Here is a 131,964-nt window from a genome sequence, read left to right as displayed (position 1 = left end):
GCATATTGAATTAGATGATAGCCTTTAAAAATGAAAAACCTTCTGAGAATGCATGCTTCATTGTTCTAACTTGTTTAACTCTGTGATTAGGGTTTATAACTCATTCACTTTATGTTCTGGTTTCTGCTTATTCATGGGTGTTGGAGCAAACTAGGAAAAATGTTTACATGTTGAAATACTGTTGTAGAACAGTAGAAGATCTACAGTAGTGTTCCAGTAGTTTTGTAGAAGGATGAACGGTCTCGTTTCAAATACTTATGGATGTTGTAGCAGCGCAACTCTTGTTTTGGCCTCTGTTTCTTCTCACCTTGTTGCACAGTGCAATCTGTCATGTATGTATAAAATGTGTTGAAATGTATAAAATGTTCAGGAATGCGACACTGAATGAGTTGGGGCAACTTAATTAGTTGGGGCAACAACTTGGAGTTCGGGAACTTAATTTGGTAAGAAAATAATGACCTTTTGTTCCTTTCCAACCTTATTTTATATTGCCTATTTTTCCACCTGTATTCCAAGGAACTCTGGGGTTCCCTGGAGGGACTGTTCCAATAACAAAACTAGAAAATTCTGATGAAAAATCTTGTTGCCAGTTTGCCCTTACAAATGCACTTGGTGCATGTTGAGCGGGCACGACGGCCTGATGGCTCCCTTTGTATGGCATGATGGTGTGGCCTCTATAAAATACTCTCTATAATTCTCTGGCAAACTAATTTAGACAGTGTTTTCAGAGAATGGAAAGTTTGGAAACCACTGTTTGCTACACAAAACCCTTAAATTCATGTCAATATATTAAGAATCATGGCATAAATTGGAATTTCTCTCTGGTATTAGCCATTAAGAGTATTTTTTTTAGTTTAGATTTCTCACTCTTGTTTTAAGATTTTGATACTTTCAGAGGTCTATTTTTATCAGTGAAAGTGGGATCACATTAGTGTTTGTCTGACTTGGATAATGAAAATGATGTAACGTTCCATTGTGTTTTATGTGTGTTTAGCCCTACAGTAAAATTGCATAACGGAATCTGGTAACTTTTTGTTCTTTTGTAGTCTGATTAACAAGATCAAACCTGGTATCATTAAAAAGATTAATCGTCTGTCCACACCAATAGCTGGCCTGGTAAGTAATATGCTTTAACGTTATGTGTTGCCTTGGTTTCGGCCTACTAATAATTAGCATGTTATAGTTGCATTTTTGAGTTGCAATGTTGATACTGCTTTTCATGTTTCTTTTATTTTGAATTGTACAGGATACAGTCATTCAGTGCTTATAACATGTTTTTATTAGCCTGATCTGTGAAGTCATGAGAAACCTAGTAGTAACTTATAATATGCCAACCAACTTGAGTTAGGTTTCATCTCAGTCTTCATACAATCCTCTTTGTTCAAACTCCAGCAGTAAGCAATACTAATCTTGCTATAAATTCTCTAATCCTTTTGTGTCTGCTTCCTGCCTCCAAAGGTAATGTCATGTCCAAATTTCAAAGGGACTTTTTTGTACTTGCGACAGTGCTATATAACCTCCAATTTACTTCATTTTCTTCAAAGGTATGATAACATATTCGTTTGTTGAAGTCAAGTAAATTCTATGTTGGAGCAGCAGATTAGCAAGTTTCCTTCAATTTACATTTTATACAGTAAATTGTAGGAAATGTATTTATAATAGGGAGAACTGCAGATCTGGGAGTTCTCTGACAAAAACACATCCCCATGCCATGCATCTTAACTACCACACGAGTTGTAATCTACAGCCAAAGGGTTTTTATGCCATTTATTTAGGAACATTTATGCCCCACTCTTCAGGGACAGCTACGTCCTCCCGGTCCAGTAAAAAACTCGTCTGCCCCAATCTGAACAGCTGGTTCTGCTGGAGTGCACTTTTAATGTATGCAGGCTTGCAAAACTCTGGTTGGAAATAGAAATGATATGGGAGATCTGCAACCAGCTTTCCAGTATGTTTTTCTTAAAGTCAGCCATGCAGCCATGGTGCATGTATCTGTTACAATTGGGATCAAGGGTCATGAAAGGGTTTAGCCCTTTAGCTTCCGGTCATCTGATGGTCATTGCCTTCTGCCTCAGAAGTTGCTATTAGTTGGGAGAGCAAGTAGGAGAGAAGACTGTTATAAGATGAGGTTACAGTAGTTACTTCAAAGGCAGCATGATTTTCACTGAGGGATTGGCACAGGAAGGAGAGTTAAACACCCCAGCTCTTGAACTGTAACTGCCCCAACTTGTGTCTGCTGCAAGTGCAAATGTTGTTGAAGAATGTAATAGATCTCAGCATCATCTCTAGTGTGGCCCTCAGAAACTACTGCATGTAAGAAAAAACACTTGGTGTTTATATGGGTTACAGCAGAGGTTTTCAGACTGGGGCCTTGTGACGCCCCACCCTGATGGCCCTGGCCTCTTTGCCCTTAAGGGGCAAAGGCAGCCAGGAGGCAGCGGTGCAATCCCCAGGATCACGCTGCTCAGGGGGCTGCAGAGGCTTGGCTGCACTTACCACAGCCTCCTGGGGGTACAGGGAGCCCTGTGCAGCTGTCCACAGGGCTCCCAGAGGCTTCCAAAGTGAAAGTGGGGCACTCACACCCCTCCTCTGCTAAACTGGAAACAGAGCGCGATTGTTCTGCTTTCACTTCTGACGGGGCACCAGGGACTGGGCTGCACTCACCAGTCCCTGCAACAGCCATCCCTGCATGAGTCTCTGCAGGGCTCTCCAGGTCAGCAGCAGTGAAAGTGGAGCGATCGTGCACCCCTTCAGGTTTTGCGGAGGCAGAGTGCGATCGCTCACTTTCACTGCTGCTGACCTGGGGGGCCTGCATAAGCTCACGCAGGGCTCACCCCAGTCCCTGCAGCCCCCCTGAGCGGCGCAATCCTGGGGATCGAATCGCTGCCTTCTGCCTCCCCCCTGCTTCCACAAGGACTTACTGCGGGTTTCAAACTCTGGGAGAGTTTGAAAACCGCAAGATAACAGTGATGGAGTTGGGGCCCTTTTGCTGGCATCTTAGACAGAGTGTCTGAACTTCATGATGGGGAGGGGGTGACTATGCCAAAGCCTCATGCTGTTCATCCTGAGGAAGAAGTGAGAAGGGGTGAATTAGAGAGCATTATGCCTATGCTTTATGCAGGAGTGTGTATGGGTAATAGGACTTCCTTATTTTTAAAGAGACTGTCTTCTTTGCTTGTCAGGAAAACTGAGAGACAAAAGCAGCATTTTTGTTGGTCAGGCACAAGAGAAGAAAAAAGATTTTAAGAACAGAAGCTATAGAATTCTTAAAAATGCCATTTGTGTCACAAAGTACATTTGAATGTTAATTCACTTGAAAATGTTTGGGGAAGATTAGCATACTTGGATGTTTTGAATTGGGCATTGTGTACTGCAGGAAGGGTAACATTCCAAGTAGCAAATTCCATCTGTGTGATTCTTTTTACTATAAAGCATTCTGTGGAAGTTGGAATATTTTGCAGTTTCAAAGCCCAGTGCGTTCGTGCAGCAAACAATACTGCAAGAAAAGCAACAGTTGTGCCTCTCTGAATAAGACTAGTGATAAGCTCCGGCCAAGATATGTAGCTAAGTCTTACACAAGTAAGTTATTTCTCAATATTTATAGAGAAAGGACAAATTATTCATTCTTGATTGTCCAGGCTTGCAAGAGTTGGATGTATGCATTTCGTGAAGGTTGTAGAATACCAGTGCAAGCTGTTTCAGCATTCAATATACATTAGGGTCATAATAAGTGCGTTAGAGTGTAAATGAATTTGGGAGTCGACTGGGCAGGGAATCATGTATGTTCTATCATTCTGCCAAGGTCTTGCATACTGTCTCAAGTTCAGACTGTCATCCTTCCCTGTTCTTGTGAAAAGAAATTCAGATTGCTTGATTGGCTCCTTGTGTCACCTGCTTGTTGCTAAGTAGCGGTTAGCAATACCACCCTCTGACCACCGGGATTGATGATTATGAATAACAAAAGGAAGTCCCTTCTCTGGCAAGCTGCCAAATACCAAGGAGATGGTGGTTTGTGGCATGGGCATACAGGCCTCTCCCCCATAACTCCAGATCCTGTATCCAGAGATTCACTTACCCGTGAACTGGGTCTGCGGCCCCTCTGTGCACCCCATCACACCTTGCCCTCAGAGGGTCCTCTGAGCCCAGCAGAGTCCTTAGATATCCTTCCATAGCCTCTACTGGGCTTAGACTGAGCCTTAGAGGTTAAAAACATCACTTCTGGTTTTACAAAGACTTTGGAAGTGACATTTTTCTGCATATAAGACTCATTTATATCGATGCATCTAAGATTTTTTCACATCTAAAAACGATGTCCGTAGCCTTTACTGGGCACAGTGGACCCTCTCGAAGTGAGGAGAGTGGAGTCCCCTTGCCTCTGGAGGGTGGGGGTAGCTGTCCCCTTGTATCTGTGGATTCAGGTATCAGCAAGGTGGGGGGGGGAGGTTCTGGAATGGAACCACTGCAGATATGGGCGCACGTCTGTAACTAAATAGCAGCATGTAAGCATATGCTTTGTATGTGGAGCTTATTAATACATGCGTCAGAGAAAGCATATCTGTGGGTTGATTTGATAATCCCATAAACTATTCATGTTCATTCATTCATGTGAGTTGAACCTGCATGTTCCTTTCTCCCTTATTCCTTCTCTATCCTCTTGTCTTGTACATTGCGACCATGGTTTGGTTAAAGGACAGTTCCGTAGCTCTGAACCTAGAACTGTGCTTTACAAATGCATTTGAAATCATAGATGTACTTTAACCAAACCTTGATATAAATCTCAAGGCTCAGCAATTTTGCTAAAAGGTAAGTGGGGGAAGGAACACATAAACTCGGGGCACATTCATGACTAAATAAACTATGTGGAAGAACATGGGAAAATATCTATTCTGCAAGCTCAACCAATTTCAAGTGGCAGTAAAGGCTGCAGAACAGGAAGCATTGCTTCTACTGTTAGAAAACTGAAAGCAGGCATGAACAACAATGTAGTCACATTATTGTGTTTGCTTGGTAAATGTGGGTGTGTCATAGTTGGTTGAGGACTGATGTTCACAGTAAAAGCACGAACAATCCAATACGTGATATTTGCAGACCATTACACATAGAAATGTAGCTATGAATATCACAGATGCTTTTACAGGTTACTTTTCCTGCCATGTGGTATAATCTTAAAGAGATTGTTCTATGTTGTGTTTGTAGAGAGGTTACAGCATGAAACAGCTGTGAAGAAGGCAAATTTCATGCTGGAAGTCCTTAAGAAAGGAATCAGGAATGAGACTGCTAATATACAATCCTGTGGTATGGTCATATTTGAAATACTGTGTACAGGTCTGGTTGGAACATCTCAAGAATGATATTGTAGAGCTGGAAAAGGTGTAGAAGAGGGCAACCAAAATGATGAGATGGCTGAAGTACCTTAAGGCAAAAAGGCTTTTTAATGGGCAATATGTAGGGTGTTTTGGTTTTTTTAAAGCTCGGTGGGGGGAGTTTATTAGGAGAGGAATGGGCTTGAGTCATAAAATTATGCATGGTGTGAAGAGAGTAGATAGAAGTATGAAAAACAGAAACACAATACTAGAACCAGTGAAACAGATGGGTGAGTGGTGAGGGCAGATAAAAGGAGGTGGCATGTTATACCACATAATTAGTCTGTTGTCACAAGATATGATGATGGCCATTCGCTTGGACAGCTTTAAGAGGATATTGGGCAAAGCCATAGAGAACAGGTCTGTCATTAGCCATAACGGCTAATAGCTACATGTCACCTCCAGATACCACAGCCGTTGCAGAGGAGTAGTGGTTGGAGAGAAGTACTGGATGCCTTTTTCTGTTTGTGCGCTTCCAAGAGGTATCTGGAGGGCACTGTGAGAGGAAAAAATGAGGCTGGACTAGATAGGCCTTTGTTCTGATCCAGCTGGGCTTTTGTGATGTTTGTAGCTTTTGAGGATCTGTGGCCTGTCACTTGTTGAACGTGTTCTTGGCTCAGGTGTAGGAAATGGTGGGTGGCTGAGGCATGTGCAAAATTTGCCCTGCCCTTAACACTTCCTGGGCAGTTTCATGCCTGTCTAGATTCAGGCATTTTTGATCCTGTACTACTTAAACATTAAACATAACATTAAAAAGGTGGCAGAGCAGCTTTTACACTGCTATTTTCAAAAGGAAATGTTTCTTTACTCAGCGTGTGGTTGGTCTGTGGAACTCCTTGCCAAAGGATGTGGTGATGGTGTCTGGCCTGGATGCCTTTAAAAGGGGATTGGACAAGTTTCTGGAGAAAAAATCCATTACGGGTTACAAGCCATGATGTGTATGTGCAACCTCCTGATTTTAGAAATGGGCTACATCAGATGCAAGGGAGGGCACCAGGATGCAGATCTCTTGTTACCTGGTGTGCTCCCTGGGGCATTTGGTGGGCCACTGTGAGATACAGGAAGCTGGACTAGATGGGCCTATGGCCTGATCCAGTGGGGCTGTTCTTATGTTCTTACTTGAAATCTGGTTTAATGAGTGAGTGTTTATAATGTGCTGCCACTGCTACTTGTCAACATTGCCCTCTGTTTTGTTAACACTTGATGATAAAAGTGCAAACTCCCAAAGCCTGTGGCTAGGGTGAGTGGGTGTGTTTGTGTACCAACAGTAAGCACTACTTTAATAAATGGTACAGAATAAATCAAATGAAGACACCACTTTTCAAACTTACACCTGCGAGATTTTCAGGCAGTCTGATACCTTTAGACCAGGGGTGCCCAAACCACTTGCGACCCTCGAGGACTCCTAATCAGGCCCTCAGGAAGCCACCAGTCTCCAATGAGCCTCTGGCCCTCTGGAGACTTGCTGGAGCCTGCGCGGGCCTGATGCAACTGCTCTCAGCATGACAGCCAACTATTTGACCTCTCACTTGAGCTGTGGGATGAGGGCTCCCACCACTACTTGCTGTTTCACATCTGTGATGCAGCTGCTAAGGAAAGGCTGGCCTTGCTTTGTACAAGGCTTTTTATATGCCATGAGCTCTTGCAAGACCATTCTTTCATTCATATAAGTTCCATCTCTAATATATTCATTTATGTAAATTTATTCAAATTTTAAATATATTTTTTTTTCCTGGCCCCCAACACAGTGTCAGAGGGATGATGTGGCCCTCCTGCCAAAAAGCTTGGACACCCCTGCTTTAGACAGTGTTTCCCAAGGTTTGTTTTCTGCCATACCACTTTACATGGACCACCTATTCAAAGTGGCACTGGAAGTAACTAGCAGTGACATCACCAGCTACTTCTGGATTGGGAGGCCAGATGCAGTATGACAAGCACCTGTAAGAGGTTTGGGGTGGGTGGGAGGTCTTTTTTCAGTGTGTAAAAGTATGCTTTGGAGCTCTGCCCACCAAGCCGAGCCTTCTACCGCAATTTGTTACATCACATTCCTGGTTTCATTGCTGGGCAGCAGGTATCCAGAAGTTGTGCTAGTACCACCAGACACTACCCCAAGTACTACTGGTGGTACACATACCACTGGTTGAGAAACACTGCCTTAAGACTATATCTTCTGTTCATGCTGAAATTTGTCTTGCATCCAGAGAGATAAGAGGTTAAAGAAAGTGCTTCTCAAACTCCTACAAGGGAGTTGGGAGCACTGTAAGTGAGTGCGGGGGAAGGCAGAATCATGACCCCCAGGATCACACTGCTGCTGGGGATGCAAGGATTTTTTTTTATATTTACCTGCAGTCCTGGGGTCCATGGAGCCCTCCACAGGGATTCCATACCTGCAGAAGTCTAAAAGAGAGAAAAAAAATGGGCAGTTCCATTTTTTGTGACAAAACCTGAACTGCCCACTTTTTAAAAAGAGTTTTGCAGGCGTGGGGAGCCCTGTGAAGTATTCCCTGGACTCCCCAGGACTGCAGGGCTGGCTGTAGGTAAATGTAAAAGATCCCTCCCATCCCTGGCAGCAGCACAGTCCTGGGGATTATATTGCTGCCTTCCCTCCTCCTGGCCCCTTAAAGAGGCAGGAACAAGTGCTTCACTTGCTGGTGGGTTGCAACCCACCAGTTTGGGAAGCACTTGTCTAAGAGAATTGTAGATGATGACTTTTGTCTGTTTAGATTCATGTATTCTTCTCTGTGTGGGTCTCTTGTCTCTTACTGTCCTGGCATGCTTAGGTTGAGTGGCAACTTTTTACAAGGTTTGGTGTTGTACAAACAAACAAAAACCCACAAACCACTAAAACTCCCATCCTTGCTCCTGTCTAGCTTGAAATCATGATCTTACCTAATTTTTGCAAATCTGGCTTGTATTCCAGGACAAAGGAGTTCCCAAAGCCAGAGGGGTGGCCCGTAACCCAAAAAGTTTGATTTTCTGCACACTCTTAGTACTTCAGACATTATGACCAAAAGATAGATCTTTAAACACTAAGCACCACTATTGAAACTGTTCTAGTAACTGAAATACACCAAGTTGTTTCTCTTCCCACCCCACCTCCCAACACATAATATGCAGGTCAGCTTTAACCACTGACACTTCCTTTCCTGTTTTGTTGTCGAAGGCTGCAATCCTATGCACTTTCCTGGGAGTAAGAACCTTTGAACACAATGGTACTTACAGCCCAATCCTTCAAATGTCTACTCAGAAGTAATTCTTTCCAAAAGGAAAAGGATGATGTACCGTTTCTAAAATTAGACTGTCATTGTGGGAACCTTCTTGGCACAGTACCTTCAAAAGAATGCCATTTCTGTCTCCTTCCTAAATCCTTCAATCTGGCAAATTAATGTGATACACACAGAGCTGCTCTTAAGAGGAGGCTGCTTTGTGGTATGGAATGGATAGGGTTTTTTCTTCTTGCTTTTCATAGTATTTTTAATTGCCCTAGAAACAGCCTGCCCTTGTTAGTTAGTGCCACACTGAGCAAAAATAATCTACTGAGAAGGAGGTCTGGAGCTACCCCGAGTCATAAGGTTCCCTATACTTGATGAGTGGTGTTGGCACATAACAGTAAGCTGGTGTAGGAGCTGTGTTTTCTCACTAAATTTAAACATCTGTGTCCAATCCAAGTTCAGTTCTACGAAGCAGAATCTGACATTTTGTATAAATTGTGCATGTTCTCATTTTGCATAATTCTCAGTGTTTACAATTTGAATAATTCTGTTTGCTTGGTCTGTTGAATGGTGAAGATCTATTTGGGATAGCAAAGCACACTTCCCTCCCAGCTTTTGAAAATTGTTGTTTTTATTATTATTTTGCAAGCAGCTTTGAGGACTCACTACAGTAAATGAATGTGCTGCCCAAACTGTGTTGCTGCATATTGCCCTTTCTTGGCTAGAAGGGTGTTAAAATTGAATGGAAACTGATTCTCAGTTGTCTACTTAACTCTGAGAACTTTTTTTTTAATGCAAGCGTGCAATTTGGAGGTTTTAGATAAACTAAATTACAGGGATTTGTAATGTTACTAGTGATAAGATTGTAGGCTGAACACTTTTAATCTTGATTTCATACCTAATTAGGTAGTAACATACTTCAAGGAGGCCTGACTTTTAAATCCCGTTAGGACTGTTGCTAGATCAAGGAATTTGTGTTTGTCTAGCAATATTATGGTATACAGTGATTCTTATCTTTTTTGTTCTATATTTGTTTTGAGGTTCTATACCAGCCATTTTCAACCACTGTGCCGTGGCACACTGGTGTGCCGCGGATGGTCTGCAGGTGTGCCAAGGGAGTTTGGGGGAGGATCATTTGTTAATAGGGCCACTGGGGGTTGTGAGCCCCTGCTGTCGGTGTGGTGTGCTTTGTCAACTGTCAAAAAACTGATGGTGTGCCTTGACTATTTTAGTGCCTTGTCAGTGTGCCATGAGATGAAAAAGGCTGAAAATCACTGTTCTTTTCAATCATGTCTCTTGGTTGCAAGCATTTTAAAGAAGACGTCTTTGTAGATCAAATGAGATTGTACATGTAATGTGAGACATTCCTGCCCTCTAACTGGGTGATGCATAGTTTAACCCTTACCTTTTTCCTTCCCAGTTTTGCAGTGGTGGGCCCCAAAAGGGCTTTAGTAAGATTGCCAGGTTTTCATTCTGCTCTTGTGACTGAGTCTAACAGCACTGTAATCTGCAGGTCTTATCCATTGATCTCAATGTAATGAGACTGCTGACTTCTGAAAATATAACAGTAATTTAAAGCTCAAGATTCAACCTGCCTGAGTTTTTTCTTCTTTTTAATACGACCAAGACTAAGGAATAGGATTGTCAGCAAATTATCTAGGTGGAGATCACTCTCATGGTGTATCCTTGTCAGTTCCCATACTTGTGCACATTTTGACTTAAGTCATACAGTGCATATCCTAGTATATTGCTAAAGGAATGCATCTAGTTCATAATACAGGTGGGGCCTCAGTATCTGTGTGGGATCCATTCTGCAGATACCCCTGCAGATACCAAAAATCATAGATAAGCAATCCACAATTTTCAGCCCCTTATGCTCTCCGATGAGTACCGGAGAGGAGCTCCAGTCCCCTATGGAGGGATTTCTGAAACCTGGCAAGGCAGCGCATGTCTGCCTGGTGCCTCTGCAAGCCTCAGAATGGCCTGTAGAGGTTTCCTGAGGGTGGTTTCCTGAGGGAAACTTAAAGTGACAATTTTATGTCTTTTAAGGCATTCTTAGATCAAGGGAAGGCTCGGGCCTCTGAATGTCTTAACCCTTCTGGTTTATAGATATAGATATAGTTATGAATGGCAGTGAGTATGAAGCCCTACAAATGGAGCTCACCTCCATTGCTGAAAATTCCATGGTATGTTCATTTTGGAACAAATGGATTTAAATGGCACCCGTTTATGTTTATGTCAGATTTAACTTGGTAACAACATGCAGCTCCAAGCTCATTTCTCAGTTAATTGTAGTATCATAAGCTTTTATGGCCAGCTTAATGGGTTCCTTATGTATAAATGAGGTTATTTATGACTTTGCAAATCCTGAGTTTGTAGCCTAGAGTTGTTAACCACACCAGTTTAAAAGGGGTGGTGAAATATTAAAGTGACTGTGATTTGGATACTCGGTCATGGAGAATACTGAATTTTAGTAAAATATAGTCCTAAAAATGAAGTTTTATTATTGAATTCTGTATATTGCATAAGACACCACTCAAAATGCATTCTACCAAGTTTGCCTTTAAATTTCTTTGCCAGAGGCAAGATGTTAACAAGAATTGAACTGAATCTATCTGAATGTGTAGGTAATAGGCCAGCTGAACTACTTCCTCCTTCCCTCTCTTTTCTCTCTCATTACCCGCTTTGTGTTATGCAAGACTCCATTCAGGCACAGTGAATGGAGACTTGAACTTGTACCAGTTTTTAAACCTTTTGCCAGACATGAACTAGGACAAGTCATGTTTGAATACCCATCTATGAAATAGGAATTATAGTCATCTGTCTTCATAGAGGTGTTGTAAAGACCAAAAAGAGATACAGGTGTCCCCCATATCTGCAGGGATTCTGTTTGGCCCCCACATGGATACAGAAACCACTGATACGGGGGGGGGGGAACGACACCCTATATAAAGTACAGTACTCTGAGCCTCCACCCACACATTAACTTCATCTTTCTTTATTGGCAGTGGAAGTACACTTTTTTTTTTGCTTAACAAGGGAACAGTTTCTTGTTTAACTGAGGAACATGACAGATAGGCGGTCAGAGGGACTCAGCTAGGACAGGGACTCTCTAGGACTGAGAGTTCTCAGTTTGGCAAATCTTTTATCAATTAAGTTGCTCAGTTAGGAGAATGATGGAGAGGCTTGATAATCGTATAAGTTCAGAACCCTGGCACAGCAATTTAAAATCATGAGATGTGCGCTTCATTGCATTAGTGATTTTGTTATGGCTTGTCTGAAAAATCTGAGACAAGAGGGCAGTCATGTTTACAAGCACATCTTTGCAACTGAAGGCTAGAAACGTTTGACATAATGAAATTATACGTGTGTTTGAATAGAAATCGAAGACTTTTTCAGTCTTCAGGAGGCTTGTTTGCCCTTGTGAGATTCAGTGTCCAGGTGAAAGTACTGAAATGGCATAACTTGCAGATAGGTCAATGTTATTCAATATAAAGTTTAAAACAGTCTGGGTCGTTTCAGATGTGCTTTGCAACATTGTGAACCTGTTACCACTATTGTGGTCTCTTGGAGAGATTGGGTATCCATGTTGGATTTACATGCATTTCCTTATTTAGCTCACTATGGGGAAGGTAAATACCCAAACAAAGATCATGTGGTTTAGGTGTTTACCTCTTCTTTGTGAAGAAGCCCAGGGTGTTTACACTGACAGATAACTGAGGCCTATGCCCAATCTCTCTAAGAAAAATCCTGGGGTTAGATGGGTAACATCGGCCCTCTTATTTTCTCCCATAGCCTGTTTAGATGAAATTTGACTGAAATGCAAGAACTGAAAATACCACTTTTAGATTTTTATGGAAATCACTTTTATATTCAATAAAGAAAGAAATGCACTACTCCTTGACAGCACTGGTGCTGTCATCTGTAGCCATTAAAGAAAAAAAAAATCTTAACTACTGATTTGTGAAATTTTCATCCCCAAACATTTTAGGTGCTCTGAAATGGTCCATGAAAAACCTTATCTTGGAGCAAACCATTGATTCTTTTTGCAACTCTTTGCAGTCTAACTCTCCTCAAATGGAATTATGAGGGTTAGGGTAGGGTTTGGGCCACTGCTGCTTTGCTTTATAGTCCCAGCCAATCAGGGATCACTCAGTAAATGTTGTGACATCATGTGCGTTGTCATGCATTATATAGCCAGTCAGGTTTGAATGTGTTCTGACATCACCTAAGGCAGATTAAGTATTTGCATAGTTCTTGCTTTAAATGGAGGTGTTGGCTTGATGGTGACACAATTGGCAGACAACGCTTCTTGCATGGTGCTGGCAGTATTTTTGACCACCAGCACAAACTATCGAGCATCAGTCTAGTTGTCTTTGAACTGGATCATGTACTGTCCTTGAAAAATAGCCTGTGTGCGTTGATTTTGGGGGCACAAAATTTCATGAACTGTGCCCTTTTTTCTGTCTTGGTTCAACACTAATGAAGAGAGCTAGGAAAGGATTAAAACATATATATGTAGATAACATTTTCTAAAGTGGAGAGTAGAAATAGTGCATGGCATTCTTTGCATCAATGCACCCATATTGCATTCTGGCAATGTGCACAATTAGTTAGTCCTAAGCTATGTGATATAAAAAAGAGGAAGAAAAAGTTGAGCTTCTCTTATAGGAAAGGTCTTGGCAAGCTTATAGCAGTACCTGGATTGGGGGAAATGTTTTGTTGTTGGCTTCCTATTTTAATGAGGATCATTGTGACTTGTTTGCAAGCTCTCGCTCTGATGGCAGATGAGAATTATTTTTCTCTGTAAACCGCTTTGTGAACTTTTAGTTGAAAAGCGGTATATAAATGCTGTTAATAATTAATAATAATAATTTTTTCTCACAGAACCTAGAGTGAGCTAGAAACTTCAGATAGTTTCATTCCCTGAACAGCTCAAACAATCACAAATATTCTAGTTCAGCTAAATTCTTCTGGGCTTCATCACTTAATTTTATAATATTCTTGGAATTCTCATCTACGGGGATGACGGCTAGAATTATTAGGACCAAACAAAATTAAATTGGGTTATTTATGGCTGTTTAAAATAAAATAAAGAAGGCAGCGTTTCTTATCAATAATGCCTCAGTTATTTACAGTGGAAACATTAAGAAGAACCAGAACAGTTTAAATGCTCTGTTCTACTTTATATTTTTGAATGACATTTAGAGACAAACTGGATGTCTGATCTGATATTCTGAAAGAAAGGAGTGCATGTGAGAGAGTCTGTTCTGTGTTTAGTGAAAATTGGCATCAGATAAAATGAAGAGTTTTGAGAAAGGCAGTTTTGATTGCATTTCTCTTTTAAAGATGTTGGTTTTATCTTTGCATAAAAATCTTAAATTCTGTAGAATATCTTAGATTTTTTTACTTGTTCACATTAATTGGTTTTAAAATGACACATTTCAGTGCAAACGTTTGAACTGGCATATTTGCTTCCAACCTTGCTGGTATTAATGCAGTGTTGGTTCAGTGCTGTAATTTGTGTGATTTATTACTTCCAATCCTTTAGATATTAGTGCTATTCAAGTCTTATTATAGTGTTAAGGAAATTAAACAAAAACCTATTTAACACAATTTAATGTAGTCAAAATAGACACTGAAAGTACTTGAATGAGGATGCATATACATCTAAGAAAGGTATTTTGGACACAATGCACATCTATTTCATACATCTATTTACAGTTGTTATACCTTGTTCTGGTTTTGCTTGTATAGCTTTAATTGGCACACTACCTGAATTGGAATGGCAGGCATGTAAATAAAGGAGGTAGAGTATGTATTGAGGATTAAATCTTGTTTTGACCTGGAGAAACACCTGTTTCCTTTCATACATCAAGTATTCTGAGTAGCTTGGTTCCCCCCTTCTCCCCATCACTCTTGCTGAATGGTAAATATGTGCTATAACTTGTATTTCTGCTAATGCAAAACGCTTTGTCCCAGCTGAATAATATGACGTTAGTACCTTGGGGCGTGCATACTTGAATTCACTTTTGTTACATAAGGAGAGCCTATGACTCCCACCCAGCGTACTTAAACAATGAAGAAAGCAAACATCTGAAACGCTTAGAGGGTGCTACCAAGATGGAATTGACAATAAGCCAGTCATTTGTGTGTGTGTGTGTGTGTGTGTGTGTGTGTGTGTGTGTGTGTGTGATTAACTTTGCCCATTTTGTATACGTATGCACATGCAAATGGTTAGGAATTTAAGTTAGGTTTTAGGTTAACAGTACATGCTTCTGTAGAATCAAAACAACGAAGTTGTTCCACAACTTTGATAAATGAACTTTATTTAAATAAACAGGGATTCATCCTGAATAATTGTAGCCCATGGTATAATTGTTCCATGTGCTTGAACCCTTCTCTCGGGGCTCTGCAATGCAGTTAATCCAAGTGACTGGGGAAATGCAACTGTTAGCAGTCGTATGTGTATAGCACATGAGTGAGTAATTGTAGCCCTCCTTAGATAAAGGCAAACTTAACCTAAGAATAGCATGTTGGGAGTGGGCTAGTGGGCATCAGCACTAATTAACAATGTGAGAAATGAAACCATGGGAAAATAGATGTCCCATAGGGACCAAGGGCAAATCCAGTATTTGTGTTGGGAAGGACATAAGCACTCCCTTAACTCCAGAGCCCAGGTCAATCAGGTGGGTAGGCTTTGACTCTAGTCTGGACATGGAGCCCAGACCTACCTACGTGGTAGACCTGGGCCCTCGCTTGAGTTTATGGCCTCTGTGACTATCTGCTGAGTTGGTAGACCTGGGTTTCCATCTGGGTTTGGAGCCCAGATCTACTGCAGGGTAAACCTGGACTCCCAATTGAACTTATGGCCTCTATGGCTGTTTTGCTGGGTGGGTAGACCTGGACTACCACCTGGACGTGGAGCCCTGATCTACCTGCTGGGTAGAACTGGGCTTCCATTTTAGCTCCATTGGCCACCAGTACCCCGCCCAGTGGGTGTTCCCCTGGCTCCCAACTTTCTGCTGGTGTGAAAGTTTGGGGGGGGGGCCACGCACCCATGGCTTCCCCCTGAGATTCGCCCATGATAGGGGCTGGCTCAAAGGTGGTGAAGTGGCATTTTGAATAATTGAAACTAGGGAAGTATATTTACACTGGCACCCTGCAAAGAAGCACACGAGACAGAGGCTTGGGATGATTTTAAATTGATAACAGCAGACCTGAAGCAGAGAAAAAACCTTATCTAACCCCTCCCCTGCGTGCTTGCATCTAATTGCTTGGGGGAAATGGTGCTCGCCATCTACCTCCCCCTGATTCCAATCAGGTATTGAATCCTGGCTCAAGGCATCACTCAGTCAAGTATATAAATACTGTTAATAATTAAAAAAATATCCCAGCCAACCCCAAAGGGTTGAGGCAGTCTGCCAGCACAGACCCACACAGGCAAACTCTTTTATAACCCTTTGCTTGAACTAGCGAAGGATCTTGCCAGCCACCCTCATCAACCCAGATACGTGTTGTCAGAACGGTCCTGGCTCACCCACTCACCTTGCTAACCTCAGCATATACACAAGCCCCCATTCCTGGCTACCTGACCAGCACGCCACCTGCCTAGCCCAGACATACCTGCATAGGCTCCTAAGTTAACCATGCACCAATGCCAGTCTGTTGTAGGCAAAAAGAACTGCCAACCCAAAGCCTATCAACAAAATTTCCTGCCTGGTCCCCTAAAGAGTGACCATCTAATCTCAGGTGGTACATAGGACACGTGGGCAGGGGCTTGCTCAATCAGGGCAGACTGACAGTCCCAGTGTCAGCTGCACCTTGCCCCAGCTCTGATGGGCAGCCAATTGCCTGCCCACATTTTCCTGCCCCTGCCCTAGGTGCGGGGGTGGGGGGCAGTGGAAATGGCAGCAGGGCTGCAAGCATCCCACCGGAGTTCAGTAAATCTTCAATAACTAGTGCAGTGGTTCTCAAACTTTTTTAGCACCAGGACTCACTATTTAAAACTGCAATCTATTGGGACCCACCTAGCTTTACTTTAAAAAAAAAGGTCTAGAAAGGTATGTATTTACAAGAAATAATATTTTTGTTTACAGAGAACTCAATCTGTTTTGCAAAGTTCCAGTGTGTGTGGTGGGGGTGAAGAGGGCATGCCTTGGGCAAACTCCTGATGGGCTGCTTTGCTTTTCTCTGCTCAGCTGACAAGTGTACCTGCTGCCTGTTTGCTTTCTCTGCCCCAAACTTAGCACCATGGAAGCATTTGCATAATGTCATCCGAGCCTCCAGTGGAAACATGGGCTTTAAACCCACTGCATGAGCCTCTGCTTGGCAGTCTTCAGTCTGTTCTGAAAAGGATGAAAGTGCTCCCAGTCTCTTTAACTGCCCATTGTAGCACAGCCCAATGCTGCACCTGAATGGGAGAGAAATCCGGTGATTTCTGGTGAAATCTTCCCCAGTGCCCCACTAGAGATTTGCTCAGAACTTCCAGGAGCCTTCCAGACATCTGCACTGTGGTGACTTTTGCTGAGACACTGTAGCTGCTGTCCTTAATGGCAGCAGATCAACTGGACCTCCTGCCTTATGGATGGCGTGAAGCTCCGAATATGTCAAGAGTTGCTGCTGGCTCCTACACTCCTTCTCTGAGTATACCCAAGTCTTTTGGGCATGCAGACAGAGAGAACAACTGTTCCTACCTACCTAACCCTCCCGCCCACTGCCTATATCCTCCTTGAACCTGCCAACATCCTGGCCTAGACTTGACCAACTTCTGTTTATAGAGTAGTACTGCAATACCTTGTCTAATTAGGGACCAGAGCATGGATGAAAGTCAAAAACAGATGAATGTCAAAGCATGGCCTTATTTAGCTTGCAGATTTATTTTGGCTGGTGAAAAATGTAAGCAACCTCAGAACATTGACAAACATCTTGGAAAGTTGGATGAAATCTGACAAAACAGGAAAGCAAATGAATAAAACTTGAAATGTGGTTGTAATTGAAATGACTGAAAGTTGTGCAAGTCAAGGTATTGCTGCAACCAGTCAAACATACTTAAGAACATTCAACTTGAGGCATGTGTGTATCCTGGAAGTTCTTAAGTAGGGGAGCTTCTGTTAGTTTGACTGGTTGCAGCAATGCCTTGGCTTTCACGATTTTGCTCTTTCAGCCATTTTGTGACCATAGATACAATAAAGCCAGTTGCTGAACATTCCCCATCTTAGTCCAGCTAACCTCAGCAAGCCCTGTCCTTCAAGGTAAGACCAACAACATAGAGTACTGTCCTGTAGGTGTTCTGCAAATGCATTTTTTTTCATATTTCACGATAAGTTGGCTCCTGATAGTGATGTTGGACTTGATAACAAAATAACTTGGCAAAGACCCCTAGAGTTCAACCTGTTATGTAGAGGAGCTTCTTATAAAATAGAAGTTCTTGATACCTCAATTATCATATATACATCTTCCTACACTACTATCATTATAATAATTACTGAAATGGTGAATTTAAAGATTTAAGATGGTTGCATTTAATCTTTCTGGAATAGGTGGGTTTCTGAAAAGTGCCTAAGTACAAAAGCTCTGGATTGCCTATTTCAGATTGCCCAACACAGATGGATATGTTTTGTCTGTTTCCTATATGCTGTTCTTATTAGAGTGAATGTATGAGGGGAATTTTGTTTTTGCTAATGGTGATAGTGGGATTCAGCACTGATAAACCGGACACTCTCCTAAATACTTGTATTCACCAAGTAGAAAGTGAGATCACAAACTGAAAAAATCACCTTGCAGTTCTCCATACACTCCCTGTTTAAATAGTTGGCCCAGAACAGGGGCAATAAGTCAGTGCTAAACCACACCTAGGCATTCTGGTTTCCCCAGTGAAAACTGCCCATTTGTCCTGTGTCTTTTGGACCTGTGTTTCAGTTGCTTGCTCTCTCTCTCTCTCTCTCTCTCTCTCATGTTAGCCTGCTCAGTAACCAAAGCCAGATTCTAGGTGCAGTATTCCACAATCAATCTGTAATCATAGAAACAGAGCTCTTCCTCTCAATTCCTCTGTTGCCAGCCATTTCTGGGTGGGTGAATGTCAGTAGCTGGAGTTATTTTTAAATGTGAGAGGTGAGGCTTGTCATGCAAAGCTAAAAGAGGGCGTTTGTTTGCTGAGCTGACATCAAAGCGTAGATTGCTGCTTACTGGCTGGGCTTTCCTGCTTTATACCAGGTAATCGTTAACACGCCTGTCAGTTGCAGAGATCACTGCTCAGTCCAAGGATTTTTATGAAATATTACTTCTTTTATGATCTAGAAGATCAGCTTTTTGTATCTCTGGTGGACTTTGAAACTTTGGAATTTGTGCTAATCAACTTGCAGTCCCTTCTTCCACACTGCTTAACTAAGCATTTGCTTTCTACTTTTCTTCACAGGATAATATAAATGTGTTTTTGAAAGCTTGTGGAAACCTTGGATTAAAAGAAGCTCAGCTTTTTCATCCTGGTGATCTTCAGGATTTATCTAATCGAGTTACTGTCAAGTAAGTACTTTGTTCTCTTGGTTAACACCAACCTTTAGGAATATGATTTTTACAATTAGCCTTGTTGCTGCTATTAATGTAACCTGTAGCTTAGATGGTGTTTGGATGTTCTATTTTGAGATTGTGTGTTTGTTTTGAGATGTGCAAGCCTGGAAAATTTGCAGTTATTTAATGTGCAGATTTGCCAGGAACAACAGTCTTAAGTAATTTTTTTAATTTGCTGACATTTAAAATATACTAAACTGCCTTCCTAATTAATAGTTGCAGATGCCAAGTAGAAGGTTCCACAGCTTTAAAATGCAGAAGTAAAAATGGAAACCTTCACTGTAAACTGTAGTTACCTAAAGGATACTGTGTGTATGTGTGTGGTGTGTATACTCAAACTCACCTTTGGTCTAGTATTCAAATGTTGAAATGTGTAATCTAGAGAACTGGACCTAAGGCACGCGCTCTGTTACCAGCATGTTGTAACATACTATTAGTCATGTTCAGGAGATGTGTAGTAGCTAAAATGGTGAGTTGTGAGCCATAAATCTACCAGGTGGTCTTGGATACTGCCCTGTCTGAAATGGGGAGAAGCTTATAACAGCCCACTGTACAAGGCTGATGTATGCATTGTTTTCAGTAATCTTATGAAGCAGTTTAGAATGCTGAGAGTGCTGTATAGATGCTAAGTGTTCAATAGCAAATACTAATTTAACCATTCCTGAGGGCAATCTTTCTCTCATGACTCAGATTGTGATTAAGGAAAGCAATATCATGTACAACCTCTATTATTATTGTTGTTGTTATTGTTGTTTTATTGTTATGGATTCTCATAGAAAGGGCAGAGAATTTAAGGGCAGTGTGTTCATACTAAGAATAATTGCTGTAACATTTTTCCATTAAACAGTTATCACTATGTTGGATCTTGCACAATTCTTTACTTTCTATAATCTTGAGATACCAGAGCTTTTTTTTTTTTTTTTAATGGGGTATTTGAGTTTCAGTAAGGAGCAGGCCAAAGTCCTTCATACGTTGCCAAGAATTTTGTAGTTAACAAGTGTTACTAAAGTAAATATGACATACAGAAAATGTCTCCTAGGACTGTTCAACTGCCTCATGTTGTTGAGTACCGCCACTACCTTAGTACTTAGGTGATTGTGGAAAAGTTAGGTGGTAGTAATCAGCAGTGCAAAAATGTAAGGATTCAGTACTACCCTTTTGGTTTTGCCCTTCTGAAATGAACTGAAATGTGTGTGAAGGTGGAGTTGTCAGGAATGTTGGTCTAAGAATGGTAAACAGGGTTGTGAAATCAACATTGCTAAACTTGCAGGAACTTGGAAAAATACTAATCCAAAAATCAGGTTTCTAAACAACTACTTATTGGCCACCTGGAGCAGATTTCTGTGTGAGTTTTGTTTCTCCCTCACTCTGTCAGGAGGCAGAAAAGTGAGTAGCCGTAGCAAAAGTATAAGAGCCTCATTCCAGAGGCAGTAAGTGGGACTGTTGTCTCTCCTCTCTCCCTAGAAGGCGGTTAGGTGTGCCCCATCCAGAACAGAGTGCCACTGGAAGTGGTGGGGATGGTCCCACGTGATGTGCTCCACACTAATCATGATGGGCCGACTGTCTTCTGTCTTTCTTTCCCACTCTGATTGATTATATATATGAGAGAGATGAAACAATGTACATATCCCTCTAGACCAGCAGTTTTCAACCACTGTGCTGCAGCACATTGGTGTGCTGCAGATGTTCTGCAGGTGTGCCACTGGAGTTTGGGGGATGGTCACTTATTAGTAGGGCCACTGGGGGATATGAACCCCTTACCGGTAGCATGGTGTGCCTTGTCAATTGTCAAAAAAGTGGTGTGCCTTGACAATTTTAGCACCTTGTCAATGTGCTGTGAGATGAAAAAGGTTGAAAATCACTGCTCTAGCCCTCCCCCCCACCCCGCAAATGCAGTGGATCTGCTTACCTGTGGATCAGGTTACCTGTGTTACCTTAATTTCTCACTCCTCTCCTCAAGAGAGATGATCAGAAAGGGAGTAGGAGTGCCACTGTATTCACTGGGCAGGACTGCCTGTTTACTTTTTGCTGGCTGAGCGAGAGATGGCAGGCTGCACTCACCTTCTGTGGTAATCCTGTGGATGCTGCTCATGGATTCAGTTTCTCTTTTCCTTCCAGACTTCTAAATTCCTAATTCTGTCCTTCACCCCAGCACAGTGTCTTTTCTAGTGGCAGTTTGCTGGTGTCTATGCTGTGTTTTTGTTTTTTTTTAAATGTGAGCCCTTTAGGAACATGGAGTGATTTGGTTATTTGATTTTCTCTGTAGACTACTCCAGACTTTTGCTGAAAGTTGATTTGTAAATATGAATAAATAAAAAAAATTATGTCTGGGAAGGGGAAAGGTAATTCATACTGCACTGGAGAAATGGCTCTGAGCCAACAGCAGTTGCCCTTCCATGCAAGTGTTTCTGTGGTTTGAAGGAAAAGGGAGAGTTTTCCCTTCTGCTCATATTCTGAGAGTGAGTTAATTCAGTGGTTCTCAAACTGTGGGACAGGACCCAGCAGTGGGTCACAGCCTGATTTTTAGTGTGTTTTGAAGCTGATGGCTGACAAGGAAAATGCACTGAGCCCTATGGAAACCAAAGCAGAGCAGCACATTCATGTTTACTCGTGAGTAGGAAAATGTGCCCCAGTCTACTTCAAAGGGCAAAACTGAGAGGAATGCAACACCACCAGAATGGTCCTTATCAGATTAATGCAGACCCCTCAAAACACTGTAAGGAATTCTCTCCCTCCAAACTGACAAGGAAAATGTATTGCATCTTATGGCAAGTGAAACTGCCTACTCATGAGTACATGTGCACAAGTGGCTTACATGCTTCTGTTCTTATTGAGGGCTAGGTGAAGGGGAACACAAGGCTGCCAGAATGGTCCCAATCTGATGAACGTGGAGCTCAACAGATGCTCCAGAAGGCTATCTCCCCACACCATCATAAAAAGGATAAAAACAGGGGCTTGAAAGGCTGGTTAAACCTTTTTTAGTCTTGTAAGTGGGTTTCAATAGTGTTTTAAAAAGTGGGTCCCAGTGCTAAAAAAATTGGGAACCACCAAGTTAATTGGAAGTGAATGACAAACATCTGCTGACTATTTACAAGTCTGCTCAAAATCTTTTAAACAGTTTCTGAAATAGAAAGACTTTTTGCATATTCTGTATTTGCAACTGTAATGTAGCCTATTACAAAAATGGTGGTACAGGTGTGCCCTTGTATTCATGGGAGGTTCTATTCTGGGATACACAGCCCCCCCCCCCCCCCCGCAATCCCCTCTGAGGTATTCCCCGGCCCTTATAATGCATAAAGGCATAGAAATGTCACTTTCAGTTATGCCGAAAAACAGGAAGTGATTTTTGACCTAAACAGCCATTCTAAGCCCCTCAGAGGCTGCAGGTGGATGCATGTGGCCTCTGCGGTGCTTAGAAGAGCCTCTGGAGGTGAGGGGAGCATAGCTCCCAGAGGGCTCGTGGATGCTGGGTGCTTGGGAGTATAGCTCCCAGAGTGTGCCTCCAGAGGGTGCATGGGGGCTTCCACATCTGCAGGTAATTGAAACCGTGTATATGGAATCCAGATATAGGGGTTCCCCTGTATTGGTGACATTGGCAGCACTTGAATTAAAATGTTCTCATTTTTTAGATCATTTCAGGGTAAGTTTCAGTTTTCAACTATTACACATTTTCTATTTGGCATTTGTCTTCCCTGTTTCCTGTAGACCAAGTATTGACAGTTTAAACACAGAAAGATATACTATGCTAGAACAACAATGGCCTTATGCTGGCTCTGCTGCATATATCACATCTTAGTAGGTGTGTTAAATATTGCAGTAATTAAGAAGTGGCTTCAGTGGTGGTGCTCTTGTGTGGAATGATTATAAAAACAAAACACAAGCCTAGAATGATTAGAAGTTGACATGAGCTCATCTTCAGCTGTAGTCGCTATGATACAAAATAAACTGAAACTGAGATCTGACAGTTCAGAAGAAAGTAGTTGTGCAAGATATGCCCTGAAACTATTAGTATGAACTGCAAGCCAAAGAGTAATTGGTATGTGCAGTCGTTTGGCCATGACTACAGATGAGCTAAATGGTGAAACTGAGACCTTCTGGTATATTAATGCTGTATTTCCAGTGGTCCTTAGGGCAGAACCCATCAATCATGGTGGTACATTCTCAACAGACCTACAAGGTCTTCCTAGTAGACTCAAGCAAAAGAAAAATGTATTAATAATAATAATAATAATAATAATAATAATAATAATAATAAACTTTATTTATATCCCGCCCTTCTCCCCAAAGGGATCCAGGGCGGCTTACAACATATTAAAAACAAATTAAAAACATAACTTAACCGCAAATAAAAACATATTAAAACACATTAACAGATACCCATAAAAACAGTAGTCAGATAAAAAGTCAGATAAAAAGAGCAAAACGCAGCAAATCATAGAGGAATCAGGCCTGTAAAAATACTAAAAGATATAGAAAAGATGTTTAAAAAGGCCATGAACTCAGAAGGCTTGTTTAAACAAAAAGGTCTTCAGGCCTCGCCGAAAAGTCTCAAGAGAGGGAGCCATTCTCAAGTCAAGGGGAAGGGAGTTCCATAATGTTGGTGCCACTACTGAGAAGGCCCTATTTCTTGCCGCCATCTCATGTACCTCCTTAGGCGGCGGCACTTGTAAAAAGGCCTTCTCTGATGACCTAAGAGGACAAGCCAGATTGTACGGAAGTAGGCGATCTCTGAGATACCCTGGCACAGAGCAGTATAGGGCTTTAAAGGTCAAAACCAGCACCTTGAATTGGGCCCGGAAACTAATGGGCAGCCAATGCAGCCCCCGGAGAAGCGGGCTGACAGAGTCAAACCACTTAGCTCCAGTGACCACACGGGCCGCCGCATTCTGCACTAATTGCAGTTTCCGAACTGTCTTCAGGGGCAGCCCCACATAAAGCGCGTTACAATAATCTAACCTCGATGTCACCATGGCATGGATCACCGTTGCCAGGTCTGCACGATCCAAGTATGGCCACAGCTGGCACACCAGCCGAAGCTGAGCGAAGGCCCCCCTAGCCACAACCGCCACCTGGGAATCCAGGAGCAGCTGCGAATCCAGGTGGACCCACAAGCTGCGGACCTGTTCCTTCAGAGGGAGTGCAACCCCATTCAGAGCAAGCCGATAGTCCAGTACCTGCATCGAGGATATCCGAACCAGGAGAGCCTCTGTCTTATCCGGATTTAATTTCAGCTTATTAGCCCCCATCCAGATCCTCACTGCTCCCAGACAGCGCTCCAGGCCCTCAACTGCCACCCTGGAGTCTGGAGGAAAGGAGAGAGAGCGAGCTGGGTGTCATCAGCATATTGATGACACCCCACTCCAAACCCCTGGATGACCTCTCCCAGCGGTTTCATGTAGATATTAAATAGCATGGGGGACAGAATTGAACCCTGTGGCACCCCGCACCTCAAAGTCCAGGGTGTCGAACAGGCATCCCCCAGCACCACCATCTGGGACTGACCCTCTAAGTAGGAGTGGAACCACCGCAAAACAGTGCCTCCAACTCCCAACTCGGCCAATCGGTCCAGAAAGATACCATGGTCGATGGTATCGAAAGCCGCTGAGAGGTCCAGCAGGACCAACAGGGACGCACTCCTCCTGTCCAGTCCCCGGCGTAGGTCATCCACCAAGACAGTTTCCGTCCCAAAGCCCGGCCTGAAACCAGATTGAAAAGGATCCAAATATTATAAGCGGTCGTACATACAACTTAAGTTATGTCCTTTTTAATAGTGCAGGAGAGATGGCAATTTCCCATATATGCCCTAACACTGACTTTATTCAATTCAATTTTAACTTTTTTCCCTTTTGAACTATATTATTAAATGATGTATAGGATTGTGGCATCCTTTTGAAGGCTTCAGTTGAGAAAGTAATTTTCTTCTCATGCATGAATTACTCCTCTTTGGTATCCCCAGAACATGTAGTGGGAGCTATGGTAATATGTGCCTATGGCACTATGTAAAGGCACTTAATGAAGGATTGTGAATATTGTTTTTATAGTAGGACTGTGCCCTGACCCTGTGGCGAAATTGAAAGTAACTGGTTCGGTGGCAAACCAGTGAGTTGGCAGCATGAGCCATTTTGTTTGGATAATCATTGCACAAATTAATGCTTCTGGGAATACCAGTGTATTAACTGTGCCTTGGGCCCAGAGAATTTATTAATACTGAGCACTAAATTTTATAAAATTGCCATAGCTGTGCAACCTCGTCCATTTATTATATTTGTATCCAGCTACATTGGTTATCAGTTGTTTGGTCACCTGGGCCCACATTTAAGGTGTTGCTTATTACCTTTAAAATTGTGTATGATTTGGGACTGAAGCAAGTCATGGCATAAACTGCTTCACTAGGAAGCTGCTTGAAGCATTCACTAATGAGGCTACGTCATATCTCTGAAACTAGACGTGATAAGGCAAAGCCATTTTTGGAACCAGCACCCCAAATATACCCAGGAATAGGTCTAACTTTCGAGATGACAAAATGTATGTTGGCCTGGGTAGTGAGTCCAGAACCAACTTTTATAATAAGTTTCAAGCTCAGCTTCATAAGGTTTTGACTATAGTATCAATTGTATGGTACAAGGCAAGGGCTTTTTCAAAGTCCTAGCTGGCTAGACACGGTGCAGAAGTGGATGGCATGCGCCTAAAACCTCAATTTCAGCTGAAAATGTCTTGTTCTCTTTGTTGCCTTAAACATTGAAACTTGACGTACATATGTGTTAATCAACTGAGAAAATGCCTTGAATTTGAACATACAATAGCAACAAAAAGTTGGATAAGTTTTCTGCACGGGGAGGTTGAGTCTTTGTTTCTGTAGGAAGTAAGTGTGTCTTGAGGTCATGCCACTGAGATTATTATAGGGTGCAATGTGAAACTCCTGCTAAAAATACTTGCAGCAGCTTGGGTAGAGCTAAACAGAGCATTTTAGTCACTTCTAATTCTTCCTCTGATGTACATTTTTCAAGTTATATTAATGTGTTAGGTTTTTTAAATTTTAAATTGGACTCTGTGTGACATATTGAGGGCTTTTGAGTTGGGATTATTGGTACTTTACTTTTTTTAAAAGCTGAATCTCTGCAGAAAGATTTTTTAAGATTTTTTTTAACTGACTCTAAAATAATGTTTTTCTTCTCATGGAAAAGAGTCTTCAGTCTGGTCCTATGCAGGTTACTGAAATGAACATTTCACAGAGTGCAATGAGACTTGAGTTTGAATTTGCAGCCTTAATGCTTGCAACTCAAATGTGTGTAATTGATGGCACTGCTCCAGTGCCGTATCTGAGTTGTGGAACTGTCCTTTGCACAGCATACCATACTGTTGTGGGCCTTTTTTCCAACAGCGTACTTGCTTGTATAATTGTGCACGTTCTGTGTGCTACTTTCAGTTATTTCTGTGTTCTCTTATTTAAAATCTTGAATTTGCTGCACTTAAGCACATCATCAACCTGTCAAATGTCTCACTTTTAATTATGAAATTCTATGCAACTATTGACTGTGAACATCTTAATTCTGTTGGTGTCTGAGACTGCAGTCCATCTCTGTAGGACTGATTTCTGAATAAGATTGTTTAGGATCATGTTGGGATCATTGTGTTCAAATATATGGTGGTTAGCTAGTTATTTTAATTGTTGAAAACTTTGCTTGCTGTGTGTTTTAAAATAAACAATACACTCAATTGTGTGGATCGTTTCAGTAATTTTTTTATTAGTTTCAGAATCATAATGCTTCTCTGGAGGCTGAAAATCTAATCTTTAATTTATCAATTTTGAGAAGAAACTGGTGTGTACCATTGATTATGCTTGTATGATTATCCAGAGAAGAACCTGCTCCTACTTGAAATTTAGCAGGCCCTTTTGCATCCCTAATCTGCGTAAGGGGCAACTTGAATTTTGGCAAAGAACACAGGGAGGATTGATCCCACTGGAACTATTGGGAGTCTGTTTCAGCCTACCCTTATCTCCAGACTTGATTTGAACTGTAGTTACATGCTCAAAATTGAGAACTATGCTTCGACTTCATTTTATTCGAAGGTCTGGTCTAGAGGGTAGAGCCTCCATTTGCCTGAAGATAACATCCACAAGGTCGCCAGTTCGAGGCCACCAGCACTGTGCGACCTTGAAGCGGCTGACAAGCTGAAGCTGAGCTATTCCATCTGCTCTGAGCGTGGGAGGATGGAGGCCAGAATGTGAAACCAGATCAGAATGAAACATCTGAATTGTTGTGGTTCTTGAAAGATAGAAGCTTCTTTCAATTGTAAAAATCCCTATGGGGATTTAAATAAGCCTGCCTATGTAAACCACCTTGAATAAAGTCTTGAATAAAGACCAAGAAAGGCGGTATATAAATACCTGTATTATTATTAATATTATTCACATATGGCTGGCTGTCTTGTAGGAGGGAGCATTCACTTCACAATTGGAATAAAACTTGGAATATCAATGTTGGCACTCATGGCCTGCAATCCGAAGATCTTTAACTAGAAGCCCAGTTACAATTATGTTGTGTTTAATTATATTTAATAATTAAATTATGTGTCTTTTTTTCCCTGATGGAATTTAAGGGGAAATGTTTTATTTGAGCGCATAGAACTCCTATATTCAGCTTCAGGAATGTAGGAAAAACTGGAAATCGCATGAATCTGTTGATAGCATTGATCAACTGTTGATAGAAGTGGTTTATGGTGGCAGTGGAAAGGGAAAGCAAAAGAACAGGTAACCATAATTTAGCATAAAATAGTATACTTCTATATTACCATATTTAATTACTGGTAAAAGTTCTTATCCACAAGTAAATCTGGGTATAATCCAATATAATTTGTACTTGAAATAGCCTAACAATTCTCACAAAGTTAATATGATAAAGCAAATGGAGCAATCCTTCCTTCCTTGTTGGCTTCTTGAGCGCAGCAGAAATTAATTCTATCAACTGAAGCATGTAAACCTCACGTATAATACTGAAGCTTTAAATATTTACCCTATGAGCTAAAATCTAATGAAGTGGAAGTGATGACTAGTTAATAACAAAACAAAACTTCTCAGTAAATCCCTCACAGAATTACTGTATCCACTTTGTTTGAATTATGTCCTATGACTATTTACTCATGTTTCATTATACCACATGAGTACTTTTGATATCTGTCTGTCTTGGGATAATTGAATTCTCTGTAAGTCAGTGGCTACCTAAAACTATTAGAACTCTATGTGTTTAGGCATGCTGGACCGAGAGGAGTAATATTTAACTTTGGGGTGTAGATATGTATGTTGTCATCGTTTGATAGTGCTCAGTCACTATTGCGTGTTGCTGTAAATTACCAATCCTCTTGTTCTCTGGCATGAATGTTTCACTTAATAGCTCACTAAAAATTCCTTCCGAGATATAAGTTTCTTTCTTTCAGTAAAGGAGGAAATACTCTTTGCTTTCCTTTTTAGTTAACCATGAACTATAGACCAGGTGTCTACAGTGGTGGAGAAATGGAGCAGATGGTTGGACATAGTCCTCCATTCATAAGAAGCTATTTAAGCTCCAGCTGTGTTTTCAGAAGGAAAAAAGATGGCTGCAATGGGGCATATGATCTTGCCCTATAATCCTCCCGAGTAAGGAGTACAGGGAATGAGAATAAATAGCTGTGCCTCTGTGGATTGGGATGGTGATTTTTCTTCCCCTCGCATGTGCAGGTTTCCTTTTAAATTCTGGCAGTTCGTCCAAAATGTCCATTCCAAAGCACCTAGAAAACATGCCGTTTAGTAATAGTAATGTAAATATTTTACTGTGTAGAATTCTGTACTCTGTACTCCTTCTTTCCGTGAACATTGTTTTCAAAAACTTGGCATTACCTAACTTTTTAAAAGGTATTCTTTTCTTTGATGACTGCTGATACCTATTTTTTTTTTTAAATAAAAATACTGTCTTGAAGATTGTTAGGCCATAGCTTGGCATATTAAGGTTTTGGGACAATGTGAAATTATTGAAAATGACTCATTGGGTGACAATAATTCCATACCACCTTAGTAGGCTGACAACTATGTAGATAACATGCCATGTTGGCTGTTTCTAAGAAGTAACCAAATTAGCAAACAATATTCAGGTGGTGTTAGTAGCAGATCCTTCTGAATGAAATAGAGTAAGAATGGATTTGGGGGAAGGCTCAGAATTTTGAGAGAGAAGCAGACTGTTATCTCCTTCCTAGAAAAGGAAAAAAGCTCTTTTAAGCTAATTTACAGTTTCTTTAGCATCTAGCATTTTTTGTTGAAACCCTCAAAGGTGTTTGGACTGAGGGTCATGGAGGAGAACATTGCAGCCACCTCTAGTATCACACTTGATAGATACTTTGGAAACTGTGAGGTTCTCAAAGTGGGTTACAAAGCTTTTACAAGCCTAGAATTATAACTGCTTTCTTAAGACAGTGTGTCTCAAAGTTGGAAATAACTATAAATTGCCCATGACCACAAATCCATTTCTAGATTTTAAACAAAGACTTTTTTGTTTGCAAAACAAATTCATTGGTCCAAAATACATCTGGATATATGCTGTTTCCTGTTTTACTAAAGAAACCAGAAATGTACATGAAGTGTAGTTTGCGTAAGACTGAATTGGATACCCTGCTGGAGACCCTAAAAATATTCTGAACATCTTACTTAATCGAAATACATTTGTGTTTACACATTGGGCAGATGCTCACATCTGATGTGCCTTCCTGTACTAGCTTAGTCCATGTGTTGGGTTGAGTTTCTGAATGGTTGGGCTCCAATAAGCAGGAATTGGCTTTTCTTCACAACCTTTGAAAATAATTATTTTGATATTCTGGATTCTCTGCTGCTCTTAAGCTAAAAGTAGCCCTGGTTGTTTAGCCAAGTAGATACATTCAGGTATATGGTGTTTATCCCAAGTATATTTTTAACTATATGACAGAGCTTTTTAACCTTTTCTGCTTCATATACCCACAGGAGAATTTTGAATTTCTCATATACCCCCAAAATTTTTCTTTACTTCAAGTCTTTGCTATTTTCCTGAATTAAGAATATTTCTAAGCCACTCTTCAACCAAAAGTAGTTTGCAAAGCGGTTTACATAGCTAAACAAATTGCACTGAACATATATGGTAAAAAGTGATGCTTCAAAAAAACATTAAATTTCAACCATAGAAAAAAGTGTTCACATCATGGAATTTGAAGACATCAAAACACTTGTGAGAAAAAGCAAGGAGAAAGCCATTAGCAATAAACATTGCGGCCAGTAAGGAAAAAAAAAACTGTTGATCTTTCAGTCATTGGGATAGTTTAAATTGAAGAATTTAGGCCAAACAAAAAAGATCAAGGCAAAATGTTGATTCTGGGAGATTAATTCTGGGAGTCCCTAGTTCCCCTTCATGCATGCATTCATGCATCTCTTCATTCATAGGGATGCAGACCCTACAGGTTAAGAAACCTGTTATACGAGTATGATATAAAGTAAAAGGAGAATTGAGTATAACATGTTAAAATCTGGTTAAATGTTAAAACAGATGGTTAAACAGAAGGAGCCAACTCCTCCCCCAAACTGAGTAGGACTGGTATGAGATGCACTAATGAAATAGTTATCTGTTGCTGTCATCTTGAGTGTAGTAATGAACACAAGTATTCTCACTTTATGCAGCATTTGCTCTTTGAAATACAGGCTGCTTTTGGGCATTTGAGAAAAAAAGGTTAAAAAGTCCCACTTAACTTAGAAGCAATAATTTGCTGTGCTCTCATTCTCCTGTCCTATTCTTGAACAAGACAGAAGGGTGGGGCATCTTTTTTTAAAATTTTGTTTTCATGCAAAAGAGAGCGACTAAGATGATTATGGGGCTGGGGCACCTTCCTTATGAGGAAAGGCTACAGCGTTTGGGCCTCTTCAGCCTAGAAAAGAGATGCCTGAGGGGGGACATGATTGAGACATACAAAATTACGCAGGGGATAGACAGAATGGATAGGGAGATGCTCTTTACACTCTCACATAACACCAGAACCAGGGGACAGCCACTAGAATTGAGTGTTGGGCGGGTTAGGACAGACAAAAGAAAATATTTCTTTACTCAGCGTGTGGTCGGTCTGTGGAACTCCTTGCCACAGGATGTAGTGCTGGCGTCTAGCCTAGACGCCTTTAAAAGGGGATTGGACAAGTTTCTGGAGGAAAAATCCATTATGGGGTACAAGCCATGATGTGTATGCGCAACCTCCTGATTTTAGAAATGGGTTATGTCAGAATGCCAGATGCAAGGGAGGGCACCAGGATGAGGTCTCTTGTTATCTGGTGTGCTCCCTGGGGCATTTGGTGGGCCGCTGTGAGATACAGGAAGCTGGACTAGATGGGCCTATGGCCTGATCCAGTGGGGCTGTTCTTATGTTCTTATGGTCTCTTTTATAATCAACAGAGTCATTGCATTTTCTTTTGGAGGAACTTTATATTTTGGGGATCTTTCAGTGCTTTCTTATTCTTTTGATGAGCGGTACATTAAAATGTTTAGCTCTGATTCTGTTGTGCATAGTTACAAAGGTCTTATTTGCAGTTGCCTGTAACTAGACAGAATTGCAACAGTCAACTTATGTTTAAGGCCTGTATAGTTAAATGGAACTTATCAGTACACAGCAGGCACAAGATAGCTTTCAGGTACTGAGCCAACGTAACAGTTTATACTATCCTGGACATGAGGGTTAGGTTTGGGATCTACATGGCCCTGTTTTCTATATAACAATTTAGGTTTCCCAGTCTGCTTTAAATGTAATTTCTTAGCACTTTATAGCATAGGAGGGGAGCAAGTGCCCCTTTTCCACTCTTCCAAAACTCATCTCCTCCCATCACAGTGTGTGGATCTAGTGCTTGTGTTGGGGGGGGGGGTGAGCACTCTTAACTCTAGAGGCCAGGCAGGTAGGCCAGGGCACCCAGTTGAACTTTGGCTTCTGTGGCCAAGATTTGCTGGGTGGGTAGACTTGGAGCCCAGATCTACTGGCCTCCATGGCCAGGGGTTGCTGGGCGGGTAGACTCAGGTTCGTACCTGGACATGCCTTCTCAAGGGAATGACAGTTTTTTTCATTTTTCATGGGGGGGGGGGGGAGCATGCACCCATGGCCACCCCTCGAACCGCCCCTGCAATGTACCCAGAATGGCACTGCAAGGCTCCTACTCTCAGCTGATTTGAACCTCTTATGCACTGGGCATACATAGTGTTTGTGGATATTCACTTGTATATCTAGTGCGCTGCATGCAGTTGCACAATATCTTTTCTCCTTATTTGCCTTTTATGATCAAGTTAAGCAACTGGGTATGTTAACTGGTAGGAAGTGAAAACCATTACATGGTTTCGGGGTGTGGGATTTTTGTGTGTTCTTTCTTCTGGTTGGGGAAGAGGAAGGCACTGATCAAATCTCACACCAACAAGCCAGAACAAGACATAAGCCCAGAAGTTCAGTAGCACACACTGGTGTCAACAAAGCAGTATCAAAACACCTTTAATGTTAAATCTCAGTCTTGTAGAAATCCTGAATATTTTAACATGCTGTTTCATTAGTGTTTCAGAGACAAAACTGAGTCTCTCTTCATGCATATTTAAGGGAGGGAGCCATGGTTTAAACTTTATACAGTATATTCATTTTTTAATTGAGGTGAAATGCCTGTGTTGTGCTTGCATTTCTGAATGTCCGAATTTGAGTCCACAGGCAGTGCTGAACGTGCAACTGGTGGAATGTCAGCTTTGCCTAATCTATAAGTAGGATAGGTTATTTAGCCAAGCAGATCGACTCAGGTATGTGGTGTTACTGTAACTTTGTTTCTAATGCAAAGGAGAAAGCAACAGGATAACCAGGAAACTATGCAGATTTAGAGGCCAGTTTAGTGGTTTTGTGTCAAGGTTTATTTCTTATCTGATTTGCCATTGTCCTTGCTGCACCAGTCCACATCCTGCCTCGCCTTTGATTTGTTCTCTGGACTTCAACCCCCAGGACTTGATAGAATTGAGATTTTGCTCCAGAGCCAAGCATTAAATGCTTCCTAGGAAGTATCCTACAGGAAGAATGTTTTGAAAGTGGTTTTTACTGGGCTGTGAAAAAATCTAGTAGGTAGCTATTCTGACTTTCTATTATGGTATTACCTTAAATTACATTAAGACACAGTTTATAGAATATATATATTTTTTCCCAGCATGGGCATGTTAAATTGGGAGCTGGATCTGTGAGGGTCTGTCTGGATTATCGTCCCAAAACAGTAGATTGATGAAAAATATTGGCTGTGAGAATTCAGTTGTACCTCCAAAGGTTTAAGACATGGATTTGGTCATGTGTATTGCATATAGTTGCTGTTCTGGTTTACTAAGCATCCAGCTTGTGTAAGAGGAGCCTCATGTATTGTTTGTGATTCTTCTCTGCCAACTGACGTTACCAGTCACTGTGTTCCCAGCAGCATATGGAAGGATAATAAAATCTAATAGCTGCAATTTTGTTAGCAAAAGAGAAGATGTCCAAATGGTAAGCGTAATAAGCATCTATGGTCACATGCAAATGGAGGCTAAAATACAGCAGGGTAGTGTAGCATACCCAGATCCTCCAGATTGGCTGGGAAAAAAATAACAAAAATGGCTGATCTTTAGAAATGTAAGTTTAGGCTTTGCAGTCGTAAATCATTTGAATGTCTCTTTGAGTTGCTCCTTTTCCAGTGGCATTTTGATGGTTAATTTTTTCAGTTCCTTGGTGTTTTTTGTTGTTTTTGTTGTGTTTGCTGTCATTAACAGCTGCTGCTTTTGTTGTGATTTGACACTGTCTTGGTTATTGTTCAAGGTGGAAAAGGAGCAATAAAAATATTCTGAAACAAACCTCACTTCACTTACTTGGACCTACTTCAGTATTTCACATTCACAATGCATGGAAATGAGAGTGGGAAATGGGCTTGGCAGGGTGCAGTCTTTGGGGGAAATGGCTCAAGAAGCCATGGAAGTCTTCCACTGTTCGGTACAATTCTCAATGTTCTATTTATCAACTTGAAGAAATACTCATGCCAATGTGTTTGTTGCCTGAAGTGTCTGATGTAAAATACTTGGAGCTGTTTGTTTTCCCTTGAAATCTAGGGATCTGTGACTTCTATGAATCTAACTGCATTGCTACCTGGAATAAACCATTGTGTTGAAAGCGTTGACACTGTTCACGGCTGTTTGTAGTATATGAGTATAGTGCTCACTGATGGCCTTGGGCTAGTAAACAAAATTCAGTCTAATTTTCCATTGAGAGCTGTTTAGGATAAAAATGAGTGAACCTTATCTATACAACCTTAAATTCCCTTGAGGTACAATACATTAAGTGAAATATTTTTAACTGTTCTGATGGAAGAGCTTCTGGTGGAGTCAGCTTGTGTCTTATGCGATTGATTTCTAATCTGACCCATTCCAGAGGATGAATTGTAAATTGAAAACATAGCATACTGAATGAAAAGTTAATATATAAATCATAACAAATGTTACCATCCTTACTCTTCTGCTGTGCTTCATTGTAATCATAAAAGGGCAGCCCAGATTGAAGATTTATGACAGGGTAATACTTCTGAATTTCTCTGTCCACTCCCTTTCCCATGCTCCTATGCCGAGATGGCAGTAGATACAGATAGTCAGCTTTTCCTTTTTGTTTAAGATAATAGCAACAAAAGCTTTTGTGATGGGGCTGGGCTTTCTCTCTTCATATTTCCAAGCCTAATATCCCAGCCAAAGGCTGTTTTTGGCCCTTTGGCTAATATCCAAAGCCAAAGGGCCAAAAACAGATGTATCAGCACTCCTATGCCCCAGCTGACTGACTGAAATCAACTTGAAAGTGGACAGTTGGCGGGGTTAAGAATGTGCAGCTGTCTATGGGTGGGGATACTGTGGGCTGACAGATGAACTTCAAAGCTTTTTGGACAGGGATGCCAAGACCTTGAAGGTGGAGAACTTAGCATCCTGGGAAAGACAGCTTAGAGGAGCTCCTGTCCCAAAAGATCTTGCCTACTGTATCTAGTAAGAAAATATAAAAATCCTTTTTTTTATTTGCAATGCTTTGCATGACATTTTTTATAGAACAGATGTCCCTGCTGTTTTACATACTAAGGGGTGCCACCTATTTACAATTCCTATTTTTAAATTAAAACTTCTGTCCTCAATAGGTGGTAAGCACAATGGATAGAGTCTTACCATGTTTTCTGAGAATGCAGAATTATGTGCCTGGATGATTTAGTCATTGTTCCCTTCAATTTCAGAAATGTTGCTATTAACGAAGAATTCCTATTAATAAAGGCTTTCAAGAGAAAGATAACACAAAATATCAAGAGACTTATTTAAAATAAACAAATGGAGTAATGTTGATGCATGTTTTAATATACAGCTTTTCAACAGCAAACATTTCACACAGCAGTTCATGTAGCACAAAAGAAAGGGAAAGTTCCTTGTACCCAAAGGAAAGGGAAACACTAGCAAGCACTGGAAAAGATGCTACGCAGGGAGAATAGTTGCTCTTACACTTCTAAATCTAGGGGAACCATCCCTCAAAATGTGCCTCTTTATCTAGTTTAGCAGGGTTTGAATGTGGAAATGGCAATGCATCATTTTGTGTGTTCTGTCATCCTCACTCTGTTGCTCCAGCAGCAGCATCCCTGTCATGATTATCCTAACATGCAACATACCTATCATGATAGCCTATCATGACTGAAATGCTTGAATTAAGCTGCAATCTTATGTGCACTTATTAGGAGTAAATTTCATTAAACTTGGTGGGGCTCATCTCTGAGTGGACGTGCATAGGAGTGCATTGTTAGGTGGGTATGGGTGATGACAATTACTGTTTAATGTTGTTGACATGTTTTTCAACTCTGTTTGATAATTTAAATTTTGAACTTAGATACCCATGGTTTTGTTAGAGTCGCCATCTTCCTTGCCTCCCTCCGCCAATGACTGGACTTCATAATTTGCTAGGTTAAAATGCGACAACCTTGGACAAAGGCTGGTCTTCACCATAACCAACCAAACCTCCCCCCCCCCCCCAAAAAAAAAAAAATTCAGTCTTTCTTGAGTTGATGAGTCTGCCTACTGTATAAGTGGAAGCTTTGCTTTTGGGCTCAGACAAAGCCAAAGGGCATCCCTGTCACAAATGTAAATGTAGTGTGAAGTATTTCTGTTGATTGAGATACTGCTCAACTCCATACACTTCAGCAAATTTTCTCTTGACTTCCTCAGTGTGGCACTGATTAAACAAAAGATTTGTTTTTTTGTGAGAGATAATAGAATATTAAGTGAGTAATTTTATATTGTGCAAGGCTTTTCTTTGCTACTTTGAGCAGTCCATGGTCATGAATTAAAAATCAGTGTTGCATTCAAGACTAAGTCAAGTTGTTATGCTGTAACACCGTATCTGATTCCACATTTCCTCTATACTACATACTCGTATGTTGTTCTTATGGCCAGAATCTGATCAGGCTTTCCTCTAAAGGAGATTGAATGGCCATAACAAGTCTGGCTGAGGAGATGACCTGCCCCTCCCCCCAGGCTTTTGTTTAGCTACTAGCAAAGTTGTTTCCTTGATAGCCAGAAAATGCCTGCTTAAATGAGCAATTATGATTTTTGGAACATATGCACTACTGAAAGCACTTCAAAATGGCTTGCTTATAGGGTGAAAACATGCGGAATATAGCCAATGTGAGGGAGACATTCTCACATATTGAACATGTGAGGGAGACATATTGAAGTTGGGGGGGGCAATAAGGAGCACTAGGTGGCTCAGAGGACAGACTGCTCATTTTGAGGGAACTGGTGCTTCTTTGAAGATTAGCACTGTTTCTGTGTGTGTGTGTTTCTCTACCCTAAGTGTGTATACAGTAGGTTCTTGTTATCGACATTCGGAATCTGCCGATTTCACTCACTGCAGGTTCCAAACCTGTGGGTGAGGACCCACTGAGGACTTCCTGGACATAACCAGAACCTTGTTCCAGTCATGTCCAGGAGGCTTTCTGAGACCCATAGAGGCTGTTCCCTGTTAGTCTGCAACCCAGAGATTTAATTATCTGTGGATTTTGGTATCTGCAGGGAGTCTGGGAACAGATCCCCCACAGACACCTAGGTTGGACCTGTGTTTATAAATGAGCAGATATGGGAAAAGCACTGTAACTCTTTTCTCTTGCAAAAATCACTAACCCTTAAGAGAGTCCCGAATCTTCCAACTGTATCACTTTTTAGAGGAACAATTGAGAATTGCATGATCACTTTCACTCATGCTTACTCACCCATGGGTGCAAACTTGGATGCATCCAATTATTGTAATCCAAGCTTTACCTAATTTAGTGGTCAGTTGAGGGTGGAATGCCCATTTTGGTTCCTGTGAGGTTGGTACCAAAAGTATCCTAATTGTAGTAACTGATCCCTGCCTGGACTGTAACAATTGCAGGCCCTCTTAATAAAATGGGGACAAATCCAGTTGTGACTTAGTGAGTGCTTGCAAATGTAATGGACTGAAATTGCTCGCAGGACAGATCCATGTTATGACATCTTTGTGGAGAATAGAAACAATCATGTATATATATTGTTAGATGAGGTGTTCTAGAAGTAATTATCTTTTTCAGTCTTATTCACTGAAATAATACAATTTCAGTTGCATATGACATAATTTTATTTATCTTGAAATAGACTATTATAGTTCTGTATTTTTCTGCATGAGTTCTTGCAGGTGTTGCTGATCTTTCCAAGTTGACGTACTTTCAAAGGTTATCCCCCTTTCTAAACTGTTGAAGCTAAAAACAACAGTCCCTTGGCACCCCAAAGACTAACATGATTGAGTTTTCATGAGTCCACTTCATCAAATGCATGAAATATCTTATGCTCATTTGGCAAGTGTATGTACATCTGTGGGTGGACGGATAGACTGAAACAATGAAAAATGGGGTCAAATGAACATGAAATGCAAGAGGTGCAGTCTGATAGTTCTATATGATGTTTAAATGTATATTTAACAGTGGCAATCTTGGAATCTTGTGTTTTTTAAAGTATAAGATGGAATCTCTTTTGTTCCCTCCTCCATGTTTACTTTTGTTTCTTTCTTACACATACCTATATACCACCCGAGGATAGCATATCATGCATCACATGAAATGGACTGTAGGCCACAAAAGTGTAGGTTTACAGGGTAAATTAGTCCATCTAATTTACAGGTGGCATTTCCTGGACTGTTGCACTTTCTTCTTCCTTACTGCTCTAGTGCACTTTAAACTTAAAATTGCAAAGGTCAGCTACTATGGCTATTTAATCAGGAATGCCTCCTCTCCAGTTTGCCAAAATTTCAATGGATCTGACATTTCTATAGAATGTGACAGTAATCCAGTTTTATAGAATTCTGTATTTTAGAACATGAGATTTTGTGACTTTGTGTGTGCTTTCAGTTTTAATGCAAATTGATGGACTTGGGCAGTCAGCTTTCCCATGTCGTTAGTGTTCCTTATTACTAATTCTAATTATTAATGGATGACTGACTTATATTTGTTTTTTCCGGGGGTTGTGTTTTGCAGGCAAGAAGAAACCAAGAGAAGAGTAAAAAATGTAAGATAAGGATTACTTTTCATTCTTTAACCCATGCATGCATTCACAAATCTAAAGAAAGTTCTGAACATTAACTGAGATTCCTATTCTACAAGTAATCTTGTTTTCTTCAACTTCTTGGCTATATTTTAAATAGTGTGCATGTGGTTCTATTTTTGTACTATATATGTTTACAACACATCTGAATGCATAACAGGAGGCTACTAAATGTGTGACAATGGCTAATGCTCAAACCAGTTGAAGAACTGAGTCTGGGAATGTGGTGATTAACTCTTCTTTTGCACTCCAATCCTGTAATTGATTCTCTTCACATGATATTCAAAGGTGCTATTTGTCCTATTTGGAGAAGGGGAGCCCCTTCCCAGCTCTCTGGTATTCTCCTTCAAATTGCTTCTTCTCTCTGTTCTTTTTTTATATTTGGAGACCTGGAGGCTTCTTCTGAATATCTGCTTTGGTAATAAGACTTGTTTGTATCATTGATTGTGGGGAACTAGTTCTCATGAGCTTGTGCAAAATAAGGACGCTTGCACCATTTTTTATGTGGAAATAGTTGCTAACTTAATGCAATTCCAAATCAAGGATGTAACCTAGTTGAAAGATGTCTGCATTAAAAAGGAATTTTGTTGAATTTGTCAGTCTTCAGCATGAAGTACTATATTCTGCACAAAAGAAATTCCTAAATCTATACCAAGAAAATTCGCATTGCTCACATTAAAATGCTACTAAATGTTGGAAAGTGGCTGCAGACTGTCAGGAGGGCAAGTGTTCATTCAAGGCTTAGGAAACTCCTCCCTCAGTTCAGTAGCTTCTTTGCAGGCATTTTGCCTGCATGTTTCCAAGTTCAAGTGTAATGAAAAATATTCTTATTGCTGCTCTCATGAGTTGTGCAGATGTGAATTGTAGATTTCTACCACAAAGTTTTGGCTAGTATTTCAAAGGACCCTTGGCTAGATACTCATAATCTGGTCAAAAAATGCTACCTTTATGCAACATCTGTTTGGAACAAGATACCGATAAGGAACTCACAAAAATGAACAGTGGTAGATTAAGCAACAATGGCAAGATAACTGTTTTAAGAAGATGAAAATAAGAACGATTCAAACCATATTGGGAAGTATATTAAAGGAAAGTGCGAAGAGATTATTATGGAAAAGCAAAATGCAGTATTCTGTGTTGTCTCTCCCCCCTCCCCCATTCTAGTCTAGGGTCATTGTTCATGAATATGTTCTGTTTTTATTTTTTAGGTTTTGATTACATTGTATTGGCTGGGCAGGAAGGCACAAAGCAACCCTTATTATCATGGCCCACACCTTAATTTAAAAGCCTTTGAAAAATTATTTGGACAGACCTTGGCAAAGGTAAGGTGTTCAAGGAAGGAAAGATAATTTTAGGGAATATTAAATGTTAAATTAAACTTTTTCGAACAGCTAGTTTTATAGGAGGCTTATTAGGAGGAGATGAATATTGGTGGGCCAAGCCTCATCTCCATCCCTAGCCCCCAAATGGATAACCAGCAGGCATCATCACCACAACTTCACCTTGCTTCACCTGTCCACATTTGCTTTTGAGGTTGCAGGTGCAGGGAATGAAAAGAACTGGGGCGGGGGAGACATTGGCTTTGATCTCTAGAATAAAGCATCGTGCTTGCTCCCAGACTTACATTCTAATATACCAGGGGTGTCTAAACTTTTTGGGCTACATCATCTCTCTGACACTGTGTTGGGGGCTGGGGAAAAAATTTACATTTAATATTTGAATAAATTTACATAAATGAATATATTCGAGGTGGAACTTATATGAATGAATGAAGGTTTCTCAATAACTCAAGGCCTATAAAAGCCTTGACAAAACAAGGTGCAAAACAAAGCCGGCCTTTCCTTTGCTGCCACTGCTACTTCACAGATGTGAAACAGCAAGCAATGGAGGGAGCCCTCGGCCCACAGCTCATGCAAGAGGTAAAACAGTCACTCTCATGCTGAGCGCAGTCGCGTTGGGCTGGTGCAGGCTCCAGCAAGTTTCTAGAGGGCCAGAGGCATATTGGAGACTGACAGTTCCCCATGGGCCAGATTGGGGGTCCCCAAGGGCTGCAAATGGCCCCTAGGCCAGGGTTTGGGCACCCCTGTAATATACCATAGATACTCGCCTATAAGTTGAAAAATTTCTGCCAATAACTCAACTTTAAATCACCTCCTAACCTTATCTGTGGGTCACTCAGCGTCAGGGTTGTTCAGGCTGCAAGAGGACAATGCAGAGGGCTATTTGTCTCCAGACAAGGAGGCTGGAAGCTGCAGCCAACATTAACCTTTTCAGTCCTCTTGAGACAAAACTAAGCCAGGGCTCAAGGCTTCCATTTAAATTCAGCAAACATTGTTCTCTCTTTGGCAGGATCACACCCAACCTTTCTGCACCATTTTGCAAATGATTTGCAGAGGTCTGGTTTTTAAAACATCAGGATGTAATCCTCATTTCCATCTGAAACAAAATCCAAGGCTACAGTTCAGTGCACCATTGCTTACGAATAACACCCATGGAAAGCAATGGGTCTACTTCTGAGTAAATCTAACTATGTGTAGCTGTGCTTGCTCATGCACAGTCCTTGTTACTTGTCTCTCTGCTGTGAATTGAATTGCACACTCCCAGTTATGTGTTATAAGTTGTATGTTATATGTAGAGTCTCTGGCTTAACACACCAGGCACCTTAAAGAAGGATTTGATTAATGGTTTTATTAGTATGTTGTTTACAGTGCATTTACTCAGAAGTTGTGAAGACCAGAATTTAATGAATAAAAATATATCTTATGATACCTTACTATATTTTAATAAATTAGAAACTATACAGTTCTTAGGTAGCAATTACTGGTAGGTTATTTTTCAGGATCTGGCCTTGGGTAAAATCAGACAAAATTATAGTCAGGCACTCCCCTGTTTAACTCCCCACCCCACCCCGCACTTATCCGAGGGTCATAGAAACTTCCATGAATTTTGGCTCAAAACCTGCCCTCAACTTGTGAGATCGACTTCTGCTCAAGTATCTACTGTAGTGTTTTGCTGGGTGTATTTTTGCAAATGTTCTTTCAGCCTATACAGGAGAAATTACTTTTGTGGTATGAACTATCCCATGCTTCCTAAATACATTTTCTCAGAATGCGAGTATCCACCAAGAAAAACCCAATATGTGTCAGGGTCATATAAAACCTACATTGAAAAATCTAGTATCCTAAGAATAAAAATGCTCCAACCATCGTATTTCAAAAAAAAATTCTGCAGGCTCTTGGAGAATCTAGCAGTCCTAAACGAAGTGGAAGGGACAGCGGTTACGGCGATATTTGGTATATTGAGCGTAGTGACTCTCTTTCATCATCTACAAGCCACAAGAGAGACAGTTCGTTTGATAGCTTGGACTCCTTTGGCTCAAGGTCATCTGCAAGCTTTTCATCTGACATCACTCTAAAAGGAGGCAGTGAAGGTATATTCTGAGTCTTCAATTAGATTGTTTTTGTTGTTGGAGGTTCAAGAGAAGCAAGTGGGGAAGAACTAGAGGGATAAATTGCTTCTGCAATTTAGCTTCAATTTTTTTCCTGTTTTTTTTAATGGCTTTGAGCTTTTCTATTAACTTGTGATAGCTTATCAGAAATTGTTTAGGGGAAAGTGTGTTCTCTATCTAGCAACTGACAGAAATGGTTGTGCATCTGCTGTTTAGGCAACACACTCTTTTTATTTTCTGTATGCTTCTCACTTGTCCTTAATTGGTTGTTAACACAATCATTATTAACAGCATGAACTATGTGTTGAGAATCTATATAAGCCCATCTAGTCCATTTTCCTGTATCTCACAGTGGCCCAGCAAATGCTTCAGGGAGCACACAAGACAACAGACACAACCCGAGTCCTGGTGTCCTCCCCTGCATCTGGCAATTAGAGGCAGCCTACTTCTAAAACCAGGAACTTGTACATACCTACCATGACTTGTAACTCGTGATGAACTTTCCTCCATCTGAAATACCAGTTCAAATCTCAGCCATAAATTTGTTTGATAAGTCTGTCTCAATCCCTTCACCATCTGTGAAGGGGACAGGAGTGATTGTTTACCTTTTCAATTGCTACTAGTATAGCAACTTATATGTAACGAAAAGACTATTTCAAAAGTAATGAAAACTCTTCTGGACGCATGACACTAATGACTGCAGGCTATATCGTAATAGTGGGATTAAAGTCCCTCAGAAACTAACTGAGCTGCTTTGGAGAGCAAGGTTTTGGTAACGGTGCATTGAGAAACTGTTCCTCTTCTGTGGAGAAGGTAAAATGTCAGTTTTGCTGAGACGGATGCACTGTGAGGGGAAGGTATTTTGTGAGAAGAGGGTAAAGAGCCAGAAAGAGAGGAATGAGATGGTCGCCTCAGGAAAAAAGGAAAACAGAGGAATAGGTTTAAAAACCTGAGGTACAGCAATGGCTGGTGGTGAAGACAAAAAGGGAATTGAAGGAAAGCCTGACATGTGACAGGAAGAGTCCTGTCTTGATGACAGACAGTAGAAGCCTGGAAAAGAACGTGGAAGGCAAATGGCATTGTAGGCCAGGGAAACACACAGGACAAGGATGCATAGATAGAAGGACTGGATTTTACATTTTGAGTCACACTTAAATGGTTGGATCTTATCTACGTAATACTGTAACTCATGAGTCAGCAGAAGTGTGGGAAGTTCCTTTAGGGCAGCCTTATGTGAAATTTTGCAACCTCAGAACAGTGCCCTGCCCATGATTGCTCTTATCCTCATGATTAGCACATGGAGGTGTATGCAGTTAGTGATGCTGCTTCTTGAAAATCAAAGAAAATGGGAACCAAGAACAACAAATTAAAAGTTATGCCTCTTGAAAATGTGCAGTTCCATAAAAGCAATACGTTGTGCTGGTTTCAAGATAGATAAGATACTTTATTTACGGTCATCCGACCAGCTAGTCACAAACAACAAATCAAAATACACAGAATTAAAACCAACACCCCGATACACATATGTAAAATCATAAAATCAGAGATTTACACTCTCAATTTTCTTCCTTACCAACTGTGCAGCATAACAGAAGCGGGCAACCCTGAGTGGTATATCCGAGTATACATCAGAAAGCAGAAAAGCAAGCTGCTCCTCTGCCTGCATCCCCGTTTCAATACCGAAGATCGGGGAGATAAATTTAGATCTCAAGTCGTCATAGTGTGGACATTGCAAAACAATGTGGGCAGTTGTCTCCACCACATTTTGAGGGCAGGGGCACAGTCTCTCTGCATAGGGACGCCTTGCATAACGCCCCAAAAGAACTGCTGATAAAAGTGCTTTACACCTAGCTTTAGTAAAAGCAATCCTAAATTTGGGAATAACAATATTATAAAAATATCTAGCAGGAGAAAATGCAAGAGCTTGATCCCTTTTTTCCCAGGTGCCTACAAAAGGATCCGAAAAGATCAAATAAGTAAAGTTATCCTGTCGCGAGAGAATCTTCAAAAAATAATGTAAGGCATTTAACCACATCGACATCTCTATACTTGGGGTACCGGATTCCAACCTGACCACAGTGTTCGGCACACATCGGGGAACATACATCAATTGGCGCAAAAATTTGGTCTGGATCACCTCCAAAGACCTGGTATTTAAATATGGGGCGATCTCAGAGCCATAGAGCAATTGAACCCTAGTTTTAGCAGTGTGCAGCCTTAAAGCCGCAGGGAGAAATTTGGCACCTTTAGATGAATAAAAATGATAAATGGCACCAGATGTTTTCTGTGCTGATTGACCGACATAGTTTTTGTGGGCCAAACGGCCTCCTTGATAATGAAAAATCACCCCCAGGTATTTTATTATTTTAACCTGCTTAATGGGTTTCCCATTTAGGAGCCATCGAAAGGCCTTAAAATGTCTAGCAAAAACCAGCACCTTTGTTTTTTCAGAATTTATAATTAATTCCTCCTGTGAACTGACCAGGGCTAGATGGCGAAGAGCTCTCCTCATGCCGACCTGTGTTCTTGATAATATAAGCACATCGTCGGCATATGCCAGAACAGGAACATGACGATCAGCAAGCTTTGGAGGATGTAAGGCCAGATCATCAAAAGAAGTGATCAATGAATTTATATAAAAGTTAAATAAGAGGGGGGCAAGAACACAACCCTGTCTAACCCCTTTATTAACCAAAATTGGATTCGTTAGATGACCATTAGATGAACACCTAATCCTTATGCCAGAATTGCTGTACAAGCTAACCATAAGCAGCAATAATCGACGGTCAATGAACGAAGCTGCAAACTTATCCCATAGCCTTGATCTAGGGATTAGGTCAAAAGCAGCCTTGAAATCAACAAAGGCTGCAAAAAGTCTAGAACCCCTGGTGGCCAGATGTTTTTCAACAAGAAATTGCAGCACTAAAGTCTGATCAAGGTGTGATCTTCCAGGGCAAAAGGCTGCCTGAATATCAGCTATAATGTCCTGAGATTCCATCCAGGCCAATAGCTTCTCTCTCAGATGCAAGGCATAAAGTTTACTGATGACATTGAGCAAGCTAATAGGCCTGTAATTTGAGGGAATTTCATGACCTCCTTTTTTATAAATGGGAACTATAATCGCCCAACCCCAATCAGAAGGCATATTAGCTGTTTCATCAATATACGAAAATAGGGCAGCCAAAGTTGGAGCCCACCAATCCTGATGTTCTTTAAGCAAATCACTTCTAATAAAATCTTCCCCTGGAGCTCTTCCACTTTTAACTCTCCTAATAAGAGAGACAACCTCCTCACTGGTTACAGGTTCCCAAGATGGGAGATCTTCAGCTAATAATTTAGATCTTAAATCTGGACAAGGGGGTTCCTCCGATGCGTAGATCCCCTGAAAATGTTCCACCCATTCTGATGCTGTAATATAATTTGAGGCTCCCGAGGGAAACACCTTCAGTAGTGGATTAATTATGTGCCAGAAGAGAGATGTATTTTTCTGATTAGCTGCACTAATTAAATCTTCCCAATTTTTCTTTATAAAGATTTCCTTCTTAAATTTAATAGTTTCCTTAAATTTTTTTTTAAATTTTTTAAATGCACATAATGAACCTCCAATTGAGATTCTCTCGCCATAATCAAAGCAGCAGTAACCTGCTTCTTCAGGATCCTACATTCAGAATCATACCAGTCATAAGATCTACTTCTCAGACTAATATTGTTGCGCGTATAATTACTTAAAAAAGGTTTTAAGGCAGCAACAACATTATTATAATGTGACAAAGGATCACCTTCCTTAGCTATAATTGCATCCCTAAAGCCCATTACCCGCTCACAACTCAAAAGCCCTTGCATTTTAGCACTAACATGACTGGTCCATTTCACACAACTTGTCACAGGACCTAAATGGTCAGTAGGGTGATGGATCTCTCTTGACTTAAATTGCTCAACTGTTGACAATTTGAGCGATAAAGGGAGATGGTCGCTCTCTGATCTACTGAGTACCCTAAAATCCAACAAATCCGGTAGCAACGACCTAGAAATAGCCACATAGTCTAGAAGTGAGGGTTTAATCCCCTTCCAAAAGGAACACACTGCCGGGTGATCCTCCGGCCATGAGCCGTTAAGGATTATTAGATCTTGCTTTATGCAGCATTGGGCCAAAAGTAAGCCCTGATGATTACACCTACAATCATTAGAAACCCGTTTGCGTAATGGAGGAGGGTCAGAGAAAGACGAGGGGAAAGCTCCAAATTTTGTAAAAAGTTCCAAATCATTTCTGCCCATTTTAGCATTAAAATCCCCCAAAATGACCACCTGAGCAGAAGGATATGCCTCTTGGATCTCCCCGAGATGCTTCTCAAAATTGATCCATATTTGCCTTAAGGTGGTTAAACCCACGAGTGGCGGGAAGTACACATTTACCAAAATTAAGGGAATTGGCTGTAAATTAAGTTTTACTACCAGAGTATAACGGTCAAAAGCGGGCAAGGATTCCACTACAATAGACAAATTCGTAGAAACCAATGAAAGTAATCCCCCCTTAAGTCTGCCCCTTCCCAAACCAGGGACCGCCGGGGTTAAGAAAGCTCTAAAGCCATCTACTTGGGGGGGGGGGGTTTCAATCTCTGATTCAAATTTGACGAAGAAAATTGTGTGTTTGTAGTTTGTATGCTAAACTAGCAGGTAGTTTGTTTCTTGGGGTTTCTTCTCCACATACATGTCAGAAGAGTGAAGCCTCTGCTTCTCCAAAGAATGAGAGTTTCTGAGGGGCAAGGAACTTCATATAAGTTCCTACTTTCTGTTCAAAGTTATAGACACCAGGCACGGGTTTACTAACAAACATTATGACTATACAGGTGGAGCCTATTTATCCGCTTTAGTTCTGTTCCATGACTCCGCATGATTAACAAAAAATGCGTTGTGCTAAATCTCACAGAGTTACGCAAATACAGCCTGCAGCCTGACACTTCCGGATGGAAGGAAACTAAGGCAGCTGTTATCAATTCCCTCTACTCTGCTCCGAGCCCTCCTACTTCTGTCCCGCTTCTTTCACAGGTGGGATGCTGACCTTTTAAGAGTCCAGTCCTATGCCTGCCTACTCAGAAGTAAGCCCCACTGTAGTCAGTGGGGCTTACTCCCAGGAAAGTGTGGATCGTTTAGTTTGTGTCGGCTGGAGCAGGAGAGCCTGCACCATCTGGGGGGGGGGGGCAGGATTAGGCAAACACTCCCTGGGATTTTTAAAGCAATTCCCTCTCTTCCCCCTCCTGCCTCCCCCTCCATTCTCAGCCCTCCCCGTTGCCAGCTGTCCCTGCTTCTTTCACAGGTGGGATGCTGACCTTTTGAGAGTTCAATCCTATGCGTTTCTAATCAGAAGTAAGTCCCATTCTAGTCAATGGGGCTTACTCCCAGGAAAGTGTGGAGAGTCTGTTTTCTCAGACTTAAGAGAAAATGTCCCATTTCTTTGGAACCTAAAAAAAAAGTGCATGTCCTAAATAATGTGTTTTTTGACTGGAAAAAAGGCTGTCCACTACTCCTCCTCCATGATAGCTAACTGAACCCTTTGTGGTCAGGGGCAGTATAAGTCTGAGAACCAGCTGCTGAGGGATGAACAAGTAGGCAGGGCTGTTGCATTTATGACTGCTTTGTGGCCTTCCCAGAGGCATCTGATGGGTTGCTGTTGTGAAAGAATGCGGATTAGATGCACCTTTGATCTTATTCAGCAAAGGTGGTTCTATGAAGTTTAATCTATGCGTAACAATCAATCTGACTAAATGAAGATTGCCTAATGTTTAAATAGTTAAGTTTTGGAACACAGTATTCCAATGGCTGAAAATACATTTCGTGAGAATGCAGCAAAAATGTGATTCAAGTATGACATTTAAGCAAAGAGTTGGATAAATCCCCTTGGTCTGTATACAACATTGTGTAAAACAAACATATTTTAGATACTATGTTTCATTGTGATACCAATGGTTCATTTTGTTTAGTTTCTGCTTACAAATGTAATACACTGAGATATGAAAAAATGGTTTTAAGAACGTATTTAAATGTAAAAGAGACCCAAGTATTTTCATTTTAAAAATTTAGACTGTGACAAGAAAGGAAACATTCTGAATATGTGAACCTTGTGGGCATGGCTGACTGTGAGATTTCTCCAGTAGTGTTGAAAGTCTCAATACTTAGCAAAAAGTCTCATTCAGTAACCATGCCGACATTAACATAAGCATCATAAATAGTTTTGCAAGGGCTTCATTATTGCTTCCCTTGCAGTATTTGTACCTTTTTCGGTGCAGGATGGTGTTAAGAGAATCTGTTCTGGCTTGAAAGAAGAATTCCAGTTTAGAAACAGTTCAATATTGCCCATGCAAATGTTACAAATAAATGTAATCCAGCACATACCTAGGGACTAATACTCTTGCAAGTAAGGTGGAAATGAGGAAATGCAAGGAATCTAATTGTGAAAATTAAATGGCTTAAATTAAATGGCTAAAGTTTAGCCATTTTCACACAGCATGATAGCCAGCTCATAATACCTTTGCTCTGCCCAATTGCAACAAAAATCTCAAATTATGCACATGTAAGCTAAAACATAGCTAATGTCTATATTTATACCCAAGCAGCATAAAGCATTGATGTTGTATTTTTAACTTGAATATCTTATCCGTCTTTTTTCCTTTAAAAGACTGTGAAAGTGACACGGATTCCGAAGCACACATAAGAATGCAAGACCACACTAAAGACGACATGTCGTACCGCAGAGTTTCTGTAATTGAACCCAAGCCTGCTTCAGACTTCAATCGTTTCTTACCTAGTAGATCCAAGCCACCAGTATATATGCCGGCACCTTTGAGGAAGAAGAGGACAGAGAAGAATGAGGACAATAGAAGAAGCTGGGCAAGCCCTGTTTTTACTGAGCCAGATGGAACATTTTCAAGGTATTTAATGTGGTGCTTAAATAAGTCGAGTGGTCAGATAGTGTTGGGGTTAATGTATTGCTGCTGAGATCTCTCATACAGAGTAACTTGGCTGATAAAGACTAAGAGCATGATTTGGACACATGCGTGCTCCAACTGTGTGAATTTCTCTCCCGTTTACTTACATAGTTTGCCCATGATATAGTGTTGCATTTGTGTTAAGAGGCACTGAGTTTTACCAGTGTGATGTGATGTTACACATCATTATTAAAACAAGTCATGGAAGGAAAGGGAGTGATCTTGTGTGGGAAATGGACAGGAGCACTCATTAGCCTACAGTGTGCTTTCAGTTTCTTAACCATGGTTAAGGGTCAGAGGCAGTTCTATTAGTACTGAATCAAAGAAATTACTTTAATTAAAACTGACAGAATGTTTCAGGAATTTCCAAAATACTTGCTTTAGTGGACAATTTGAGAATGATTAAGTTTCAACTTGAAAGAATACTCTTGCTTTCTTTCCTTAAACAAAAAGACCTGGATGCATTTGACTTTCTGGTTAAGGTTTTCCCAAATGAGGGCCCAATCCTGTGGTCTGTGCGGCGCCTACGTGGTGTGGATCACAGTCGCAAACGTGCTGGAAGGCACGTTTGCGGGGCTTACCACCGGAGCTATCTCAGCTCTGGCCAGCACTGAGCCAGTGTCCAGCAGGCGCCCATGTTCCGCAGCTCGGCGGTCCCTGCGACCACCAGGCTGCAGAATGGGAAATGGGGGTGGGGACGGGGGCGTTCCGGGGAGGGGGAGGCCAGCGTGATGTGGGGAGGGGGTGGGGAGGCCGGCGTGATGCGGGGAGGGGGAGTGCCAGAGGTGTGCCTGGGAGCGGGTGGGAGGAGGATTGCGGGGCTGCCTCCCTTACCTGGGGGAAGGGGACAAATGTCCCCTACTCTCGAGGTGCTTCCCATGGTAGTGTGGGAGGCATTGTTTCGGCGGCAGCCCTTGTGGTGCTGCTGTGCTGGGCCTCCCCGGGCAGCTCAGGTTTGGGCTGCCTGCTAGGATTGAGCTGTGAGTCATTTTATACACACTTAGCCCTGACATGTAAATTGTAATACAGGTTTATTTCCCTTTTATTAGGTGGGAAGACTGACCCTTTGTTTGTTGCCTTGCATGGCTAGTCACCAAAAGTTCCCCTTAAATTAGTCCAAAGCAAATAGCACCCCTATTCATATTTTAAGTTACTTCTGCTTAAAATTCAAAGCCATCTCCATAGAAAATGATGGGGTGTGTTAATGCCTAGAAAACTACACCGTTTTAGTTTATGCTGTGATTGTATTGGGAACAGTCATTATTGTGTTGATTTCATACTGTTACATTGTTCATGTTTTGGCTGATCTCAGCAAACAAGGGTAGAGCCCTTTAGTCTAGCAGAGCTGAATGTGGCATTGCATATCCAGCTTCCCCAAAGATGATCTATCAGTATGTTGGTAGCTCTGAATCCGAAGATCAAAGGAAGCTGGCAGACATGGATGACTTGGCTAACCACAGGTTCCTGATGAAAAAGAGCTCAGTGAGCTTTCCTGCACCTGGATTTTTTTATCCCCAGCAAAATGATGCTTCTAAATGATGCTTGAAGATGTTGTCTAAGTGACCCACTGTGCTCAAAGAGTTGAGGTCAGAGATTTAATTTTGTGGATTCAAATAATTCTTTCCTAAATTGTAAAAATGCTTTCTATAAATGGTGCATTCAAAAGTCCAATTTTCTTTTAATCTACCTTTTTTTTTTAAAAAATGCAATTGATAAATAGCTTCAGTTTTGGTAACCAAATTCCTAACAGTTTACTTTGGTCAGCTGGAATACAGGTCTTGAATAACAATCATCGACTTCTGTTACAGTGCTTTCGTACTGGAAACTAATTTACTTCATTCATGAAACTGTACTTTTTAGTCAAAAATATCTGTAATGAACCCAGCAACAAACTGTTCCTAAAAGTATAATTTGACTGGATATTTTGTACAGTAACCAGAGAAGAGCTTTGGCGCGAGAGATGGAATGCAAGTCAACAGCTAACACTCTTTCAGACTTCTCCAGCTATTTTGAGGAGGAGGAAGAAAAGACAATAGGCACTCCAGACATTGAAACAGATGACCTTTATGTCCGTAAAATCAATGCTGCCATGTCAAGCAGAAAAGTTTCCTCTCATAAGTTTCTTCCTAAGTCTTGGCTTCCAGGGGAAGAATTGCATTGGAAGAAAGCAAAGAGGGTATCTTTTTCCAAACAGTGGTACAAGGAGATTCAAGGATTCAGGTTTGTCACCTTATATGGTCCTTTCCCTGCATTCTCAACAAGACCCCCCCCCCCCCAAATAAACATTTATAACTGGCTTGGATTGAAGCAGCATGCTTTTGGGGTGGGTTCTAAAAACATTGCAGGCTATTGCTTACGCACGTTGAAACTTGATTACTTTTTTCACTTGGTTTAGATATACGCCCTCTTCCTACACCAAGTGTTTTTTAGTTGTGTGTATTGAAACAAATCATTGCACGCAATTTTTGTGCCAGGACTTATGTATTTCTTAATTCCCTCCCCTTACTGTGCTACTGTATAGCCAAAGAGCAGATTCTGAAGAGGACGTTGCACGAGCCCAATCAAGCAATACCATAAGGGGTAATTTGGATAACACTTGCAGAGACTCGCACTTCATTAAACAGGCAGCTGCAAAATCATTATCGCAAGCTGCAGAAGACAGAACTAAAGACTCCTCTGATCTCCCAAGGTTGCTACAATTGCATGAACTGTGGTATTCTGTGTGCTGAGACAGAATTGCTGTTTGCTAAAAGTTAAATGGCCGGTTAATGTGGAAAAATGTTCTTGGTTCTTTTATGGTAGTCCATACCGTTTTAGTTACTAAATTTATACTACTAAAGTAAACTGGATTTTATTGTTGTGCTGCTCGTGCTCTTTTGTGTCTGTTGCAATAGCTGGTGTGTTTTGCTACTTTTGGGATAACGACACTGTCCTTTGGATAAGGTCACATCGAACCCAGCCTCATGTCAGTGTTGCAGCATTCCCCTTTTCAGTTCCAGAAATTGTGCATCTTTTGGTCTGCGGTTTGTCTGCTTTGCACTGGGGTGGTAAGCCCGTGTCTGGGCTGTACCACTTCAGACTGACTAGCTTCTTACATGGACAACGCATTTTTGTATGGATTAGCACGCCACTGGCTACTTGAAATAGTATGGCCCAGATTCCATACTGAGAAGTAGACTTCTTTGTGTTCATTGGTTAATGAAACGCTAATTTTTGTGTGTTTTTTTATATCTCAGTCAGTTTTTATTTCTCCGGGCACTGCAAAAATATTCCGATGACTACCTGTTCTCCGAAACTAGGACCAAAATTGATCCTGCTTCAGGTCCTAGGCTTATAAAATGCAGAAAACATTATTTTAGACCTGGATATGAGCAGAGAGACACTGAGAATGGAGACTTTTATCCAGATTTGGAGAATGATGATTTGTTTATTCGTAAAACTGGTGCTTTCCACACAAATCCAGTGATTGTCCAGGATTTTGAGTATCTTAGGAATTCCCTTAAGCAACGCCCTCACTTAGAAGGAGAAATAGTTCTCCAGCCCAGAGATGGTGAACTTGCAATTCCAGATTTAGAAAAAGATGATCTGACAGTCCGCAAGACTCAGCTGCAAAAGAAAGATGTTCCATTATCGGGTGCCCCAGATAGATATCAACCTGCTCTTTTTCCGGATCCTTGGAGCCTCCCACCAGAAATCCAGGCTAAATTTCTTTGTTTGCTTGAGAAAACCACCATGGATGAGAGAGGAAGCAGTGGGAAGATTTTATCACCCTCATCACGACAAAAGAAAGATGATATGCTAGCCCGCAAGATAGACCTGTTCAATGTAGGAGTGAATATGCAGCCAATCAGCTTCTCTCCCAGAACATGCAGCAAAGAAGATATGGAAAAATGGGAGGCCATCAGAGAAGCCAGCAAAATCAGGCACAAGAAACGACAAATGGTTGAAAGGTCAGCTTATGACCATGCATGGATTGTGGTTGTCTGAGTATCCTTAAACAAGTCTTGTAATGAGGAGATGTGACATCTTGTTTTCAGCTATGCATGCTGTGGTGTGAAACTTCAGTTTGTGTTTTGTATATGGTTTCATAAGTTCTTGTGTTGGTTCTCAAGTTCATCAGCAGCTCAGATTGCATATTCCAGAGGTTACAGGACTGCTTGATTACGCTAACAACCTCAAATTACGCAACTTCCTTTCTTTAAGCAACAAACTATTACTTATGTTAATAGAAACCGGTAAGCTGACTCAGCTTGGTACCCACTCAAAGGCATTCTTGGAAATATACAAACTGCAAGTATTGAGGTAGCTAACTAGAAATAAATGTTTGTTCATGAGACCCAAACTTTTCTTTACAAGAATGTCACCATTCCTTAGGGAGTTGTAAGGACGTGGGTGTGACTTTGCCTTATTCCCAGCATACAGAGCAAGATGGGAGAATAAGCCTGTGAATTGCACTGGGGTATGCCATTAAGATATCTTCTCTCTATTGTTGCTGCATTGTGATTGAGGCCTCTCTGCCCTCCCAGTCACCTGAAGAAACAGCCTATTAGTTGGTTGCCCAGATTGAGTACAACTGTTTGTGTCCAGGCCTGATGAGCAGCTGTTTGGTTTTTGCTTATTTTTATTTTATTTATTTGTGCATATGTGCATGCAGGCATTCTTTGCTGGGGACTGTGGAAGAGCTGTAGCATTATAGTTTAATCTGATTGTAGCTGACAGGTCTAATATAGGGGAAAGGGGGCTTTGGTGTGCATCCTGATGTAAGTGAAATGTTTCAAAGAGCCCAACAGATTTCCAAAAGTTGCTTGCTTTGGGGATGTGAGCAATGAGTGGCAATCTATTTAGAAAGCTAAAGCTGATTGGCTTGAATTGGGCAATTGAACTTGGACTTCTGCAAGGAGCCAGTAATAAGCTGGTGTCATCAGGGGGTAGTTCACAGCTTGGAGCCAAAGTGGGGATGCATGAGAAAACAAGGGAATGCTTGACAGCACCCTGAACCGGCTCCTTCAAGGTGGGTGCCCTCACTAAAAGGGGGTGGAGAGTATGGTGAATTATTACCCATTACAGTTGTTCATGATAAAGTTGTGGTCCACTTACATCCAGTCACCTTGTCTTGTGTCTTATTGGGGGTATTGGGACAATACAAAGCTTTAAAATCATACCATTGAGAGCTATCAGCAGATGTGGATAAAGGGCACATATATGTATTTCCCCAATTTTGTATCTCTTCACAGTTGATACCTTTGACTGTGTTTCAAAGAACCCCTTTAAGTATGTTCAAGAATTCCATGTACCTGCTGTGATTGTGTTTGCTCTCTCTCTCTTTCTTTCTCATCCTAGCAGCAACTGTTGTGTGTCAGAGACCAGAGGCAGCTTGGCTGGTATAAAGTCTGCTTCTAGAAAGGGAGGCCCAGAAGCTCACTACGCTGTCAATTTGATTGGGTCCTTCAAGTTAAAATCTTTCCGCAGTTAGTGCTTCTCTGTCTCTTCCATCCTTATTAATAGCCTATTTAGACTTTCTAGAACTCTTCTTTTCTTGCAACCTATCTTTTCAACACTTTAGAAGAGTAACTTTGAAATTTCTATCTTGTTCTTAGCTCAAGTGGAGTAAAAAAAAAGTAGACTAATATACTGTTGGGAAAAGATGTGAGCAACAATATTTTCACTTACTGTATATACTCATGTATAAGTCAAGGACACGGTTGAAGCAAAACGTCATGGAATTTGTTATGACTTGTGGATATGTTGAAGGTAAAACTTAGGGGTATATGGAAGTCTTTGAATTGGTAGGCAATTTTGTCTAATTTTAACCGAGGCCAGATCTTGAAAAACAACTTACCAGTAATTACAGGTTGAGCCTACTTATCTGCGGATTTTGGATTTGGCCCAGGTTTGGCCCAAACTGAAGTATCCAGAGGCTCTTCTGAGGCCCATGGAGACTGCGTGCAGCCTCCACAGGCGTCAGAAAGACTCTGGACATGACCGGAGCTTGCTCCAGTTGTGTTCAGAGCTTGGAGGTGCCCAAAATTCATGTGATTTGGTTTCATGCAGAATTTGGTATCTGCAAGGGGTCCAGGAATGGAACCCTCATAGATTACAAGAGTTAACCTGTATTCTGAAGCAGCACAAACACTGGGACTGTGTGTTTTTTTCCCCCGCTTCTAGTGCTAGAAGCCCTAGAAGGAGCTTGGCTGGCATAAAGGCTGCTTCTAGAAAGGGAGGCCCAGAAGCTAGAAGCACTAGAGAGCTTTAGCTTCATGTGTGCTCGGGTCACAGTCTTTTTTTAGGTTCTAGCATCCTTGACATGCTAGAATTTCTCCAAGTGAGCTCGGAGTTCGAAAAGATGGCGGCCACCATGCTGACATACTTCTGACTATTTTCTGTCAGAACAAATGGAGGAACCTGTCAGAAACATGGTAATCTCCATAGTGTGTATGTAGTATGGCAATAAATTTCAATGAAGGGATGCTACTTTATTGTTTTTAAAATAACCACACTGGAAGCATGATAACAGCATGCGGGAAACATCACTTCTGGATGTTTTTCTAGGTTAAAAAATGCCATCAGAGCCATTCTCCATACAGGAAGCAAGGTGAAGGTGCTTACAGGAGTTGTAGGCTTTGTAAGGAATACAGTACTTCCATAGTAGCAGCCCTCACAAGTCTACAACTCCCATAAGTGCCTTCACCTTGCTTCCTGTTTGGAGAATAACTCTGTGTTGGTGCGTCAGAACATGGTTAAATGGCTCAGTTTTCTTTCCTTCTCAGGCTACCCACCCCTGCATGACTTCAGCCTTGCCACCCCCCCCCCCCCCACCAATCAACTTAAAAACCAAGGAGCCCTCACCACATTGATCTGTATCTAAATCGACCCAGGTTCCTAGGGTCAATTTTCAGGCATTTTTTAAAAACTTATACATGAGTATATACAGTACTTTTGATTTTTAGCCTCTTCTACCTGATAGCTGACTTTGTTTACTAATCCTAAATTTTAAAAATGCAGTGCTGTCTCACTTCAGCTGGTGAGAACTAGTACTAAGGTGGGAGGATTTTACAACCTTTTCAAAGCATATTTGGACTCTAGTAAGGGGGCGATGTTGGCAACGCTTATCTTCCAGAAGAGACCATCCTTGATCAGTCTTACTAAGGTTTCTTATGTTCATCTGGTAAAATGTTTATCATCTTTGATTACCCTCATCCGTTTCATTTTCCTTTGAACGTTTGTTAGTTCTTCAGTAAACATTGTGTGCTTTGTCAGTGGCGTAGTTCTAAAGTACATTTATGCATGTTTCATTGGAAAGTATGTAACTGCAATCTGTTTGCAGTTATGAATTTTTTTATACATTTGGTAATGTACTGAAGCTTAATGCAGTTACATAATTTGAAGGATTAACCAGGATTTCTTAAACTTCTGAGACACAACCTGTTGTGCCACTGAAATGCCTTACTCTCCATTCTGTTTGCTGAATTCTCTGCTGCTGACCACTCCTCCCTACTTTTTCTGAGAATATTTTTAATGGTCTTTTAAATATTATTATTGTGAATCAGTTACATAACTGAGGCTGTTATTTTGTGCATTAAGCTTCCGATATGCCTGTTTTGTATTTGCTCATTTGTGAGTGTTATATGTTCATAAACTGAACTGAACATTTGTGTGTGTGTGTGTGTGTGTGTGTGTGTGTGTGTGTGTGTGTGTGTGTGTGTGTGTGTGTAAAGCCATGCTGATAAAACACCTTGTATTTTGCATTTTCAGGCTTTAACTAAAGTCTGACAGGGGAAGCTCATAAGTGTACTTGTGTTGTGGTCCATCCCAAACTTAGTAGTATGTACAAGTTAAGTAAATTGAGGTTTGAACTTCAAAATTCAAATGATACTCAAAGTTTAGTCAATTATCTGAAATTTTTGACCATGGGGACCACAATACCCATGTACTTCTGAGAGTTGATTCATTGCTTTATATTGTATGTTGTCATTACTTAGGATGAAAATGGAATAGGTAATGTGAACTTGTTTTGGTTTTCTGATTTCTCAGGTTGTTTCAAAAGATTTCAGATGAGCATGGGTAAGTTAATGATAAAAGCATGAAAACACATAACCGTTCCAGAACATGCAGGAGATTAACCACACAGCTTATGCATTCACACCCATGTAAAAAAAATACTTGTGTTTGGGGCAAGCTATGCATGCTGCTTTATACTTCAGTGCTTAGTTGGCTGGCTGGCTTGCATAGAGTTCCAGCAATTTATTTGGGAGCTTTGAGTGGCAGAAGGATTGCACGTATGCCCAAAAAGTAAAATGGGCAGCTGTTTTCTGGTGGCTTAAAATCAGTTGCAGTGGCTAAAGAGTAGCATGTAGCACACCTCATATACTGTGCTTTCTGAATAGGGCTTTTTTGCACTTCATCCATTCCACAAGTAGCTCATTATGCTGTATGGAAGCTGATGACCATCCGCCAGGGATGCTAATGGCCAGAAAGGTTTGCTGAACCAACTGTATGTGATTGAGAATAGGATGTACCTGTTGGGGTGCCAACAGATTGTACAAATCATTACAAATCATTACAGTGCTGTCTATAGCTGTTATAGAGTTTGAGATAGTCCCTGTTGTAGGTCTTAAAAAGGTTTGCTTTCTTGACCAAAAATTTGACCACTGTGATATATGATACTGGTGAGCATTCATATCCATCAGAGCAGATAATGCTATCAGGAAAAGGATTTTTAGCTTGTTGTTGGGATGGTCATATGGAATAAATAATTAAGATGGTGTCTTGTTTCAATTCTGTGAACTTTTCACTCTATTAGTTCTCACCTTCCTAAGGAACTTCTAAAATAGGGAAAAATCATTGCACAAATGTTGATAACCAACAGCCAAAATAGAAATGATGGTAAATGTGTGGCTGCCATCAAAACCAGTGGTCTCAATCTTAATTTTTTCCCTTCTGTGATAGAAATTGCATTGTGTCATGAAGTTTGGCATTTCCCAGCCTCTGTTTCATATTACTGGCTGCCAGAGGTGGTAGGAGAAACATGTAACACTGTGATGACATAGTGCAATTTCTGCTAGATATTACTGGTGGGTGGATTACTTGCATTACTGTTTTTAGTAATAGCTATGCATTTACAATTGTGTTTGGTTTGGCCATGAAGTGGTACATCAAAATTGCTGGAAAGGGCAATTATAGTTAAATGGGTTTAATTGTACCTGCAGGACTCAGTTATTCTTTGGCTAATGGCCAAAGAATATCTTCCTACAGTACTTGGAATTTTAGTAAATTATCCAGACTACAATCACTCAAGATAAATTCTGGCAACAGTAAAGGAAGCTGTGATGAGGAGCAGAGGCTACCAGCAAGAGTTTTCCATTGTGCCTTGATAATGGACCCAGACTCAGCTGAAACCATTCCTCAGAATGTTGTACTGCAGTTGGATTGTAGTTGCAGTCAGCTGCATTTGGAGGCAATGCTGGTTGAAAAGCAAGATAAAAATAACACATAAAGAGATTCTATAGCACCACTGACATAAGTGGAAAAAGTTAATTATTACTGCTGAAATTCTGGGGAGGCCCTGACGTTTGCTATGGATAGTGCTATTAGAATTATATGCATATAGGCTGCCTTTGTTGGGGAGCTGAATGGTGTATTGTAGACTAGAATGTGCATGAGCAATTTGTAATATTTTTTGTCTTGTCTAATGTGCCTTAATACGTTTTGACAATCAACTTTGGAAACAGACCAGATAGGTGTTCTGTAACTCCACATTGTGGAGTTATAGCAGCCAAAATAACTAGTAGTATGAAGTCTTATTTGTAAGCTAAACTGGAATTTCAGTTTTTAAAAGATGGCCACAGCTAACAGGCTTCTCTCATATATGAATTTTCCTCAAAAATGTTTAAAACATCATATTTTCATTTTTTAAACTTTAGAGTTAAATCTAAAAATTTCAGATTTTTGCCAAAATCTGCAAAGACAGTTTAAATATTTATAGTGAGATTGAGTTTGTGTGTACAAGTCAATGAATTTTTGGATGGAGATAGAGATAAACCAGTCATGGAGGCTGGAAGAGAATAACCAGGACTTGTACATTGCTTCTCGTATTTAAAATGATTGTACTCTAATCTTAAGTGTGTTTATATATCATTTATTCTATTTAATGGGACTGCAGTTGCTCTCAGTAGTATTTGGAGGCGGTGCTGGTTGAAAAGCAGGGTAAAATTAAGATGCACACTAATGTGTACTTAGAATTGCAACTATAAACATTACCACCAACCACCAACCACCAATGGGTTACAACCAACCACCATTATTATTATGATTAGCAAATATGCTTCAGATTTCTACACCTTTAGGCAAACATTTTAAAAAATCCCCCCACCCCCTTGGAATTTGGCAATATATAATAAGAGCAAGACAGGTTAGAGAGGAAGGGGGGAAGGAAGAGTTAGTCAGAGAATGCCAAGGGTGAGCAGACTGTGTGCAGAATGCATCCAAATGTAAACATGGAGGAAAAGATTTCCATGTCAGATGAAAGGGCATGGTATTTAAAGGGAACTTCATGAGGAAAGAGATGGGTGGAGAGTGTCTTGGAAATCTTACGTAGAACACAAAGGTTGATACCTGTAGATCAAAGGGTCTAGGGAACAGCATAAAAAGGACAAAAGATCAGTACAGAAGAAAAACATCAGACACACGTTAAAGTTAGTTCTAAAAGCATTAAAATGAAGATGAGAATTGAATGGAAGCCACTGAAGAGAATAGTGCTGTGTAATTCGTCTGTGGAACTCTTTGCCACAGGATGTGGAGAAAGCGTCTGGCCTAGATGCTTTAAAAATTGGACAGGTTTAGGGCGGAAAACTCTGTCACAGACTACAAGCCGTGATGGGTATGTACAATCTGAGATTAGGATGACCCAATATTTGGTAGCTCTACTCAGAAGTAGTCCCACTGCAGCTGGTCATTCAGTGAGCCTGCTGGAGCCATGCCATGAATTTCTCTGGGATGGCTAGGAACCCCCTCCCTCCCCTGCCTTCTCCCCTCAATCGTTCAGGGGGAAAAACCTCCCTCCCTGGGCTTCTACAGCCAATGATAAGGAAAGAATGCCCTCGGTTACTCCTCCTGCATCCGGTGGTCATCTGTTCCTTCTTTCCTATCACAGATGGGCATAAAGCCTGCTCCTGCCTCCCCCTCCCATTCATTGCAAGAGGAAAACATTAACCCTTCCTGCCTTGTTGCTGGAACCTCCCTGCTGCTCTCCCGGTCTGAATGATGGCCCCACGTCTTTCATGCCACAAAAAAACAAGCACACCAGACACAGACAGACTTGATTCTGCACGTGTGGGAATGAGTGCTGTCGGGGGGGGGGCCCTAACTCGAGTATTTTTCTGAGTCTTCCATACACAACCCTGAGTCACTGAGTCACCCAAAAATATGCATTTTTGCATCTCGAATTTGAGTCACCTAACTCGAGTTCACATCCCTATTGGTTCACAATGTGTAGTTGCGTGTTTCGTTTTTAAAGTGAAGAAGTTAAAATCTTAAATCTGTCTCATGGTTAAAATCTTAAATCCATCTCATGTCTAGGAAAGGGCCAGCCTTATCCTTAGGCAGCGCTAATTACGATTCTGGTTGCAGACAAAAACTGAAGAGTTTTCTGAGGTTTTGTTTTCTTTGTATGGTAATATGTGGATACATAACGCAACTTCTGGATTTTGAGAGAGATCATTTCTATTGTAATCTTGGAACGTGGAAAAGATTTGTGATCAAAATATCTGTTGTGATCACTGATGGTAACAGAATATAACCACCAGTTCCCCTACCGTGTGCTTTCCTCAACCCACACCCTCTTTCCATCTTAAACACAATCTTAGTATTTCTCTTCAAAGAGTAAGACCATTGCATAAAGGCAACTGAAAACTTTTTAAATGACGTTTTTGCTTCTAGGAGTAAGTCCTTGAATGATGTCAGTGCAGATGAACTGCAGACAATACGTCAACTGCGATATGAAGAGCTGCAGAGAATCAGGTCTCAGCTACAGGAACAAGATCAACAGTGGCAAGATGTAAGTTCTACTGAGGGTGAATGTATTTCTTTTCATACACTACTGCAGAATTTGAAATACATCAAAGCTGGGTAGTACCACTTAGGCATGCTTGCAATTACCTTGATATATTAATATCTTAAAATATGCTTTATGAGACTTTAAAAAAGGCAATCTAAAAAGAAATTTATTTATTTACAAGTAATAGTTTATTTATTTATTTGCAAAAAAATTTGATCCATTTCTCGTGAAGAAGCAACCTTAATTAATAGTTTCAAATCTTGATGGGTGTAGTTATGTGACCCAGCTTTCACCTGCCCCCACTACCTGCCATTTACTGACTTGGGGGAACAAACAAACCAGGAAAAAAGGCACTCGGATATCTCACTATTTTTATACAAGTTTGCAAATTGCAGGAGCTCAGCTGTTTGCAGAGCAATTAGCAGCTCTCTGATTTTTGAATAGCCTCAGAGCTTGAGTCACTAAGGGCGCAATCCTAACCCCTTATGTCAGTGTTCTCCAGCACTGGCATTGCGTTGCCACTGGGACATGTGCTGCATCCTGCACTTGGATGTCACTCAAGGAGGCTTCCTCAAAGTAAGGGAATGTTTGTTCCCTTACCTCAGAGCTGCATTGCCCTTATGTCAGTGCTGGAAAGCACTGACATAAGGGGTTAGAATTGAGCCCTTAGTTATCTGATCTTTCCATCACCCATGTTTTCATTGGAGGCTCTTACAGGATTGACCAGAAATTGGAACACAACCCATCAAGTGGTTCCCAACCCACAATTTGAGAAATGTTGTCTCAAGTTATTTGGGTTGTCCCATATCACTATCTATTTCAGACTTGGAGTGAAGTGGCTATGTAATTTGATACCACCTTCTTCAGCCTTGCTTCCTTACCCTGTGCAGCAGTGGTTCTCACACATTTAGCACCAGGACTCACTGGGACAGAATTCGAATCTGTCGGGACCCACCAGAAGTGATGTCATGACATCATCAAGCAGGAAAATTTTTAACTATCCTAGGCTGCAATCCTACCCACACTTACCCAGGAGTAAGTTTCCTTTACTATCATTGTTAAAAGAATAAACATAGTAGTTTGTTAAAAGTACAGATCTATAACATTTCCCCAAATGCAGTCGCATGCCATGGTAGCATCAAGTCTAATATATTAAAAATAAAATATTGAATTGAATGGGGACGCACCTGAAATTGTCTTGCGACCCACCTTGTGGGTCCCGACCCACAGTTTGAGAAACACTGCTGTACATAACTCTGAATCTCACACTTGTGTGAATGAGAAGGGAAAGTAGGATTTCTAGAGTGAGGAGTTTGAAACCGAATTCAAGAACTATCTGTTAAACAAAGGAATTGTTTTCTCTTGATTGCAAGACTTAAGCTTATCAAGTGTAACTCTAACAGTACCTTTAAAACAAAATGAAGCACTTCATTTGTAGTGTATAAGTACCTGTGAAACTGCATTTCTGATTATGATCGACAGATGCTGACAATTTCTATATTTAGAGCAGTGTTTTTCAACTTTTTTCATTTCATGGCACACTGGCAAAGCACTAAAATGGTCAAGACACACTATCGGTTTTTGGACAATTGACAAGGCACGGTGTGCTGTCACATCCCCCAATGGCCCTACTAATAAATGACCCTCTCCCAAATTCCCGCGGCATAGCAGTGTGCCACGGCACAGTAGTTGAAAATGGCTGATTTAGTGTATTATTATTAACAGTATTTATATGCTGCTTTTCAACAAAGAAGTTCACAAAGCGGTTTACAGAGAAAAATCAAATAACTAATGGCTCCCTGTCCCAAAAGGGCTCACTATCTGAAAAGATGCAAAAGATGAGTAGCAGACAGCCACTAGAAAAGACACTGCTGGGGTAGGGTGAGGAGGGCCAGTTACTCTCCCCCTGCTAAAAAGAGGAGTACCCACTTGAAAAAGTGCTTCTTACCCTGTTAGAGTATGTTTTTAATTTTTAGATGCTAAGGACAATTAGACAGAAATAGTCTGCTTATCAGCTTTCCTAAGTTGCTGCTGGCATCTGACAAGGAAAAAAAATTATAGATTCATGTTCATTTTTGATAATGATTGTTCTACTCATAGCCTGTTGTTGGATTTTACAGTCACGAGGAGAAAAGGAATACTTGACCAGCTTTAAGGGTCAGAGTACTATTTCAAGAACATCTTTGGACAGTGCAAGTTAGCTCACCTGTACTACTGGCCAGGAATGTGCCATGGCTTTTTGTGCTGGTGAGGCACAAACATAATTGTGCCTCGTGATCCAGAAGTGCTGTTATTTCTGGGTCACTTCCAGACATGACACCTTTGGTGTGCCTCCTCTGCCTCTAATCACCACACATCCCTGCTAATGGTATTGGGGCAAAATTAATCTTGCTACCTGTGTTCCACATCTTGCTAAATGTTTGCAGAACAGAGGAGTTTTGTCTTCAGGGATGCCCCTTTCATCTCTTTCCTTTGCTCCAAAAGGACTGGACAAAAAGAAGGTTCTGCAATTGGAAAAGTTGTTGTGGAGATGGGACATACCTTCTCCAGACTCTTATTCCAAAGTTCAGGCCTGTAGGAATTGTAATCTCTTAAGGGGCTTTATGAGTAGCCTTACCTCTCTTAAATGTGGACATCCCAGATATCTGCTTGCAGTATATGTTAGAATGGACATCACATTTTGCCTGATGAACATTCATCATTAAAACAGCTGCCTAAGCATTGCAGCATGAAGCATAGCATACTATCATGTGCAGTTCTATCAAAAGCCATAAAAAATAGCCTCTACTCTTGCTTGTGTGAACAAAAGTATGTTTAAAATTAAAATTTCATAAAGCATTGCTGTGAAACAGCGTAAATATGCACACTATAACTGATTACGTTTAAGACTCGCAAAGAATATTTTCCTCCAAGTAGAAGCCTGGTTTGTTTTTTCAACTGAAGGGGAAGCGGTTGCGTACCAGATCTTAGACCATTTCGTAGCAAGATACTTGAGAGTGTGGGAACTCTAGACATGTAAAGTGAATTGGGGCACCTGAGCATCCAGTCAGAATGAATAGCCTTGGATGGGTAATGTGATCCTTGGGCATTTACAGTTGTAGCTTTCTTACCAAGGTCTGAAGCAAACGTATTGTACATCTGTGTGATTTGTATTAGGATTTGGCAAAATGGAAAAGCCGACGCAAGAGCTACAATTCTGATCTGCAAAAGAAGAAGGAGGAGAGAGAAGAAATTGAGCAGAGATCCTCTGAGAGTTCTGAAAGACGCAGCAAAACATTGAGAGAAATGCAGAGAGACAGGTAGTGCTGGTAAACTGTATTTAGCACTTTTAACTGCTTCTAAGCATGTAGACTTGGAAGTTACATTAATGTAACTCAAGTTCAGAGTAAGAGTATTATGAATGCAGCCTAAAACATTGTAATTTTAATCTCTGCAAACAAACTTGTGGTAACTAAGATTTTTTTGTATTGATTCAGAATAATTAAGACAATTCCTTCTGATAAAATTCTTTGTGTTGTATCTTAATATTAGAATTTTTGAAATGAGTTAAACAATATATTTCTTTAAATGTGTTCGTATGAGTGGGTTAATTTTTAAAATTGTTATATTTCTAAACTTAAATATATTAGAAGTTTAGTTTATATCCTGATCCTAAACACATTTACTTACAGTGAAGTCAGTAATCACTTATGGATTGCAGTGAAAGTAAGTGTGCTTGGGTTCAGAATGTTGTTGCGTAGTTGCTTTGGCATGAAAATGACTGCCTTTGCTTGTCCTGCAAGAGACATCTTTAAAACTTTCACCCAGCTTCCTCTTTATGTTCCAACTAAATTGTGGTGTGAATCCCAGTGGAATCATTGAGAAATATGCATTCTTTAAGAAGTAAGAAGTTTAATGCCTGCATATCACAAGTGGTAGTCTATGATATGCTATCGCATTTTGGATAAGTGATATGTTCTTATCTGTGCTTAAATGCTTAATTTGAAAAGCCCTTCTTTAATAAAAATGCAAGTAGTCCACTACTTGTAATAGTAATTATATTGGCTACCTGTCCTTAGGATATGTATTCTTTCTTAAAACATACAGCAGAGGAACAGGCATTGTTGTCAGCATTTAGAACCTATAAATTTATGTAGTCTTATTTAGGTGAGAAGAAAGAGAAATTGATTAGATCTTTCATAATGCTTCAGTGTATTTGCATTGTTCTCTCTCTACTTTAGAATGCATTTCAAAGCAAAAATCATGATTGAGACTAACTATTCTTTAGGTTGCTTATGTTGTACTGAGCTTGTTTTTGTCTCTAGGGAGGGCAGAGATCAAGGGCCTTACAATGACAGTCAGCAAGGAGGAGTACACAGACCCATATATACAACAAATGATGATGTATTGATTGAAGAAAAAATGTCTTCAAGGCTATCAAAAGATCAATTTGTTGAAAATAATGCAGCCCCCTACTTGAAGAACAGTGAAGAAAACAAAAAAGAGAGTGACCAAAAAACAGAGAGCTGTACAAGAGCAGAAACTCGTATTTCACCTCAGAGCATGATGGAAGAAAAGAGCCAGCCCTCTTTGTCAACTTACCATTCAGTAAATGCACAAATTGGGTCAGCTCGGGTTTCAGCTTCTCTCCCGAGAAGTTACCAGAGTACTGATACTGCGAGACTAACGTCTGTGGTTACACCAAGGCCTTTTGGTGTCCATTCAAGAGGAATCTCATCACTTCCCAGGTCGTTTACGGTAAAACCTTCATCTTCTTAATGTTTGTGTGGGTCGCTAATTCTAATTAAGTCCAAAACTTTGCATTGTTTTTGTAAATTTGTTATAGTTCAAAATGACCTGTAGTGAATAATTTACTGCTTCTAAAAATCTACAGGCAGATTTTTCTGTATTTACAGGCAGATGTTTCTGTATTTAAAATCTCTCAAATGCGTCTTCAAAAGTGCAACTCATAGAGAAACAAGAAAACCCTACCTAAGAAGAATATACAGATCAGATATTATCTTTTATGGTGGTTTTTCTTGTTTTCAGCACTTTTTACTGGATTTTGTGCATCTTTGACATCATTACATCATAGTACTTCAAATTCATTATTTTAATTAGTTTGGGCTAATTCATACATTATGTTAATTGCATGTACTGCCCTGGGTTTGGGTTGGATTTTTTGTCTAAAAATAGTACAGGAGTATGTGCAAAAAATGGGTTGAAGCCATAGCAAATGGTAGGGTGGCTTGAACACTTCATGCCCAACGTGGTTTTGACCCCAATTGTGTGCATCCCTATATACTAATTAAATTATTAACCTTCATTTGAAAATGGGGGGGGGGGGGGGCTTTTAATTTAGAGTGTAGATAGATTAATCCAGATAAATTTTTGTGATGTTTAGCAATGAACACCAAGAAAATGTATTTGTAGTTGACAGTAGAAGTTGGTATGTGTCTCAGTATACACTGTACACCACCAGAAGTCCTGTAAACATTAAGCACATGTATGCAGTTGTGCCTTTTTGTGTACTTTTGTACATAATGTGCATATTCACAGTGCAGTCCTATGCCTGTCCGCTCAGAAATAAGTCCTGTTAATTTAAGTGGAATTTACCTGGGAATAAGTGTGTATGAAATTTAGCTTTGCACCAAATCCTTCACATGGCTTGCATTTGAAAGGAAGACAGTCCTTGAAAATGTTTCTGCTATACTGATGGGATGGTGAAACTAGCTGGAGTGGAGAAATAAAAATCAGCATAAATGATTGAAACAGGGTACCAAGTGGGAAATTCAGCTCATGGGAAGCAAAGAGTTAATGCTATATGGGCTTTGAATTGAAGCTTTTTTAATAATTTAAAAAACTGCAGGGGTAGTATTATTATGACTGGAACCACAGAAGGGGCAAAGTCTCCCCTAGAATCCTACCTTGGTATCAGCCTGTTTGAAGTGCTTCCCAGCTCTATTTTTAAACAAAACAAAACCTGGGCAAGGACATGTATGGAATGAATGCTTTAATTGCATTCATGTATTGCAGCCTAAATTCCATGATGTATTTTATCTTGATTGGAAGCATCTTATTACTTATTAGCATCAATATTTACTTTTCTTTCTTAAAACAATGCGAGTAGGGCTTAGAAAAACCTGTAAATGGCCAACATTTAAGTACTGGAACCAACTTTGAAAAGCTTTCTTTTAAATTTCTTCTAGATGGATGATGCCCAGAAATATAATGGAGAAATAGATGTGTCTAAGAGAACTCAACGTATATTCACCAGCAATTCAGTTTCTAAGCCTGAGATTGGGGAAAGTCCAGGTGATCCAAAAGGTACAGAGGATGATAAGACTCGGGCACAAGACTCATCTGTGGAGAATTCCTCTAGTGCAATCCAAGCTGCAGATGCTGATCATCTTGTTCCTAAAGTAGAACATCATCCTGATCATGACTCAGTGACAGCTGTATCTTCAGCAACAGAAGAACAAACCGTTCCAGAGACAGAGACTTTAAGAGAGCAAGTAAGTCAGGTCAGACGCTAGTGTTTCTGCTGTTTACGTTTGTACTGTTGGCAGAATTCTGGAGAACATTCACAGCATTTGATACATACGTACTGCAAAATCAAACTAGAAAAGCCACCTAAGCAGGGAGATGTAAAACAGCTAGACAGGAAAAAGAAGCTAATGAGTAGTCAAAACAGGAAAGAACAATCAATAAGCATTTAAATTAGGAAAAGAATAGGTAACTGGTTCACCTACTCTTCCGGATAAACGTACATATGCACACCCACTCTTTTTGTATATACGTAGCTCGTGTGCTGTCACTCTTCAGATGCCATTTCTCAACTGCATATGTGCTAGTCTAAGTTCATTTGCTTCTGAAAGATGCAGCTCCGCCGTCTGGGGTTTGGCTAGCGTATCCAAGTCTTGGTCTTGTAACGACATTCTTCTTCTGCTTCCTCTTTCCATTTTTTGGCTTCAAAGGTTTTGAGAGATCCTCCCATGATGAAAGCTCAGGTATGCTCTGGCAGTGCAGGATAGCCTCCAGAGCAGTATTCCTTGGCACGAGTTGAGTGCCTGATCTCTGTCACTTCACTTTGCCTGGTCTGTTGCTGAGCCTCAGATAAGTTAGCACTGAGCTCCACCTCGCTTTCATCTGTGGCTCCACTAACATTTATGGGAGGATTTCCTTGAATAGCGTGAAGTGTTTTGAGTTTCATTAAAGTATACATTCCTACTTATTGCAACCATGTTTGTTTTGGGAAATATGATCCTGTATCCCTTACACTGGTTACTATAACCCACAAGTATGTCTTTGGTAGTAGTTAGTGCGTTTCTAAACCCCCAACCATTACTCTGTTGGAATTTAGCTTTGCATCTGAAAACTCCAATGTGCCTCATGTGCTGCCGATTGCCTTTGATGGCAATCTGTTCTGTAGGTAGGTAGGCTGCTATTGTTGTTGATTTATCCCAGTATTTTTAAGGTAGGCCAGCATCACAGTAATACCCATCTCGTCATCACAACTGGAGTACAGTTCCTTCTCTGCTACTCCATTTTGTCTGGGTGTGTGTGGAACAGTCATTTGGTGTTCAATATCTTTAAATAGGCTTATGCTTACTTTGTGTCCTCTGCCAACATCAATGCAAAATATTTGCAGTTTCCTTTGGAAGTTGTTGCTGACTGCTGCCACATAACTCTCACATTTTGCCAAGCGTCTCACTTTTCTGTTTCTGTATTTAGAGTAAATGTCAACGAAAAAGCAAGAATCTGTTCCCACCTGGGGTTAGTGTTTTTTTTTTTGGTCTACATAAGTCGCTGTGGATGTCTTGTTTGAGTAGTCTTGCTCTTGATGTTCTGTGTAAGTGGTGGATGAGTGACTTTTGCCTTCATGCAACATGAGCACATCGTGGCTGTGTGACATAAAGTCTTCAGTCGGTTTCTGCTTGACAAGCTCTTTTATAGTCTCCGGGTGCATGTCTCTTAGGTATCTGTGCCATTAGTAGATGCGCTTTGTTGTGTTGTGCTAATTCTAGCTTGTTCGCTTTGGTGTACAAGTCTATAGAAGTGATCGTCTGCAATTCCTCTGGCAACAATCTCTGTCCCTGTCTTAATCTCAGAACAGCTCCCTTGGAATTGCATTTGAAACTATTGTAATGAGGCATTTCACTAAAGGAGGCTTCCATCTAGGTCTGGGACAGATATCTTTCATAAGGATGTTCCTTTGATTGAACTCTTCAACGTAAGAATGCATAGCCAATTTCTTCCCTGTTGATACTCTTTCTATCTGCTAGGAAAATCTGGTTCTGTACATCAAGGTCATCTCTGTGGGGAAAAAGGTCAGGTTACTGGTTATGTGGCTGGTTTGTTGCTCCTTAATCAGTGGTTCCAGCTATGCGCTCATTCCGTGCATCATCTGCAGATTTGCTTGCTGCTGCCTTAACTATTTTTCTTGGTATTTTTGGTACTTGATTCCTCTACTCAGCTCACAGATTGAACAATCCTTTTTCAGATGTTTTTTCAAGCATCTGAAACATGCTCTGGTTTCCCTTTTCTGCCTTGTGAACTCATCCACCTTGAGGGCTGTCACTGATTCCCCCCCCCCACTATCTTTAGTCCCTTGAGTTTCCTTCCTGTACCTGATTTTATCCATCAGCTTGCCTTTAATGAACTGCACTGTCAGGTCTCACTCTGGTTTGCTTTCTAGGGCAGTGGTTCTCAAACCTGGGACCCACTGGGACCCACTTTTTAGAATGACAATCTATTCGGGACCCACTGGAAGTGGTGTCATGGCCAGAAGTGACATCCTCAAGCAAATTAAAATAATTACAAATAATTAAAGCAAAATAAATAATAAGAGAAAGCCAGCCCTGTTCCACTAAGTGAATTTTCTCTGTAGCCTACCTGCAGTAACACCCCTCTCACAAAAAAATATTTGTGAGGTCAGTAAGATTTTCAGCTCTGCCCAGTGCCCAGTTCAATTTAATTTCTTATATTTAAACCATATCACTGTCAGGACCCACCTAGCTTTAGAAACCCACCTAGAAAAGAAAAAAAATTTCATCTTACCAGCTCAAGTCTCTGTTTTATTCTTTTTATGGGAGGGGTGGGGAAACTGCTTTCTGGAGCATTTGTTGAGCTCCACTTTCATCAGACCAGGGCCATTCTGGTGACCTTGCATTCCTCTTTGCCTGACCTGACCACAAGCTAAAGCATGTTTGCTTACTTGTGAGTAAATGTGACAGTGTAGCTTAGTTTTGCTTTCCATAAGGATCAATACATTTGTCAGCTTGGAGGGAGGGACTTCCTTCTTGGGTGTATTTTGGGAGCTGCTTTCATTGGATCAGGACTATTCTGGTTGGATTCCTCTCAGCCTGTCCTTTCTAGTGGCCTAGGGCAAGTTTGCCTACTTGCGAGTAAATGCATGATATGGCTCAGTTTCACATTCCGTAGGGCGCTATGCATTTGCCTTCTCAGCTATCAGCTTATCAGCTAAAGCTTCATGACTCACCAACAATCAGGTTGTAACCCACAGTTTGAGAAATCCTCTCTAGGGCATTGATGAGGTGCCACAGAACACTGGGAGAATACACAGTGATAGTGTCCCTACATGGTTGTCTTATCCAAGCCCATACAGCTGTTCCAAAATTTCTAACAGGGCATTTATGTGTTCATGCATCTCCTGCCCTTTGCTAAGACTCATCCTATCAGCTTATTTAACAAGAACAGTTTACTGTTAGCAGTTTGCCTGCATTTTGATGTGCTTTCTGGAAAGCATACTGTTTAACTTCTGCAGTTTCTTTCTATGTCTCTTGAATGTCTATTGATCTTCCAGTAAGAAACCTATAGTTGCTTTCACGAGCCTAATTTTTTTTCCCCCTGCCCCATTCTTCCATCCAGAGATCATCTTTGGAAAATAGCATTTCTACCTTAATCTTCCACAGGCAATAATGTTCACTGTTTAGCTTTGCAAACTTAGCCTCTGAACTGCAACTCATTTTTCTTCTGTGGATTCTTGGGCATGTCCTGCCCCTTCTGTTTGTTCATAGCTTCTCACAGTTTGTCCTTAGCTTTTGTTCTGCAATTTTGTACAGTATCTGGGCCTTCATACATAGCCTGTTTGCCAAGAATGAGATCTTTTCCATAATTTTGCTGAGTTGAGTTATACAAAGCAAAATCAAATAAGAAAAGCAACTGGTCACAGCAGCCTAGGTAGGGAACAATAAAACAAGAAGACAGGAAAAAGCTAATGAGAAGTCTAGTCAAAGCAGGAGAGACCAATCCATAAGGATTTAAACTAGAATCTAAATAGATGACTGCTTTGCATACTGATGGGAATGAACACATACATATGCGCGCACACTGTTTTTGTACAACTCTAGCTCATATGCTGTTGTTCTTCCAACATTTATTCAGTGTTAGTAATGTGTTAGGAACTGAATGGGATGATGTACAAGTCTCATAGTTCCTGCCCATTGCAATCTTCATTTGACTGATGAGAGTTATGGTAGGAAGAGGTTTCCAATACAGAATTAGGTGCCAACATATGAGCTTGGTTACAACTCTGCAAGAATGGCTCTGTTAAAGAAGTGGGTCCTGAGCAGGGGAGGAGATTTAACTTGAGGAACAGAGAGTAGAGCTTTTCAAATGCAAGAGGAAAAACTCAACTCACCTTTCACCTTTTAAGATTTAGTAAGGCATACTCAGAAGCTTTTCCCCAGAAAGTTAGGACTGAGAAATGCTGGGCCTTCTAAGTAGTTGTCTCAATGGTTGTGAATTTTAAGATCTATAAGTGCAAAAATAACTTCAAGAAACATTATGGCAATGAATAAAAGGCCAGACTCACCTATTTTGACAGTCCTATATAATTTAAATCAAGCAAGTCAGTTAGTTGAAGCGTACTGTTCATGCTTATTCTTTGGTTATCCATGTCTTTTAGGTTTGCAACTGGTTTAACTGCTATTGTTTAGTCTTAATTTTTAGTGGTTTGCTATTTTTGCAAATTCTGCTAAATAATAGGAGATTCAGATATTAAGTGTTTCAGATAAATTGATAAACCTGCACGAACCAAGAGTCTAACTTGGTATTAAAAAGACAACATGAATGAAATTCTGAGTGTAGGTAATACGCTGTAAAGACAAGATTTGTTGAAATTGATTGCAGCCTTGGCACTGAAGTGAAACTATGATGCCAAGCATCTTTCCAAGAGACATTTAACCACTGGGTGTTTTTTTTTGAAATATGTGGTCTGGGCCTGAATTTCTTTTCCAGTCTATAATATAAATTTATAGCTTTCTGTGGTGACTTGTTCCTTCTTGTTCTGCATTTACAGTGATTTGCAACACTTTTACAGGTGTTTCAGATTATCTGACTGTAGCAACAGTCCATAATGTTTCCATCCTGGAAGGACAAATGGCTAAGTTCAAAGTTTGAACATTTGCCATTTATTGCTTTGCCCCTTGATCTCTCTCTCTCTCTCTCACCTTGCTCCATGAATTCTTTAGCTAAACTTTCCAACGAATCCTTCCATTATTCAGTTTTAAAAATATGAAGTAATGATTCAAAAATTATCTGTATAGGAGAAGTGTCGGGAAACAGAGAGACAAACATATTGGTTGCCCTGCTGAAGGTATCACTGCTGTTGAAGAAACAAGCTACTTCTAAAACTGAGCAGCATCTGTCATTTCAATAACTGCCTGAACGTCTCCTGCTTCCTCAAATTTATTTATTTATAGAATTTATATCCTGCCTTTCTGTTCTGGTAAAGGGCACTCAAGGCGGCTTACAAAAGAAATAATATAAAAATGTAAAATATATAAATATGTATAAAAATAAAACGTTTAAAAACAATAAAACACAATAAAACTTGGAACCCAAAATTAAAATAAATTTAAAAAAGAACCATGCCCCCATGTGTCAGCATTAAAGGCCTTTTTTAAATAAAAAGGTCTTAAGTCCCCACCGAAAGGATTCTAGAGGAAGCTGTTCTCAGTTCCAGGGGGAGGGAGTTCCACAGACTGGGAGCCACCACCGAGAAGGCTCTCTTTCTTTCCGCCATCCCCCTCATCTCCACTGGTGGCGGCACAGTCAGAAGGGCCCCCTCTGATGACCTGAGAGGATGGGTCAGATTGTATAGAAGGAGGCGGTCCCTCAAATACCCTGGATCTGAGCTGTTATAGGACTTTAAAAGTTCTTGTTTTCTCATGCTCTTGTTTTCTCATCTGTCTCCAGTTACAAATGTAAACTAGATAGTTTGTGGGCAGTCACTGACTTCAATGCCATTGTATTTTCCAGCAGTTGTTGGCTATATACTTGAAGACCACTTAGTGAGCAGCATTCCTTACATTCTTTGCTGAATTGTTGATGTTATGGCAAGGAAATGTTAGACTCTGGGATCTGATCTGGTGAAACCACTTTCCCATCCAGTTTGTTTAACTTCTAAGTGTGATTAACAGAAAAAGCTTTTTCATTTCAACCCATATCTAGATGTTCTTGCATGTATTTATTAGTGCAAGTCTGTTATCCCTTTGGGGATATCCAAATTGCATATCAGTGTTACTTGGTGTGAACAAAAATTAAACTTTATGCATCTGCAGACTACACTTCTGATTTCTTTACCCAGCGTGAAATTAATCTGTGGAACTCCTTGCCACAGGATGTGGTGGCAGCATCTGGCCTAGATACCTTTAAAAGGGGTTTGGACACATTTCTGGAGGAAAAGTCCATCACAGGTTATAAGCCGTGATGTGTATGTGCAGCCTCCTGATTTTAGAAGTAGGCTTCCTCAGAATGTCAGATGCAAGGGAGGGCACCAGAATGCAGGGCTCTTATTGTCTTGTGTGCTCTCTGAGTCAGCTGTTGGGTCACTGTGAGATACAGGAATCTGGACTTGATAGGCCTTGGCCTGATCCAGTAGGGCTCTTCTTATGTTCTTATGATTTGTATATTCCTTAAGGAACACCATAGTGTGGCTATGACTGGGGACGTCAAGTGAGAGGCATTCAAATAAATTCTGTGCATTCTGTACTTCTTGATAACTTCAGTGATCAGAATGAATAATGGAAGTGTGAATAGGAGGGGAGAGACATTTGACAGTTAATAGCAGTGTCGATTAATGGAGAATACCTAAATTAATCTTAAAGGGTTGGGTAGTTTAATTGTAAGTGGAGATGGTCTTTCAGGTACTCTGGTCCCAAGGTATTTAAGGCTCAAAGCAAGCACCTGGAAAAATATTGGCAACCAATACTGTTGACAAAGCAGAGGCATGATATGTTTTGCTGCACCTTGTGCTGGCTGGCATACACACAGTAACATTCTGTGCTAGTTGAAGTGTCTGAATGGCCTTGAAAGTCTTTCACACGTGGAATGTGTTTACAGTAATCCAAATGTGATGTAGCCAATGTGTATACAAAAATCAGGTGTTGTAATTAAATAAAAAGCAATTTAAAGAAAAATGCTTAAATAAAAGGTAGATTTTTATACCAGTCATATTTAAGACTGCAGTGAAAATTTTGATTTTCCTTTGGTATTTGAATAGAAAAGACATCTACTCTTATCTAATCCAGCAAATCCTATTTCCGCAGTGGCCAGCCAAATAATTGTGGGAATCCCACATGAGCAACTCAATCAGCAGCTCTCTTCTGCTTGTTCCCAGCAAGTGTTTGTGGGGCCACATGTTTGTGTATATGTGTTTAATAAATCTTTGAAGATTGGATTGTGCCATGTACAGCACTTAGATGATTGCCATGCATTATAGTTAAGTAGGAAAAGTTGCTACTGAAATATTGATAAGAGTTGAATTAAAAATACTATCTTTTGTGCTTCGTGAGACTCTGAGACATGAACAATTTAGTTCACTTCAATTATTTAGTGAACTAAATAGCACACCAGAGACTAGAACTGTTGCTTGCTCAAACAAACAAAATGATAGCACTTCTTTCATTATAGCAGAATGCATCTTTAAATTGGCATGCAAGTTTCTAGTGGTAACAAGAGAGGAAACTTCATAAGGGATTGCACTTGCCTTTATCATTCCCTTAACCTGAACACTGAACATCCACTTTAGTCTTTTCAATAGTAAGCTCACTTTTCTGTTGCTGTAAACTTATTTGTATTGTCTTTTTAGCACTACTGTGCAAGTCTCCCAAAGATTTCAACACTTTTATGATAGAGGCCGAACAGTGATAACAAAGCTTGCAGTCTCAACACATAAATACATGTTTCCTGCTGCTGTTAATAGCCCTCCCTTTCCCAATCTATACTGGGATGAAATGTGCAAAGGATCTATGAAGCTGCTACAGCACCCCCAACATTCTGTCTCATGGCTTAGCTTGGTGTCTGCTGCAGCTCTAAGTTCTTACAGAGTTAATTCCCAAGTCCTGACAGCTAAATGAAAAACTAATTCTATTTTCAGATGTTTCTCCTGAATCGTTTTTTTTCTTATGAGAGGGATGTTTTAATACCTCTTTTTCAAACTTGCCCAGTCATTGAGATATCTTTGGATAGACTTACACATCATGAGGAAACCACAAAGAATTGGCAACTGAAAATGCCTTCCTGCCATTTTCTTACCAACTTGCTGCTCAAGAGAACTCCACTATGAGGAAAAGGATGGGGGGAAATGTAGGGGAAAATTGGCAGGCATAGGAAGAATCCTTTCATTGCACAGGAAGGATGAAACACCCTTCCTCCTATCTTTTGTTCCTTCCCTGCAAACCTCTCTGTGTTTGCATTACCTAGCGAACACGCATGTAGCATGCTACATGTGAATAGCATGTAGTTCCTCCTCCTCCTCCAGTTTCAACTTGGGGATGAGTATGGAATCTTGGGGTGCATATGGAGTGCTCCATTTTTGGAGAAGAGGTGTAAAAATGTTCAGTAGTTTCAGTAGTTACACGAATTATAAGATGTCAGATTCTTCTATTCTGCTTGACCCAGAGACTTGAAATTTGGAAGTTTAATATCCAAATGCATTGCTGTACAAATTCAGAAGATCATCTAAACCAGGGGTAGGCAACCAGTGACCTGCAGGCCCATCTGGCCTGCCACCCAAAATCATCTGACCCATTGTCCAGAAAAAATATATACACCCAGACCATTGTGGTCCTAAAAAGGAATTCAAGTTTGTAGAGGTGGAGCCTGTTCATCCATGGAATTTCCCTCCACAGATCTGACTCAACGCGGGTCCCTTGGACCTGTGTGGAGCCAGACTTGTCCCCACCTGAGCCCCCTGGAAGCTCTTCTGAGGCCCGTAGAGGCCACGCGCAGCCTCCATGAGCCTCAGAATGGACTCCGGAAGTCCTAGAAAGGCATTAACCTTTTTTGCTTGAAAACCAGAAGGGCCCTTCTAGGACCTCCAGAGATCTTTCTGAGGCTCGTGAAGGCTGTGCGCAGCCTCCACAGCCCTCAGAAAGGCCCCGAAAGCGTCAAAATGTGAAACCAGAAGTCGCTTTCAGGTGTGTTTCTGAGGGCTGTGGTGAGGCTGCACGTGGCCTCTATGGGTCTCAGAACAGCTTTGGATGCAACCAGAGCAGGCTCCAGTCATGTTCAGAGCTCAGGGAACCCCGAAATCCACATGACCTGATTTCACGAGGAGATTGTTATCTATGAGGGTTCCAGAAATGGTACCCTCATGGATAACAAGGGTCCTTCTGTAATTCTGTCTCGTATGTATGTAGTATGTAGTATGTATGTATGTAAGGCATGTAGTGTAAGCATCTGGGCATGTATCTCTCTGTACCATGCCTGTCTTTTTTTTTTTTTTTTAGCTCTGTGGCTTAATCAGGAGGTTCGCACATGCGTATCTAACTTGTATGTGTTCTCACTAGTGATGGACCCAATGTCTCAACCTTATGAGGAAGAAGGCTACCAACCTCTGATAAACTATGGTTAACTTTAAGTAATTCTGAATGAGCTGTGATGTCTCACGTGCCCAGTGTTCTCTTCTCCACATGTGAAGAAGAGACTGAAGATATTCTCTTTCTACCACATTTTTCATTCAGCTTGGGAAACTGTGATTGATTCTATGTTTACCTAACAAAGCAGATCCTGAAACCACACTTTCCGGTTTGTTTGATTTAACCACTCTTAGAATAAACCAAAGTTTCATGAGCTGAAGCCTAATGAGAAACAATAGTTTATTCATAACTGAAAGCAAGAGATTTTAACTTTTTTCCATTTAAAATAAGGATACTATGAAATTCTGCTTGCCTTCTACAAGCATGGATTTGTTCCTGGTTGCCACTGGAAACCTTCCCCCTTCCTGTACAAGGACTTCTGAAGCAAATAAAGGAGGAAAGCCACCTGTCAGGTGTTCTGTCCTTCTGTGTTTTGGTGCCCTCTGTACTAAAAAGCTCAGCATTATGAGGCAGATTCCATATCCTGACTTAAAGAGGGAAAACATAAAAAATGTCTATTTCAGTGTTGGACTACATCTTGGGTGACATGCATATCAGTGATTAATTTTTCATCCCCTGTGAAGTTCATTTTAAGAATTGTAAGATTCCCATCAAAGCATCTAAGACACTGTTTTTGTATCAATACAAATTTAAACTTTAGTTGCCAAGATAAAACACTAACTACCCTTTTTAGCACAGAAGGCATTTATAAGTACTTGATATATAATTGAAAAGTCCACATTACAAATAGTCTCACTTATTTAGGAAATAGACTTTCTTCCATGTAGGTGCCTTTTGACACCAGATACCACAGTGTCATGTTTTGAGTGTATGTGTATGTGTTTTCTTTTTTTAAACAGGACCAGTACAGTGATATGAGAATCAGTATAAACCAGAGACCAGGCAGCAGTCGGAATTTTGGGTTTACAACACAGTGGGATCCTTCTGGAGTCTTTGTAAAGTCAATAGAAGAAGGTAAAATATTATTTTTTAAACACTTAATGTACTTGACTTGAGGAAGTTAATTGAAATTGGAAAGGAAACAGTTGCTTAAATTGATATGAATAATTCGTGTTGAGTGAATATGAACAAAGAAAAGTGGCTGTGACTGCAATCTTATGTTCACGTACCCCATTGAGTGAGTCCCATTTTAGAACTTATTTCTGAGTAGACACAGATAGGATTGTGCTGGGTGAATGGTGAAAACAAAATGATACAAAATGATTAGAGGAAACTTAGGACTTAGAAGCAAACATTTTTAGCATTTTGTTATAGAGTTAGTTTCTACTCTCCGGTGTATATATATTTCCTTTTAAGACTATGCTAATTCTGCATTGTAACTCTGTAATTGCAGAAAAAACTTTTCCTAATTGTAAAGGTTTAGAATGCATAGAACATCTGTATTGAACTGGACATCCTTTCAAACTCCTTTTTAACCCTTTTTAAAAAGGGAAAGGGGGAAACTATAGGCCGGTCAGCCTAACATCTATACTGGGTAAGATGGTGGAATGCCTCATCAAAGATAGAATCTGGAGTATTGTGTCCAGTTCTGGTCACCGCATCTCAAAAAAGACATAGTGGAAATGGAAAAGGTGCAAAAGAGAGCGACTAAAATGATTACTGGGCTGGGGCACCTTCCTTATGAGGAAAGGCTACGGCGTTTGGGCCTCTTCAGCCTAGAAAAGAGGCGCCTGAGGGGGGACATGATGGAGACATACAAAATTATGCACGGGAAGGAAAGAGTGGATAGAGAGATGCTCTTTACACTTTCACATAACACCAGAACCAGGGGACATCCATTAAAATTGAGTGTTGGGAGAGTTAAAACAGACAAAGGATAATATTTCTTTACTCAGTGTATGGTTGGTCTGTGGAACTCCTTGCCACAGGATGTGGTGATGGCGTCTGGCCTGGACACCTTTAAAAGGGGATTGGACAAGTTTCTGGAGGAAAAATCCATTACGGGGTACAAGCCATGATCTGTATGCGCAACCTCCTGATTTTAAAAATGGGCTATATCAGAATGCCAGATGCAAGGGAGGGCACCAGAATGAGGTCTCTTGTTATCTGGTGTGCTCCCTGGGGCATTTGGTGGGCTGCTGTGAGATACAGGGAGCTGGACTAGATGGGCCTATGGCCTGATCCAGTGGGGCTGTTCTTATGTTCTTAACCTTTTGCACATAGGTCCATTTTTCTTATTATTTTAGCACATTTGTCAGAAGAGACAAATGCGGAATCCATGCAAAAGAGATTATCTGCTTTTTTTTACAGTGTGTTGTCCTTTCCCTTGTTAATAGTTATACTATAAATACCTCAGTACCATAGTTACTGTCACTGTTTAATACTCCTTAAATAAAATAATGTTGGTAGTATCAGTAATTTTAAAAAGTTGGCATAGGAGTTTTTAGTTAAGTCTGGAATTTTAACTGATCTCCTTGCCATTATCGAATGTTTTCAACATTTTAGAATTTCTTTCCAGTGGAACTAAACTGTCTGGTTACCTGATCTGGTGGGTTTCATATATAATGTATATCTCCCTATACTTCATATAGAAACAAAGAAAATTGCCTAATGTGTTGCCATGTGTATGAACAACAAATGGGACAGAATGTCCAGGTTATTAAAGGAAGCTTGAATGTGTATAAAAGTGAAAAGTGGGTCTTAACTAGACAAGCATAACCCTTGTGTTAGAATGTTGGTATACAGCAGGGGTATGAAGGTGATGTCTATAGGTGAACCAGAAGAAGGTGCTGACCTCTTCTGCCCATTGCCCTCAAACTCACCCCGGTGATGTGCTGTGAAGTAAATGGCTAATACTCTAATGAGCCAGTTGGCGCTGTACCCCCTCCCCATGGTGGGTTTGCCTGTTCCCGCAATGCTGCACTCCTAACCATTGTTTCAGCACTTCTGATTCAAATTGACCCAAAAATTTTCTGTAGCTTCTATGTTGGGGGGGGGGGGGGGAATGACAATCAGGCTAGAGGATCCATACCAAAGAGGGCCTAAAGGAAAAGTCTCTGAACCCTTCTCTAAACTGGTTGAAAAACAGATGTAAATTGAAACTAAGGGTTTTTAGAGCATAGGCTTGCAGAGTGGTTAATTATAAAGACGAAAACATGGACAAGAAAACACATTGCCAATAGAAGGATAGTGAGAGACAGGGCTGAATGCCAAGTATACCTTCTGTAACTACTGCAGTGGAGTTCCACAGAGTTTGGCTGAAGACTCAAGGCAGAAAGCCAAGTTACTAGAAGTTCTCTGCCAAAAATGTTAGAGCAATCCATAATAAAAAGGGCACCTAGACAGCAATCCAGTCAGACACTACAGAGGCTTTGGTAGAGCAGTAGCATGCTGTCCTGAAAATCAGAGAAAGCCCTAGTGTGGAAGTTTCACTTCTGCTTTGTGCTTCTTTTAAACAAAATGATTTAAGTATGTATTAATGGAAAATAACCACACAACTATTGCAATCAACCCCCCCCCCCACCAGCACAAGTACCGGCTCCCAAGCCATAAAGCACAGTTAAGCCAGTGCAGACATGTGCTTGCTGGAACTGTGCTGGGACGGGGTGAGTTTGTGGTGACCCAGGCAGGCCAGCACAGGGGGTGGGAGAAGGCGGTGGGAGGGAGCAACAGAAGCAGGGAGGGGGCGTTTTTGAGCATGGGGTGGAATTGCCTGCCTGTTGCAGCATGAGTTAGGATTGCACCCTTAATGTATGTAATAGCTAAAGAACCTTGAGTACTGTATGAGATAGTTGTGTACACATTGCAGTGTGAGTGTGTGGTTAGTGAGAGGTTTCCTAACCTCCCCATTCTGTTGGTCAGTGGGATAGTAAACACGCTATCAGTTTGCCCAGTACCAAACACAAAGACTCAAAATTGGGCCTGGCATAGGAAGTCTAGTAGATGGAATACTTATAGATGGAATGAAATACTTATAGTTGGAATACTTAAAGCAGTAGTTCTCACACATTTAGCACTGGGACCCACTTTGTAGAATGAGAATCTGTCAGGACCCACTGGAAGTGACATTATCAAGCAGGAAAATTTTTAACAATCCTAGGCTGCAATCCTACTCACACTTACCCAGGAGTAAGTCCCATGTACTTTCATTGTTAAAAGAAGATACATAGTAGCTTGTTAAAAGTACAGGCCTGTAACAATTCCCCAAATGTAGTCATATGCCATGGTAGCATCAAGTCAAATATATTAAAAATAAAAGAACCCACCTGAAATTGGCTCGTGACCCACCTAGTGGGTCCCGACCCACAGTTTGAGAAACACTAACTTATAGGATACCTCCTTTGATCATTGAGCTAGTGCTGTACCAAAACCAGAGGACAATGCACTTAAGACAGATCAACTCCTTCTAGCTCATCCCCTCAGCTCTCAGTAAAAAAGACCAGGAGCTTTCAAACTCTCTCCGAGAGTTTGAACCACTCTAAATCCTTGCAGGGGCGGGGAGGAGGCAGCGATGCAATCCCCAGGATCGCGTCACTCAAGGGGCTGCAGGGGCTTGGCTGTACTTACCAGAGCTCCTGCAGCCCCCGGGGTGCGGGGAGCCCTGAGCCACCGTCTGCAGGGCTCCCCAAAGCTTAAGAAGTGAAAGTGGAGTGATTGCGCTCCACTTTTGGTTTTGTGGAGGCGGAGCGCGATTGCTCCACTTTCGTAGCTTCAGGGAGCCCTGCAGATGATCGTACAGGGCTCCCCTCTACCCTGGGAGGATGCAGGAGGCTCCGGTAAGTGCAACCAAGCCTCTGCAGTCCCCTGAGCGACATAATTGTGGGGATTGCGTCACTGCCTCCTCCCTGCATCCTCGCTGCCCCCACCCCTTAAGGGGGCAGAGGCCAGGGCCCTCAGGCTGGGTCGTCACGACACCCCAGTTTGAAAACCACTGCATAAGGTGTATATGGGAAAATTGGAAATGCTGGGTATTGACCCTGAGCCTTTTTGCAAGCAAAGCATGTATTCCTACTACCAAGTTTTTGCATCTCTGTCTTACAGTGTGTCTGACAGCTGGTATGGTGTAGTCAAAGCTTGGCTTGGCTTCAACCAGCTTCATGCATGAGTGAGGACTTAATCCAAGACAGTCTTACAGGGATGTTGGGATAGTAACTGAAGAACCTCATTTGTTAAGTCTGTTGAGCTTGTTGGAAAGAGGCTGTAATACATGTTCTTACTTTTTCAGTTTCTATCCAGCTTTATGCCAAGTCCTCAAAGCGGCTAACAAATGTGATGACAAGAAAGAACATTGTGAATTTGGCACATACTGTAGTAAATAGCGAGAGGAAGCAAGAAGTTTCATATATTACTCAGAGGTTGTATTGGAGTGGTTAAAGCCAAGGCCTGTGTCCACAGCTGTAGTTCCAGTGTTAAAACATTTTTTTTCCCCACAGCCTATAACTGAAGTCATGAGTAGCTTTTGATCTTGGGTGGGAAATTGCTCCATCATATTGTCACTTCATCTCTTTGCTGTGCTTTAGCAACTCCTTAGCATTATTAAAACAAATGTAATCAGAACTAACAAGCTGAGGCTTCACAGCAGTAGAGAGTGTATCAAATAATCCTTATCAGAATGGCAAGCATTTGGTGACTGATGTTCCTTACAGAAGTGTTCTATAATGGCACAAAATCTTTTCATTCAAGCCCCTCTCAGAGGATTGTGGTAGGAATGTGTGTGTTTGCCCATGTACTAACATTCATTTATTGCATTATCCCAGTTGGTCTTTTTTATGCAGGAGAAAAATTCCCTATTAACCATTTGCAAAAGTATCTTGCACATCTCAATTATCTGTGTTCATATTTAAAGCAATCCATCTTGTTTGTAAAAATACTAAATTGTTCTTGGCATACATACTTATATAATTATCGTTAAGATTCTTTGTGCTCCTTGCATCTTGGAATGCATAGTATTTAGTTTGTTTACATAGAATTAGTTATCGGGAGCAGAGAATATTTTGTGGAGGGGTGTATATTGACTGTATGTGTCAGACCCTGCCACAAAAGGGGGTCTGACAATGAAGCTGAATTGTAGATATTGCTCTGAATCATGTGGTTGCTAAAACTTCTGTATCACTGTTTTGCAAAGAGGGTTCTTGCAGTGGTTTGTCTGGAGATGAAAAGCACATTAAGATTTTAAAAAGTCTTAAACTGTACAAGCCACCCAAAATGGACACTTAAAAAAAAAATTCACCTGCTGATTTGGTCATGATATTGCTGATGCACATCTAAGTGTGTTTTCCCCCTTTTTCTGTAACTGTTAGGTAGCCCTGCAGACTTTTGTCAATTGAATGTTGAGGATGAAATCTTGTCTCTCAATGGCACAAAGCTTTCACAGATGGATCAGGGTCGGTGGGAAGCAGCCATCATCAGTGCACTAGAAACTGGAAACCTTGTTATGGATGTTAGACGATATGGAAAGAAGGGTGAGTTGTTGTTCAGGGCAACTGAGTGTGACCTTTGAGGTACCTGTTCTTTGCATCAACTTGCTATGATGAATGAGTCTTGTGTTCATAGAGACCACAGCTGCTGCAGCAGCAGTAACCTTTTCTTTGGAAATGAAATGCTTTTTGCTAGTACTCTTGCTGTAACGAATACAGCATTTGTGGCTTTTACACTTGTTGTTTTGTCCTTGTGCTGTTGCATGTGAATGCATTAGCAAGTCTACTTCCTTTAAATGGGAAAGAATACAGTAACCCTGAGTAGAAAATAAAATCGACTCACTGGTGTTTCTTGTGCTACCAGGTCTGGTAATAGAGTCCCATACTGAATTTTTTGATGGTTTTGCAGATATGCAGAAAGGATATAGGATGCTTATTCATTCTGTGGTCCTGTTACCTGAAGAGTGTCTATGAATTGAATGAGAGCCACTCTGTAGCCCTGTCATTCCCCCATCCAAATATCCTCACACTGTAATATGTTCCTGTTCCACTCCTTATTTAGTAAACTTGCTATTGTTTCTTGTGCTTGCTTTTGACTAACTCTTGCTTTGTTGGGGAAGGCGGTCTGTTCATAAAAGCCCTAACGAGTTCTTCAACATTCAAATTCCAATTCATTTCTTTCTTCATCTGTCTTTCTTTCTAGCTTTTTCTATGTGTGCTCTTTTTTGGATATATTTTCATTAATTCTTTTTTCCTTACTTTGACATCTCCCTGTCTACTTTTAATTTTTTTGATCTCATCCATGTGCCAATCAGACTGGGGCAAAGACCAGCCTTCCCTGCCATATGCAAGGCACAAAATCCTCAATCTCACCAGTATGGCTACCGACATTATAGGTACACCTGAAAGCAAATGGATTGATGCAACATCTGGAGACCATCTTTCAGCCCAAACGTCCAGTATATCTGCACCAAAAGACTTGCAAAACAGTTTCCAGAATGATGTAAGTGAGTCTTTGGGAGGGATGTTTTTTGTTTTCTGGGTATTGGATGGTGAAATAAAGTGCAAAACTTAACTGATAGTGTATAACACTTCTAAGATAACACCATTGGGAAGGGGAAAAACCTCATTGGATGTTGTGAGTTCATACAATAGAGTGGGGGGTGGGCAAACCCCAGCCCATGGGCCATTTGTGACCCTCGGGGACCCCCAGTCTAGCCCACAGGGAGCCCACAGTCTCCAATGAGCTTCTGGCCCATCGGAGACTGTTGGAACCTGTGCTGACCTGTGATCGCCAGTTGCAGCTGTCAGACACGAGCTGTGGGCCAGGTTAGAGGAAGTCTCCATGTGTTTTCTGTTTTTCCCTGGGCATTATTTTAACCACCCACCCCACCCCACCCCCACACACACACACAATTGCTTTTGAACAATTTATGTCTGCCTGTGTTTCTGGCTTGGTCTGGCTTGGTTTTTATGTTTTCACTGTGTAAGAAGTGTGTGACAAACAGTTCATATTTCTCATGTGGTTCTACACACCTGTATTATAGTTCTCATATGTATTATAAATAAGCTCAGTAAAATTCATTCATTCATGTAAGTCCTGTAGTCTAGTGCAGGGCTTTTCAAACTGGGGCTTTGCAATGCCCGAGCCTATGGACCCTGGCCTCTGCCACCTTAAGGGGCAGGGGCAGCCAGGAGACGGAGGCGCGATCGCTCCACTTTCACTTTTGGAGCTTCGGGGAGCCCTGCAGATGCTTGCATGGGGCTCCCCACACCCCCAGGAGGCTGCAGGAGTCTCAGGTAAGTGCACCCAAGCCCTGGCAGCCCCCTGAGCAATGCGATCCTGGGGATCGCATTGCTGCCTCCCCTCTGCCCCCTCAGGAACTTAGAGCGGTTTTCAAACTCCTTGTGTGTTTCAAACTCTAGGCAAGAAATAGGGCCTTCTCGGTAGTGGCACCAACATTGTGGAACTCTCTTCCCCTTGATTTGAGAATGGCTCCCTCTCTTGAGAGTTTTCGGCGAGGCCTGAAAACACTGTTGTTTAAACAAGCCTTCTGATTTCTGGCCTTCTTAACATTTTTATACATCTTTTAGTTTGTTACAGGCTTGATTCCTCGGTAACTTGCTCTTTTATTCTGTCTTTTAATCTGACTACTGTTTTTATGGCCTCTGTGATGTGTTTTTAAATGTTTGTTATGTATTAATGTTTTTAAAATCTGTTTTTTAATATGTTGTTAGCCGCCCTGGGTCCCATTAGGGAGAAGGGCGGGATAAAAATAAAGTTTTATTATTATTATTATTATTATTATTATTATTATTATTATTATTATTATTATTATTATTATTATTAGTGTGTTCATTTATGTAAATTTATTCAAATTGGAAATGTAAATTGATTCTTTTTTTTTCCTAAGCCCTGACACAGTGTCAGAGATGATGTGGCCTTCCTGCCAAAATGTTTGCCCACCCCTGCAATAGAGAATAGGTCTATTTTTTGTGGGTATAGTAGTTGGCTTCGACCAGGGGTGTCCAAACTTTTTAGCAGGCCACATCATCTCTCTGACACTGTGTTAGAGGCAGGGAAAAAATGAATTTACATTTTAAATTTGAATAAATTTACATAAATGAATATATTAGAGATGGAACTTATATGAATGAATGAAGGTCTTGCAATAGCTCAAGACCCATAAAAGACCTTGCGCAAAGGAAGGCTGGCCTTTTCTTTGCTGCCACTGCTGCTTCACAGACATAAAACAGCAAGCAGCAGAGGGAGCCTGTGGCCCACAGCTCTTGTGAGAAGACAAACAGTCGGCCCTTGCACTGAGAGTAGTCGCATGGGCCAGGGCAAGCTCCAGTAAGTCTCCAGAGAGCCTAAGGCTCATTGGAGACTGAGGGCTCCCCAAGCACCGGATTGGGGGTCCCTGAGGGCCGCAAATGGCCCCTGGGCTGGTTTTTGGACACCCATGGCTTAGACAATGAAAAAAATCTTTTTTTTTTCTGTAGGCTATAACACTTTTTAAAAAATGCTGTTTTTTCCATCACTATTACATGATGACCAGAGTGAACAGGAATAGTGAATTGAAGTTTTCCTCTCACAAACAGGAACTGTTTCTTGGCATGAGCTTAACAGATTGATTTAATTAGGAGGGAATGTACATTATTGTCAAGGATACAAGCTTGGAATTCCTTGACCATAGAAATAGAAATTACTATTTGGGTATGGGTAGAGGATTTCCACATTAAACTCTTCCAATGAAATATGCAAGTGGTGTCAGTCAAGCCTCTCCAATTTCTGTTAATGAAATACTGTAATGGCCTTATGCACAAGTTCTTGCCTCACCTGCTGATGAGGTTAAAACAACAGATTCCATACCAGTACATGCAAGAGTGATATATGTTTGAGCAACTTGAGGCAGTCATTTTCATGAGAAAAGTACTCATGCCATGAGAAATGCACTAGAAGTGGCTTGCTGTTTCCCTTTGTTTCACCACTCCAGTCATCCTCCTCTGAGGGTAGGTGTGTCCTGCTGCTTGGGTATGAGTCCCTTTCTGTTTCCTTAAGCACCAGCAAAAGGAGTCTCTCATGCTTTGAATTAAATTGATTCCAGATGCCTACACTTGTACCCCATGAATTTTAAATTGATGGCTGTGATAACACCCTGATATGTCTTGTAGCACCTTGGGCAAGATAAGAGATATAATGGAATTTCACATAGAACATCAGGCTCATATGGAAAATTCCATGCCAGCCTTTTCCATACTGTTCTCTACTGTGTCTACCTGTTTGTAGCTCAGATGAATATCTTTATTCCAAATAATTCATGACTCTATATAAAATTAATTCTCAAACCTCTTAAGTGTAGAACCAGAAATTACTGTTGCAACCTTTCAGGGCATTGGCTTTCAGCAAGTAATTAATCCGATTATGCTCCCTTTTATTAGAAAGTAAATTATTTATGAAGTATAAGCAGTGCTAGTGAGAAGTGCCAAAACTAGCCTGTGAAGAACTGGGGTGAGGAAACCCCAAAGTTAAAGCCATGGAATTATGATATATTAACTTATATTCTGTCTTTTTTTCAGAACACAGAAACAAAAGTGAATGGAATGCAAAGTGATGCAAGTCCCAAAGAGCAAAAAGGTAAACCTGCCAGAGTTTTCAATTGACAGTTGGGGGATCAGGAACACTGTGTTATATACTAAAATTGCTTTATTTCTAAAGAACATGGGACAATTGGACTTGAGCACAGTTGAAATTTGAATTTCCCAAGAAAATTGACATTTTTATGAGAACAGTTGCAAGCAAGAGACAAATTGATTTCTGTTCAGAAAGCATTGCATATAAAGAACTACTAACAGAATGACAGCTAGCTCCTTTATTTCTGCATGACTGACTGTGGGCATGTGTTTGGTATGAATGAGAGCAGAGGAATAAGAAGGCACTGATTCAGAAATTTAACTCTTAGCAGCAATGCTTGTAGCAGATTATAACCAATTCATTTGATTACTTTAACTTTTCTTTGAAAGAAAGCATAAAGAATATTCAGTGATTTTAAGAAAAGACCACATCTGAACCTTTTTTAGATGATGTGTACCACACAACTCTCTAGCTTGGTGCTTGGTTTTAATATAATGTTAATATATAGTGCTTTGTGTTAATATATAGGGTTAATGTTTTTAAAGTTAAATGTTTGTGAGGAAGTCAAAGGAAGGGAAACTTGATCTGTTTGCATAGCTAGAGTTTATCCCAGTTTAGGTGCACCTCCTCTGCAGTCCCTTTCTATGATGTTTTTGTAGAAACGGAGCTTAGTATGACCATACTCCTGTAATACGAATTTTTTTTAAAACGCTGGCCTACAGCACACTGATAGGATTTGAAACCTTGAACGTTTGAGAAACAGTACTGTATTCGCAGGTCTAAGGGCAGGTGATTCTGCCATTATTAAAGCTGAGCAGGTCTCAGTTTGGTCGGTTCCTGGATGGGAAACTGCCTGGAAGTTCCATATGAATTGCTGTAAGAAGGAGAAGTGGGATACATAACTGAAATAAAAATTAGAGTGATACAAGAGCTGTTCAGTTATAAGACTTCCAGGCCTTAGTGGATATATGTTTTTATTTGCAACACTTGTATCCCACCATTGTCCAGGGCAGTATATGTGGAATTAGCCACATATATCTTCACAATAACCCTTTACCCTAACCCAGTGGTTCTCAAACTTTCTGGGAGGGTTTGAGAGCCACTAAATCTTTTCTCAGAAGGCATGGGGGTGGGGGGAAGGCAGAGATGATGTCCAGCATTGCGCCTCTGATTGGGGTGCGCTGCCACTCACCGCTGCCTGCAGGAGCCTCCCGGGGGTTGGGGGAGCCCGGCACCAACCTCAGCAAGGCTCCCCATGCAGCGCAGGCCCCTCCAGAAGGTGATCACGACCACTTCCGGTTTCTTGATCGCACAACCAGAAGTGGTCGTGATGGCCTTCTGGAGGGGTCTGCACTGCGTGGGAAGCCCTGCCGAGGCTGGCACTGGGCTCCCCTGACCCCCTGGAGGCTGCTGCAGGTGGTGGGGAGTGGCAGCGTGCCCCTGTGTCCTGATCAGACGCGTGATACTGGTCATCGTGTCTCTGCCTTCCCCACCCTGCCCCTTAAGGATGCAGGGTCCAGGGCTCTCGGGCTGGGGCATTGTGACACCCCAGTTTGAGAACCACTGCCCTAACCAGCTTAGAAAAGAGATAATGATCTACCACACTTTCCAATGAGCTTCATGACTGTATAGAAATTTGAACTGATTCATGTCCAAAGTTCTGTCTACTGCACAACCTCTGGCTGTGTTTAAATACTGAGACAATCCCTGATTTATGGGGTTGGAGATGCTGGATTAAAGTATTAAGTCAAAGGTTCTGTAACCTTATGCCTATAATTAACTTCTGTAGTATGAGCTATATAAATGCTTGTACTGTGAACAGTGATAAGCTGTTTGTTCCAATGCAACTTAGGGCGCAATCCTAACCCCTTACGTCACTGCTTTCCAGTGCTGACATAAGGGCAATGCAGCTCCAAGGTAAGGGAACAAACATTCCCTTACTTTGAGGAGGCCTCTGTGAGTGACACCCAACTACAGGATGCAGCTCATATCCCATTGGCACCGCTCTGCCAGTGCTGGAAAGCACTGACATAAGGGGTTAGGATTGTGCCCTTATTCTGATACCTGACACTTATTTCAGGCACCTGAAAGATCTGACCAGTGTGTAGCCAATACACAGATATTGCATAAAATCAGAGCACACCATGCTGACTTGTTTTATATCTCCATATTTTTTTCAAATAGACACAGAACCTATTTCTTTGAAAAACTTAAAAAGGCGATCACAGTTTTTTGAACAAGGTAAAAAAAACAGCAACCCAAAAGCTAACATTTCATGTACTTCCATGAAATTGTTTCCCACTGTACATCCTTCTTAACAAGTCTTTGGTGTTGGGATCTAAGTTTCTTCAGCTATTGATTGTTACAATCATGCTAAACTAGCTTAATCTGTTTCCATTCTTTTTCCCTAGGATCATCAGGTTTTTCTTACAATTCATGGGTCTACCTTTGTGGTAATGGGCTTTGTGTGTTCCTCTGTATATCTCAAGTCCTTTACGCTTAGGATGTGTTCAGACACTGTTCCTGCTGGGGAGCAGTGTGATATGCTGTATAAACCTTTTTCAAATTTTTCAACATACAGTGCTGAGCACAACGGCAAAATCTGAATATGCTAAGTGTCCAAGCTGAGGAATCCTGTCAAATTGATTTACAATCTGATCTCAGCATATTAAAAATTAGATTAGTGTGAAAGCTAATTTTACAATTACAGGTCTTGTAATCAGGAGCAATTCTGATGTTAACAAATGTGTTTGCTGTGAATGGTTCACATCATAGCTCTGTAAGGCTGTGTTTGCTTGTGTGCTTTGCATGTTACATCTCACTTCATTCATTTTTTCACTTCGGTTATTTGCATCAGCACTTTATATTTTTCAATATTTTCCTGTGCGTGGAGTGTGTTGAAGTGGTGATTAAGATGACACTTCACATTTGTTATAACTACATTACTATATATTACCAAATATTGTTTCAAATGTGTTTGTTACCTTTATCAGTTCTGGATTTCCTTAAGTCTTCTTTTAAAATATTGTAATGGTTCCTGTTTCCGCTTCTTGGAAATTTCTATTACCCTAGTTATATTTGGCTAAGTAAATTGCTCATCTTTCTATGTTTTGACAATAAAACAGATGTAAGGGACCTGAAACTTCTCAGGGTACCTCTCAAGTTTACCATTGTGATGGGCAAATGGCGCCTTTCTGAACTCTTTGCAAAACAGACTAAATAGGAGATTGAAGTATGGCCTGTTCATACATTCCAGTCCTTTGGATTGGAAGAGCAGGTGGACTTTGAAAATGCACTCACAGTGAGGACTACTTGGAAAGGGGGCTATTTTTCATTTGCTGTGCCGAGTCTGCATGTCTCCTATCAAGTAGGCTTTTCAGTTGCAGAAAGTGACTTATCCACACGTTCAAATGGCAGTATTTTTTGTATCTTAGGAAATGCATTTCTCCTGTCATTTGGAAGGTAGCTCACTTGCCACTGTTTAGAAATGATGACACACATACTGCAGCCTCTTTAGTATATAATTAGTAAAAAGATTGACAACTAATTAACTTCTGTCACCACCAGACCCAAGACTGTACAAACTATTCTCTGGATGTTGTACACTCCCTACATGCACAGTTGACAGCATAGGATCCCTATTTGCAAAAATGGGTCATATAATGTGTCTTCGCTCGTCTATTACATGTACATAGGTGTCATGCTATTAGCGCCACTGCGTTTTAAAGAAAAAGGGCTGGTGGCTGATTTCATTTGCCAGATTAAAACTTAATAATAATAATAATAATAATAAAACTTTATTTTTATCCCGCCCTTCTCCCTAACGGGACCCAGGGCGGCTAACAACATATTAAAAACAATAGAATTTAAAAACATTAATACAAACAGATAAAAACATTTAAAAACACACTACAGGGCCATAAAAACAGTAGTCAGATTAAAAGAGTAAAAGAGCAGATCACCGAGGAATCAAGCCTGTAAAACTAAAAGATGTATAAAAAGTTAAGAAGGCCAGAAATCAGAAGGCTTGTTTAAACAACAGTGTTTTCAGGCCTCGCCGAAAGCTCTCAAGAGAGGGAGCCATTCTCAAGTCAAGGGGAAGGGAGTTCCATAATGTTGGTGCCACTACCGAGAAGGCCCTATTTCTTGCAGCCACCCCCCAGACCTCCTTGGGTGGCGGCACTTGCAAAAAGGCCTTCTCTGATGACCTGAGATGGCGAGCCGGATTGTACGGGAGTAGGTGGTCTCTAAGATATCCTGGCCCAGAGCAGTATAGGGCTTTAAAGGTCAAAACCAGCACCTTGAATTGGGCCCGGAAACGAATGGGCAGCCAATGCAGCCCCCGGAGAAGCGGGCTGACAGAGTCAAACCGCCTGGCTCCGGTGACCACACGGGCCGCCGCATTCTGTACTAATTGTAGTTTCCGAACCGTCTTCAGGGGCAGCCCCACATAGAGCGCGTTACAGTAATCTAACCTCGATGTCACCGTGGCATGGATCACCGTGGCCAGGTCTGCACGATCCAAGTACGGTCGCAGCTGGCGCACCAGCCGAAGCTGAGCAAAGGCCCCCCTAGCCACAGCCGCCACCTGGGAATCCAGGAGCAGCTGCGAATCCAGGAGGACCCCCAAGCTGCGAACCTGCTCCTTCAGAGGGAGTGCAACCCCATTCAGAGCAAGTTGATAATCCAGCACCTGCATCGAGGATTTCCGAACCAGGAGAGCCTCTGTCTTATCCGGATTTAATTTCAGCTTGTTAGCCCCCATCCAGATCCTCACTGCTTCCAGACAGCGCTCCAGGCCCTCAACCGCCACCTTGGAGTCTGGAGGAAAGGAGAGATAGAGCTGGGTGTCATCAGCATATTGATGACACCTCACTCCAAACCCCCGGATGACCTCTCCCAGCGGTTTCATGTAGATATTAAATAGCATGGGGGACAGAATTGAACCCTGCGGCACCCCGCACCTCAAGGGCCAGGGTGTCGAACAGGCATCCCCCAGCACCACCATCTGGGACCGACCCTCCAAGTAGGAGCGGAACCACCGCAAAACAGTGCCTCCAACTCCCAACTCGGCCAATCGGCCCAGAAGGATACCATGGTCGATGGTATCGAAAGCCGCCGAGAGGTCCAGCAGGACCAACAGGGACGCACTCCCCCTGTCCAGTCCCCGGCGTAGGTCATCCACCAAGGCGACCAAGGCAGTTTCCTTCCCAAAGCCCGGTCTGAAACCAGATTGAAAAGGATCCAGATAATCCGCTTCATCCAAGACCCTCTGGAGTTGGGACGCCACTACCCGCTCAATTACCTTGCCCAGAAACGGGATGTTGGAGACTGGCCGATAGTTATTCAACACAGTGGAATCCAGGGAGGGCTTCTTCAGGAGGGGGCGAACCACTGCCTGCTTCAAGGCGAGCGGCAATGTCCCCTCCATCAAAGAAGAGTTGACCACCCTCCCCGTCCACTCAGCCAGTCCCCCCCGGGCCGCTCTAATCAGTCAAGCTGGGCAAGGGTCAAGCAGGCAGGCAGACGGCCTCACACTCCAAAGGAGTCTGTCCACATCCTCAGGCTGCACAAGCTGAAAAAAATCCCACAATACTGGACAAGCAGTGGCCAAGGGGACATCAACAGACATTGTCAATGTGGCATCCAAGTCGCAACGAATACGATCAATTTTATCTGCAAAGTGTTGGGCAAGCACGTCACAGTGGCTGACCGTGTATTCCTCCTGGTCCACTGGCGGGGCCTGATGGAGGAGGCCCCGCACCAAACTTGCTTTAAAAATTAGTAAAATCCTTTTTTAAAGGAACGTTCATTATTGACCTTCAAAAACAATACAGATACACAGATGTTCTTACAGTATGTGATTTAGTAGTACAGGTGTACAGTACAGTAGTACAGTAGTACAGGTGTGCCCCCATAATTGTTGGGGTTCCGTTCCAGAACCCCCGCGGAAACCACAGATGTGGGCAAACTCCCATTCCTGTGGTCAGGTGCCACACACCCCGACCATGGCTTCTGAGTCCAGCAGAGGCCAAGGACGTCCATCCCCAGCCTCTGTCAGGCTCAGACTGAGCTTGGCAACTGAAATAACGTGACTTCTGGTTTCACAGAGAAACCTTGAGAACGTGATTCTGTGACTCTTCCATTTTCTCCATGAAACTGGAAATCCTGTTATTTCAGCTACTGAGCTCAGTCTGGGTCCTGCAGAGGTCAAGGATGTGGACGTCTTTGGCCTCTGCTGGGCCCAACTCCCTTCCGGAGGTGAAGAGAGTTCCACTCCCCTCGCCTCTGGTAGGGGCATGTGAGGGACGCACTGGGTGACTGGATGCAATTTGTGGATAAGTGAATCTGTGGGTATGACATCAGTGGATATGGGGCCCCCTATATTACACTTAGGTAAACTGAAGTTTTATTGGTTATAGTGGTGCATTGTTTGCGTTGTAGTGAAGCTCTTCCCAAAGGATCCCAAAGGATCTCCTCTATGCAGAACTCGTGCAAGGAAAGCGCCCTACAGGTAGACCACAGCTGCGATACAAGGACATCTGCAAGAGGGATCTGAAGGCCTTAGGAGTGGACCTCAACAAGTGGGAAACCCTGGCCTCTGAGCGGCCCGCTTGGAGGCAGGCTGTGCAGCATGGCCTTTCCCAGTTTGAAGAGACACTTGGCCAACAGTCTGAGGCTAAGAGGCAAAGAAGGAAGGCCCATAGCCAGGGAGACAGGCCAGGGACAGACTGCACTTGCTCCCAGTGTGGAAGGGATTGTTACTCCCGAATCGGCCTTTTCAGCCACACTAGACGCTGTTCCAGAACCACCTTTCAGAGCGCGATACCATAGTCTTTAGAGATGAAGGTTGCCAACTAGCTAGTGAAGCTCTTGCTTATTTGAATGTATGATGGCAGATTTGTGGCTATCCAGTCTTCTTGAGCAGACTTTTGAAAGAGAAAAGGAAAACTTGATGATATTGGTAAAGCTGAGTTGAGTGTTTTTAAGACCATGATTCCCAAACTTTACACAGAGATAAGGAAACTCCTGGGTACCTGCAGATGAGGGCTTGGGGACTCATCGGTAATGGTACTTTTGCTATTGTAGTGCCACTGATTTGATAAAAGGGTTTTTGGCATTTACCAGGGGTCATTGTGGCCCTCAGGAGAGGGCTGCGGCCCCCTCTACATGCCTCCCTGTGCTTCAGACTAGCTCCAAAATGAGATCACAACTAACTTTTGAGTTTGACGAAACCTGGAAGTGGGTCGCCATCTCATTTCAGAACTGTCTTCAAGCACAGGGAGGTCCATGGGTTGGTGCAGGCCACTGCACCCTTTGGAGGGTCACAGCAACTGCGGTAAGTGAAGGTAACCCCCTTTTTATAGGCAGTGGTGTGATCACAAAAGTGCTATCAATGTTCCTGCCCTTCTCCACGCCCCTTAAGGGAGCATTAGTTATTTCCCGTTGTCCTGGGGGGGGGGGTCACAACCCCCCAGGCTGGGAAACACTGTTTTAAGTCATGTAAAACCTCATCTCAATATACTTGTATACTCTATGCCACATTCATACATTTGAAATAAGAGGGAATCTGCTGTACTATAGGTAGAGAGGCTGATTGATGTGAAGGAATTTGCACTTAGCACCTGAGGTGTGCTGTACTCCTGCAGACTACTTGTGTTAGGTGAATATGTTAACATTGTCTTCTAGGGACACTGTCAGTAGGGATGGGGAGAAGCAGGTGTTGGATTCGGTCCGGTCCTCTGTCTGCTGCCTGATACTATCAGGCTAATGGGAGGCAGCACAATATAATTGGGTTAAGAATAGAAAATACCCCCAACCCAACCCAGCAAGGAGACTTGCTGGTTCCTGCTGTGCTCCCAGTTCACTGGATTGAATTCATTCAATCCTGAAATTCCCTATTCAAAGATACTTTTGTAGCTTTGTTCCCTTTGGTATTATTCACAGCTGCTTTCCTGCATACAGTAGAAAAACCTAATTTGCAGATGTCATCCTCTCTGTCCTTGCTTTCCTGTGCAACTACTGTTTAAGAAGTTTGAGATGAGAAGAAACCTGTGGAGAATAATGCATAGCTACATGAAACCACCGCCTAAGATATAGTGTATGGTGCAACTGTGGAGAGGGTGGTGCTCCACTTGTAGAATACACTCCCCAAGGAAGCTGGGCCTGCACTTGCTTTGCCTTTTTGGCACTAGTGAAGTCATCTTTATTTTCTCAGACCTTCTCACTATTCATGAGGCTGATTCTGCATTTTACCCTCTGTTTTGTTATGTCTTACTGTTTGAATTGTCAGTTTAACAATTTTTATAAACTACCCTACCAAATATTCATACGGAAGATTGGCACACAAACTTTTGAAACAGAGAATAGACTGGAGTACAGAATCCCTGATAAAATCCTCCTTTGGCATCCCTCAATTAGGGCTGGGGAAAAAAGACTTCTTTGAGGCTTGCTTTCACATGGAGGTTACTGTCTTACTGCTTTCCACATATAGCAACTACCTGATGTGCTCAACTAACCAACAGTGCGAAATCATGGTGTAAATGTAAATCTGCAAAATACCCTGTACAGTCTCTTCTGTTTCATAGGTCTCTTATAGGCCTTTGTTCATCTGAAGGCCCTTGGTGAGGCCTTGACCTGCTAAAGGGAATGGGGCAACACAGCACTTTAGTTACAGCTTCAGCTGCATTGTCCAGGTTACACTAACAAAGTGCTATTGTTTCTTTCCTCTTCTCTTTTATTATTTATGCCTCACCACATTAAATCCTCCAGGAGGATCAGAGTCTCCAATGCCTGATGTAAGTATTACTTATTTTATCTTTATTATTATTTCTGATCTAAACCAGCCATTCTCAACTGGAGCCATATGGCCCCCTGAGGAGCCCTAGCACATTTGAAGGGGGCCACAGGCTGATTTTATGTTTGTTTCTTATGTTTATCTGGTTGAGTTGTATCCTTTGATGGGGGGGGGGGCTAGAACATGAGGAGAACTAAGGAGCCATAGCCAATGTCCCTTTCCTCAGTGATTTAAAAACAGCCTTTCTGACCTTTGTAATGCATCAGGAAGACAATTAACTAATTCTCTCTGCAGACTCCTTGAGGAGCAACCCCTACCTTCACCTGGAGCGAAGCATGGAGAAAGAATGCAAAGGGGAGGTGATAATCACTTGCATTCTATCACATGCTGGGGGGGAAAAGGAGGGGTCATTTGCCTCAGAGTGAAGCTCTTCTAAGTGCCTGGTGAGAGAATGATTGATGAATTGTCTGCCTGTTGCCCTCTCCCAGCAGACAATTTTTTTTTTTAATGAGGCTATTGTTAAACAACTTTTTTTCCTTTAATTTAAAAGGCCATTTTCATTGCATTGAGATAAAACCTTGGATGAAAAATTAGTGGAAAATTAGGTTATGCAGGAGTGGGTTAAGCACTGTCCCCCACTTCTCTGTTTTCCACAACAACTAGCCTCTCCTGCCCCTACTTTGTACATGGAGGTGAATTCAGAATTGGGAACCCATGTCTACTAGTATCTAGTTTCAGTCTAAGATTGTAATGAAAGCACTACAAATTCTCTATTTGAGAGTTTTAAAAAATAATCTTGTTTTATCTTTGCTGCTGGTACAGCTCTCAGTTCCACCCATAAGTGCTCCTAGCCGCTGGGCCTGGGATCAAGAAGAAGAAAGAAAAAGGCAGGAGAAGTGGCAAAAAGAACAGGAACGTTTACTTCAGGTACGTAGCTCCTCACTGCTAGGCTTGGCTCTGGATTGACCTGCTAGGCTGGTAGTCTCCCAGGCCTTCAAACCAAACTGTCTAGCAGTCCTGTTTATGGAGTCAACAGGCATTGTTTATAACTATTTAAGGCTAATTTAGTGGAAGGCTGTTGGGTTGCCAAGCTCTAATGAGTACATAATTTGCCCTTCAAGCATTTAAAGATAGAAACACCCACCATGAAACAAATTATCAAGGTGTGGCTCACAACCACTCTGGGCTTCAATCTCTGCAGGTGTACTCAGAATTTCTGGTTATATGTACAGAAGTGAAAGCTTTCAGGGTAAAGTGCATGTCTTTGACCTTGTTTTCAGCCCAAGGCTGTCAAGGAGATTTAACATCTGTCAACTTTATTACTGGCAATTTTATTTGTATGGAGAATATCCAAAGAAGTGGATACCTGAAACAGAGATGAAAAATTTGGAATTCTAGAATTCCTTGGGGGGGGGGAGGGGAATGACTTGTTCTTAGTCCATGACCAATAGTTAAGGCCAGCCATTACTGTATCTTATTAGAAGTAAATGATTTCCTATCTTATGGGGAAGAGAAAATAAAACTTGAATGGAAGGGAGAGGACTGAAGAAGTGTCTCAGTCTTATTATCATAGTAAACATACTAAGGCTTTCACGTCTGGAATCCATATTGAACTATAAACAGTTTTTCAGGTTGGGTGCTGTGGTCTAGCCTTTTTACCTAATGAGTCTAAACCAATCCTGAAAAGGGGGGGGGGGCTAGCTATCGCCGCACTAAAATTAAGTTAAAAACTGAAAATTAAAAATAACTAAAACTCCACCTAAGGTGGAGTTTGAGTTGTTTTTAGTTTTCAGTTGAGCTTTTTAGGTTGGTTTTTTTTTTTCATTTGAGCCTAAGGTTGAGCTTTTTAGGCTGAGTTTTAGTTGTTTTTAGCTTTCAGTTTTTAACTTAGTTTTAGTGTGGTGATAGTTAGCCCCTCCCCTTCAGGACTGGTTTAGGCTCATTAGGTAAAAAAGCTAGACCATGGCACCCAGCCCAAAAAACTGTTTATAGTTATTATCATAGTTTTAAAGTGTGAAATGATGCTCTATAATATAGATATACCATACTTGGGACCTAATCCATACCTGAACCCTGGTTCCTCAGTGATTGAACCTGATTCAGTTAAAAATACACACACACACGAATATAATAAATTGCTTAGCAGTACCATATAAGAACTGATGTGGTATTGATTCCTTTGCTCACATTTGTTTGCACATTACAGAAATCCATGAGTACAATGCCCCTATGGCTTCACCGCCATAGTTTGGTCTTCCCCCCCCACTATATTAGATACATCTGTATGTAGTTAATATTTTTATTATAAGGTAACAAAAAGCCTGGCTAATTGTGTCATGAAATATACTTTTTCCATTTTTCCTCCCTCTTACATTAGGAGAAATACCAGCGGGAACAAGAGAAGCTGAAGGAAGAATGGCTGAAAGCTCAGCACGAGGCTGAAAAGGAGAACTCCAAATACTTAAATGAGGTGGTCCCTAAACATTTTATGGTTTCACCTTTTGCTTTCGTTCATTCATGGGGCAAAACTAGTTTGCTTTCACTCCCTGCCAGGTCAGCCAAGAAATTATCTCCCTTTATCCATGGATCTGGTTATAGGCGGGTCTCCACACCCGCTGCATCCATTACCTAAGTTTAAGATCCTTACCTTGATGCCAAGCAAGTATGTGTCTTCCTTTTACTAAATGCTATAAGCTAGCAGGCTTATAGGAAGACAACAGGCAGGCAGCCTGAATGCTAAAAAAGACTAAATGAATGTAAACAGGAAGCAGGCAGTTCTTTTGGTCCATATGTGACTTCAGTTTTATTTAAAGGCCACTTGTGTACCAGCTCAGTTTAAAATGTAGAACTCAAGCGATCTGTTGCATATAGGCCAAGTTCTTTTGCCACTTTAGGCTATTACTACCTTCCTGTGACTATTGCTCTACACAGTGAAATAGATCTATCTGTATCTAATATGCAACTGTTCGTGCCTGTGCCATTATAGGTATGGCATTCAATTGTTTCTAGTTTCGTAAATGTAAGGACTAGACTTCCATATCGAAGTAACACGCTATGCAACAAACTCAAAGGTTTAGTAAGCATTTGCATTGGGAGATAGTATGCAGTACCAAGTTATATAGCATGGCAATAGAGCAAGAGAAGGAACTGGTGCTAAAGCCAGTAAATAATACTAAAGTTAGAGTATTAGACAACATCTAAACAAGTAACAAACCTGACAAAAAATAATTCCTGTCAATTTAAATACTTGTCTGGTAAGAAGGACTTGGTTCACGCATGCATCCACATCTCTTGATTTCTCACACTTGATGAATCTGTGAATGGACTCCACTGAAAAGCAGTGTTTGGATTTATATGAAAGTTCTGTCTGTGACCAATGTGAATGGGCCATCATAGATAGATGCAGGCTAATACTTAGTGATTCAGGGCACAATCCTAACTGGTAGATAGCTGGCTCAAGTCCCTTGGGCTGGCCCTAGGAGGCACGTTTGCGTCTCCTAGGGAGGAAGCCAGGCTGGTGCTCCAAGCAAACTCCAAGAAGCGCCGGCCTGCGGAGGTCAGGGGTAGATCAGCTGACACAAGGACGTGGGGGAGGAGGAGGGAGGGAGGAGTACCTGGGGGGGAGGAGGGCAGCTGGTGGGCGGCCCCAGGGGTGGGCAGGCAGGGAGAGGGTGGGGCTGGAATCTGGCAGTTATGCCAGATCCCAGCCCCCATTTTTGGGGAGAACAGAGTAACTTCAAGCAGCTCCGCTCTCCTCTGACCTGTGCTACCTCCAGAGGTGGCTCAAGTCCAAGGAGACCCAGTGGGGCCAGCAGCCCTTACCCAGAGGTAAGGGGAAATGTTTCTCCTTACCTCTGGCTGAGCTGCTTATGGCCAGTATCCTGGGCTGGATACAGCACAAGCCTCCTGGCTTGCCTGTTCCAGCGCAGGATAGGATTGCGCCCTCAGTCTTTAAGTGATGAACATGCATGTGTGGAACTGCCCAAAGTCACCTCCTGTAGATGAAAATTAAAGTTCATCCCTCAGGTCTTCCTGAATATAGCGGAATAGTTCGCTTAGCTCCTGCCAGAGCATTTTCTCAAACTCTTAAATATCCCCTACTCTCAGCTCTATAATATTTTCATTCTTCTTCTAGGAACAGACTATACTGAAATCAGTTTCTGAGTCTATAACTGCACAAGAGCCCCCTGCTTTCAGTTGGGGGACAAATGGAGACCACAAGATGGACTACTCTGATGCTAGACGATGGGAAGAGGAAAGAGAATGGGAGAATAAGGAAAATGAAAGGAAACGTTTTGAAGAGGAACAGAGGCTTCAAGAAGCAGCAGCCTTGCAGGCTGAACAAGAGAAGAAGCTCCAAGAACTGGAGCGTGAGAAGGAATGTAATGTACAGGAAACAAAATACTATGCAGAGGCGCCAAGGTACCAAGAAAAAATAGAGGAGAAAATGCAGGTGGAACAAGTCAAGGATGTTCCAGTGCAGAGGCCCCAGTATCAAAGGTCGGCATTATACTGTAAATACATAATTTGCTATGAATCTGGGAACTGTATATTTAATAGCATAAGTGTGTAATGATGCAAAAAGAAATGGATAAAGTATACCATTGGTAAGTATATTGGTATATTCAGGGCTTTTCAAACTGGGGCATCGCGACGCCCCAGCCTACGGGCCCTGGCCCCTGCCCCCTTAAGAGGTGGGGGCAACCTGGAGGCAGGGAGGAGGCAGCGCCACGATCCCCAGGATCGCGCCGCTCAGGGGGGCTGCAGGGGCTTGGGTACACGTACGCAAGCCCCTCCCAGGGGTGCGGGGAGCCCAGCGTGACCTGCAGCAGGGCTCTCCGCAGCAGTGAAAGTAGATGCGGAGTGATCGCGCCCCACCTCCACTAAAGCGGAAGTGGAGCGTGATCACTCCGCATCTACTTTCACTGCTGCGGGGAGCCCTGCTGCAGGTCGCGCCGGGCTTCCTGCACCCCCGGGAGGCTGCAGGGTCTTGGTTACATGTACCCAAGCCCCTGCAGCCCCCCTGAGCGGCGCTATCCTGGGGATCGTGCCGCTGCCTTACCCCGCCCCTGCTGCCTCCCCCCTCCTGCCCACACAAGAACTTAGTGGCTCTCAGACTCTCCCAGAGTATATTGGTAAGTATACCAATAGGGTTCCTAAGAAGTAACTTCAGTTTCAGTTCAGTTGTAAACTCTGTTTGTGATTCAACTTCCTTCTATTAATTCATGTTTCTGCTAACTTGGAAGAACACAACAGGCAATGAGAATCTTTCCAAAGCAGTGTCCCTACAGGATACACTTGTATTAGCACATGCAACAAAATATGCATAGCTGTGATGGGAGGGCAACCCCACTCCCTCCCAGGGTTATCTGAAGATGGTTAGGAAAATATGAATTATTTTTAGCAAACATCTTCCAGATGCTTGGGAGAAAAAAAACAACTTTCTGAATTAGATCTGGAACTGCTAATGTGGTGCTTGCTGTGAGCTTTCTCTAAAGTTACTGAACTGAGGAGTGTGCGAGAAATGCTTGTGTTAGACCTCTGCTAGGTCCTAAACATTGTATTTCCTCATGGTTCCCAGTATCTCTGGATGTTGCTGCACACTTACAGCAGCACCCAAGCCCTAATATAAGTTTTCTCTGCTTTCCCTTGCCTTGTTAAAGAGTGTTGTTGGGAGGATTAGAAATTGCATAGTGGGTCACTAATCCTCAAAAAGATCCAATTAGAAACTGGGTTAAATTCTAACTACACTTCATAGGGTAGGAGTTACAAAAAAAATCAGATAAATAAACATTTAGGCTTGGACACCCCACCCTCCACTGAGTCATAGCACAATTTGAAGCATTTTCCACTCTTGCACTGAAATATTTTTTTCACGGGGGGTATAGATGATTCTGAAATACAGCATCATCATTGCTTCATTATTCCATTGTAAGAGACTTGAGGTCATCTCCTTTCTATGATGCACTACTATGAGTGATTTCCAGAGCAGTATTTCAGTTACACTTTGTACTCTGTATTTAGTTAAACTTGGTGCTCACAGGCTACAGCTGCACCACCACCAGGTATGTTGCTGGCAGAAACCTGATCTGAAAGCTTTTACAACTACTAAAGCAAAATATGGCATTGAATCTGGGTTAAATATTTGCCATCACATGTACATCTGCATTCCTAAGTCAACTTGTTGTCAAACACTAATGATGTGATTTGTAGTTAATCTGCATTAGATGTATACTACCTTGATAGGTAACCAGAATGGCTAAGAGAATCTATTCTAACCTGGATACCACAATAAAGTATTGTAACAGTTTTTCATCTTAGCACGTAGTGGCTGCCCACCAATGGAATGCCACAAAAACCAGTGCAGCAGTCACATGGACAGTATATCTGTTGGGGGCTGCGTTTGCTCTAAAGGTCTTATAACTCTTGCATGTATTGGTACTGTCACAAGGAGTTTTTCCACAGTCTGAACATAGAATGAGTAATGCCTAAAACGGTCTGAAGTTCCCTTGTCAAAAGAGAAATGTTCCCAGCTGCCTTGTTTTCCTTATGTGGGAAGCAATGACAACGGGTGGGAGGGGGAAAGCATTTTGAAATTACATATTGCATGTTCACGCTCCCCCACAAATGTTGTTAATCCTGTCTGTAAAATTGTGCATCTTATAATGTGGATAGTGACACAGGTGTGTTTTTCAGTCCTGATTCATCAGGAATCTACGAGTCCCTTCCCACTGTTTGTCCAAACTCAGAAATGTACTACAGTGCGTACGTACCTGGGCTTTTAACTTACAGAATGGCACTGGTGCCAGTCTATTATATAAACTGCCAATGCTGCAACTTGGCACTAAGAGTCTTTGTTAATAGTTATGCTGCTGTTGTAAATTATATAGCAAAGAACAGGTCTGACTTCCTAATCTGTCATTCCCTTCTCTTAAAGTTTCCTGTCTCTAGGATGCAAATCTGGGCCTGCAAGAATTTCTTGTTTGAAAAGTAGGGAACTATTGTTCATGTTACTGCATCTTCCTGTAGCGTCAGCCAAATATATCTTGATTTTTTGTATAGCCTATTCATTCTAATATGTGTATGCTTACTCTAGACGTTATGAAGCACTAAGAAACTCTGATGAACAATTGGGCTACTTCAATACTGACAGGTAAAAGTGCTATTCACCTTAGTTTACCAAGAGCAAAACTTAATTATGCTAGTTTGAGATATGAAGGTGAGCATGAGTTGTTCATGGTCTTTTCCTATTGGAAAATGACACTATAGAGCAGCTGCTTTCAGCCACTGTGCCATGGCACATTGGTGTGCTGCGAGTGGTCCACAGGTGTGCCACAGGAATTTGGGGGAAGGTCATTTACTAGTAGGGCCAATGGGAATGTGAGCCCCCCACTGGCAGCATGGTGTACCTTGTCAGTTGTCAAAAACCTGATGGTGTGCCTTGACAATTTTAGTGCCTTGCCAGTGTGCCCTGAGATGAAAAAGGTTGAAAATCACTGCTATAAAGTTTCACACATTCCTTCAATTCTTCTTTATTCATATCCATATGTCTCAATGTGTGTTGCAGTCTTGGTACTCCTCAGCCAGTGTTAGGTGTCAGTGGTTAAACCAATAAAAAACTTTCTAGCATCTTAAAGCCAACATGCATTTAAGTGAGACAGAACTACTTTCTTCTGTTTGGTACAGTTGACTACCATAGCTATTCTATATTCCCTCCTATGACCTTTCTGTCATTTTGCTATATAGGATGTTCCTATAATAAAGGCTGTTAATAGAAGAATGAGAGGGGCAGTACCATTGCAGCTGTATTGTCTAAGAATTCCAATATAAAGTAACAAATTTGTGCTTTCACCCAAATTTTATGGCATTTGCAAACAATGTATGTTTCACTACTTAAGTGCCCCAAGTCTCATTATTTGGGTCTACTTAAGTTAAACTCATGGCATCATTTGTTAAAGTGCCCCAAGTCTCATTTGGGTTGTTAGAGTAGAAAAGTGCATATAATAATAATAACACTGGTATTTATATACCACCTTTCTGGTCATTGGATTACTCCTCTGACTTTGTTCAAGGCGGTTCACATAGGCAGACTATCTCTAAACCCCCCAAGGGGATTTTTACAATCACAGAAAGGTTCTGTCTTTCAAGAACCGCACAACATTTCAGATGGATCTTTCACGGCCTGGTATCACTTCTGGCCCCCAGTTGCCTCCCACACTGGCTGACAAGCAGCTCCTTCACCTCTCACTTGAAGGGCAGCCAAGATGCTTCTTCGCTCCCAGCAAAGAGCAGGTGGAATAACTCAGCTCAGCTTGTCAGCTGCTTCAAGGTCTCACCATTCACTAAGCTGCCAGTGGCCTCAAACTGGAGACCTTCAGATATTATCTTTGGGCTAATGGAGGCTCTACCCTCTAGACCAGACCTCCTGCCCCTCCTGCATATGCTAATTGTATTTGTGGAAGTACTTTAGATATAACATCATATCGAAAGTCAGTGTTTAAAATTGTTGTAATTTAGAATTCTTTCTGCACCACCTTTATCAGTAGGTGTTTCAACTTGTCCATATTGCAGCTACATTTCCCTAGATAATGGTTGTTAATGTAATCATATCTAAATGATAAATGTCAAGCACTTTGCACACTCAAGAAGCGCTGCACGAATGCTTATTATTGGCTGTTGTATTGTTACTTTAAGTCCTGTACAGTATCTGTGTAAGGTGTAACTTCTCAATTATTTGTAGAAGCAAATCCAGATCAACGCCTGATCTAGATGATCACCATGCCAATAAGAATGGTGAGTGTTTTCAGTGCTTATGTTCTGGGTTTGTGCATGCATGTGTGTGTGTTTAGAACAACAAGCATGGCTAAAGTTTGTCAGTTCTGTTCCAGAAATAATGTGATATACTGCAGCATTTTGTCAAACATTCCCTAGTCATCCAATAAGAGTGGATTTATTTCAAGACACTGGCTCCAGGGTGAAATCTGTTCTATAGCTACATGTAGATAACTCTGATCTGGATAGTATTCTAGGCCAGAGTTTTGCAAACGGTGTCGCAACCCAGTTTCTTGTGCGTCATGACTAGAGCACTTCCGGGTTGCTTAGCTTTTGTATTTTTATGCTAAAAGCCTACCTCTGCAGCATGCTCTTGCTGAAGAGCATGTTTTCATCAGTGAGAAGGCGATGTGACTCATCAGCAGAGCCTCAGTGTTCTGCTTGGTAGTCTTTAGCCTGCTCCAGACAGAGTTGCTTCATGTTCTTGCTGAAAACATGCTTGTGGGTGGCTTTTTGCATTTAAAAGTGTTTAAAAAAATATCCAGAAGTGTTGGCAGTGATGTGATGGCGTCATCATGTCACCGCCAACACTTCTGGGTTGCTGAGCTCTACACTGAAGGTGAGTTGCCTGTCGGGAAAGTTTTAGGCTATATCATGCATCACTGAACTTTAGATGCCTTCATTTGCGTGAGTATTTTGATTATTTGAGTCATACCTAATTTAGTACCAACATCCTCCTTCACAGTGGGAGATATTTGCATTTGCAAGAATAGACATAATTTGTTCACCTTTCTATCAGCACATTGTCATGATTCATGACTAATACTATGATGCTTATACAGTAGCATATATTGTGAGACATGTTCAGTTTGCTTTTTTCCATTTTCTGTCCCTTTCAGTTGTTCAGACTGTGCTTTTTGAAAATGTCAGTGTGTATGTTTTTCAAATTAGGTATGAAGAACAAACTTGCAGAGCAGTCCTGGAGTACTGGTGACTCACAGAAAAAGACTCAGAAAGAGCATGGTGTATCACCAGCTGAGCTGGAAAGGCAGCAAATCCTTCAGGAAATGAGAAAGAAGACACCTCTACACACAGACAACAGCTGGATTAGGCAGCGCAGTTCCAGTATGCATAAAGAGCCTGTTAGTCTACCAGGCAGTAAAATGAGGAGGTAATACAGATGCGGGGACATTGCTTTTTTAGCTTTGAAATGTTCTCAAAACCCTTGCAGGCCTCTCATCACAAAGCTAGTGAAAGGAATTGCAGGTTTTCTGAGGTGCAAAATACAGCAAACAAATCTTCTGTTTCATTTCAGGAAAAAAAAATTATTTCCCCATATGTAATGAGATGTTGGCATTATCAGTAATTAATACTCTCGTGAAGGAATCTTTTAATCTTATGCATCGCCAAAACAGATTGTGGGTGAATGTGCTTCCCATCCTTTGTCATCTTTTATGTATTGATTCTTTGACTTTACAGGAGTGATGCTGATACCTTGTTGGGATCAAAAGAGGTATTTTTGTATATTCAAGGTATTTTTGTTTATTTGGAGCACCGTCTTTTGTTTTCTGTAGCAGCAAGCCCACATGCTGTATCGTAGCCTGAGTTTTGAAACTCATTCACAAGTGGCTTGCCATGCACTTTGGGGATCTGCTGTTCAAAAAGCAATTCCAAAGCTGTCGTGGGCTTGGGGAGCTAGTCATGTACGAGCTAGTCTCGTAGTTCCCTGGACCCTGTAAATATGTGTACGGAAGGCAAACTTTTCTCTGTGTGCTATTTAGCAGTAGTGTTTGGTCACTTGTTGAATTTTAGAAACTGAAATGTGTCTTGTTGCGTACTCAGTAATGGAATGAATGCTCTGTTTTATTGATGGTGGATCCAACATTGATTAAACTCACTGAGATGCTTAATTCTGCTATTTTAAAAAAGTCCTTGATGTCTTATGATGTCAGCTGAAATACGTTGCCTAGAGACATGCTTTTTGCAGATGTCAAACAAAATCGTGTCACATAAGAACTTTAACCCCCCCCCCCAGGTAAAAAAAAATTTCGTTTACTTTAGAGAGAAATTCATGACAAACTGGGTTTTATGAACAGGGTCAAGCATGTTCCTGGCCCCCATGAAAACAAATCTTGGACTTCTCCACACACCTTGTCTTGAGTAGAATGTAATTCAATTAGGACAGCGACATTCAAATTCATTCAGATTTTCCTTAAACAGGCAGGAGAGGGGAAAGAGAGGGTGTGTGTGAGCCTAATTCCTCCTTCAAGTTTTACTATATGTAGAAGTGGATAAGTATTGTCCAAAGAGAGCTTTACAGCTGAAGACCTTTCATAAGGTCTAGTTTCTTGTCAGGGTAAGTTTCTAAGAATCAGGAAATCATTTATGATGAGACAAAAATACATTTTTGAACTGTTCATTTTGTCTGTAGGAACAGGAAACCACTGACAAGCCCATATATGTTAGTTTTTCATCACAACTACTGATTCATTCTTTCAGCCTGACAATAGAAATATGGTGTCTTCCCATGCACAAACAAAAGTAATAACTTTATGTATATGCCACTTAATAGAAATCTCATCCAAACATCTCACTGTTCTGTGCAGATATGCCCTAAGTAGTAAAATAAATTGTAAGACTGTACAGTGTGATAGTCCTCTATGATAAATGTAAGTATTTTTATTGTGTTAGCTGCATAGTCTTGATTCATAGAAAGTTTGTTGCATTTAAGATCCCTTTGAAAGGTATGGAATGCAGACTTTGTAATGCATGTGGAACCTGTTTATCCATGGGGTCCCTGGTGCCCACAGATACTGAAACCTGCGGATAACAAAATCCTCAATTTTTGGAACTCCAAAGGTGACCAGAGCTGTACTCTGGGCACTTCCAGAGCCATTCTGAGGCCTGTAGAGGCTGTACATGGCCTTTACAGGCCTCAGAATGGCCTCTTGAGGTCATAGAAGGGCACTTTGGTTTTTGGCCAAAAACTGGAAGTGCCCTTCTAGACCTCTGGAGGCCTTTCTGAGGTTCATTAAGACAGTGTGTGACCTGTACAGACCTCTGGAGGCTTTGTTTGGGCCAAATTTGCAAATATAAAATCCACAGGTAAATAGGCTCAACCCGTATAACTAATTTTCTTTGAACTGGAGCTATTTTAAATGTTCATAAGGACTTGGGTGCATCCAATAGGATGTCTTCCTGGATTTTCTTTGAACAGAAATATTAAAGGAACTCAGGCCCAAATCTCTCTAAAATGTGCAGAATTAGTTGATCACCTTGATGTGAAGATGCTGTTTTTTTCTAAAACATGTGTGTTATAATGAAAATTATTTGTTCCATGTATCACTGTTTGACTTTATTAGCCTTGTCAAAGCAGACTAACTACTTTTACAGAGCAAGCACAAGTTGTATCGATTTGTTCTCTTTTTTTCTTCCAGAGGTGAGAGTCTAGATAATCTTGATTCTTCAAGAACTAATTCTTGGAAACACCATTCCTGGATGAATCAGTCTACATCTTCCATGTCTCTATCTAGTCAAGATTATAGTCACCATGCACCTCCAGTGGTGTCTACTTCAAATCGTGCCTACATGCGCACTCCCTCTTCCAGCTTACCTTCAGCCAGTTCTATGAAAACGTCATCCTTGCCTCACCTTCAGCCATCTGTACCATCTTCTGCTCCCCGTGCTCAGTCACCAACCTCCCCTTCCCAGTCTGGAACCCAACAACGGAGCAGGTATGTGTATCTACTGATAACCTGTTTGCTTTTTTTTAAAGGTTGTAAACAGTGGAAATCTGTGAATGCCACACAATACCACAGAGTGTTTTTTCCCCCTTTATTGTACTACTTACTAGTTTGTGGAAGACAACTCAAAATATTTTATCTGCTCTTCTCCTTTGCTTTTTGACTATTTTAAAATAAGTTAATTTGTGTCTTAGACTCTACTTTGAAATGGAATTGAGCTACAGTTCTGCAAAATTAATTTCCATTTTCAGAATAGTCTTAAGGCTATGTGGCTCAGAGTTTTAGCCTTTCACAAAACGGAGTTGCCTGCAAAATGTTTTTTTTTAAACTCGATCTCAAAAATCATTTTGTTAAAAACATGTGATGGCTTTTTTGTATACTGTATTCCTAGTATTTATGGTTGGTTAAAAACAATCAAAGTTTATTATTAGCATTTTTTTTCGTTGTGTCCTCCATCTGGAAAAGTTGCACATAAAGGACAGTTGACGCTGTTAAGTACTAATAAAGGACTATTAAGTTCTTTAGAGAGGGATGTGTGTTTCCCAGTTGTCAATCTGTCACTATTATCAAGCCATTGGCAATGAGCACCACAATGTCTGAACCAGGCTGAAGTGTTTTCCACAGAAGTTCCATATGGCATGACTTCAGAGGGGTTTCTGTTGTACATCTCAGCCTAGCATCATGTTGTTTGAAAAGCTACAGATGTTGGGACTTGGACAGGACTGCTTTCTGAAACGCACTTGTTATCATTTCCCATAGATAAGAAATGAGATGGAAACCTAAGCCATATGTTGCTACTTTCTAATTTTAGTCATGTTTTGTACTGTTAAGGATTTACATTAATGCTGTTTTGCACAGGAATTATTTGGAAGTATTCATTTAATCCTTGAAACCGTAACTTTTTTCCAATTGATAAATTTTCATTCCAAGACAGTAACTTTCAGACTCCTAATCGTACTGGATTCTGGTTCATTACTTCTGCTGTATTGCTTTCTTCTCAATGATCTTTTCCTAGTTTTCTTTAAATCTGCCTCTCAGCTACATTCTTGTTCTGTATCTAGGTCAATCAGTGGAAAACGAGTATGCTCATACTGTAGAAACGTTCTGGGCAAAGGAGCAGCCATGATCATCGAATCTCTTGGTCTTTCTTACCATTTACATTGTTTTAAGGTGAGAGCTGGGCGAGACGCCAGGGAGGTGCAGAAGCTTTAAATTGCAACTTGCATGGCAACCTAGACAGCTAATTATGGCCTCTGCAAATCCAGCCATGTGCTCTGGGCAGCAGTTGGTATAACAATTCCATCTTTTCATTTAGTGAGATATTGAAATCAATAAATTATGCATTAATAACTCTTGAGTACACTCCCAAGCTCTTAGTGTTCTCATGTTAAAATCACCATTCTACATACAAGGGCATATCCTCCATCACTTAAAATAGATACATCAACAATCAGAATAGCTAAGTAAGTGAAAATAACATGTTCTCTTCTCCCTCTATCTTGGGCCTCCATCCATATCTACTTAAGAGCAAAGTAGGACCTTGCTTAAAGTGCCAGTGTTGCCTAAGACTGGCTCTACAAGGGACAGGACTTTTCAGGGGTGCCAGTCAAGAGACTCATTCTGGCGAAACTTTAAAGTCTGCTCACTCAATTCATAAAATTGAGTTCATTTTACAAAATTAGTACAATTATATTGACTTCATAAAATCAAAGACAATTTATTCTAGTAAGAACATGGAATTATACTGATTTGATTATGGTTTAACTAGAAAATTATGTGGCTGCTTTGACTTCAGTAATGATTCTACCTTTTTTAAATATATTGCTTTTAGTGACATGGGTTAGATGCTTTCTGACTGGATATAGTGTTATTAAAAATATGACTATTTAAAGGAATATTTTCAAAACAATAAAATAAAATAGTCCTGAGTATACTCCAGATTCAAAGTTTTGGAAAGTAGAAAATGCGTACTTTAAAACAACCATTGCTAAAATAGGCATACTCTTGTTTATTCGAGGGCAGCAGTTTCTCTGGAGAAACTGAGATTTCTGAGAGTTTACTGAACAGTTTGGTTCTATGATTTTAACAGGACACTTTGAGTTTTGTTTTTTTAATGGCAGTGGAAAAAGTCTTTCTGAAAAACTGTTAGTGTGTTTTTCTGACTAGCAATACTTACGGTTTTAATACTTTAAACTGCGGTGCCAACAATTTATTGACTTGATAAAACATGACAACAAAGGAAGCTAGGTAAGGCTGACAGCAATGAAAGTATATAAGTTGCATGCAGATCTCTTACAGCACTATCAAAATTTGTGCCAAAACTATTGCTACTTTTAACTCTTGTGCCATTTAATCAATTTTGTTTCAGAGAGAGTAAAGACTTGGTTATCTAACCTCAAGACCATTAATTTTCCTGTTTTTAGATGTTGCAACTCTTTCGATTGTGTGTTATCGCATTAAAATATTTCTTGGCTAGCCATATATTAACACACTAACAACTTGCTCAGTGGGCAGATGATTCAGATTTCACCTTTAGATGATCCTTGCCAATCACCTACTTGCTAATCATTGGTTCTTCTGCAGTGCGTTGCTTGCAAGTGTGACCTTGGGGGCTCTCAGGCTGGAACCGAAGTTCGTATCCGAAACAATGAACTGTTCTGCAACGATTGTTATCTCAGATTTAAAAGTAAGATGTTCTTTACAGGATAAATACACTGGTGTTTAATCTTTAGTTAAAGCTACAAGTTATCATCCTATTTGTGTCAAATGCTTTTAAAAGTGCCAGTTTCATATAGGCATGCAATATGGTGGTGATGTATGTATGATTCAATTGCTTTATGAAGGATTTTCTTCCTCAGAATTGTAAGGCCGACACTTTGGATATGGGAAAGTTACAGAAAGTGTACTGAGCCATAGAACTCCTTTAAAAATAAAACACTGAAGGAAATGATCTGTTCCATTCTTTGATAGATGTGAACTGGGGTAGAGTAGAAGTACTCCTCCTTGCTAAAATGGTTACTGCCAAGAATTAGAAAAATAGAAATAAAAACCTTTCATTTCTGAATGGTTGTATATGATGTGTGATATTGTTGTTCTTATGGCAAAAATTACCAATTTTATTTATGTATTACTTCCTTTTAATAGTCTTAACTAGTAAAGATTATGAAAATTAATTTTCAGTGGGATATAAGCATACTAAATTTCTTGAAATCAAGGAAAGTGACTTGTATATATGTTGAAGATCAGTGAGTCTATCTAGGTTCCTTGTTTTATATTCTCATATCAGATTTGCAAAACCAATGTTGCATATACACAACACACAACGTCTGTGGACCAGGCAAAAATAGGTTAATGCTTATTGGGAATTCTTTCAAATTTGGGTACTAACAGTTGAAACTGTTAGCTTTTCAGACGCTACAGTTAACTGACTGAGGCTTGTGCAGTTTAGTATGACAGACATATTGCTTGGTTGATATTGCATACTTGTGTATGGATACATACATGCAGTGATGCTCCTATGTTGCTGTTTTCTGTAGTTTGGGCTAATCTGCCACCTTGGAGTCACAGATGCAGTGTTGCTCTGTGGGAGAGCACATCATTTATTTTAATGTAGTCCCATGTTTAACAGCAGGGAGAGAAAAGGTGCTGCCTGAGTTGTTGAAATACTGCTGTCAGTCCCAATAGATAATATGAAATGAGATGAGTTCAGTGGTATGACCTGGTTCCACAGATTTGAAACCAGCTACCATAGAAAGGTTTGCAGAACTGCCCGTTTTAAGAAATTCAGTGCAAGATGAAAGTTTTTTCTTATTTTCATGGGTTATTTTCATGGTTCATAAAGTTGAGGTAATGGTGCCATCTGTGGTCTTCTGTACATTTTATTATCTACTGCTTTTATTGTGCATTAGTTGATAAGTAACAGTTTATACAATTTTCTTGGCTCAGTGCAGGAAAGTTTGATCTTGGCATTCCTCTGAGCTGTGTGGGCCATGAACTTGCCTTTTAGAAATTTGTTTTGCTAGGTTCTTCTCCTGTGCATTTGCTTAACCCAGTGCTAACAAGTTCAGAACCAAGCCACTTATCCACATGGAAATCTAAGGAACGGTGGTATTCAGTTTTCAGTGTATACCATATTGCAGCAGTTCCCAAACTTATTGTGGTCACGGCACCCTGTTGCAGTAGTGCCAGGCTGCACCTCTAAGACCTTGCAAGAATAGCGCAATGTCGGCCCAGCCAAGTTGGCTGCGCTAGGAAGAAGAGGCTGTGGGGCATCCTGCGACACCCCTGTGAGTTCACCACAGCTTCCCAAAGTGCCCCAACACAAGTTTGAGAACCAGTACCGTATTGTATAGCTGTGCAATAAGCATTTGTCGGTGGATTGTCCTTTGAATGTATTTTAGGGAAATGACTCATTTGTTCTGTACAATAGTGAAGATTCTACCCTCTGTTCTCAATTACATCTGACTTGCAGATTCATGAATTAATATTTAATTTGAGAGAGTCACTTCAATGGTGATTTACTTACTGGGGATGATGAAGCTTTCCAATAAATGATACTGTTTTCAGTTTTCTAATAATGCAGCAAGGTTTGCTTTGAATAAACACAGATTGCCTTCTTCTATCATTTGTTAATGTGTGAGAGAGATTTTGTAATGTGGGTGAGCATCCTGAGAAGTACAGTATAAATTTTATATTTGGATTACAAAGCAATTTTAGGCTGACTTGGCAAGTGCTTTTTTCCCCCCGCTCAGAACTTTGAGACCCTCCTAGGGTAGCCTTTTTATATTGGCCTTCTGTCTTTGTGGAATCCCAGGCAGCTGCCAGTTTGTTGTTTTGACGATAAACTCTTTCATTCCAAGCCTGTCTTGTCTTCGGTTGGACTGTTTTCATGTGCAGGAGTAGACTACTGTTGCAAGAGCTCCTTCTGCTGGCCAAGTAAAATCAATAATGCATTTGAGAAAGACAGTGCAGGCAAAGCTACTGTTGTACTTAATGAATTTTATCAGCCCATGATGAGGATGAATTTTTTAATTCAGCCTCATTTTTAATTCTTAAAAAACCTTGGAAATTAGCATACATAAATAGGATACAGCACAATTTTTTGTAATTACTTACTCTGAATCCAGACCTTACCTTCTTTTCACCCCCTCAAAATAATCATTAAAATATTTCTCTTTTCTTCCCCCCTTAACAGCTGGACAGCCAACCATTATGTGATACAAGCCGAAATATGAAAACACTGCTACAGATAGAGGAGGAAACTGCTGCTGTAGACCTGTAGATGCATATTGTGTGTGTGATTGTGTGTATGAGTGTGTGGTTTTCTTAACAAATATGTTTTGCCTGTTTAGATTATGTAGAAAAAAATATTGTATTCTTTATTAAACGTATGTTAAGCTATTTATGAGAAGGTAATCACAATAAAACTCTTATGGATTAAAGAAACAAAACACTTCCAAAGTTTAACAGTGTATAATACCATCCTCATTCAACGCAAGGGCAGAAAGACATAACTGGCAATATTTTCAAAATGTCGATGGAGGATCATATAGCTTTAATTTTCCAATTATATATGAAGAGGCGGTTTTGTTCATTTTGCACATATGAGCATTATTGAAATAATAAATGTGGATTTGTAACTGCAATTTCTATTTTTGATGTATGTGCTACAGAATTCTGCAGAATATTATGAAATTGCATTTAAAGGCACAAGGTGGTTGCTATCTATATTTCAGTTTCTATATGTAATATCCTTTTAAAAGAAGAAACTTCAGCCTTTTTGCTTGGGATTCAGTATTTCATTGTGCTTGCTTAAATCCAATCTGGGAAACTATAAGGTATCTTCTTTTCATGTTTGAAAAATGCACCTGTATTTGTGCCCCAAACCTGTTAATAAGACTGAAGTTTTTTTCTTTCTATTGCCTTATTTTGTATTTGTAAATAAAGTTGCTATGCTGCACTTAAATGGATGTCCTGGGTGTTTTGTTTTTCCTTAGGAGTGACAAAGCTTTTAGATAGAAGTCATTGAACTCTGATACAATTTATTCTTGTGACATATTTTCTAGATAAAGCCATCACTGTGTTTGTACTTTGTACTGTATTTTAAAAAATTAAAAATCAACTCAATCTATGTTTCAAAAAAGTATATAATTTTTGCAACCAGTAACTTGGCTTAGAATCTTTGGATCATATTTCTCTTAATTTTAAATCGAGACTATTGAATGCTTAGATTGCCAGGTAGCTTAAATTACAGAGTTACAATAGTATCTTAATAAATTTTGGTGGAAAGTTTGTTGTGCATTCTGTGAAGCAAAGCTTATTTTGCAAGGTTCTGTGGTTCCTTGGAAGCTTTGTGATAAAGAGTCCTGAGAAATGGAGCATTCCTTGCCTTCACCGACTACATACGCAAGTGGTGTTTATGCTTTCTGCCTTTTCTGCACAGGAAACTTTTCTACACATTCACTGAGGAATGTATGAGTGCATCTGTGCAAGAACCCCTACATGTTGCATAGAATTATGAGAAATGTTCTTCCCAGTAAATTTCACGTTTTAAGTTTCATATAAAGTTTGTCTTCTTCTCCCACCCTCACCTTACATACTATTGTTACTCTTGTGGGTTCCATATTATAAGGAATCACAAAAGATCAAAGGGGAAATATTTTGGTGTACTACCTTGTGAAACTTTAGACTCCTATGTCTTTATGCAAACTGGAATAAGGCTCCAACTAGTTAAGATATGGGAGATCTGAGATCCAATCATGTTTTTTTAAATAAAAAAAACAGCTGCAGAAAAAAAACAGCTGCAGAAAAAAATAGCTGCAGATGGAGCCCAAATTAGATGAGGACTCTTGGTTGAAGAAGAGGAGGTCTATATCCTTTTCTGGTACTGTTTTCCTAAGTAAAATCCCTATCCCTGCATCCAAATCTACTACAGTTTTTACCCATAGGGAAAAAGCCATGTGGTTTCAAACAATGTAACCAAATGCATGCCTGCTTGATAACCTCAAAATAATGACCATCTCATGTGCAGCATTCAAAAACAAGTATAGAATGTGGTTCTTTAAATATAAGAAATATTCTCTTAGACACAAGGTGGCAGTGTTTAAATGCAATGGACATGGGACAAATGCCTGTTAGTGTAATTATATGAATGATCTTATACTCAACTCTTAAAATTAAAAGTGAAATACATTCCTGTTTTTGGACAGTTGCAAAACCTTTTGTCAATATAGTCATCCTGGTGCACACAATACCTTCTCCCCAGGGCTGCTGCACATGGAAGATTTTGGAGCCTAGAACAGAAGACTGTTGCTTTACCTTGGGACACAGCACTTTAGAAAACACATGTGAAGCAGTGAAAACATAGTAATCTAAATTGTCCAAGAGGGACTTAATTATTTTTAAAACTATGTTTTCCTGACGGACACATCTTAGTGAAAAGAAAGGAACCAATTAAGTTACTGCTGGAGGCAACTTTCAGGCTCCAACTGGATTCATGCTCAAGGTATAAAAACACTTTATTTTGTGAATTTAACATTTTGCATACATTAAAATTATAATGAGCAGGGCACTCCTAAGAGCCTAAAGTGCTTTTAGAATGTGAACGTTCTACCATTTTTGTCTAGCCTGAACACTCAGTCCATCATGGATCTAGAGAGGGGATTGACTGACAGAGGAGTCGGGAACAGTCTTTGTTCTTTAATTTCTTTGCTGTCATGCCACAATGTGTACGTAAAATGCAATGTATTATGCTAACATTCATCATTAAACAAAACATAGGTTTCAGTAAAAGTGGAATAAAATGTTGTTGAGACTGGTCTCAAGCTAGCGGGCTCCAGTGGATTATGAGGATGAAGAAATTTGGTTCTTGTGTGAAGACCAATTTTCACATTACCCTACTAACGAGGAAGAATATGTCCACAGATACCTTCCAGTCTGTGTTTGGATTTAGAAGTAGGGTGCGCATTCCCTTAACAGTGACCCGTGCAGGTGGTGATAGTGGCTAGAAATGTAATGATTGTTTATATAGCTTTCAGCTTAGTAGTTGCTGACAAATGCTTGGTAAAAGGCGTTCTTCTTACCAAAGAACCTTCAAAGTTCTAGCTTTAGCATAGGCATCTAGATCAGTGATTTGCAACATAAGAACAGCCCCACTGGATCAGGCCATAGGCCCATCTAGTCCAGCTTCCTGTATCTCACAGCGGCAACTTTTTTTTCATCTCATGGCACACTGACAAGGTGCCAAAATTGTCAAGGAACACCATCAGTTTTTTGAAAATTGGCACCATGCTGCTGGTGGGCGGGGGTGGCTTACATATCCCATGACCCTTCCCCAAACCTCTACAGCATACTTGTGGACCATTTGTGATACACCAGTGTGCCACAGCACACTGGTTGAAAATCACTGATCTATATACTGATTCAAAATAAATTTTCAAACTAAAATATCATAAAGCCGTAACTGTTACTGTCACACATCTCTCCCCAGATCATAATACTTACAAAATTTCCAGCTTCAACACATAGTTAAAAAAAATTGTTAAACATAGCACCAGTTAAAATACATGAATCATCTAGTTGCATTTGAAACAGAGGTTGAGGGCCCTGTGCTGTTTCAGCTCCTATTTGGATGGTCTCTTCCAGAAGGTGATGCTGGGGGTCTATTTGTCTCGCCAATGGTGTAGGTTATAGTTTATCACAGCTGTATCATATTGAAAAAAGGGGCAAGGTCACCTGCAAGTTTGGGATGAGGTGTCATTAATTGGTTGATACCCAATTCTGTTTCACCTTTTTGTTAGATTCATGTAAAGCTGCTATACTGATGTCTCATGTGGCTGATTAACTGGTTGAGAGCAAACACAGGAAGGTCAATCCAGAAAAGATGGAAGCACTGTTTGCAGTGGTCCAACAGACCACAGGAATGATCTTCAGTCATATCTAGTGACTGCACTCCCTGCTAGGTCTACCGCTCAGGTTGCTTGTAGGCTTCCTGAGAGAATACTGGCTCCAAGTTGCTTTGTGGTACGAAGTACCTTTCACCGCCTAAGTCTGCTGTATCATCTGTGTATTGACTTGTCTTAGAGAGAGCTTGTCATGACTGTCCACACCCTGGAACATCTCTTGGAAACTTCTATTGGTTCAAAATACAGTGACACTTAAACAGTCTGGGACTGGTCAAATGCTAATCTTGAAACAACTACACTGACTACAGGTCAGTTTCTAAGCACAAGTCAAGGTGCTGGTTCTTAATTTTTTTAAAACCCAAATGTTTATAGCTGCTGTAAACTCTGAGAGCTTAAACTAATGGAAATGTTCTTTCTAGGTTTTTTAGTATCAGGGTGTGTAATTTTCATGGAAGCTGCAGCACAAGAGAAAAAGTTGAAGGCCTCTTCTGATCAACTTTCCACCCCTTGCTATTTGTGTGTATGTTTTAAATAGGTTAATGATCCTTCTAGTTCAACATGTGGATCCTTCTAGTTCCACATGTTACAAACTGTGGCTCAAAAAGTTCTTCCAATATCAAAGCGTTATCATAGGGAAGAAGGAACAATTTTGTTCTCCACTGCCCCCGAGAGTAGAACTAGTTTCAATGGGTACAAGAAGCAAGAGCAGAAATTCCAGAAGGACGGGGAAGAAATTCTTGACAGTCTGGGCTGTTTGGCAGCAGAACAGATTGCCAAGGGAGGTGGTGGATTTTTCCTCACTGGAGTTCTTCAGACAGAGGCTCAACTGATGCCTGCTGGCGATGCTCTAGGAGAACTTCCTGCTACAGGCAGGGAGCTGGACTAGATTACCTTTTTAGGACCAATTCTATGAAAACACAAGGGGATGATTATGCCAATTCAGGACTAGTTTTTTTCTCCAGAAACAACATACCTATTTCACCCCTCCCTGCTGGTAATCTATGAAAACCTACAAGCCTGACAAACTGAATTTAGTTCAACATCCAAAAAAAGGTATTCAGCATTGTCTGCCGTGGATAATAAAAAGAATTCAACAGACCTTTTCTTAGATGCTTGAGTTGCCAGTCACAATAAGGCCAAGTGGTGGAACTTCCCTGTTCTGGGGGTGAGGGCATTGTGTTGGAGGAAGAGGATCCTTCGGCAGTGTCACTTTTCTTGGCCAAGAGGCTTTTCAAAACTACTTGATGTGCCTTGAGAGAATCAAATATGTGGCTTCATTTCTACTTTGCAGGTGTAGGGTTGCTTCACACAGTGATTTCTCAAAATGTGAAAATAAAATTGTAAGCAGGAAACACAAATAAAATGTGGAGCACCTGCTTTTTGAATGCTAGCTGCTCATCAAGTGCACATTTTCAGGTACTTGATTTTTGTCCCATATAAGCACTCTCACCTAGTATGAAAACTGATGGATTGACACACTTTTATCTGCAAGTGTCATCTTTTGCCCCAAAACTACCATATTGTGTATTTCAAAAGCTGTTTCCCTGGAAACTGGACAGAGGACATCTAATCCCTCTTGAACACACACTGGATGCATCCCTGCTTACTGATTATAGGTTTCATTCCTATATGTCCAATGTACAGGCCAAAATAGCCTTGGTGGTTCACACGTTTTGATGTGCAATTTTGGCCTTCTCTCAACACTATCTTTTGGACTTCTGCACAGTCCAAAAGAAACCTCTGAAGGTGTGACCTTGAAGTCTGATTCGACCCTGTTTCTCCTTCATATTTGCCTGATCATTAGAGTGTTTCTGGTGAGTAAGATTACAACCTAAGTCTTACCAAACACAATGGGCTTACTTCTGAGTAAAATAACACCATTTTCAAACACCTCTACTAATCATATATTGATCTCACTCAAAATAAAATAATGATGGTATTGCCTTGGGCAGAGAATTTAGCACCTTGGTGAATGGATTCTAGCATTGCCTACCATCAATTGCAACTACAGGTGATTGAAAGGAGAGGGGAATAATGTCAAGGGGTTTGTAAGAGGCCCTGAGGAGAATGGTGTGCTCTTTAAGAGGCAGAATGCTGCTTTGGTGTAAAATGAGATTGGATACAGCTCCAGGACCATCTTAGGGTATAATCCTAACCTGCAGTGGAACAGGCAGGCTGACAGGTCTGTGCCGTATCCAGGGCAGGTTTGGTGCAGCCTGGGGTGCAATTCAGAGTATGAGGGTTTTAGTTTCCTTACCCCCAAGCAACACCATAGGTAGCCTTATGGGGCTACTTGGATCAGCGCCCACTATTTCATGGGCACAAATCTGAGTGGCTTGAATAATACTGCTTGAACAGGGGATGGGGTTGTGATCTAGCCTGCACCTCTGCGGCTCCACTCCCTCCCAGGCCCAATCTGCCCAGGCCACCCTCCCCCTGCCCTGAAACACCCCTCCCTGCCTCCAATCATCCTTCCCTCCCTCTGCCCCCTCCCACCCCTTGTGCCAGTCTGTCTGGACCAGCCCAAACCTACCTCCTCTGGGTGCAGGACTGGCTCCACAAGGTCAGCACTGCCCTAGCCTACTTCCAAGTCATTGTGAAAATGCTTTGTGGCACATTTGCAATGACTGAGGCAAGAGTAGAGGAGGAGCCCTATGGGCAAGGTTTGGCCCCTGGGAAGACTGAATGAACCTCTGCCCCTGCCAAGAGAATAAGAAGTGGAAATCGGAAGAGCTTCTTCACCTTTTGCATCTTCTACAAGTTTCTTTCTCCATCCAAACTCAGCAGCAAACTTCAAGGGCTGGTCCAGGAGTATGAAGATGTGTGTTATCAGTAAGTGTAAGATGTCAGTAAGTGTAAAGTCATGCACATTGGGGCAAAAAATCAAAACTTTAGATATAGGCTGATGGGTTCTGAGCTGTCTGTGACAGATCAGGAGAGAGATCTTGGGGTGGTGGTGGACAGGTCGATGAAAGTGTCGACCCAATGTGCGGCGGCAGTGAAGAAGGCCAATTCTATGCTTGGGATCATTAGGAAGGGTATTGAGAACAAAACGGTTAGTATTATAATGCCGTTGTACAAATCTATGGTAAGGCCACACCTGGAGTATTGTGTCCAGTTCTGGTCGCCGCATCTCAAAAAAGACATAGTGGAAATGGAAAAGGTGCAAAAGAGAGCGACTAAGATGATTACGGGGCTGGGGCACCTTCCTTATGAGGAAAGGCTACGCCGTTTGGGCCTCTTCAGCCTAGAAAAGAGACGCTTGAGGGGGGACATGATTGAGACATACAAAATTATGCAGGGGATGGACAGAGTGGATAGGGAGATGCTCTTTACACTCTCACATAATACCAGAACCAGGGGACATCCACTAAAATTGAGTGTTGGGCGGGTTAGGACAGACAAAAGAAAATATTTCTTTACTCAGCGCATGGTCGGTCTGTGGAACTCCTTGCCACAGGATGTGGTGCTGGCGTCTAGCCTAGACGCCTTTAAAAGGGGATTGGACGAGTTTCTGGAGGAAAAATCCATTATGGGGTACAAGCCATGATGTGTATGCGCAACCTCCTGATTTTAGGAATGGGTTAAGTCAGAATGCCAGATGCTGGGGAGGGCACCAGGACGAGGTCTCTTGTTATCTGGTGTGCTCCCTGGGGCATTTGGTGGGCCGCTGTGAGATACAGGAAGCTGGACTAGATGGGCCTACGGCCTGATCCAGTGGGGCTGTTCTTATGTTCTTATGTTCTTATGTTAGAGACTCGAAAGCAGGATGGTGCTACTAGCTTAACATGTTGGAATCAATAAAACTTTAATTGGATTTCACTGAGTAGAGTTTTCTCTTCCCAAGAGAGGGAAAAGATCCTTAAGGAGGAATGGGGAACCCTGATCACCCTCCTTGGTCCTGCTTCCCTGCATAGTAGATCGAGCAGATTCTGCCTTTTCATCCCTGACAAATGTTGAGTAAAGCTCTATTCAAGTTTAATAAAAGCAAATTATCACACACATGTTACTATATTGATTAAATACTTGAACTTTGGCAGTGAGGGGATCAGATATAGAAAAATGTTGATGCTAACGATAATACTGCAGACAAGATATCTTGTGCAAAACCTACGACAGGAAAAGTAAGTTTATGGGAACCATTGTAGCCCTCATTGGGACCGTCCCACAACATTCATTTTCCCCCTCTCCCAAAATATTGTGGGTGAAGATTTGGCACAGCTAAATGGTTTACTTCTTCTGCCCAACACTTGATGTCAGACTTGTTACTGTAAAGCAGAGCTTTCCAAAGAGCTTTGACATGTTAATGGTCCTCAAATTGAATTTAGCTGCTTCCCTTTCCTTTGCTTCTCTCTCTCTCTCTCTCTCTCTCTCTCTCTCTCTCTCTCTCTCTGGTCCTAAGTGTAGTCTCAAATTCACATGCTATTATGTTCATCTTAATAGGATTGCTAAATCTGAAGAGAGCATCAGTAATGGCATTGCTTACGATGATACATGGGTTTGTTTTAAGAAAAACCAATACAAATAGTATTTAGAATCAGGAAATAACCCAAAGATGCTGAGCTGAATGAAAGCGACAGACAGACATGGGTAGGCAACATCTAATATGCAGGCTCCCTTTTTTGCATATTTAGTTGGGATAAAGACTGCTTTCACCCAGGTCTGAGGAGAGGCAGGTGGAAGGGGGGCAAAATCCCTGGGGCCAGGCTTCCAGGGGACCTGGCATGGATTTTGTTCATGTTTGGATGTTAAATAATTAATTTATGAATTGGGGTTTGGGATTTCCGGAGCTCCAAATGGCATGGAGAAACCCTCTGATTGTTCAGTGCTTCACTCTGCAGACAAATGCTATGCAACATTCTGCCACAGGTATGGCAACTGGCTATTTGGAGGAGCACCTGGTTTAGGAACTGGGACGTGGACGCCACAGCTCATTCCAAGGTAGTGAGCATTCCTTTCAAGGGAGGTAAGTTTTTGGTGAGGCACTGGACCCTTTCCTTATTGAAACCAAGGGTAAGAAGAAGGCTCTCTCAACCAGTGATTGGAGTCCTCGCTAGGTATCCAAACAGGGATAAAGGTTTTCATCCCTTTTTCCCACCAACGACTCCAACTCTTCCACCTCCATCCAAGGTAGTGGAAGCAGACTGTCCTGGCAACCCCACGAGCCTGGTTTCAAGCACCAAGCTCAGCAAGAGTTCCATTTAGCTCCCAAGAGTTCCAAGGCGCAATGACACCACAAGTCCACCAGTGGGAGGCAAGCTGCAATTCTTCACAGACCAGTGGGACCGGATGACACCTGACAAGAGGGTGTGTGAGACCGTCCGACTGGGATACTCTTGTGAGCTTCAATCTGTTCCCCGGGACAGGTTCATGCAGGTGTGCAGACCAAGATGCAACATCAAGCACTCAAAGACCCTGCAGGCCATTCATCATCTCTTGCAGATTGGAGCTTGTAGAGCCTGTCCCAGAGGATCAGATTGGAAAGGGAGTGTACTTCCACCTCTTCATGGTCCCAAAGAAGTCCGGAGACAGGGCCATCCTCGACCTTGAAATGCCTAAACATGTGGATGAAACATCAAAAGTTCAAAATGGAGACCCTCAAGTCTATTCTGCTGGCTATCAGGAAACAGAAATTCCTGGTTCCTCAGGATCTCCAGTATGCTTGCATACATGTGCCCATCAGACTGGCCCACAGGAGGTTTCTGCCCTTCTGTTACCAGAAGCGGCACTTCTAATACAAAGTCCTGCCATTTGGACTGTTGTCCATTCCCAGGTCTCCAAGAAGATTCTGATTGTTCTCATTGCTGACCTCAGGCTCCAGGGAGTGGCAACCTACCCTATTTAAACAACATCCTCCATAGAGCCCACTCTGCCACTTGGATCTGACTGTACAATCTCTCAACCAACATGGCTTCTCGGTAAATCTGGACAAGAGTCATCATCAACCCACTCAAATTCTGGAGCATCTGGGAGCAGTCATCAACCCCCAGATTCACAAGGTATTCTGCTCCCAGGAACGCAGGGCCGAGATCCTTTCCGTCATTCTGTCAGTCCTTCATTCTTGACATACGGATGCCATTCTGGAAATGTTCTTGTCCTGTCAGGGCATTGTTCCATGAGCATGGTACAGAGCAAAGGCCTTACAGCATCTGTTTTTTCCCTTTCAATCTTACATTTCCCTGAGCTGCAGTAAGTCCATCAGTCTTATTCCCTCTCTTCAAAAGGACCTCCAATGGTGGACCCACCTGCATACACTGGAGACCGGTTCCCCTATCCAAGTGGACCAGAGCAATGGCAGGCATCCCTAGGGCAAAGGTCTGTGATGGCACCTCCATGAGATGTCACCACTCCCCCTGTGCACAAATCTGCTCCCCCACTTACCGAAGCTTATGGAGCCTCATGCGACCCTAGGCTGTGTTGGGGAAACTTCTTGAGGCTTCTCTGATGCTTTAAACTGTTGCTTCCGTAAAAACGGAAGCACAGTTTCTGACCCTGTTGGGAGCTTCAGAGAGGCTTCCGCAGGATCCTAAAGGTATGCGATGCTCCACTCCTGGGGCATTTGTCCCATGAAATGAATGCGAGGTCCACCACTGGACCAGAGGATAGCCCTTTTCACAGATGCCAGCCTGTTTGGCTGGGGGGCTCACCTCCAAGGTCAGGTAGCCCAGGGTCATTGGTCCCAGGCCAAAGCCAAGAAGAATATCAACTGGCTGGAGTGGAAGACAGTCTTCCTGGCTCTGCAGGCAAGGATCTCTTGATCAATATGGACAACATGACAGCATGTGCCTACATTAATCAGCAGGGAAGGACCAGATTGATAACCCTTCAGACGCTAGTGCAGGGGTCTCCAAACGCCGGCCCAGGGGCCAGATGTGGCCCACAGCGAGCCTCTATCCGGCCCGCAGCCAGCCTCTTGTCCCCTGAAAGCCCCTGGCCCACTTTGCCAAACATAACTGGAACTGTGCTCTGGTTGCATCTGGAGGGTGTTCTAAGGGCCAGAGAGGTTGAATGAATGAGCCCATTCATTCATTTATTCACTCATCTAAGTTCCATCTCTAATTTATTTATATAAATGTTATATTTAAATTTTTTTCCAGCCCTCAAAACTATGCTAGACATTTGATGAGGCCCTCTGGCCAAAAAGTTTGGAGACCCCTGCACTAGCGTGTCAAGTGTTCCTGTGGATCAAGAGCAACCTGTCATTGATTCAAGCTGAGCATTTCCCTGGGTTACCCAATGTAGCAGTGGACTGGTTCAGCAGACAGGACCTAGATTGGTCCGAGTGGATCCTTCATCCTGAAACCTTCAACCTGATCACCAGACACTTCAGAAGAATGACACTGGACCTATTTGCCAGCCAGGAAGCTCATCATATTCCAAGATTATTATTAACAGTATTTATATACCATTTTTCAATGGAAGTTCACAAAGCGGCTTATAGAGAAAAATCAAACAAACAACTAATGGCTCCCTGTCCCAAAAGGGCTCACAATCTAAAAGGATGCAAAAGAACACCAGCAGACAGCCACTCATTTTACACAAGAAAATGCTGCGACATGGAAGGCCTATATGCTCTAATCATCAGATTGCCCAAAAGTTTGCTCTACGCCTTCTCTCCCATCAAGCTTCTGCAGAAGGTTATCTTCCAGATTTGTCAAGAACGAGCCAAGGTCTTGCTAGTGGCCCCACATTGGCGGAGATCTGTAGTTCCCTGACCTTCTGGAACTGTCTGTTGCCTGTGCACTTTATCTCCCAACCAGGCTGGAACTGTTCCCTTCCTACACCCTCAGCCAGATTTTTTGCAATTGACTGCCTGGAGGCTGAGTGGACAGGCTTCCTACAGCTAGGCTACTGTAAAGCTGTCCTAAAGACACTCCTGTCTGATAAATGAAAATCCACTAATAGAGTATATTCCACCACCTGGAATGTCCTTTCTCAATGGTGTGAGCAACACAGCATCCAGCCCTTCAAACCCAGAGTCAAATGCCTTCTGGAATTTTTGCACTCAGGGCTGGATAAAGGTCCTACTCTCAAGAGACAGGTTTCTGCCATTGCCTCAATCCTGGGGTTGCCAAGATGAAAGGGGTAGGCCTCTTTCATCTCACACTCGAGTCAGGAAATTCCTGAGAAGGGTTTCTCCTGCTTTATCCCTCACCTGTTCCAAGGGCTCCCACCTGGGATCTATCACTGGTTCTGAAGGCCCTAGCCAGACCTCCTTTTGAACCAATGGCCACCTATTCCCTGAGACTATTGTCTTGAAAGACCGCTTTTCTGGTTGGCATCACCTCTGTTAAAAGGGTTTCAGACATAGTAGCCTTCACCATGGCCAGGGAGGAGGACAGGCTGATCCTGCTTACAGACCCTACTTTCCTCCCCAAGGTGAACTCTTTCTTTTATCGCTCCTACCGATAGGCGGTCCCACCATCCTTTTGTCCCAATCCCTCTCATTACAGGGAGAGGGGGTTGCACAATCTGGATGTATGCAGAGCAGTAAGTTTCTACCTGTCTCATTTTCCTTCCTTCCAGTACTCGGAGGCCCAGTTTATTTCCTATAGATCTCCCAGTCAGGGCCATAAGATCTCCCCCTCAACCATCTCCAGGTGGATCAGGGAGGCTATTGTGGAGGCTTACAGGGCATGAGGTGTCTCTCTCCCACAGGGGATTGTTGCCCATTCCCTCACAGGCAATGCTACTTCTGGAGCATTCCATGCCTTCTCTAGAGTCAGTGTGCAGGGCAGCACCTGGAACTCACTTCATACTTTCATTAAACACTACAAGGTTGACTCCTATGCTTTGTGAGATGCTGCCTTTGCCAAGCGTGTTCTGTATAGTTGCTAGTGACTCAGGTTCATCCCACCCCTGAGGAGAACAAGAGGAATCTACTTGTGAACTCCCCTTCTTGGTGGTGCCATGGCAGGGTTGCCACCCAAGTTGCTGCCAAAAATAAAAAAAAAATGGAAGGAATGAGATAGAGAAGGAGTTATAGTTAGGAATGAGGGTGGAGAGATCCCTCAGTGGCCCGTTCTTTACTTCAGCGAGACCTATTCACCATAGGCCTAGACCAGGGGTGTCCAAAGATTTTGGCTGGAGGGCCACATCATCTCTCTGACACTGTGTCGGGGGCCGAGGAAAAAAAAGAATTAATTTACATTTAAAATTTGAATAAATTTGCATTAGTTTACATAAATGAATATATTAAAGATGAATATATATGAATGAATGAAGGTCTTGCAATAGCTCAAGGCCTATAAAAGGCCTTGCACGAAGCAAGGCTGACCTTTCCTTTGCTGCCTCTGCTGCATCACAGACATGAAACAGCAAGCAGTGGAGGGAGCCCTCATCCCACAGCTCACGCGAGAGGTCAAACAATCGCTCTCATGCTGAGAGCAGTTGTGTCGGGCCAGTGCGGGCTCCAGAAAATCTCCGGAGGGCCAGAGGCTCATTGGAGACTGGGGGCTCCCTGATGGCCGCACTGAGAAGCCTCGAGGGCCACATGTGGCCCCAGTGCTGGGGTTTGGGCACTCCTGGCCTAGACTGTCTTTCAGTGCCAACAGGTGATACTTATGCAGTTGCTGTGAATGGATGACATCCCCAGTTATGGACACTCCAGGGGACAGCTCATCCTTTTGGACTTTATTCTAAATAATGGTGAGGGGCCTTCAAGGCTTTTTGACAGTCTGGGGATTCTGGGAGCTCCTCCCCTCAGGAAGACTGTTCAACTGACTTGCCTGCCTCAGAGGAGGATCTTCCCATTCGTAGGACTGACCCGGCCATGGCACCACTGAGAAGGGGAGTTTACAGGTAGGCTCTAACCCTCCCGTTCCTCAACAACAAAGGAAGCCATAAACCTTGGGAATACCCATGTATAAGAGGCTCCAGAGAAGCCCAAATGAGTAGCATGCAAGGAAAAATCAGGCAAATTTTTACCACAGAATTGCAATATTAGATCTAAATGGATGCACCTTGAATTGCAATAACAGGGTAGTCTGTTTTTTAAAAAAGGCTGCAATAGTAAAGCATGTGTCCATACCAAATATCTGACAGCCACATTTCATCATTATTAAATGCTATTTTTAATTATTCTGCTTAGCTTCGTGCACGCACAGCTGTACAGTTGTGTGTGATTCAGAATAGCTCAAGGTCAATCCATGTGTTAATTAGAAGTAGAAAAAATGTTTCAAAACAGCATTTTTTATTTTTTTTTTACTAAAAACAGAATGGGAAGAAAATTAAAGGTTATGATTAAGGGGCAGTTCAGATATTGAGAACTGCAGAAATATCCCCATGTGCAATAGAATTGTGTGTGCTGCACATATAGCATCACATATAGCATCACATAATAATAATAATAATAATAATATAATATAGCACACTATAATGACTCAACAGCCTGGGGGATATTACTGCAGTAATTGGTGCCTGATCAGTTTCTCCATTCCAGTGCTCCTTTACTCAAAGGTAAGTGAACCACTAAGTGCTTGTGGGGACAGGTAAGGGAGATTGCAACTTGACAGTGACTGCGGCACTTCTGGGTTCACACCACTGCCTAAGTAAAAATAATGGTGTTCTGACTTGCCCTATTTGGCGACTGCAAGATTCCAGGTTTTGCAGTGTCTCCAGATGGGTAAGTCCAAAAACCCCCTTTTTACTTAGGCAGTGGTAGTGCAAACCCAGAAGTACCATTGCCACCATGTCACCACTCCCCTTAAGGAAGAATATGTTTTCTGCTGCTGTGGGGGTCATGACCCCAAGGTTGGGAAACACTACTTTAGTTTATAGCAATGAGAAGTGCGGTTTGTAATGTTCTGACTGTGTCCCTTTAGCATGCAGGCTACCTGCTTGCTTGTCATGTTCCTGTTCTAATGTCTGTAGTAAAGGCAAGAAACATGTGTGCTTGCTAAGGAAGAAAACGAAAGGTAATGAGCACAGGGAGATGGAGTGGTGTACAGTAAATATAGGGTTACCTTGATTTGCAGTTTCTGTGTCTATGGGGGGGGGATGGATTTCCTGTGAATATGGAGAAATGCCAGGATTCTGTGTTGTTGTTGTTGTTGTTGTTGTTGTTTTTTTTTGGGGGGGGGGTGATTCCTAAGCACTCTTGTGACAGAAAGTTGAATCTTCTCCCTTCCCTGGTTAAAAAAGCAAATAAGTTAACAGAGTTTCCATCTCTGCCCCCACTTTTTGGCCATTTTTACCTGGAGGAATCAACAAGCACGCACCCAATCCAAAGAATCTTATTCTCAAAAACACAACAAAGCAAAATTTTTGACAAAGGCTTTCCGTTAGAGATGGAACAAACAAAGAAACGAAGGGAACAGGGGAAGGAAAGCAAGCTGGCAAGGAAACACACAAGCACACAAAATGGGATTTTTGTTTTCCAGAAAAGTGTTTCTAGCTATAGCAAGGAAGAATCAGCTGATGAATGTAAATCAGGCAATAAAACAAATAAGAACATAAGAACATAAGAACAGCCCCACTGGATCAGGCCATAGGCCCATCTAGTCCAGCTTCCTGTATCTCACAGCGGCCCACCAAATGCCCCAGGGAGCACACCAGATAACAAGAGACCTCATCCTGGTGCCCTCCCTTGCATCTGGCATTCTGACATAACCCATTTCTACAATCAGGAGGTTGCGCATACACATCATGGCTTGTACCCCATAATGGATTTTTCCTCCAGAAACTTGTCCAATCCCCTTTTAAAGGCGTCTAGGCTAGACGCCAGCACCACATCCTGTGGCAAGGAGTTCCACAGACCGACCACACGCTGAGTAAAGAAATATTTTCTTTTGTCTGTCCTAACCCGCCCAACACTCAATTTTAGTGGATGTCCCCTGGTTCTGGTGTTATGTGAGAGTGTAAAGAGCATCTCCCTATCCACTCTGTCCACCCCCTGCATAATTTGGGGACACTTGAATGCACTTGAGAAAAGGGCTGTCCCCCCACCTGCTTTGCAAATTTGAACCTCTGCAGCAGCCATACATGCTCGCATAGAGGGGAAGAAGGGAAAGGGTAAACAGAGGGAGAATCAAGCCAGGAGAGAAGGGGGATCTGCTTACTCTTTGAGATGAGCTTGTTCTATCTAACTGCTTTTGTGGGGCGGAGGAAAATACCTCTGCTGGAAGCTGCCTGGGGTGAAGGAGAACATCAACCATACACTGCTCCAGCAGCCTGCTTCTCCACTCCGCTGACTTGCTCAGACCTGCAGCAAGCTGCCAACAGGGCAGTGCCAGTGTTTCTGTTACTCAAAGGCACTTGGCAGGTGGAAGAGAAGGAGACGTCCCCGCCTTGGTACTGGTGCTGCTCCACCTTACAGTCCTTACCTGTGTCATCGTGAAGCTGGCCCTGCACATTCCCAGTGGTTTGGCTCACTGTGAGGCTTTCCCAGAGGGTTTATTTGAATTTTCACACAAGGTGGTGCTTTCTAGACTTCTGCGGAAGAGAAGGAGGGAGAAATTCAATGAACATCATCAGTCTCTTTCAAGTGAATTCTCAGTTTGCTACCAATTAATTGCAGGGTTGCATTTTACTTTCTCACAGCGCAATCTTATCTTGTGCTGGAGCAGATAGGCCTGTGCTGTATCCAGTGCAAGATAGGGGCCCAAAGTAACTCAGTTGGAGGTAAGGGGAAACTCTTCCCTGGATAAGCCTTGGATAAGCCACTGCAGCACCAATGGGTCTCCTTGAACTTGAGCCACCTCCAGAGGTGGCATAAGAGAGTGGAGTGGCTTGTAGCCGCTCTGCGCTGCTTGGGAACAGAGGTTAGAATCCAGCATATCTCCCACTCCCCGCCCACCCGCCCCTGGGACCTCCATCCTCCCGCCATCCACCTGCCCCTGCCCACCCTGGAACACCTCCCTCGGGCCGCCTCCCCGCCCTCCAAACACCCTTGCGTCGGACGAGCTTGCTGACGCAAGCCTTCCCTTTGAGGTCAGCATGACGGTTGGATTCAGCCTTAGTGGACCGGTGTGTATCCCTGTGCCGGCCCAAACAACTCTGGAGGAGGTGCAAACATGTCTTATGGCACATTTGCAACCCTCCTGGGCCGACGCAAGGGACTTGCACCGGCCCAAGGGCGCTTTAGAATTGCGCCCTCAGATGGCTACCTGGGTTGTAATGCTGCTGCTTAAGTGCAAAATGGCAGGAAGACAAGGGATGGCTCACTCTTTTTCTTCCCAGTCATCATTGTGTCTGTTGCATGTGTGCAGTATGTGTTGTGGGGGAAAGCCCTACATCTAGCTTAGCAGACAAGTGAAACGGGTTGGCTGAAAAAGTCATTGTGCGGTGAATATAAAAAGAGATAGGAAGGAAGCGAAGGGTAGGAAGGGTCATCTTAGGCCTTAGGCCTCATCTTAGGCCTTCAGTTAATTTCATCAGCCTATGTAGAGAAAAGGATTATTCACAGCAAATAGGATAGAATGATCTTGGGTGGAGCTGTCAAACTACGTCCTAGGTTTTAAAGCATCAAAACCATCTTAGGTGAATGGGAATTATGGATGTGACCTCTGAACAGATGCATTTTGAAGTGCAGGATCTCTTCATAATGCCCCCTTTGTGGGATCTCACACTCCACAGCCATGCTCTGCTAGCGTAAAACAAAGGGGGGAAAATCAACTTTTAAACTTTTATTAATTTGGGATTAGAGTGTGTCCAAGATCGAGCCTTAGCTGTGTTTCCATCCTTGGAGCTTGTTGGGGCATGACTGTTTCCCAAGCACCTAAGAGTACATTTTGGGTTGGGGGAAGGATAGGCGGCAGGCAGGCCCATGGGCGAGTGAGGGCGGGTGAGGCCAGGAACCAGCACTTATGCCAGATCCTATCCCCATTCCCGGGCAGCCTGGGGCAGTTCTAGGCTACTAGGATCTGCGTCACCTCTTTAGGTGGTACAGATTCAAATAGTCCCACTGGGGCTACAGCATCGTTACTCAGGCTAAGGGGAAGCGATTCTCCTTGCCCTGGGCTGAGCTGCTTTCAGCCCCAACCTTTCATTGGACACAGGGCAGGCCAGCCGGCCTCCCCATTCCAGCGCAGGTTAGGATTGGGCTGCCCGTTGCCTTGTCACTGCAGTAATACTTAAGCTGACATACAACATAAGAAAGGGAAATGATCAAAATTCAAAA

General features: G+C 41.7%; 1 protein-coding gene across 3 annotated transcripts; it reads left to right on the top strand.

Moving 5' to 3' along the window:
• The first annotated feature begins 18,979 nt into the window (after window positions 1–18,979).
• Window positions 18,980–114,907, top strand: LMO7 (LIM domain 7). 3 transcript variants are annotated; one of them, XM_066622471.1, is made up of 30 exons: window positions 18,980–19,099; window positions 38,703–38,733; window positions 39,978–40,091; window positions 42,001–42,199; window positions 48,891–49,143; window positions 51,133–51,420; window positions 51,722–51,889; window positions 52,437–53,150; window positions 57,232–57,261; window positions 61,135–61,252; window positions 64,409–64,551; window positions 65,557–65,989; window positions 67,441–67,746; window positions 77,979–78,093; window positions 83,379–83,540; window positions 84,311–84,498; window positions 87,576–87,633; window positions 89,815–89,871; window positions 90,042–90,083; window positions 96,403–96,428; window positions 97,250–97,354; window positions 98,805–98,897; window positions 100,563–100,927; window positions 103,524–103,580; window positions 105,168–105,220; window positions 106,151–106,370; window positions 108,637–108,933; window positions 110,004–110,112; window positions 111,526–111,628; window positions 114,137–114,907. In XM_066622471.1, exons 5-30 carry the CDS (start codon window positions 48,929–48,931, stop codon window positions 114,157–114,159), a joined length of 4,488 nt encoding a protein of 1,495 aa, XP_066478568.1. In that variant the 5' UTR covers window positions 18,980–19,099; window positions 38,703–38,733; window positions 39,978–40,091; window positions 42,001–42,199; window positions 48,891–48,928; the 3' UTR covers window positions 114,160–114,907. The 3 variants fall into 3 exon arrangements, with proteins under 3 accessions (XP_066478568.1, XP_066478569.1, XP_066478567.1); XM_066622472.1 differs by lacking the exons at window positions 51,133–51,420; window positions 51,722–51,889; window positions 52,437–53,150 and having other exon boundaries at window positions 67,441–67,755; window positions 84,392–84,498; XM_066622470.1 differs by lacking the exons at window positions 51,133–51,420; window positions 51,722–51,889; window positions 52,437–53,150 and having other exon boundaries at window positions 67,441–67,755.
• The last annotated feature ends 17,057 nt before the right edge of the window (window positions 114,908–131,964 follow it).

Source organism: Tiliqua scincoides, chromosome 3 (assembly GCF_035046505.1).
Source record: "Tiliqua scincoides isolate rTilSci1 chromosome 3, rTilSci1.hap2, whole genome shotgun sequence".
Lineage (NCBI taxonomy): Eukaryota > Metazoa > Chordata > Lepidosauria > Squamata > Scincidae > Tiliqua > Tiliqua scincoides.
The sequence above is the reverse complement of the archived record's forward strand: the minus strand, read 5'-3'. Positions and strand labels throughout refer to the sequence as shown.

Coding starts and splice junctions, on each gene's coding strand:
- LMO7 (XM_066622471.1), top strand. CDS start 48,929: ATGCAAGACCACACTAAAGACGACATGTCGTACCGCAGAGTTTCTGTA. Junction 67,747..77,978: donor CAGAGACTTTAAGAGAGCAA/GTAAGTCAGGTC, acceptor TTTTTTAAACAG/GACCAGTACAGTGATATGAG. Junction 105,221..106,150: donor TCACCATGCCAATAAGAATG/GTGAGTGTTTTC, acceptor TTTTCAAATTAG/GTATGAAGAACAAACTTGCA.